The following is a 133,839-nucleotide window of genomic DNA, read 5'->3' as shown; positions in this document are numbered from 1 at the left end:
TTGCAAAATGTTGTATGCTTATTTTGAGAGCGTTTTTGAGAATCGGCAATTGTAAAGTGAACATCATCAGATACTGATAGCAATACTAAACCTAGTCTATCGTAGCGTTTGCGACACTAATTTTTCAATATTGCATCTAAATTCAAGTTTTTTTTGGAAGCACAACCGAAAACTGACTAATAACACGCAAAACTACGAAAAGGCGGCAATGTTTACAACCATGCTTGATTATTTGTCTGAGCGGCTGCACAAATTGCAATTGAAATGTCATATTTTGACTCATTACTGATTTGTTATGACTAGGGAAATAAACAAGTAGATAGATGCTTCGCAAATTATTCTTTAGTGATAGGTACCTAACCCTTGACCTAGTACGGGAAACATGTGACACAACTTAATTAAAGACGCGCGTACACATAAGTTGACCTATAGAGTGAGTAGAGGGAATGGGCCGCGACGTATCTAATTGATGGATCACAATTAGTAATACGTAAATAACATAAAATTTGCTGTCGGTAAACCTAAAAAACCAGCAAACGACGTTTGAGCTACAAAATACTAAATTAATTCTATTCAGCGTAAATATATACGAATGTGTCAACTAAGGCGCGTAAACACAAACATTCGCTTTGTCCTGCGTCTGTAGCCTATTTATTGAAATTATTTACCTGAATATCTCTCAAATTTGTACACGAAATCAGAAAGAAAAAACTTGAAGCTTAAAAAATCACTATTATATGGAATAAGATATTAATGAGTTTTATATGAAAACAATTTATACAGTTGTTTTAATGCTCTTTATTTCTTTCATTTGTCGATCGCGTGCGATTTCTCTATTTAAGTTAAGAACGTTTTAGTGACGAGAGAACAAACAACAAAACAAAAAACTACTTCTACAAAACCGTCCATCAATTTTAGTATATTTGGTTATCTTCATAAATGGCAATAAAATTAAAAAGCCAAAACTAGATTAGAATTTACGCTTAAGCGTCATTAAATTATTAAATATGTAATCAACTTTTACATGAATTATTAATGCGTCTAATATTTTCTAATATCCTAAAAAACACGATTAGAATTAATAAAGTTATCACTCTTACAAGCACCACACATATTTGAAACAAGTCCGGTATTTGCGAAACAACGTTAACACTAAAATGCCTAAACTCAGAGTATTCGCTCCACATCATTTTCGTAAAACGCGAGTGAAAAAGAAGCGTGCTATTCGTCCACGTTATTTATATGTCTCAATTCGATGCTGAGTTCGTCGACGAGAAAAAAAATTCAATATTACATCAATTATCCTGTGCTTTATCCTCGTCTGGATTTTAATGAGGTAGATTATACATCGATGTTTTGTTTGAGACATAATACATTTCCAGCGTTGAATTGATTGTTGGACCAATAGATAGCATGGCGACAGTCAAGTTGTGTTTACATTTTCTGGTATATTGTGACGCTAAAATTTGATTATTCTATAGATAGAAGACGAGTTATGGAATATATAATACTCAAATACTGCATCAATTTGTTCAAAGGAATTTGTCTTAACGAAAATAATCTTTTAAGTCTAGTTTTTGTTTACCAGTTTTGTTTAAAATGGAAGCACGATGCGTCCAAACGCGGTTGGCAAAAGAAGCCGTAACAGACAAGTCATTACGTGAACCACTCTAAGACGGCGGGGAGTCCAGCATTACTCACGCGCGATTCGAATTTACGCAGGTACCTAGCGCGGGTTGCCGCCGAGCCAGGAATATTCTCCGGTATTGTATTACCACAATTGTTTCACCAGATTTAAGCGGTGATCGGGCCTTCGATCCGCATGCTTTTGGATTGTGTTTAACAAACCCGTGAGCTATGTTTCATCTCTGATATCTCGAATGAACAATGCTGTTAAAATTTTATTGGCCTTTGACGAGATGATGATGAAAGTCATCACCTCGTCAATATTTTTTCTCCCATCTCCAAAATTATTATTACGACAGCATGTGCAGATGCCAAAACGCACCATTTTTCAATAGTATCACTGCGATGCAAGGGATATTTCAATGAAAATTCAAAGATACAGGAAAACTTCAAACATGTCCATGTTAATAAATCAAAAATACCTACTTTTCAGTAATCTTTATATCAAATAGGCGCTCTCTCACTTTATCGCAAGATATCAACTGGAGAATAGTTTTGTTTATTGTTATCTATTTATTTGTTAGAGTCACACTGTATTCTCTTCAACACGTCATACGTGAAATCGGGCTTAAAAATAATATTCGGTGTTTCCCAAATAAATAAAGCCATTAAAAGTACCAACTTGGCACTAAAATGATATTCTTTGAATATATATACAGAAAAAAATTAAAGTGAAGCTTCTCTTTAGTTCCCCATGAAATATATTATAAACTACGCCATAATTTCCATCTTTAGCAAGTTAGAATAAATTATCAGTTCCCAACCTTTTGAGAACACAATCGTGCCAAGCGTCCATTTAAAATTGATCAAATGACAATGGCCAAGGTGGTGTGTTACCCCGTACCCTTGGATAATATAGAGTCATTGAAATAAACATGTACAATGAGCACTACAGTAACGATACTGAACCCTACAACGTTTATTGAGGCAATAAACTTAATTCGGTCAATAATTCTTCCAAATTGCACTCATGTCTGACGACTCAGATGCAATGAATCAAAGTAAATACGCCGAGAATATCACCCAAAATAATCAACATGAGAGACAAATTCGCAAATTGCAATTCAATAATCCCGAGTTCAGTGCAGCCCGTATTGAACTATTATCAATCTAAACAAATAAGCAAAAGACAAGAAATAAATCCTAATTAGCAAACTATAATTTCACAATTTCAGTCCTAACGCGGAAAATTACAACAAATATATTTAACCCTAACAGTTGGGGTTACGTGGAACTGCCTTTCCTTGGTCTATATGCCTTTGCCCTGGTGTACCCATATGCGTATAACGGAAGGATGCTGTAGCAAGAGTGAAAATGACTATTCTATTCATTTCAAGAGTCATGATGCACACTTGCACAAATGTATTGTATCTTGAATTGATAAGATATTAAAATGAGCAAATTGCACCAATCAATAACCCACTTCACCAGCTCAGTCTACAGATTAATAAAGAAACGCATCAAATGCGAGTAATGAAATGAGACATTGATACTTCATGAGGCGGAGGGACATACTATCGCGTGGGAAACGCAAATGGAGTCTATAGTGGAAAACTGATCGAAACTGAGAATAACATGAACAGTCAAACGTCAAATGTAACGGATATTTGATAGGTTTGATTTTCCAGTAGACTTAAATATTTTTGGATTTTGCCTACTTTCCTGATTTTCCGAATATTTGTTTGTTTTGCCCTGTATTGCTTCTTTGTTTTCTTGTACCAGAAAATCGAAACAAACCCACTCACATTTATGACGACAACAAAAACGAAATAGCTCATAACTTGTTCACTATAAGGAACTACACACTGATGGCGCTAATGGATCCAACAACAGGCGTGGTTGATTTTAAAATTATAATTTAGATTCTGCATAATTTTCATGATATAACCATTGAAAATTTCAAAACAATTGTAGTAAAAAGAAAAGCTGAAGAAAAATACTAACGAGGAAATTAAGACGATAAAGAACAAGAACAGCATATATACAAAACGATCCATATATATGTACATTTCGTGTCCTATAAAATATTTACCGGCACGTACATAAGCCAGTCATTCTATGCTATATCACTCTGGAAACTTGGCGTGGCTAATGGGTAAATTTAGGCTCTCCAACAAGCAGCAGTCAAAAAACTTGATTCAACTGTTTTTAATGTCAACGTTCTCTAAAAATTAATGCAATAGGTCCATTTCGTGCCCAAAAAACCTCTCAGCAAGAAACAGGTGTTTTTCTGTTTCCAACACGAAAATTCATTTTGTCTGCTGTGACAGATTGAATACCCATACTACTTAGTTTTGGCTTTCTTGTCCTTCCACATATTTGAACATAGCTCTTGTGTCTCATACTTTCATTTCATATAGTATTGTTTAAGTGGATGTTTTCTCGGCAAGATATGTCAAGAAATCGAGATTCGGAATCGAGAAGCGAAATCGAAAATTTAGGAATCGGATGGGAATCAAATGCTTGTACGTAGTCATACCTAGCATCCTTACTGAATACACTTATTTTTTACTTTCAGTTTTGCCCACGCTACCCCATTGTGATATCACAAAGCTGTGAGCATGTAATAGCACAGAGTGAGTTAGTTCCATTGCTGTCATTACAAGTTAACTAACTGCAGAGGTGTAGCTGACGCTTCTTTTTGCATGTTTGATGGGATAGGAGGGAGTTACAGTAGGCAGTGTAGTTATGCCAGTTTGCTTCTAAATGCTGCTTTACAACGGAACAAGTGCACCCATCCCATTAAACTTTGTTATATACTTTTGTTCGTTATAATGTTTCCATTATACGGCGCATTTTTTGTTGTGATCTTAACCATAAATCATTAAAAAAAATTGCAAGGGGTCCGCCATGAAATAATTTTTGAAAAGTTTGAAAACCACTGTCTTGGATCTTAGCTGATCAGTCCTTGGTCCCTGGCTATTAAATGTGCACAGACCTTAGTGATACTTTGTGACATCACCAATGCTATCGATGTATTCAGCGATGCAGGGGCTTTCCCTTTTATCGCCGAGTCTTTACTTTCGGTTCTGCATAGCAGTATTATTTCAGAATTTAACTGAGGACGTCAAGATATTATTGTACTGTACTAAACTACCTCGGTAAAGGATATTTGCAACTCTAAGGGAGATGTCTCAGAATCCCCCACCTTACTCCAGCCTTGTTGAGGGATCAAAATTTAATGATCAATCTAATAATTACCAGTTTCCTCAGAACACTGGGGATACTCGTTTTGTAACGAGACCAGCTGCGCAAGGTGTCGTATACCAACTTCAAGCGTTTTCTCACCTTCCTATACAGTGTACCTGCACTCTTTGTGGTAATGAAGTTTTAACAGCGACGCATCATGAAATCGGAGGATTTACCTGGCTCGTTGCTGGCGTGTTGTGCCTGACGGGATGTGGACTACTAGCATGGCTTCCATGTCTGTTCGACGAAACCAAAGATGTTGTGCACACATGTCCTACTTGCAAGGGAATACTAGGTATATACTCGAGAATATAAGTTTGTTCGGCAGTCATGAATCAATTTGATATATAGGCAAAATTGAGGTGTGTCGCAACACATAAACATCGGAGTTAGCTCAATTTATTCCAAAATATAATACTTTTTGTGTAATCTTGTGATATATACTTCTAATCAGCGGGGAATTTGTTTGCTAGGCGGTGTGACGCATGGTGCTAAGCCAATGTTTCCCAACCCGAGTCCGCGAAGCTGTTGAGTCCGCAACGAGCCAAAATTCGCTGCGGGCCGCAAACATTTTTGCAAAACTTAACTATCAGCAAAGTTACGATTTACGTTCGAATTTACTTAAAACATAAAAAGCAAGTTTATTCACATAACATTAATCAATAGATGATGGTTACTGAGGGGAGCTGGGCATATGTTCGAATATACAACTATTAGAATAGCAATTTACTTCTCGAAAATTTGGTAACAGGTGACGGGACAGGTCACTTGGGTGTCGCTTAATCAAACGATTGGATTTCATAACTCACTTGCGGATTTTTGACGAAAACACGAGTCTGCACGCGCTTCGATAGATACCTAAGTGGTGTTTCTCGCGAGTTCGAACAACGAGGAATAATTTTTTTTCTGGTAGGTGTCAAGGGTGGCAACTCAAATTTTCTGAATTGAAAAGCGGCAATACTAAAAATAGAACGGAGAACACCATAAGTTTTGTTTTATGATGATCCGCAACCGATTAAAAACGCTTTTTTAGACATTGCAAATCGCAAAACTTTGGGTGCTACCGCAGTATAGTACCAGGGCATTTTCACTCAGGATTCTTTGTTTTACTGTCGCCACATTGGTACGTACAGTACTGGAGCGCCGTAAGTGTTGTACTAACAGCTCAGATTTGTCGGATTCACAAAAATACGAATCAAAACAAAATATAATCGGGCACTTCACGACGCATTTTTGTGTCCATGGATTGTCATGATCTTTTTTGAGTAGTATTGCTTTTATTTCGTCAACACAACCGAGAATCAAAATGATCACAATTAAATTAATAATAAAACAAGGCGATGAATAGGTATTTCTGATTTACAAATATACTTTAAATATATTTTTAATAAGTACTAAATCAAGTTGTACTTTCTGGAAATTTATAGCAGATAGGAGGATTTTTCCAACGGCGATCCCAAATTTGCAAAATCGCAAAATATATGTATCAAAACTAAATATAATCGGGCAATGTATTCTCACATTATTATGTTCGCAGATTGCCGTGGCATTTTAAAGAAGTAATGCGTTCATCTTGTCGTAAGTCGGCGCAACCACGAGTTACCATGAATACAATTAAATTAAAATAGAAAGACATTTTAAATTCTCGTCGTTGTCATGGATTGAATATTGTGCGACAGAAAAGGCCATTACAAAAGTCAGCTTTTTTAACGAACGCCTAATTGCGGCGATTTTGAACTTCATTAAAATTCCGTTGTGTTTAGTTTTATTGCCTATTCTCAAAGAGTTCGGTTGCAATTGAGTCCGCAAAGGTTTTCGCCGGTGAGAAAATAGTCCGCGACCAAAAAAAGGTTGGGATACTCTGTGCTAAGCAATAGGTGTACGCTCGCCACCGCACCTCTGATTACCTTGCATGGGTTCGTAGGTGAGAATACAGGGCACGTAAGTTTGTTTGACATTCCTTAATCGCTTTAATATACGGTATTTTATAACGTTTTATTTTTTTTAGAACCTAATTTTTATATTAATATTAGTCATCTGATGCCTACTAAATAACATAGATAAGGAGACACTCGAACACATATTTCCCTTACAAACATGATTGTACCAAGATTTATTTTATCTTGATTCATTGTAATATGTTTAACAGGAAGAAAAAAACTTCATAAAGGCCACTGTATATGCATATTAAAAAAACAGTGGGGTCTTTTCAATTAGCCCAAGTGATTTCAGTATTAAAATAGCAATGTGAAATAAAACAAGACTGACAAATAATTCAAAAAAGACGTCTTATCATTAAAAATGAGACACCAAACCATGGTCAGAGGCTCAGAGCATTAAGAATAATAATTTAGCTTCAACTTTAATGAAACAGTCTTCGGAAATTTACCTCCTTTTCTTTTTCTAAAGCTTGTCTCCTAGACATATCTTTTTTCCTTTTAGTCTTAGAATTGAAAGATGTCCCTTTGTGTTTTTTTTTGTTCATTTCCTCATGGTGTCTCTTAACTGCATTTTTATCATTTGCCCCAAAATGTGTGACTTTTGATTTTGCTTCGCTATTTTCAGCACCAAATCCTAGTCGGTCTCGTTTTAAGACTGTCTTGACTGGATATTTAGTACCAGATCCTCCAGGTCCGAGTCCACTCTCACCATCCCATCCATCTCTCTGCATCAATTGATAGCCTTTATTTGCAACAGAGATATAAAAATGAGAAGAATGAGGTTGAGATGAATCCTTGTCATTAAACAGATGAAGAGTAGATGAATTGTGTGAACTATGCTCAGTTTCGCCATCTGTTGCATAGTAATGGCATTTGCAAACTTCACACCATAGCTTTTCACGTTTGATGGTTTTCAGAACCTTTTCTCTACATCTCTCAACCTTGATTTTTTGAATATACATCCTTGAATTTGTGAAAATATGCGCCGTATCCCCATGTCCACCCAAACATGCTAAATCTCGTGCGTCATATCCACTTGCATCAACCTGCAACAAGAAGATGATGATTTCATAGTTACTGTAATACTTATTAAAGGTTATCATTTCGGAAACTCATGTATTCTTTCCCCTGTACTACTAACTTAAGTATGTAATACTTAACTAGCTAGTTTTATCTTTAGATCTTGATTATTTGGAATTAGAAGGTGAACAAATTTGGAGAAAAATTAGACAGATTAACAACACAACCTATTGTTAATAATTAATAATCAAGTCATTGAAAGTTGTGCATTGAGGACCTACTCATTAAATGGGCTATTCCAAGTAACTCTACAGGACAATTCCAGAAATTTTGCATGTTGTGGTATGCAATATATTTTTACACTGCCAGCTACATGTTTTGTTTCTTTGTTCAATCAGTTGCTGTATGGAATTAAACGAAATTACACAAAAGTTACACACAAGACTTACTTGGTGGATATAAAATATTAGCGTGACACTACGGGACGGCAAATCCACCATATTTCAACAGTTCATTGTGTTTTGTTGTAAATTGTTGCAATGGTACAGCAGGAGCCCTCAATATTTTGGTACAGTAACTGAAGCCACTTAAGTTACTCAATGTAACACTGTAGATCTATGATGATAATGTGCACATTGTACGTGACACTACGGGACAATTTTTCACTTGGGACAGCGGACCTAAATCCTCTCTTAAAATTATGGTAGTAAATAGCTAAATAGGTGAACACATGTCTTACAGCATAGGTTCTCAAAGTGCTCCTTACGGAGCCCCAGGGCTCCGTGAGAGAAACCTAAGGGCTCCGCGGGCTATTCGATTACTTGGCTACTTTTATAAATGTCCAAAGACGCAATAACTGCATTAATAAAATGTGACAACAGTAGCGTCGAATTATCGCAAGGCGGTAATTCAAATATGACATTATCTACAAGCAGGAGCGAGCCAGAATTTTAAAAGAGAGGGAGGTGGATGTTCAAAATTGTAATCAGAAATTCTCGCGCAACACTCTTCGCGATTAGGCAACTTGGTAAAAAATGCCTTTCTGGCAGATAAAGAGTTTTCTGTTGCGTAAAATATTCAATCTATGGCCGACGCGAGCACGATTATTTAATTGTGTTCATCGCTACTCGTCTTTGCGTCTATATTACTATTACGATTACTATTCTAAAATAACATAAAAACGGTTCTAAACTGCCAAGTAACAGCTATAAATAGATGGAAATCGTATTTTTACGATCTTGGGATTCGTCAAATTGGATTTGATCTTTCAGCACTGAAGATTACTTTTTGAGCAAGATAAAATCTCAAGGTCGGCGTTAAAATCTCCATGAGTACAACTTACAAGTGCGCAATCTCTGACCGATGGGGGAATGTTTAAAATGCCATGTTTTTTGGCTTAATTGTGTTCAATGTAACCTGCGGTTGCGTCGACTTACGACAACATAAAATCATTACTGCTCAGAATTACCGCGGCAATCCACGGACATGGAACGAGAATCAAAGTCGGACTGCCGCATATCCTGGACGACGCTGTTGTCGTAAGATATTAGAAATAATGTAAAGCAGAATCATGACTCATTTTATTGCAGACTACAGCAATTTAGCGAATTCGACAAATTTGCGCCATTCCTATAGGAACGCTGACTTCGCCCTATCGCATGATGTCCGCCACTCAGATTCTTTTAAAGATATATATATATATATATATCACCGTTTGAAAAATCACAAGATCTGGACAAAATACGGACGATTAAAATTTATTGTATTGCAATAAAAAATTGATTGATATACTTTACATTAATTATCTTATATATCGTCACATATCGAGAAAGTCGCATGCGGCTCAGTCGGTAGTTTCAGAATGGATATTTCGATTTCTGTTACTACCGTATAATTTCCATAGAAAACCTAAAATAACACCAAATTTTGTTATTGACATTGTCTTAAATAGCTTTTTCAATCTGTCACGAGTCTGCTAAAACAAAACAGATGGTGTGACCGTTTTAATATTTTAAAATGCCGCTTTTCATTCAAGAAATTTGGGTTGCGAATACACCCCTTTATTATTTATTCTTAGCATATCGTCGTCGATGATATATAATATACTAGCTTGTTTTTCACACTGAACTCATAATTCCACACGTAAAAAAAAGCAATTATCCTCTTCCTCATGGAGCAATTTATGCATATTCCGAGGAAAATTTGTGATTAAAAGAGAATAAACACCGACGTGCAAATGTTTACGGACTAAAAAACATATCAAACTGGCAAAAATAATCGGTGATTTTATCAAGATGCAATCGCGCACGTTATTAGCGATTTTTCAGTCTTCAAAAATATCAGAAGAACCTCTCTAATCTTCAACCCCGAATTTATTAATATGTCTAGTGTCAAATTTACAGCCCTAATATTTATAATTTATCTGTGAAATTTAGATTTATTCATGGCTTGTATTATTCCTATTAAAAAGTTTTAGCATTAAAATTGAGTAAAGTAATTTTAACTAACTAAGGAATATTAATAATTGGTAAGTAACAATTTTAAAATTTATTGTGGGGCTCCGTGAATAATAGTCATCCTCTTCAGGGGCTCCGTGACACCAAAAGTTTGAGGATCCCTGTTCTACAGCACTGCAAAAACTTGAACTTTATTAACATAAGTCCAGTGCATTCATATGAAAAGGAATAATTATACCAGACTATCAAACACTTCATGTTAAGATCCATCACAAAACTTGTGAATTAAATTTAAATTTCTACATTTTAGGCCACTTTGTGTGAATCATCAAAAACCTAGGTGAGATTTTAGCTTTTCTGTGAAATGAAAGCAGTCCAATAAAATTCAATTGTCTTTAGATATAAAAAATACGAAACAATTATTTTCACTACACTTTTAAAAAATTGATGAAATTCAACAGTTGCTTGGAATGGCCCAAATGACCTTTTTCCATGGTATATGAAAATTGAGAGACTCAATTTTAGTCGAGTGATACGTCACTGTTATTGTTAATTATTGTGAAATATTGATAGACCCTACCTACCTTATCTTTCCAATTAGCTCCTTCCGTTAAAAGAAACGTCACCACATGCATATGACCTTCATGTGCTGCCATCATCAAAGGAGTCCATGAGTACTGGTCAGTTGCATTTATGTCCAACTTGTGTTTCAAAATACAAGCTTTAACAGATTTTATATCCCCACATTGGGCAGCTTTGAACATGTCATTCACAGTGAGTTGTTCGACTTGATCATTCAAGTGAACCAATTGTTTTTCTTTTCTCTCCTTTTTACACCGGTGTTTAGCAATGGATTTCTTCTTAACTTTGACAAGAGGTTCATTGATGATATCTTCGTATAGTTTTTTAGCTTCGTCACCAGTTAACGAGCATTTAGATGATTCTTTCAACTTTTTTGCACCCTCTGTATCATCTGAACCAGTTTCAGTAACAAACTCCACAGGATTAATTAGCAAGTCCAGTCTGTTTTGCCAGCCATTGACACCCATATTATCTACTTTTATTCTAGTTAGAATTAGTGATATAAGCTATTACAAGTTCGTGTGCATATATAGAGTATATAAAGAGGATTAAAGTTTTTGTAACCGTTTAAATCCAATGATTGCACTAATCACAATATTTCTTAAACCGTTTGAAATAAAAAATAACACCACACCGTTATGTTAAATGACATCAAAATATATAGAAATTTTGAAACAGATATGTTGTCATTAATTGTCCTATAAATTACTTTCGGTAGCTTAGGTATTATGGAAAATGTAGTCATAGATACGATTGATTAATATCCATCATATTGTCTATAAATATAACACCGTAAGCCCATGCTATAAAGAGTCACCGTAACTGTCAGTATGAGTGAATAACACACTTTGTTTCTATTGATTATGACAATATAATATCCATTTATTAATATAATATCCAATAAATAATAAAATTTATAACTGATTACTTCCTACTGATTGTCAGTGGCGAAATCTTATTGATATCTAAAATTGAATAGTGCAGTAAAGGAAATCATAATCTTCATGCAAACGATCACAGATGAAGCATATATAAAAAAAATTCTGATCCCGAACATTTTAGCAGGAATTAAGATGATTTTTTCCAAAAGCCGCCTAAAGTGTGCTGCGTGTAAGTGGGGCATGGGTTAAATTTGAGGGTTTTTTTACTGGTGGCAAACAGCTGAATAACAAACAGGCTGCATATTTCACCAATCTTCAATTAAAATAACCTCCTACCAGTCTTACAGGAGCCGATATAAATTTTTCAAACACATCTTAATATGTGTAAGCCTGACATGGACAAATTACAGCCTGCAGGCCAACTCTGACCTGTTCGGTAATTCAATCAGGACAGCATGATGCTGCCACAGCCAAACTAAAACCAAATTTTGATGTTTTAGCTGAAAAACAGCTCAAGGAATTTGTTGAGATTGCAATTTAATTTAGTCTCGGTGGCATGATTATAAAAATAAGTGCATTCTGCATTTCCTAAATATATATTGAAAAGAAGAGGAGCAAATAATTTAAAACAAATAAACATAATTGGACTAAATTGCACTCTGTGATAATGAGGAAATGTACAAAATGTGCTCAATTGTAAAGATGCAGATAATTGAAGTGTATTATAAATGGACTTGTACTAACTTATTAATTCAACTTAATGATATACAAGCATTAGTTTTTTGCATCTATGTCATTGTCTGAATTGATTTGGTTTTCACTCAGATGGTCGCTGTTATTCAACGCAGTACAATGCATTTGTATTCTTTTCGAAAATGGTTTTTGGCAATTACTAATTCCATAGTCTTTATGGAATTGTACTTTGAAGCATGTACGAGATGTATTACCCCCGACCACACCCAGTTTTCCAGGCGGAAAAGAGCAGCCAAATTTTTCTGAAAACTCAGTCATTAGTGTTGCAAGTAATCTGCCATGTGACACAACAAGTATATTTGGAACAGATTCAGCTTTCAAATTATATACCATATCGCACAACCCATTAAAAAATAACACTGCTCTTGCTGCAACTTCACTTAAAGATTCTGCTCCATCGGGTTTTTCTTTCCCTGACTTGATCATTGCTTCATAAGCTTCTTTTGAAAATCCTTCTGCTTCTCCGTAATTTCGTTCTCGAATTCTTTCATCAAAAATGAGGCGTTCTGAGATTGATTTAAGGTCATTTTGTGAAAGTATTATTTCACATGTTTCTTTTGCACGAAGGAGATCACTCGAATACACATGTGAATAAACTTCATGAGTAAGATATTCTCCTAAAGCTCGTGCCTGTGCCTGTCCTTTTTCATTCAACACAGCATTCACACCCTGTCCTTGAACAATTTTGTTTTTGTTTAAGTCTGTTTCACCATGTCGAACAAATGTAACATGAAATCCACCATATTTTCCAAGACTCATGTTGAAAAGTAACTTTAGACTATACCGGTACCGGTATCAATTGTAACCTAATTCACAGATACCGGGAGAGAAAGTGAATCAGTTAAACTCAGCTGTACAATAATATCTCAATCTGATGTTGCCAGATATGCGGGACCATTCCCTGACTTTTGACCCCCGAAAATTTCTTCCTATACTTTACCATTGCAAAATTTTCGGGACTTATTTTAAGAGTGGTTTCTCGAGTTGGCGTCTGTACCATCATTATGATTCATCGCATACAACAACCTGTTTTTTGGAAGTACCGGTAAAGAATTTTAGCCTAGTCTATCACAACTATTTTTACACTAATTTTTTATTACTGCGATCAAATTAAAACTCCTAGGAAGACAGGAGTGAGTGATCCTAGGAGTGATCATTGAATTATCTGATTTATATTTAAATTTCCGATACACAACTGAAAACTAACGAATAGAGTTCAAGAACACGAAAACGAGGTAATGTTTACGACCACGCCTGAAAACCTGTCTGCGTGAGAAAAGTTTCTAAGTGGATGCGAAAAAGAAGCATTGTTACGTCACTTTTTGCATCTTGATGATTGGCCAATGTCACGAAGTAAACAAGAAAGTCGATGCTCGGGGAACATTCCATACAGGGTCTCGTAACAAGAAAATTGAAACATAAGCCAAATATCACACCTGTTCGTTTTCATGAATAACAAAAATAGGTATAAACAAACCATAAATGATTTACACATATACATATTTTAAAATGAAAAATAAACATGAATTCATAGGCAAATTAATAACATTTAATCACCGAGACACATTTGATGGTTTTTGATGTGTAAATTCAATAGTTAAATCAAAAATGATTTAACGAATCATCCATCATGAAATTGAATAATCATAATATATAGTGAATTATCTAACAAATATCAAAAAAAGAAAAGAAATTCTATTCTAGGGAAGACTTTAAAATAAAACCCCAATCAAGCTTTCTCGGCCGATATGAATATTTCCTGAGAATGATATTTTATGTCGAAATTCAACAGTTGATTAGAAAAATATTTTAATAATTTGTTCAACATGAAAGTAACTTATTATAATATAAGGCAAATCATCTTGCTAGTGACAAAAAAATAAAAAAAATTGTACCGTGGAAGAAGACTTCAAAAACATAAAACCTCGTGCTCTATCGACCGATATGATAATTTCCCGATAATGATATTTTATGTCAAAATTCAACAATTGATTGGAAATATTTTTATAATTTGATCACCATGAAATAAACATAATATAATATATAGTAAATTATCTTGCGAATATTAAAAAAAAAAAAATTTCTACCCCTGGGAAAGATTTTAAAATAAAACCCGAATCTGACTCTATCGATCGATATGAATATTCCCCGATAATGGTATTTTATGTCAAAATTCAACAGGTAATTGAAAATATTCTAATAATTTGTTCACCATTATAATAACTTATTGGACACGTAGTGGACATAACGATCGTTTCAATATTATGTTGTTCTTGTTATTTGACACAGAATAACACACCTAGTGAAAATATTAAAGAACCGCTTTTCTCTTCGAATACTGGACCAACTGCTTTGAAATTTTCAGTGGTTGAAGATAAAATTTTTTGCCAGAAAGCTATTACTTTTATTCATATTAAATATTTCTGTTAGCTCTGTGAGATTTGTTTTCGTTTGCTATGACGTCATTAAACGTTCTGCGGACATCGGACGCAATTTTGTGTCCTACTGTACTGCTTCGCTTGGTGTGAATATATTTGTAGACTGTGATCTGACGGTACGGTAAACCGTACTGTACTGCGAACAGACGTGTCCATATATTTGGGCGTAGCTCTCTTGTTATAATATATAGTAATAATCAGTGGCGGCGCGTCAATAGGGCCAAGCGAGGCAATGCCCCGGTTCTTTTTTCGGTATAATAAAAAATATTCGAAAAATACCTCAATATCGGTTGCACAGACTGTCTACACTAGCCATATTCTCCCGACATGGTTCATTTTTCGCTCGCAAAGCCTTCGCCGAACGTCGACGGGGCGACGCCGATTTTGCCCCGGTTGCTCATGTATATCGTATTCTCTCTTTTATCTTCCACTCGCCGCGTTTGTCTCATTTGTTTTCTGTTTCTTTTACTAAATCATCGGGGCCGATCGGGGCTAGCCCCGAAATTATGACGACACAATGCCGACGTTTCTTACAACAACGTGTTGACATATTCACGCATTCCTTCTCGTTCGTTGGTTGCTTGAAGAGTTGATAGTTTCCTCGCCTTCGTTTTTGTCGCTTGTTTCGCTATTTGAATCAGTTAGAGACCTTTAGTCCATTTGCTTTCTATTTTCCACATTCCTTTTGAGCTCCTCACTTCTTTCCGGCTTCGCATTTCTTAGCCTTAGACCTCATAATGAATAAGGTTGATGCACTACTTCGCACTCTGTTTTCGTAGCTGCCGCTGGAACAAAAATTAGAAGTACAACGTCTTGGGCCTTATCAACCAAAAAATTGTTCACTGGAACAATCCCATGACGGAGGAAAGCGTCGGCGTACATTCTGCGCAGAAACTTGGTATAAAAAACACGAATGGTTGTGTTACAGCGAGGACAAAAATGCACTTTTTTGTTTTTATTGCCTACTTTTTGCTACCGCCCGTGACTCACGTTGGTGTAAATTTGGTTTTAGAGATCTTAAACATCTTTCCGAGCGTGCCAGGGATCATCAATCTTCTATGGAGCATCTGGACAATGCAGTAAAATACCGTACATTCGAAAATGTTAATATTGCAGCACAGTTGGATGAAGGACGCGCGGTTTCTATTCGTCGGCACAACCAAAACGTCGAGAAAAACATATCTGTTCAAGCAGTAGAAGTCTAGCAGCATATATATCTATGAGTGAGCGACGCATGTCCTTATCTTTGCATTAACTTTCCGTTTTTCATAGTAACGTTTTAAACCTTATTTTAGGTTTTGTCTGCTTTCCCGAAGTTTCTGTTAATATGTCATTGTATTTATCTGGGTAAATATTGCCTTTCCTTTTGAAAGAGGTTTCAAAATAAACTATGTCTATATTTATTAATCCCTTGACTTGGACCGGTTTTAAAGACACTTTCTTATCGTTAAAAATTGTCGCTTTTGCCGATTGGTTGTTCCGATGGAATGGTTTTTATACTCATAAAATGATGGGAGAACTTACAGCGTTCATCCTGTCCCCGTAGATGGGGGTGACTTGGTCCCGCAGTAGCTTGCCCCGGTTGTCAAAATGACCACGCGCCGCCACTGGTAATAATAACAAAAAATAAAAAAAATCTACCGTAGGGAAAAAAAAATAAAACCCGAATCTGGCCCTCACACAAATGCGTTGATGGGACGCAGCTATCTGCAGGCGCAGTTCTTTCCACTTTACGGCCCACCCTGCCGTGGTGGCGTGGTTATGGCATCCACTGAAAACTTTTTGTGTAAAAATGCTTATAACAGCATAATAATGAAAAAGTTTGTTTCCTCTAGTATGTACAAATCATTTTGGCAAGAGTCCTTTAATATTAATATAGCTACTTCAAAAATTCGTTTTCATCAACCATTGAAACCAAATTAAGATCTTTCCAAATTAAACTTTTTTATAAATCTATAGTTCTCAACTACACATTACACGGCTTTGGACTAGGGGATACAAATATGTGTGAATTCTGTAAACAACATATTGAAACCTTATTACATTTGTTTTATTATTGTTCCATAACAAGTCAATTTTGGTCTGAGGTAGACCAATGGATAGTTTTCAAAACGGAGAATTTGAATTTTAGTCTTAGTATAAAAGAATGTTTCATGGGGTTTGATGATATTCCTAATTTGCAATTTGTTAACTGTGTATTATTGGCTGCCCGTTTCTATATATATATAGATGCCGAATTCAGAAGCACAAACCGATTTTTGATGTGTTTTTCAAATTTCTATGTGATATCCGTGATAGTGAAAAATATTCAGCATTAAAAAATGGCAAACTTCACATACATAGAAAAAAATGGAATTTATTTAAAGATTGCAGTAATGTTATTATTCTAAACAGATAATTGTTATTATATTATTCTAACTATTGTATTAAGTTATAATTTATGTATATGTATAGGGTCGTCTGGGATGACATTGTTATTGGACACGTAGTGGACATAACGATCGTTTTGCATTTTAAGCAGGAACTCCTCTTTGTTTTGTTCTTCGTTTTTAAAAAGATAAAATTTCTCTCCAGAAGGCTATTACTTTTTTTTCGCTATGACGTCATCAAAATTACGTGGCCCCACGTGTCCATATATTTGAGCATAGCCCTCCTGTTTAATTATAGATAAGATGAAAATTTATTTATTAATATTGTTTACTGCAATAATTTATCAAAATCTAAATGATTTGCCATGATATTGTTATGTAATACTGTGATGTTTTATTTATAGATTGATACTGTTTATTGCAATTATATTGCAATATAGTATTATTTTATAAGAGGCAATAAAAAAAGCAAAATTTACCTGCCATTGGTTTTCAATTTGCTGCCTCGGTAACAACAGCCTGTCATTGGATTGTGGCAGCTAAAAACTCAGTCGCCATCATTGAGGTAATGTAATGGTCGCCATAGGTTTGGCTGTAGCGACCATGGTATGTGGTATTTAGTTGCATTTTCTTGTTGTAAGCCAATCAGTGGTACCGTGTTTAGAGCTGGGAATGGTTACTCGGTTAACCGATTTTAGATGGTTAACAGATACCGGTACGTTTTTTTTACCGTTAACTTACATCTTGTTTTGTTCTTCGTTTTCAAAAAGATAAAATTTCTCTCCAGAAGGCTATTACTTTTTTTTCGCTATGACGTCATCAAAATTACGTGGCCCCACGTGTCCATATATTTGAGCATAGCCCTCCTGTTTAATTATAGATAAGATGAAAATTTATTTATTAATATTGTTTACTGCAATAATTTATCAAAATCTAAATGATTTGCCATGATATTGTTATGTAATACTGTGATGTTTTATTTATAGATTGATACTGTTTATTGCAATTATATTGCAATATAGTATTATTTTATAAGAGGCAATAAAAAAAGCAAAATTTACCTGCCATTGGTTTTCAATTTGCTGCCTCGGTAACAACAGCCTGTCATTGGATTGTGGCAGCTAAAAACTCAGTCGCCATCATTGAGGTAATGTAATGGTCGCCATAGGTTTGGCTGTAGCGACCATGGTATGTGGTATTTAGTTGCATTTTCTTGTTGTAAGCCAATCAGTGGTACCGTGTTTAGAGCTGGGAATGGTTACTCGGTTAACCGATTTTAGATGGTTAACAGATACCGGTACGTTTTTTTTACCGTTAACTTACATCTCAGATAAAATTCACCTTTTGCTTTATGCAGTGCAATTTCTTCAAAAATGGTTAGTTAATCGCAAATTTATCTCCCGCAGCGTTTAATTTTGAAGAATATCATTAACTGTATTGGTGAGCACCAGAAAATGTGAAAATTATTGAAGTAAGCTTACTAGTATATATTGCTGATTATGGAAATTCATGATGATAATGATAAGTTCAGAATTAGAATTAGTTTACGGTCGGAATATATTGCTCACGATTATATTGCAATATCGTTTATCCAATGCCCTTTAAAAATATGCATTCCGTCACAGCAATATATTCAGATATTAGCATATGGACATTTTTGGAAAATAGTGACGAACGCTTGAATAAGCAAGATCCCATGTCGTGTTGAATGTCAGAATATACCGGTACACTCGTATCAAGTCGTGCATATTTGACAGAGGCAGTACGGTACCTACGGTACGGTAGCTCCTAATCCTGTAATCGCAGTTGATGCTGTCTTTCTTTATAATATCTCAAAGTAGAAGTTTGACACTTGACACTGAAAGTTTAGTCACATAAATGGCATTTATATTGGGATTGGTTTTACTAAAAGACTGAAAGAGAAGAAGCGCCAGGATGTAAATAATAGCTTATTAAACGTCATGCTGCAGGTAATTTTGACCGGTTAACAGTGTTTTCTCTAAAATTCAAGCCCTAGTTATGTTATGAATTCAAGATTGAAGTGATAAATTCAAGCGCAAAATAATTCTGTTAGAACTTCTATTGGAAAAAAGCATTGCTATGGATAACAGTCAACGGTAAAAATAATATGTAATCCTTTATTCACATAATGACGATAAACCAGTTAGGTATTCTCAGTCCTGCCAACTAAATTGTAAAACCTAGCAGCCAACATAACTTTTTCAACACCTAGCACGTCCTACAAAAGTTACTACAGCATTTGCAGTAAAAACGTCTGCATAGGGTCTGATCTCAGCATAGCATGACGACGAGCTGATCGCCATGAACCAAACTACAATTAACATGAAAAAATATGTTTGTGATGTGAAATAGTACCGGTATTTAGGTTTTCTACTTTAAGAACTTCCTCAAATTCCAGCTCTGAGTTTTGGATACAAATTCTGCATATGAGATCAATCACAGCTGATATATATTGACATTGTTTTGTTAGCTCGTGTTTTTTTATCACAGAATAATATTTCATAATAGTCTATTGTTATAATATTATTCTGATAATTATATGGCATACCTCCAGTTGATAGGAAATACAGAAATATTTTAGTTCTAACAATCAATTCAATAACTTTTATCCTGCCTATTTGTTTCTAAATTTTTTTATCATTAAAATATGGTTCACAACTGGTTCACGGTGAAGTAATTTTTAGGGTAGATTTTCGTATACACACTATTGCCTTTTCTTCTAATTCAAAAAAAAGATCACAGAATTATTGAAAAGTTGTTACGAAAGCTATAATAATCGAATAACCATTTCATTTAGCTTTTTATAAATAGCTTGTACTGCTTACTTATATATAAAGTGTGCGGTTTGTTTTGGTTGCATTTTGTATTGCTTTTGTCTGGGAAAAGTAGAAATTTGGTCACTGCAGGTTCATTATTTCATTTATTTGTATATGGATATGACTGTATGAGAGCCTAACTTTTAATAGAATGTTATATTTCAGTGGATATAAATAATATTGCTTTATAATTGTTATTCAATTATAAAATCTCGAGATGCCGAAGACAACTTCTTCAAATGTTGCCAGTCAGATTGCTCAAACACAAAAAATCAGGAGAAAACAAATTGAAAAACTGAAACAATTAAAACTAAATGTAACCATGATACAGAGGGATGTTCAATATCAGGTTGATTTTATATTAAAGCATGAGAATGAGCAATATGCTTATACTATTATTATTGATTTGCCACCTGCATTTCCATCAGAGGCACCCATGTTGTTCGTTCATCCTCCATGCTCACACAAATATCTAGATGCAGCGCAAGTTGTAGTTAGTTTTCCACCATTAGACAACTTCAAGAGCAAACCAGATTTGTCTTCCGTTGTGAAACGACTGATAAATGAATTTGAAAAAAATCGTCCAATTCCGTTGCTAGTCCAAGGATATCAAATAGATAATGAAATGTCAGAAGATTACATTGCACAATTATCCGAAGTTACTCAGATGAATAGTAATTCGAATGATAGCACAAAATCAACATCAGTTTACAATGGTCCAAAGTTGCCCGATGTCATACCTGAACTGGATAATCTGTCACTTGAGGAACTAAAAGACCTCGATGAAGATGAAATCCAACTCCTAGGTGTGTTTCACAGCACTGAAATGTCGAAAGCGATTCATGATGAAAGAGAAGAAATCTCAAAACGAATTGAAAAAATTGCAAAGGACAATTTATCTAGGTCTGCAGACCTTGAGAAATGTAGAGAAAATTTAGTTAAAAGTTTTGATAAATGTCAAAAAATGAAAGAAGAATATGATGGCAATGTCAAAAAATTTATGGAAGCTTCAGAATGGATGTCTTTAAATAATATTTCACTCAGAATTCAAGTCTCAACTGCTGAACAAGAAGAAAAAGCAGAAAAGATGGTAGAAAATTTTTTAGATGGAGATATGGATGTAAATGACTTTACAAAAGAATTTGTCAAATCTAAAACTATTGCTGCGACCAGAAAAGCGCAAGAAGATAAGATTCAACACATACTTGCTTCACAGTGAATAATACAGGGGTGCATTAAAATTTTTAACTGTTACCATTCGATGTTGAAATTCTTATCATATTGTTAATAATGACAAGTCTGGTAGCAGTTGGCCAATCAATGGCTAAGGATGGGGATTTGACGAGGTTAGACAGAATGTTCTGATTGTTGTTTGTGCAATTTTTTATGGTGACTGGACTACACAGTACACATGATAGCCATTCAAATACTTAGTTAGAGATTGAGTTGAACGCAAATGATTCAGACAAATTGTGGAAAAACTGAAAATTCAGTTTTTAATGTAGATTTTGTTTATTGGAAGAGTATAATTTTGAACATGATCATTTGGCTCGTTACTCATTTGTGAATTCTGCAGGATATACAAAAACTAAACAATTTAATCTGTTACTTTTGAGTGTGGAAGATATCTACAATTTTTCAATAACTGGCAAAGATCAATTTTTTGTGTTGTGGTAAACAGTAAAAAATGTTTCAGGGAAAATGAACCTCCCGCCACCTTTGTTTATAAGTTATAACAAATTGAGTCAAGTTAATACGTCAAGTTGTTCTCATTATAGATTGATTTGGTAGAAATCATCTAATTGTGAACCATATTCATTGTAATTTTAAATAATCTTCAATTCTAGAATTCTAATATTTATATCCTTTCATGGAGACAGCTGGGATTGGGATTCAGAACATCCATAAATAGTTATATACAGTCAGTAAATTGGCTATTTATATTTTAATTTCATATTATTGGTCAAATATGAACCATATTAAATAACATATCATCAGTATTGCCATCATGTCCCCAAACATGGTTGAATATGATCATTGATTGTTTAATTGGAATCTTCTGATCAATATCTGTCTGTTTAAATAAGCAACTAAATCACGATTCAGACGTTTTGGTGAAAATGTGATTTATCACCATAATATAATTATCATTTCTGACATTCTGATATGAAATTTGAACTTTCTTTGATACCAAATTTTTGTGCAGTAAACACATCTCAGTTGGGTTATTATGGTTGAATTCTTAATGGAAAAAATGGGGCTTATTCCCTTTCGAAACTGGTTGTCTAAAATAGAATTTTATTTTTTACACTTTGCAGAGTTTGAATTCTGCCATAGTTTTGAATGGGCCATAATTCCATAATTAAATCCATTCATTTTTCACATATCTGGTGTCACATGGTAAAAATAATATGATTTTTAATTAAAAAGCATTCGAATGTCATGTATCCAAATTCATATGATAATTTTGCTTCGTGCATTGCTATTCTTGGCAAGCTGTGTTTGACATTGATTATTTCCTGGCTGCTATAGTAAGTTTCGTTTCATGTTTTCGTTTATTTATTATAATAAAGTAATAATATTATTTTCTTGCACTTATTATTTTTTATCACGAATATGTATGTAAAAATATGCATTATTGCATAACTGGCCTGCTCGAAACTGTTTCATATTTAGACAAGAGTCCCAACTACATATCAAAAATATGTTTCGTAATGACTTTGCAATTTTAGTTTACTTTCAAAACTGCATATTTTTATTGTGAGAATTTTATCACATAACTTGTTTTCCTGAATTTGTTATTGCTACAACCACATGGTTTTAATATAAGATGACATAGAGTTAGAATCTTTTTGGCCCCAAATTAGCACCAATAACAATCATTACCAAGGAATGTGTGTACTTATATCCTCGCATATAGGCCGACCCCCTGAAAACGGTGAATTTATAAAAATTGCCTATCGACCCTACGAAACGTAACATCATATGCACCTATCACAGCAAATGGTTGAAGAGAATTAGTGTGATCATCGCATTTATGCGCATTTGAGCCGACTTCTCAGTTTGGCTATTTTTTTGAGTTTTAAACTCAGCTTATGTGCGAGGTGAGGATTTACGTTATGTTCCCTCATACTTACCGAGAATAACATTTATCTTGAGATTTATCAAATTTCACATTGGTGCATTATTCTTCAAAGCAATTTTTCACTTTCGTTGTTAGTAAATGTATTTTTTATTCATAATATATTTCTCTGATAGCATAAAGTGATGTGAACTTTAAAATGGTTTCTTGTCTTACAAATTATTCTAGTCAGTGTTTCAAAAATTTGATAAGAAAGCTGACAGTAATCGGAGCTATAAGATGCAATTACTCGTCAAATGCTGCAGCAAACAAAGCGTACACACAAGGACAATATGCAGAAAAAAATATAAGAGAATACTTTTATTATATTGATCATCAAGGTCAATTATTTCTTGATGATACTAAAGTGAAAAATTTTATCACATGTTTCAAAGACAAACCTTTTTTGGAATTTTTCTTCAGGCGAATAAAAGGGAATGTGACTGGTCGATACCAGGACTCATTTCCTTATTTATCACTGTGTGGGAGAGAGAGAAATTTTATAAGGTACATAAACAGTATTGAATTACCTATTTGTTACCTCTTCTTACTTTTACAAAAATGACTTATCATTTTACGATAAGCTCACCAAGTTGGTCAGTGAGATGCTATTGATGTCTTACTATAATACAGTTGACACCGGTGTGAGAATTTGTTTTCATCAATATCACCAGGTCTTTCCTCTTTTTAGGTGTGTTGTCATACTTTTATTTTCATTTCAGATGTGATGACTACCCAATTGTTTATACCCATATTATAGAGAAGACTGAACTGGATTCTGGGGGAGTACAATACCTACTTTCTTATGGTGGTGCTGGAGATAAACTAACTTTGCCTTTTGAGCCTACAACTTTGTGCATGCTGCCCCACACTGGTCGAGTTTACCATATTTGTCATGATAGGTATGGTGGAATAGGTTTGATCAAGTCTTCACTTGCTATTGATATTAGTTCTGGGTTCGTATTCGACGATTCAGTGAAAATCACATCACTGAGTGATGGACAGACTGTTGAGTTACCTAGTAAATTTGTTTGGAAAGGAGTTACTTATGATTTAACAAATGAACTATGTGATAAAGTTATTTATTGATTTACAATGCTTAATTTTTCATTCATCATTACTTATATATTTACTCGTAATTTCGCCTATGTTCTACTGAATAAATTGATACCTTTTGGCATTATACATGGCACAGTGTGAAAAAAGAACATTGCGACCTTATGGTTGGGATATTGTTTCTATGACCAACATGTGTAGTGGCATTACTACTGCACTGCTAGATTGTCGAGTCCTGGGAGGTCTACATTATTTTCCCAAACTATTTAAAAAAACGACTTCTACGAAACTCCAGGAAGGCCATAAATATTAAACTGGTGATGGACAAGATATGAATCGTTTGGGCTTTCAGTCGTCACATTGGGCTCACTTCGCAGAACTTATATCACGAACACCATTTAAGTTATGTTTAGAAAATCAATAGGGACCACAGTTCAGATCTGTTTGATGGAGAGGTCAATAACATTCTAAAATGGTCTGTCTGAGTGAAGGCCGAATCGATGAAGGCTCAGGTTTTGTTACTCTGCTGAGGGGGACAGCTTGCACTACCTTTGCATCAAGATTCAGGATGGTTATTTTGTAGGATAGTGCGGTGCCCGAAAGGTAGATTCCCCTAGCAAAACATTCCCAGCAATTCTATGGCCTACAATGGCCCAAGAAAAATGTAAAGCAGCCCTTTTGAGCACCCCTTCAATATCTGTGATTCTGCATTAAAATTATCTCCAGGATATGACAGTGGCTGGAACATGTAAAATAATTTTGAAAACTCAAGATTCCTCTCATAAGTCGACACGGTCATTGTATGGATTGTTTAATCCCATTGGCTTTTAACTAATACCGCTAAAAATAATTATCCAGGAGAGACAAAATTTTCTTTACAATAATACATTAAGAATTTATTCAAAAGAAGTGGCAGTTTAATGAGTAGATACAAACGTTAGTGTGATATCTAGCGGTACAAATACCTAACCCCAATAATAGGTTACCAAAGTAAACTGAAGGCGGAATTCACATAATCCTATTTACAACTGTAGCTCTAGCAAACTCCAAACACAAATAAAAACAAGAAAGTGAATGAACCAACGATCAGAAATTAGAGGCCTTCTAATTATTATGTGTAAAAGGCATACAGTACAGCTTCTGTTACATAATGTTGAACAATGTCGAAAAAAGCTTTCGGCAGAGCAACAACTACTTACAAAATAAAAAGCATCAGCTCTTGTACATGATTCTGAAAATATAGGTATCAAAATACCATAAACGTTACAACCATGACAGATCTTCATTTATGATATCTTTGATGTCATCGAGTGTAGGAGTTGAATCACAAATTGAAGTTTGTTGATTTACAATTGACTGCACCTCATCCACATCTTTCTCATTATTTTTTTCTATCATCAACTCCCTTTCATCAGGTCCGGGATTATTTTCATTATCCGAATCCGTGCTGTCATTTTCTGTTTGTAGAATAGGGGAGTCGTCCAGATTCAATATGATGTCTTCACAATCAGCAACTTCATCAGCTCTTTCTGTTTCAGTGGTGTCTTCATCAGAAGTCGATGTAGAAGGCACCTTTAGGCTTGGTGGTACTGGTGAAATTGGCAATGAAAATGTAGGGGACTTTGAACTTATGTTCTCGTCTTTCAGTTCAGAATTTGTCGAACAGTCATCAAGTTCCATCATATCATTAGCATTCAAGCCTCCTGCTTTTTTATCCTGATTATTTACCTTTTCATTGTTTGACGCTTCCAAATTTGTGGAAAGTAATGATGATGTTTTGGGTAAAATATCCTCTTGCGAAATATTCACAGATCCTGTATCACTCCTTTCAGTTGCCACTAATTCATCACCACCATAGTTTGTTGTGTTAGTTTCGACTTTCGACTGATTACTCAAGCTAACAATATTTACAATATTAAATCCCAAGTCGCAATCGTCAGTCTGTGGCTGCATGTTTTCTTTGTCATCTTTGACATTGTTACTGCTAATTTCTTCAGTTTCATCAGAATTAGGGGTCTCACAAGAAACTGGATTTGTAGGAAGATCAGATGTCTCAATTGACTCTGGATCGGCTTCATCGCAAATTTCTATCGCATTTTTCGAGACATTGCTGTTTGGATGCAAAGTTAAGGTAATGGCATTATCAGATATTGCAGTATGTGGTTGTTCATTCATATCTTTATTTTCATTAGGGGTTTCCATTTTATTGCCTGCATTATTTTCCACTGTTGAAATGATTGAGCCATCGTTTTGTGTATCGGATATCACCTGCACCTCTTCAGTTTCGACAGTAAATGCTTGGTTATTCGCTGGAAAAATTTTAACGATATTGATCTGATCATCAGATACTGCAGTATACGGTAGTTCATCAACATCTTTAATTTCATCAAGAGTTCCAGTTTCTTTCTCCGCTGCTGGCATGGTCGATACAACGTTTGGCGAATCAGTTATCACATGCACCTCTTTTCTTCCAACAGTCGGTGCTTGATTACTTGCTGGAATAATTTTAACAATATTGATCTGATCATCAGATAATAAAGTATGTGGTAGTTCACCAACTACCACAACATCTTTAATTTCATCGAGAGATTCCGTTTTATTCTCAGCATTATTTTCCACTGTTGATGTGATCGAACCATTGTTTAGTGGATCAGTTAACACATGCACCTCTTCTCTTTTGTCAGTGCATGCTTGGTTACGTGCTGGAATAATTTTAACAATATTGTTCTCATCTTCAGATACTGCAGTAGAGTCTTTAATTTCATCAGGACTTTTCATTGATTTCTCAGCATTATTTTCCTTAGTTGATATGATCGAACCATTGTTTAGTGAATCAATTAACACATGCATCTCTTCTCTTTTGTCAGTGCTTGCTAGGTTACTTGCTGGAATAACTTTAACAATATTGATCTGGTCCTCCGTTTTGTTCATTAGTTTGCTATTGCCAGTGACACATCCTATTGTCGATGTTGCCACTATGGTTACTTCAGGAGAGGCAGGTGCATTTGAGAGCACCTCGTTATCAACATCTGCTTTCAATTCATCAGTCACTGCTTTGGCATCAGCCTGCTCAAATGGTCGATTGTCTTTCCCGATACATGTTTCCTTCCCAGCAGTCTCAGTGGCAGCGCTCAAGCCTATATTCGATTTTACCGTTTTATTTTTTTGATATTTATTTTTCTTGAAACCGGCGAGCAATTCATTAATAACCTTTTTTTTCTCAGATTCGTCTTGCAGCTGTTTTTTCAAAGCCTGTTGTTGATCAGTGGTTATCGAATTATGGCTGGTAGATGTCAGCGAAGAGACTGATGTTGTCGCTGGTACAAAAGATTTCTCTACAGTTGTTGTGGTCTTAGCAGCACCATTGTTATTTTTAGTTGTTGCCGTTTCTTTTTTAGATGTAGGCATCGTACCATGTAGTGTATTTAATGGTTCATTGTCATCAAGCACAAGAACAACATCATCTACTGGTTTAGTTGTGCTATCACGAAGCTTATCTAAAAATGGAGAAAGCAATGAATAATTTTACACAATGTTTTACACAGCCTGTGTTCTATATTACATTCAAATATTATAGTGATGTTAAGTAATTCTGGTGACAAAATTAGTCATATGGAGGGCTGTCCAAGCCAACCGAATATTGGAAATCGAATCGCAAATTATTAAAAGCGTTTTTCGGCCAATTTATGAATCGCTAAAATTTGGTGCATAATGCGCCTCACGACCACCTTTGCACCACGTTTTACACGGGACAAGCAAAAACATGTTTCTATCGCTTTCTTTGCTGTAAAAAAGTTTCTCCTATTGCCCGGTGACATGTAATTATCCATTTCATGCATGGTCATAAATGAAAAAAGTTTACAATGAATAACAGTAACAATGATTTAAAGATGACGTTTTTTGAGAGAACGCAAGAAGAAAAAGGCAAATTTAGTATCAGCAAAAATGCCAGTTCTATAAATAGAATCGCCACCAAATTCTGATGGCGCCACAGTTACTGACGCCACAGTTACTGACGCAGGAACAGGGAGTTGTAGAAGCTGAGTTAGTAATCATAGGAACATGGTACAAGACTGAAACACGTTTTGGAGGTCCAATACCCTTTTTTCAAAAGAATGTGTAATTTCTTCCAATGGCAACACTTTGTATCATTCATTTACTACTAATAATGGCAAATAATTGCACTCTTGTGAGTTGATGGCTGTTGTACAGCAACAATATGGTCATCAACTAATAATGTCATCAAACTAAGGGCATTCAAAGAGTCTGTGCAATTTCCAACTCTTAACACTTGATAGTTTTCAAAACTAATTTTTTGACCAGTTCAAGGAAGCTTGTGATCTCCTTTTATAACTCTGAAAACATAGTTATGCAAAATATTTGCAATAATTTAGATATAACTGCACATTAGTTATCACAATATTGGAGAGGAAGTTTTTATTGTACATTAGAGACAAAGTTAGGAGGATTGCGCAATAATATTCGATTATTCGGTTCGATGTGAGAAAAATATTCGGTTCGATTCGAATCAAAAAAATATTCGATTTTGGACAGCCCTAGTCATATGGCATGAAGAACTCTGAATGCACTTAACTTGAGTAGTCATGTTGTTCAGATATACCAGCAGGCTGATTAGTCAGATTTGTATCCAGACCCAATAGTTTAGTTCACCTCATTATGATTGTTTTTCTGATCGTATTGATATCAACTGCTCCAAGTATTATGTCAATTTGGATTTGCTAGCGCATAATCCACCACCATAATTGGAACTAGTTTTAAGTAGCCTTTCAGTGGTCGGCTGGTCGTATATAATATGTTCAGAGATAAGCCTTATTTTCTTTGAAGTGAGTGTGTGTGAATTTTCTTTGAGAGAAATCTCCATAAAATTTGTTACCATATATTATTTAACTCAATAAAAATTCATGACAGAATTTTAGTTATTCGCACTTCAAGTCGCAATATATCAATCCAAAATCCAAAACTTACTTGTTTTTTGATACAAGAAAGCATATTGGCTGACAGATTGGTTGTAAAGTGTGTAGACACGAACGACATACATAGTATCTGACTTCAATCCAACAAGTCTGACAAGAGTTTGCTCGGGTGGCAGAAGTTGAACTGTTGGGGCCCCGGCACCTAAAAAGAATGTATTTGGTAATAACCCATAATATAAAAACTTAAAATATAAATATCTATCCTTTCAAAAACAGAAATTGAAATCTTACCTTGGAAAACAACTTTGTAATGAGTTACAACACAGTTTATCGGAGCATCCCACTGTACTAGTAAAGTAGAGTGAGTCACTTCTAGACATCTTAGATCTACTGGTGTTCGTGGTACTAGAAATAAAGATATGAAAGTATTAGAACAGTGCTTTCCAGCCGAATATATGCATAATATAAATAGCAAAATACCAAAGCAATAGCAAAATGTATATTACCGAAAATATAGGCTGCTATAGAGTAAGACAACATTTTGCTGCTATGAATGAATGCATTTTATCCAAATAATTAAGTTGTCATTTGTTTGATGAAACTTTGGCACGCTTTTTTTTTTGATAACCCAATAACCCATTTACCACTACATACAAGTGTATGGTAGAGCACCGCCAATTCTTTATTTATTTATTTTTAGGGGGGGGGGGGGGGGGTAGATAATACTAGTATATTGTGTATTAATTAATAAACTGCTCTCTTCTTGTTTTTACTTTCCATTTCAAATGTGTTTGTAGCAATTGCTACAAAGATACTTGAATGAGATATTATACAAGAATAACATAATCTCTTTCAATAAAATAGCAAGTATATTTGAAAGATTTCATTTGACCTTTCTTTAGTTATCACCTTGAACCTCTAATAATCTTGGGACATAAAACTGTATTCTAAAGAAAGCTCACAAGTATACTTCGGCAAAAAAAAATCATCTTATCATTATAAAGAAACAAAAGGAAATTAGCCAGCTAGGTGCACCGATGACAATCACTTAAGAAAAAGGTAATCTTGTGCTTTATTTCCTTGAACCTCTCAATTCTGTGACACAAACATAGGTAACATGTATATAAGTTACCTTGAGATAACATGCTTTGAACTTTATTTATTAAACCAAACAGTGGCTGGGTGGAAGATGGATTGTGCTTTGGAGCAACTGAAATAGAAATTATAAAAAAAAAATTAGATGTATTAAAAATTGTTACAAAAATACATACAAATAACCCAAAATAAGAACATTAAATAGTTAAATTTAATTTAAATTTTCACAAGTCCATGATGGCCTAACACACAAATATGGGGCATGCGCCCCCTTATTTAAATGTTGGACAAAACTTAAGGATAAAAAGGATAACGGGTAAAGTAAAGGAACAAAAGGATAAAACAAGAGGTACATTCACTTAGATAGATAGGTAGGCAAAGTGCTTTCCAGATGTTGGGTAGAAAAAGAGGGGTAAGGATGAACTATGCAAAACTGTTTGTACGAAGGACAAAACAACATATATATATACTGTATTTTCAGGCTAATAGGTCAATTTTTGAACCCCCGATTTTTGGCCGGATTTAGTGGGTAAGCTTATTTGATTTTTCTGGGGTTACTATTTATTAGCTTTGAACCAGAATATAATAAAAAAGGGGGACAACAATTTGCCTTTTCAGTTTGTTTCATGAATTGGCATTTTCATAGTGTGAATCTGGAATATCTCTGCTGCTACTATATTTGATGTTGCCGTATTTGTGCGTGCATCATGAGCAAAAGCAATTAACAATATCGTCAAGTGTGCAACCCATGAAAAAAATGCGCTTGGCACGTGTACTGTAAACACGTCAAAGACGGAGAAGCTCATTGACGCTTCACCAAGGAAAATAGAACTGATAAAGATAGACCAAGAATTGGTGCTTAACTGACAATCAGAGAAAACCGTATCACAAATTTTCTGCCTCGGCAGTCGGCTCACTGGATGGTAATATAGAAAAACCCTTATTTCGGTGCTAAAAAGTTACCTTGGCTTATTAGCCGTAAAATGTGAATACATAAGGTACTTATTGTATATAAACTTACTCGGTGTTGGCTTATTCTTTTGACTTTTAGGTACAATATGAAATTGATAGACTGGTTTGTTATTAGAATTTGTCGCAAGCTTGGTTTTACTTATAACAACATTGCCAGGAGAAATTGCAGCCGTATCAGAATTAACTTTTCGGACAACTGTAGAAAGACCAGCGATTGGACTAGCACCTTGTTCATCAGATGCCACATTTTTCAGTCCCGGGGTAGCAATTGTAGTTGGAAGCTTTTTCTCTGAATTGACAAAAAGATGATATTGAGATATTTTGAGAGAATGTCCTTGTGGCAAGGTCATGCACACTCGCTCAGAAAAAAATATATATATATGATAGTGAATAATAGAATAATCATTTCAAGTCAATACCATCATGAAAAGAGAAATGAGGTGCCAAATTCTACATAACTCAAATTCATGGAAAAACCTCTCGCTCTGATGACTGAAAAACGTTTCGTATAGGGTAAGTTTTGGTGACACAGCTTATTGGAAGTTTAATTTGGTAGAAGTTCTGTTAAACATGTTTCTTGGACAATGGATCGTGGACATTTTTATCTAATTACTGGTACAAACCCCAAAAATTAATCCTGAAGCACAGACCACAATCTTTGAAATAACAATGAAAAATAAAATACACGAAATGTAAGTGAACGGTAGCGATACTGATGGTTCATTTGTATGCAAGCATTTAAATTAGTAGTTTCCAACTGGAGTTCGAAAGTTTCAATTCAAATTCAAGAGTGCATATCAATGTACGTTATATTGTTTTATTCAAATAAAATAGCCATAGGCTTGCCAGTTTTATTAAAATTGATACACATTACCGAACACTTCATTATGCCAGTAATAGGTTTGGTTTTATATTTATATATTCATATTTAATACAATTCAGGCAATAAAAGACAAATAAACTATTTTGCAGCCACATGGCTTCCTGATAAAACCACTGGTTTCAAATCAGAAGTGTTAACTAAAACACATTTACTTACGAAATGTCAGGATAGAAGAATTGGAAGACTTCAGTTGTGTGTTAACAGTTGTTTGAATAGGCACCATTGTAGGAAGTGCGGACATTGGTACTGTAACTTTTATATTGAAAGAACTATCCGATTGAGTTTTATCCTCGCATTCTTTAAAGTATTTGGCCCAACCTAAACAGAGAGAATATTGTGAATTGCTAATTAAGTGTAACAAGGTAACTTGCAATATTAAAGAAATTTTTTCAAACTAGACCGGGGCCTTGTTTTGAGAAAATTTGTATTGAAAAAATAAGTTTGTAGTATTAGTAGAATAGGATTGACCATTAGCGATATCATAACCAAGATTACAACTACTACATATATATCATAACCCATTTTATCATCGTTTTATTTATGATCTTTTACCTTTAAGATAGTTTTTACAAAGCTAGGTATGTCTGAAACAAAATTCAATACTCAAGTACTTTCGAAATTGATCATATTCGATATCGTATATTCACAATCAATAAAATTTTTCATTTGAAAATTTGCCATGCCGAGCATTTGACATATGAGGGCCAGACAAAAAATAAACTTACTTTTATTGCTTACATTTTAAAAAATGGAATATTGATCAAAACAATGTCTATCTCAAACATTACGCATTAGCAAACATAATTTGTAATATTTTTCTATCAACTTATTTATACTCTGAACAAGACAGAAGCTCCTATTACTAGATAAGGAGACACTCTAGTTTGGAATGACCAAAATCTTTTTGATTCGGCGTTGCCTACCTAGTTTATTACAGCCTGGGTGAGTGAGGTCGTGAGCATGGGATATGAGCCAGAGATTTTAACCTGCTATGCCATCATGGGTCACATTTAGTTTGTGTCCAATGATTACCAATTACCATCTCAGAATACATTCAATATTCTATTTTTGTAAACAATATTTCACAGTATATTCAGAGCAGTGAAATATTGAGTTTTGGTCCTTTTGCATTGTGGGCGATATTTTACAAATTTGCTCTACCTACCAGCATCATCTTCTATGTCCGGGAAAAAACCTTCAGGTGCTAAGATTTTTCTTTTTCTTACAGCAGGAGTGAAAGTACTTGTTCGTTTTCCTATTTTAACCCCATCCTCACTCAGAATACTGCGGGCAGGAGTACTGAAAACAAAAAAAGTATTGTTTCATAAATGCAAAGTTTGAGAGACGTCTGAGCGCTTGCACATCCTTCTTACTTAAAGCAACGTTACACACATTCAGAAGCAAAAGAGACTGAGGCAACCAGTGTAATACCATGGACTACCGAAACTATATAGATATGGAAATACATTATCCTCCAGAAAATGCTGATTGGGGCAAGATTTGGGGCTCAAGTTGGTCAGTTTGGCTTGATGGCCTAGTGGTTAAAGCGTTGAAAGCAGATTAGGCGCTCCCGAAGTATGTGCACCAAGATAACGTACAGTCTGAACCCTAACCTGGTACACATACTATGTTCAGGTTGTGTGCCATCTCAGTGCTTCAAAACAATCAAAATGTAAAAATATTTTGTATCCCTGGAATCAAAACTGAACACCCTTCATATTGAAAATTAAACAACCTGCGTCCTTTTTGCACTGAGGTAGAGTTTGAATTTTCTTCTGCATCAGCACCAGCAAAATCACTTTCGAAGGTCTGACTTCCTCTTTGTTTTTCAAAGGTTTTTGTTTGAACTTTTCTGTCTTTTCTGACTCTTTTCGGCGAAGGAGAATTTGGAAAATCTAAAGGAAAGTATAAAAAAAACACAAACTAAATTGAAATAAAATTTCAAGCTCTACATATCCTAATATAAAATCAAAAATTTGAAAAGATAGACCACACCCGCTATTATATAAACAACTAGTCTGAAGCGATCATTTGGTTACTTGGCTCCATTTTAGGCATATGAGAAAAAAATCTTTTTTACTCTAAGTAAAGACATAGATGGTCTTACCACTATTCTTAATTTTCATTGGGTTTGATTGCTTGCGGCGGGCTTTTGAAGTATCAGCACTGAAAAATGAAGGTTGCGAGGTGAAATATATTCTATAGATCAAGTTTGTCCAATTATTTGTCCAATCTTTCATAGAACCTTAGCTAGTGTTTTGCGCAAATTGCGCACTCCCCCTTTCTCGAGTTCAAGTAGTTCATAATGTTTGCATAATGTGTGCGTAAACAGGAATTTAGTAATGATAAATAATAAGAGAATATTAGTAATACCACAGCAAATACATAGCAAATTCTTCCCTAAGAACAACAACATACCTCCAGGTTAGGAAATTGGGAAATGTTGAATTAGACTATTCCAAATAAAAGATCACTGTGTTCAATAATTGTTTGAGACAAAGAAATGAATTATTTTTATTATCATGGGTTGGAAAGGCTTTAAGAATGTTTATGGTTATCAAACCAGCTACAGAAATACTGTGACTTATTTTTATCAAATGAATATAAACCTGAAATTATGTCAGAGTTCGAAGCTTGCAATAATAACCATTTTGTCCCGGGTAGCTTTATATAACAAACATGATCATTATTGGAATAATTCATTTTATTGATAAGCAAACATGTTGCCCAACAATGGTTCATCTGTGTGATCAGTTTATACAATATCATAAAGTTTAAAGATGTTACAATATATTTGAGCACTCCTAACTAATACAATTATATCAAGCATAAGCTATACCTATACTTAGATAGACACCACTGCCATAACCAATTTATGTTAAACACAACTTTATAACGTAATACATGAAGATTCTGGGAAACAGATCATAACAAATATTTGAACTATTTATCAAATTACCAGACATGATGTTACAGCATATTTACACTAACTGTCAACGTTGGGGTCATTGAAGAACTTTGTTATTAAATAGGAAGCTAGATCAACAGTATGTGTATTATTAATATCAGTAATATTGGAAGATTCATTGACTTGTGACTAAGATTAAATAACTAAAAATGAGACAGTGATTTACAGCATTTTTTATTATGATTTATTCATTTGGAAACTATAAATCAAGTTCTGATGTAATATATAATCTAAACAACTGATAGAAATCGAATGGGAAACACAGGAGAAATACCGTAAGTAACTTGATATTCATAATATTAGCTGATGATTCTTCATAGACTTGTCAACAAAATTTAATTCACCAAAAATGACAGTGATTTTACAGCATTTTTCAAATAGGAATTATTCATTTGAAAAGTATTAAACAAGCTCTGACGTACAATAATCTGAACAGTCACAGGAAATTGAATGGAAAACACAGGAGAAACAACCAAATATAAAAATTCAGGACATCATCGCTAATACAGACAACACCATTTCAACAGTATCAAATTACATTGAACAATGCTAATACGTAATCAAAAATATCATTTTAAGATTGTTAAGAAATTATGAATAAACCTACTTGACTATTTATTGTAATATAGAAGCGGAAAGCAGTATTTAGTTTGTTTTTAAAACAAAGATCTGGTGTCTGAGAAACGTCAAACATAACTTTACACATGAAATTGATACTGTTGAAAATACTAAGCTGTAATGTAGAGAGAGTCTTGCCTCACCAAATTCTGTAAACTTTACAAACTGTTATAATTGTATATCCATGAATATGAACCCTAAAATAAGTGCATCATTCAAATGCAATCTATAGCAATGTTCAAAATTGTCATCTTGGGATAACATTTGAAAATAATGTCATTGTAAAACTACAAATCTATAGCCAATGGAAAGTGAGCACCATTGCTTCTTTTTTTAGTATTGCAAAATGTGATCGAAATGCAGGATTTTAGTATTATTTGCAAGTAACATAATATTATTTTGGTATTTATAAAATCAAAAGGTTGGAAAGCAAAATATCAGGGTTGTTCAAAACTGATTTAAATCAATTTTAAATTATTTATATTCAATGTCCGGAATAATTTAAAAATAAGTATGAGAACTTTACCAATTCTCAATGAACATATCTTGTCCTATGTTGAGTGGGGCCAAATTTAGAACATATTCTCCCCCCCCCCCCTCAAATAATAAAATAACAAATTATTTAAAACTTATTTGCTGTTATAAAACAATGACATGTTCACGAGTCTCAATATCTGTCATTGTAAATTGTGATCAAACACATTCCATAGCATGTAACATGTGTTTCTCAATAAATTGTGATTTATGAGTTGTGGTTACAAAGCTTATTGGCCTGGTAATGTTTACATATTCAGGAGCTTAATTAAGAACTCTGTGGCAAGGGTAATAAAGTCGGTGACATAACTTGTCATTATTACAAAGGGGAGGGCATTGTTTGTTCAATATGAGTTGGAGAAATATAAGAAGGTGGATAGTGTGATGGTGACTCGATAATAAATGCTATTGTGACATGATAAACACCTGGATTATAGTGACAAAAGGACGTCAATATGTGTATGTGTGAGCGAAACATAAATTTTATCTCACGGTAGATAGAAACATGTTTACTGAATTTTGGATAAATGTTGACAACGATGTCATCTTACGCAAATTTCTAATAACTTGATATGACTTTATGAAGATGGACGAGCATATGTATATAAACAGATCTGGGAATAAAATTGCCATTCATTGTGGATACAAAGTGGATGATAAGAGAGAAAATTCATGCAATATTTAGTATTATTTGAGAAATGCCTTGCAGGGTAGCATGTCTTTATGAAGCATTCCAAATTTTAATATTAGACTTCTAAATTTCAATATTGGAAGAGTGTAGTTCATTTTAAAATACAGTTTCAGTTTGATGTTATATCAAGACATTGATATTCATCGAATAAAGCTTTGTTTTTATTTCATGCACTTGTTCACATACTATTTAAGTTTCATGACTTGTACTAGTGCCTGACATTATATATATATTCTATTAAAAAAGGCAACATTGCAAAATTCTTCGATCTTCAAAATTTAAAGTTAACTTTATCTAAAAAGAGTTTATGAGATGAGAAAAATAAATACAAATACAAATAATATTTTGGAGAAACTTTAGAAGTTAAAATTAAAATGAATACATGATCAATATATAAAATATAGATGATAATTTTGAATTCTGTTTCATGTTATGTTTGATTTACAGAATCAGGCAACGAAAATATTTTGAAGAAATTTGAGACATCAAAATTAAGATATATACGTGATACTTGCCTATTTATCATAATCCAGCCGATGTTAAACCAACTTTTTCTAAATTCTATCATTCAAGTAATTATTTAATGTTGCTACATAAAATAAGATTTGTGTATAAAATACTTTTTTACCTTTTAAGCTTTTATCTTGTGATATTTATAGAAGATGTATGTATATTACATAATTTCAATCTTTTAAATCATACTAAATTGAATTTACAGATTAAGTAAATAAAGCTGCCTTGTATATCAACTTGATAACACATTAAATATTTGAACTGAGTTTTTATCTACTATCAAGTAAGATTACCATTTGATTACCAAAAAAGAAAAAGAAATCCTACATTACACAACAAAAAAGAAAAATACAGGTGTGTAAAGTATTTTTCTTCTATTAAACAGTAACTTAGGGTGTTGTAATGTGTTTAGACATGATGTATGTTATTTGGTGTAACAAAATTATAATTTACATGTAACTAATATTCAGGATCAACAATGTTAAAGGCAGCAACAAACCAGACAGATTTGAGAGTACAGAAGTTTGACACAATTGAGACACATCTGTATGGAGAAGAAATGCCACTGAAGCAGCTTGCAGAGGTAAGATAAACAGTATTACTAACTCACACTAGAATTTATATCTGACGAAGCTAGACTATGATCTAGTGAAAGTTCTGTAAAACTTGTAGTATGCAAAATGCGTTTAGGTTTTTTTTTTATTGGTATACACTTTTTACTTACTAAGCATATTCAACAAGGACACACCGTGGAAGGAAGGACATGCAATTAGCATATCTTTACATTTAGTAATATAGGACAACCAATGAACCAGAAGTCGATTGTAAAAATAGGGAACATGACCTAATTTAATTTAAATTGCAATTACAATATTTTCATCATTTATGGCAAAGTGAACAATATCACTCAATCACAAATACCATTGTGCAATCACAAATAGGTACCGGTCAGACCGCAGAGCACAACGATTTTGTATGAAAAATGTGGAATTTGTTTGACATAAGAATGGGCGCTGATGCAATATTTATAGGAACACCGGAAATTTTGAATGGTATATTGAATCTCATGGAGAAAATATAAAAAAAATGAAGAATTGCTTTCTAACGACTAAATCATATTCAGAGTACTGAAAATTACAAAATGATTGTTCTATTAGTTTTTTAAGAAAAGCAATTTTTTTCCAATAAGTTGAAAATTATGTCTTTAATTGAATTTTTTTTTCTTTAAGCCAAAAAAGATTGAGCAACTACCATTCGAAAGTACTCGATATTATGGAGCACCGATTATACTTCCACCACTCTACCTGACAGCTGGATTCAAACATTTTAAAGTTGCAACAAACATCAAATGAAAACCGTCAAACTGCAAGGATAAAGAGCTGGACTAACAGCGACACAACTTCACAACACCAAAGTTGTGAAAAACTTTGTTTGTATATTGTATAATAATATATCTGACAAACAGGATAACTGACTTGAATACTATGAGAAATCATGACAATGAATGTTTTTCCCAACCCTTGACCCCTTAACAATTCCTCTCTCTTTATGCCCTAACAATGCAAAGCCTTTGATGAATACTTTGGAAAGAACACGTAAATGGATGTTCATCTTCAACAGAACAACTTTAAATTATTTTCAAAGTGCAGCTGTCCTAAAAGTACTGGTAGCTAGCTAACTTTAGCCCAGCTTATCCAGTGCTTTCGGAATCGTTTATGCTTTATTTAAGGACTCGATGTGAGAGGGAACATTCATCCTCTTGTCATCATTCAAGCAAGCAAATTGCATGAACAAGATATGTTATCATGTATAGGCTATTATTAATAACGAATTATCAAAAACGATTTTTTTTTTTTGACACTCCATAATTACATGGATAGCGTATGTTTTTATACATATTTTCGCGTAAATATTTCTATCATAGCATGATTGTGCTGCTTCAAGATTTTTGCATAATTTCAAAAATAAAACGGATATTTACAAAAATGGTATCTGATTACAAAACCTGAGAATGTTGAGAAAATGGGAAGAAAATGATGGCCAATTGGTTAGAGAGGTTGGACTTCAGCTGTATTGACATCGTAGGTTCAGATATCTCTGGTCCAAGCTCCATGCTCATCACTTTACCCAGTGAGTAACAACTTTGATAGGCAATGGCAATCAGAAAGATTTCAGTTCAACCAAAAATATGAGCATAATATATAACAGTGCCTCATTAGGAGTAAAAATGTATAAAAAAAATTGTAAACTTAAATAAATGTGGAGAGACGATGGGTACATTATTCCTAGTTGTACAGTGTAAACTGTGAAAGTAATCATTAAAAGTATTTTAAAATAAATATATTGATTCTGGAAAATGATTTTGCACAAAAGAAACAATGCTTTCAAAAGAAAAAATACATTGCGTTGAATAGCATTAGATGCTTGCACTGTTGCACATGACATTCAACAGAGAATTATACTCCAGACTTAGCGCAGAAAATAGGCTACCTTTACATGAGATTGTTGTAATTGAAGGAATGGATTAGGACAACAGTATGAAAAACTGATAATGTAGATTGCACATTTTACAATATGTTTTATACCTTACCTCTAGAGCTCTGAACCAGGCTCAAGATAAGCCAGTAAGAAGATATATGATTTTGTAAGATTCTATAACCATTATAATTCTGTATTACTAATTCATTGCACCCTTAGCCAAGTGGTTGACATAGATAAGGTGGCCCAACTGAGATTGAAGAGAATCTATAACAGGCATGTCCAACTGTTTTAGTGTCGCAGGCCACTTTCACATGGGGAAATTCATTGCAGGCCGCAAACGTTTTTACCAAACTTAAATAGCAACCCAATTCCGATTTACGTTAGAATTTGAGCGTCGCTAAATCAAACGCCAATATTGCACAACAACAACATACTTGCGGATTTCTGAACACAAGATGCACACAAAGACCATGATATTCAACTCAAATTTTATGCAAAATGCACATACATTGGTGTAAAAAAAAATAAAATTAGCAATCTTTCTCTTCAACTAGTTCGAAACTTGCTTTTGATTGTCATTGCTCAACTGTTTAATATCAACGGATAGTTTTGATACCACACAATGTAACTAACCGGCTTGTCAAATTTTCGTTCCTCCGAATACTCCTATGCTTCAACTTCATAATTTTCAAATTATACGACTTCAAGCTCGAAACAGATTTATGGCACATTAGGTATCCATCGTTGCTTACAACTCTTCCCAATCCTTTTGATATTTCCGATTTGCATCCTTAAGCTCCATCTATTTTCCAGACATACTGGTGGATTTGTCTTCGTGATACAACATCGATAGAACACAGTACCGGTATGTGACTTCAACCTTAATGACTTCACAATGGGTAGAAAACTCATTGTGTCGACACAGATGTTGCACGCTTGAGCCCGCTGTAAAATCATGTTCTGTGGCGCTAAACAACGCTTTTCTGATGGCGGAGTCGCGTGAAATTAGAGCCTAAATTCTAGTAAGATTTGTTATCATACCAGGGAATTTTTATGTTAATTATGTTTATATGTCCGTATTTATGAAAAAAACTTCAAGTGGGCCGCCCGAATTCTTCCAGTGGGCCGCCCGAATTTTTCCTGTGGGCCGCGGGTTGGACATCCCTGATCTATAATATGCAATGACTAGTTGAATAGGCAAATTTACTAACAACTATGGCATTGGAAATTAATCGGTATACACAACAACACAATACAAAACCAAACCATCCTTTTTCAAAAGGTTTGTGGTTTTACAAATAGACTCCCAAAAATATAATTTGTGAAAACTGCATTGAAAGATTTGATTATTTCTTGACTAGGAAAGTACATGAAATCTATGAAGTTACAGCTACACCTAGTGGCTACCATTTACTAGACCTTGAACAAATTGGCAAATGAAACTACTAAAATTCCAGCTTTACCTGGGATTGTTTTCTTATAAATATTTGATTAGTGGATATATTGAATACTATATATATGAAATACTTCTTACACAAAAGTAATCTCCAACACTATGTGCTGATGTAATTTTACACTTTGACCTATTACAGAGGTTTTCAACCGCTTTGATTGGAGCGGAACCTTCAGAAGCTTGAAAAACCCCTTCCCTTCACAATATTTATTTGTGAGAATTGTGTGAACTATCAATATATATATATATAAACAAACTCTTATGCTCTTCAAGTGCACGTATGTGAAAATTGACTCTCAGATTTGAATGGAAACTTGCGAAACCTCTGGACTGGACTGGAAGAACTTCTGCGGATCCCAAGGTAAAAAGCACTGACCTATGTTGTTGCTGTTGGCAGCACAATGTTATGAATTCAACCGCTGTACTGACTCAAGAATCAAGATATAATAAACTTGACTTGATGGATTTGATGTTAAAACCACAAAAAACCAGCCTGCTGACAAAATGCCTGCTTTGAGTGGAACGACTATCAGGAATATATGCTAAAGGCTTTCAACTACACTACAAAGAAGATGCATCTTACCTCTTATTAACAAGCGTTGATTTAGTTGTTTCTTCCTCTGTAGCTTCTGCTGTTGGTGGTAGCAATTGCTTATCGGGAACCTTGTTAAAATGAAAATATAGAAATCAGATGATAGTCACCAAAACAATATGAACTCAGAGCTTTGCATGGCGCGATTGTTTGGCAGTAAAATCGCAGATTAGACATCTTTGGTCCAAATCCCATGCCCCCTCAGTCAGCTCACCGAGCGTGTAAGACTAATTCGAACTGAAAAGACTCCCGGACTTTTTGAAGGAAAAGGTTTCGCGCGAAAAGCGTGAAAAAAGTCATAATTGACTACTATATTTGATGGTCACCTCAATGGTGGGCTCCTTCTTAACCTGCGGTGTAGGCTGCTCTTCTTCATCTACCATAGCAGATGAAAGTATTGGAGACTCGGGTTTTTCAACTCTTCCAGTGAGTTCTTCTCGCATTTCAGCATCAGCATGTTCTCTGATAAAAGCATAAAAAATTACTAATCATTCCATGGGATTTATATTACCATTTCCAATAGGTGAAATCAAATGGATATGAAAAAAGACATTCAAACCTGCAAATAGCGATCAACTTTAAAGCCATTTGACACATTGTATAGAATCTACTAAGCCAGCGGTTCCTAAAGGATACGTCATGTCGCGTTAGTGCGCCGTGACGAGTTGATAGGTGCGCCGCAATTATTAACAGAATATTTTAGATATTGTATTTATTATGAATGTTTTTTTGTTTCTTATTTTAAATGCTGTGTATATAAATCAATAAATTTATTTATCTTTTCTATGTCGTTTACTTCCTGTTACGTAGTGTCTACTTGGTGCAATTTTGCGAGCTGCAGTTCATATATCTACTGAACCGAGTTTAGCAAATGTGGGTGATTTTTCTAGCATTTCAAATGAAAATCAAGCAGAGATGAGGAAGAAGAGTTGACAATTTGCCTTTATTCCTTATGCCTCTGTGTTTAAAAACTTTATAATGCGTAAAGTACACATTAGCAATACCAAAATTGAGTTTTATTTGAAAAGCTTCATTTTTTCCGTGCAAGTGCGCCGTGAGTTTTTTCTGTGATAATTTGGCGCCGCTAAGCACTTGGCTGTCATTCAAGGAAACTTTTGTATCAACATATTAGGTTACATTATATATATTTGAGAAGAGTGATTATCAATATCATACCAAAACAGTCAAAATACTACAATAAAAACCGATATAACTATAATTAAGAAATTAAAAATCAGGCAAACCAAACGAAAACTTAACTTACTTGAGAACATGATTATGTGAGGCTTTTTCACATGCAGTTACATAAACACACCATCTGCACTCATGATAATGACTGAAATGTTTTAGAAGATCAGTTTCGATTGTAATAGAATCTTGGCATTCATGACATCTGATAACAGAAAATTCCCTCGGTGTCATTCTGTTGAATAAAAATACAGGCAGAAATGTAAAATGAACGTAAAAATATAAATTTTTATATGTTCAAATATAAATCCAATATTCAACTATGTGAAAAATGTTATGTTCAATAAAGTACCCTATTTCCTGGCTAATGAGTCATCTGACTCAGCGGATAAGTGAAAAGTGAATTTTTAGCACTAAAAATGATGGCTTTTCCATATTTTAACTCCCAATAGGCAAGTTCGAAAATTGTGAAACTTTTTTCCCTGTTAGTCATTTTTGTCAGTTCAAATAGGCACAGCGGAGATATTTCAGATTCACAGTGTGAGAAAGCCAATCCATGAAACTGACAAAAAGGGCACATTATCGTCACCCTTTTCCAGTCCAAAATTGATAAAAGGTTACCCAATAAGCAGAGCTCAGAAAATTTAACCAAACAATTGGGTCCAGAAAATCGACTTATGGCCGGAAATTACAGTAAGTAAATGATTTTAGAAATTATTTAAAATCCATCATTTTTAGAATTTGCCATCCGTCAGTCACACAGAAAACAAGGTTTAGTTGATTTCAAGTAATCAAGGAAAATTGAAAAATGATTGCGTCAATATTCATCTCAACATTTGTCCAACACCAAATCAACTGTTTTTTCACATATTTTCTATTGCACATGAAAAAATTTAAATCATTGGGGATGTACAGAAATCATGTTGGCTGGAGTTTTATCCAATACATTGCCAAAATTGTTTGATATTGGTAAGAAAAGATAGCTTAGCAATTTGATAGTATTAAACAATTTACCTGAGTTTTTTTATTCTTGTCGGCCGTTTCAGAGGGCTGAGATAAGCAGGCAATTGAACATTTGGAATGGAAGACGTCTTCTTTGCAACTGGTGATCCTGTTTCAACTGATGATCCAGTCAAAGCACCTGCTACTTCAATATTTTGCTTTTTGGGTAGCAATGAGATCGAGAATATCGGTTCTGTATAAGATAAATTACAATAAACAAATCAAACTTAACTGCAGAATTTCGTTTTGCAGGGGCGACTATCAGTAGCACACAACTCCCTTGTAAAATACTGTAAACTTTATTACATGTGTAGGAAAAATATGGAGCGGATCGCAACATAACTCAAGGTGCTGGTAGTTGTGAGAGTCGTACAATAGATAGACTCAAAACTCTGCAGATGCGAGCATTGTTTGTACAAAGAAAAACACCACTAAAAATTATCAAGAAATGAGCATTATATAAGATTTGTTTCGCAAACCTAATGAAGTTAATTTCAATCCCACTTTCATTAATAATAATGAAGTATGATGTTGTTATGCTGCTGCAGATAATATATATCATTGTAATATAACATTTCCGGTTATCAAACTTCAGAAAGGATAGGAAAATAGGATTTTACAAATCTTAATTAATACCCACTTTGACTAGAATCCCCACTTGAATTAGATTCAATCTGATCTTTCAACATTTTTGTTTTATTCAATAAATTTTGTCGATGTGCGAGTTGTAATGGAGAAACTCTGACGTAAACCTAAAAAATATTCGAAATGAAATCGTGTAAATAAATTCAAAAATCACTAATAATAAAAAGCACATTAGGATAGGATAAGACTGCTCAATCATATGGCGAACCACGGCGTCCCGTCCGGTTACCAGTCCAGGTCGGGTATGGGATTAGTCCGCCAGTTATTTGTTTTCGGAAGCATCAACTTGATGGTGGAGGAAGCCGTAACTGACCAGTGGTCACATGAACCACTTTTTTGCGGCAAGGAGTACAGCAATCCTCTCGCACATAACCATCCCCGCATGGGATTCGAACCTGCGAACCTACGCAGGGTAAGCAGAGATGCGGTGGCCATCCAAGCTGAGCAATATTTAACGAACCTGGCACTTGTTTAGATTCTTAAATTTCTTTGCCTTTTCTTTTATAGTCTGTGACTGGTGATCAGTCTGTATATGAAAAGATCGATCCTTGATATTGACAAACTTAAGGCGACACCGGTAACAATCAGCTGAGGATTTCTGAAAACGAACCAGTCATCAGTGAACTGACATTCTATGTTATTTTTCTATGTAATTTACAGAAACAATGACTTACGATATGCTGAATAACATGCTTCAGGAAGTAATTGGCATTGTAGGAGACAGTCAAACAGAACGGACACATCAGGGCTGTAGTATCTGTGTGAGCATCCCTGCAAATGAAAATTGTTTTGTTATGTTTAAACTGATATAGTAGATCATAATTAAAGATGAAAGTATTATTGCTATTACGAGTGGTTAGAAAAATGGGCATAAAGATACTGGAATCACAGGTTGCAAACCTTTACTTTAAAAATTATTCTCATCATACTCCTCATCCACTCCCCAATAGGAAATATACAATGAAAGAGCCAGGATGACAAAAAAATAAATAAATATTTTGGTATAAAATTTTCAATAAGCATAAAAAAGCAGAAAATGGGTAATACACACTGAATGAACCAAAAAGATGATAAAATAATAATAAAGTTGTTGATATAAAATTATCAATAAACCTAAAGCAGCAAATTGATCTTGTCTTATCTATGTAAAAGTAATTGTTTAATTGCCATTACTATTTATGTTCCACATGAAAACCAATACATTACCAGCAGTATAGATTCAGTGACAATAGATGTCAACATAATAATTAACTTGTTGAAAAGCTAAATGAGTTTTGATTTTATAATTTTATATCAACACAAATTTATCCAAATATCCATTGTTTTATCAACAACATAGCATACCTGAAATGTTTAATCACATCACTGTAGTGAGAAGATCGATACATACAGACTTTACAAACATATGGCAATTCGTTGTGAACATGTTTATCTTTCATATGAAAAAGGAATGTCCTTTCTGATACAAAGTGAAGTTCACAGATTCTGCATGAACCTATAAAAAGATACATGTTTGATTGAGTATTATGTGTAGACGTTCGTTAAACATTAGAAGAAACTCTGAAGGCCGATCTATGTCACAGTATGGTATAGTGCAGATTCGAAATAAACATCTGATAAAGAGATAAGAAATAAATTATATAGTTTATCAGTGTGACTCAAGTGCTAGTAAACAGCACCATTTGTACCAAATTCACCACCTCCAGCTTAGCATCTGCATCCATTGCACCACTAGGGTCAGTTTTCCCATTTGCAATGCGATTGCACCATTTATACATCTCGAAACACTCACCACTCGCCACGCTTGCACTACTCTGTAATCGTGTCCCTGTACAACTTACAACACACGGTTTATCTGTATGTGGTGCGAGTGCTATATTGAGCAAGTGATGAAACAGTACAGGGTCTATGGTACAGTATGTTTCAAGTAGTGCAAATGATGATAATGGTGTAAGTAGGGCAAATGTTTTAGGTACAAGTGGGAAAAATGGAGCATGTGGTGCAAGTAGTACATTGTATGTACTCAATAAGGTGCACATTTGAGACACAAAATATTGCATTCCTAATTTAAATATATTTTACTCAAATGAGTGAGCATAGATCATCAATTTTACAAGCTGGAATGGCAGCCATATATCCAGATTGCTAAGAGTCTGTAGACAATTTACTGAGACAACATTGGCCAGCTTGAATTACCTTCACATAATATTTACGAGGCCAGTACCAACCATAGCAACCAAGATGGAAAAAAACTAACATGCAGCTGGAAGAGATCCATGAACATTTTCAACATGACATTGCAATTGAAAAGGTGAGTCGTAATGCCTGTAACAATGCTGACAAACAACTATATCAGATGCCGGAGATTTCTTTTCCCATTCATTGATAATTTTATGTCGAAGATGGCTCATAAATCTAAAGTAATTTCAAGTAATTTGAATAATTAGTAAAAAAGCATTAAGTAAATAAGTGAAAATTGGTAATATCTTGTTTAACTGATGACATCTGGTGTCGGCTTTATCCATTTCAATGAATGGAAGTTGACGTGAATTATGGTACAATTACTAATGACTAAATTTTTCATAGCTTTCATAACAATGTGTTCAAGTTATATAAAAAATTTAATCCAATGCTGCGAAAACAGGATGAATAAAAAGAATGTAGGCGGATTTTCAAGCTCCCGTTTTGACATAAATAAAGTTTAAACATGACTGAAAAATACTAAGCAAAGCGACCAGTGAAATTGAATGAATTTTTATTAACGATCATGAAACGCCAATACTTTTGTTTAAATTTTGGAATATAAAACAGAAAAGTATATACCTGATGTTGTTACGCAATGTCTTTCCACAGCTATAGCAATTGCATCGACGATTAACTGTTTTAAGTTTCACCCTGTGGATCAAATAACCTTGATAAGATTTGAATGCAAGTGTAAAAGTAAGTAAAATAGGAAACTAGACAGTGATACCATTTGTGTTGATTCAATGATTTGACATTTCAAAGTTCATTTAACTTACGTTTTTTCATCCACAATGCCATAGAAGTAATCGGAAACTGTCATGTGCACATTTTTCAGTGGCCTTAGCATTTCATTATCTTGCCCCTTAAACATTATACAGAACGGAGGTTCTTTTCCAAGTGTACATACTAAAAAAAAAAACAGAATTCAGATACTAAATATGAAGTGTAATATCACTACCTTAATTTCAGCAATCATAACCTACCTTTCAAATGCTCGCGAAATTGTTCCAGCGATTTGAATGAAGTTTCACACTTACAAATGTATGGTATATCAATGGTGTTCACAGTTTTTGGAGCATGCAACATCACCATCTTACTGCTGTGAGTTTGAGGTACTAAAGATTTCATAAATATGAGAAATGAATAATAAATGAAATATATATGGCAATTGTGTGCAAACTAAATATGTTGAATTTTTAAATTAAATATTGATATGTAGCTGTAACAAGAAACTTACATTTAGTTTTTTTCTGAATAGAATTGGGAGTTCCAGTACTATTTGTCGATGAACTTGAAGGTGATGGTGAGCTGGATTTAGTAGTTGATGTGGCATCCATTTGTGGAGGATGAGGAACTATAATTAAACAGAAATTTTAGCCAAGAGGTAACATTCTGAAAAAGTGCAATCTAGTAAGCCAATAGACGATGAGGAACTATAATTAAACAGAAATTTTGGCCAAGAGATAACATTCTAAAAAAAGTGCAATCTAGTAAGCCAATAGGCATTCCCGACTTTACAATCAAATAATAAACAATTTGTGTGCATACAATGCTCTACGACAAACGCCTTTAGAAGTTCATCTGGGCTATGGAAATGCGAAGAAGGAATTGAAAGCTTTCAAGGTCAGGGAAGGCTTCAAGGATGGTTTAAAATGGACCAGCTGCTTTTTAAATATGCCATTGGCCATAGATACTTTGTAATAAGTCATTAGAAAAAACGTGACCATTGGATTCCTTTGAGAAATATAATTCGATTTATCGAAGGAAAAAATTTTCTCCGTAGCATTTAATGAGTCTTTAGCAAAGAATGGGGATGGGAGAGAAGTTTGGTCATGTGCCGGCCGCCAGATGCACACATTTTTTGTGTCGAATTGTGTTTATTTCATTGAATCAGTAAGGAGATCTTGTTATCGAAGAACTACTACTACTACCTACTGATATTGCAAGACATAAATTGAACTCTGCTTACCTGCAACTGCTTTGGATTCAGTGCTAGTGCTTTCATCAGAATCAAGTGATGACAAAATTTTTGCCCAACTGGCTGGATGACTTTTGTAGAAAAGTAAACATGATTGCTGTATGTGTTCAAACAACTTTATAGCAGTTGGAAGAACTAGCGAGCAAGAATCGCACTTCATGATGCCTGAAAAATATTCACAGTACAGATGTCAGTTATATATATATATATCATTTTCAGTCTCTTACAGCTCTTTACTATAAATTCCATTGTGCCAGTTTATTCATGTAGGATAGGATTTACATATTTATCCCGGGGGAGAGGAAAGGCGATAAGACGGCTTAACCATATGGCGAACCACTGCGTCTCGTCCGGTTACCATTCCATGTCGGGTATGGGATTCGTTAGTTATTCGTTTTCAGAAGCATGGAATTGATGGAGGTAGCCGTAACTGACCAGCGGTTACTTGAACCACCCTACAGCGGCAAGGAGTCAAGCAACCCCCTCGCACATAACCATCCTGCCATCCCTGCATGGGAGTCGAACTTGCGAACCAGTGCTGAGTAATCATAGGTGCGATGGCGAGCGTGTTCCCAGATTCCTAATGCTTAGCACGATGAGCCACACCGCCTCGCCTAAGTAGGCTACAACAATAACTTATAACTCCTATATCCAGTAAAGTTATATCTAACGTTACATATATCAGTATAGGTCTAACTGGCTTAACGTTAACCTTTATTGTACCAACATACAGACATAGAGATTTACAAACACTTGCAGACTTGTCAGCATACCGTACCTTAATTTTTCCAGGCCAAATTCCGTAATTTGTTACCCATAATGTAATTTTCATGCTACCGTAGTCTACCCTACCAACCCATCTCCACACATCACCATACTGCAGTACTGCCATAGGCTCACGTCTGCATGTTCAGATGCCATTGCAGTGTAATAACTTGCAGATAAGGGATACCTACCTCAGTATCGTACGGTACATCTGTACATTGTGACACCACAAATACAGAAGTACCGGTACCGTACTAAAGTAGGACGAAATTTGTTATTTAATGGATTTGATCGCGCATTTCAATTTTTTTTGAACAAACGAGGGCAGTTCAATGGCGAGACACTCAATTCCTGAATTCTGGAATATGCGAAATACAAAATAAAAGCTTGTCATTAGTTTTTTGTTTGCTGTAAAACACGTTACCGGTACATTGCCGGCAATCAGGCCCATTCACAAATTGTTAAGATATGGTCAGAAACAAACAAAACAAGAGGCACCGAGCGATGACCGACAGGTCGACTCGCTCTGCTACTCTGCAAGTCTGTCTCTTACGCATGTGGCGAAGTTTCTACTAACCTGTGAGGGCAGCCAACGGCTCCTGCGTGACACTGCGACCTGGATAATCCGGCCCCTTTTTATCAGTCTTCCTGATTCACCACACTGCAGTTTCTTTTCCGATATCGCTTGTAACTTAAAAGCGATAATTGGATGAGCAAATCTTATCGGACAGGATAGTGGGGTCCGCCAAAAGTGAAAACACAGACGAAACGAGAGAACATTCAAGCGTGTCGGGATTCATTTAGCCAATCAGATTCACAATATATGCTGCGCACGCAAAATGGTCTGCGACGACGAAAGGAAAAAATAGCTTTATCTCGACGACAGCCAGCCATCCCTACTCAGCGATAAGCAAATTTGCCAAGAGAAAAACACCCTGGGACATTGATTGATAAGGGCTGATAATGTACGATATGCAAAAATGGCCCATAAAACACCTTTCACTTTTTGCAGTCATCACCGATATTAGCACATAAATGACAAAGGAATCCCATTAGTCAGGCATATGTTTATATCACTAATCAGAAAACACTTCATATCCACATTTTGTAGCCATCTATGTTTGTGTGACTTATGCAGATTACCTACCGGTCTTGTTCTCGGGGAAACACAGAAGCATCAAGCTGGAACGCAAAATCGAATTTAGTATCGCTAAACAGCACGATGCAGGTGCAAAGTCACAATGTTGCACGATATGTCACGACGTATGTACTGTACTTTGTGTGAACATATTTTATCAGTAGATACCGGTATTACTAAGAATGAAATTGAATACTGTTTTCGAAAACCATATTCAGAAAAATGATTCCCAACACTAGAGATTTGTTTCTAATATTCGGCCCTATTTAAGAATCGTACCACAGCGGCAGCTTTCGGAGTAGTTCAAGATAAAGCGTGTTAAAATACGGGACGGAAACCCAGGAAAGTTTTTAAAATATTAAATGAAGTTTAAAACATTAGACATAAAAGGAAGACAAGGCCAATCTCATCTTGTATTATGGAATAGTGAGAAAACACGACGGGATAGGCTACTACATTCTCTAATCCAGGGTGGTCCAGGCCCGCGGGCCACATCTGGCCCGCCGCTTCATTATCTGTCGCCCGCGTCGCATTTGCGCGAAGGTAAACAAAAAATCGCATTTGGTGTTGTTTCGTCATAAAAATAACCAGAAAAATCTTTTGACATATTGTTACATCACTAATTTCACTGAGTTGACTAGTGTTTTGGCTAGCTGAGGCAACTAGCAAAGTTGAATGATGTGCTTGGCAGTCTAAATTTTTATCTGACTTTTCATCTTTTTGGTCGGGAATATATGCTAACAAAATAAGCTTCATAGAAAACTGAATATCGAATGTGGAATCTATTAGCCTAGGTTGGCTATGCCTGATTACTAAATATTAATGTTATTGCCGAACAATACAATTCCCACCGGGTGGCTTTTTGTAACCAGCCCAAACAGTATTACAAAAAATGCTACCTATATGTCAGAAAATTCAGTAATTACCCTCCTGCATCTTAAATTTGGTAAAATTAGTCAATCAATCAATCTGCAGTTACGTGTAAGTTATTTTGTAAACATGAGTTTAAAAATAAAGCTCACCAATTCAAACATATTTTTAACCGGGTGTGGGAGGGAAAATACCACAATGCTTGCTTGATATGCCCGCAAGTTGTGTCGGTGACAATCTAATACGGCATTTTCTCCGTTATGAAAAATTTGAAATCTTACACTAGATGTAGATATTGTAAGATTTTTGCACGTTTTAGTGAGTTTTTTTTTGTGATTTTTGCATGCTTTAGCCTAAAGAAATTTCAAACAATGATCAATGTATTTGACAATAAAAGTGTTTGTTAGTTTTGTATTGCACTGTTTACATATTTTTGGCGCTATACAAAAACACGAACAATACAAAAATAATAGTGTGGCCCGCGAGGGTCGACAACCTTGGACCACCCTGCTCTAATCGGTTGTGAAAAGTAGTATCAGCACAGCTTATAGTTCGGATCAAGCAGAAAAGATTTGATATCTACTTTATGAGGCATACTTTGTTATCAAAACCTTATACTCTAAATCTAATAACCAGCATTTCTTATACAGGGTAGCCAAAGCAAGTCTCCACATAAAGCATATGCACTTGGCTGGCAGTACACTTGTCTAGTTGCCTCAAAAATGAAACTCCCTGTCCGTGTGGCAGCCTAATACCCTCCTACAGAGCAGAGCATTCAAAAATAGATTGTCCATCTCCGCTGCTAACTAGCAACATGTATGATGTTAAGATGTTCGATTGGTGCAATCTCCATCACCCGATATTACCGTACTACGGCTGAATTTTTGCAAGTGCTCCTAGAATAAAAGCAGGGTCGTATCGCTTCTTCCAGTCTGTACCAAAAAAATAGACATGGCTTTTTATTGTATGTAAATCTATCTGTTTAAAAACTACTTTGACAAGTGGAAATATCTATTATCGTACAAGATATTGATAAGAGCTGGCGCTCAAAGCACTCTTTTGGAAGAACAAAATAGGAAGTTTAGAAGAACAAAAAAATATTTATGAAAAATAAGTTAAATGACGATATCGTCCAATATGTATCGAATTAAATATGTATATCGAAAGGCTTTGCATGCGTTACAAGTGTGCAAAGATAAAACGTAATCTCATTTACATACTTATATTAAAACAAGTATTTGAAGAGGAATGGCAATGACTTTTTAAGGAACTGGACGTATTTAGAGAAGGGACCTACGAGCACTGCTATGGCATCTCATAGCCTTGTTACGGTCAAAATTTGTTTTGGTGAGTTTATTGAATACGTAGTCTAAATCCTGGTATTTTCCCATATATCCCGGGGAAGATGAAAGATGATAAAACAGTTAGACCATATGACGAGCCGCGTCTTCTTTTCTATTCGACCGTTGAAGGTATTTGGAATAGTTAGCCAGGTAATTTTCAGTTGCATGGGCTGCATAAACAAATGGACTTTGCCTCTACCCTCGCCCCTGGAAGATTCTCCCTATACTTTATCATTGCAAAATTTCCAACGCTGATTTTAAGAGTGTTTTGAAAAGAGTTGGCACTTATAAACTAGCTCACATGTTCAAAACTATCATTTTTATTTAAAAACAATAAATCATGTACCGCTTACAGGTACTGACACTATTTTTGGGCTAGTCTATTGCAGCGTTTGCGGTATCAATTTTTGATCATTGCGACTAATCTTGTCCTCGGAAGACACTTTCTGAAAACACAACTAAAAACTGACAAATAACACGCCACGCAAAACTACCAAAAATAGGCAATGTTTACAACCACAAATACATACATTATATATTTCAACATTAATTGTTTATTTTATAATTTGACGGTGCTGAAACGAACTGCAGAGGTAAGGAAATGGTCGAAACCCGCGATATCGACATGCGCGATTTGCCTAGTAATATACTGTATATGAAGCCTAAATCATTCTTAGCGGTACCATACTCGTATCCCTGCTTTTCCGAGTATTTACGATAATGGCGTAGAAGACGACCGATACGGCAGCCAGCGCATTGCGCAGTCCTTGTTGCCATTTTTTATCCTGGTGCAATGTACCGCACCGGTACCGTAACAGTTTGTTAATTGAATACTCATAGCTGCCGTAGCGCTTGACATTGGACTTCAAACTATTTTGGTTAGGTTAGCAGACATTAGCCTCTTGGCATGTACAGTACCGGTACCGTAATGCAATACGGTAATGTTAATATAGGCAAAAAAATATCTAGGCCAAATCCAAAAAAAATTAATCGAATACCGGTAGCCTATCTTTATCAACATTTCTAACAAAAATACATTGTGGCTGGCTGCAACTTTTAAATAGTTTCTGTTTGGGAATGTCTGTTTGTGGCAAATGTCAAAATGTATTACATTTATGGGTTGAATAGTTTTGGAATACATCGCCATAATTAGCTAGGTATGCCATATTTCAGTATTCCTTAAATTTTAATATACATGTCATACGGTAACATTTCATTTCTGTTTTTATCAGGGAATCTCAAATTAGATATAGAAATGTACGGTAGATACTAAAAAAAAGTTAAAATGGTGTTTTGAAATATTTTTCCAAAAATTCAATATAGCAGTATAGAGTATTCCTCTATTTGTTATGTAGTAGCATTGATTATCCAGCAGATACGACAGATAAAAACCTAATATGGAAGCAGTTACACAGAATAATAAAAAAAAACAAGATAGTGAAGCACTAATGGAGTATTTGAGGAGAAATCCTCCTCGTGTAAAAAGCATTGGTGAAGTTGTCAACTTATTGCATGTGGTAAGATCTAAGGTTGTTTTCTTCTGTGTTTTACCATAGTTGATATTTATGATGATTCTGTTACTTTACTGCACTATCAGTCAGGCACACTTATCCGATTCCAAGATGTCCGACATGTAACAAACACTTAATTTGTCTTTGAAACGAGTGCGTCTGGCATGGCGGCAGATCGTACCAAACTTGTCTCGGTATTAATTTGAATCAATCGTAACATGTGTCGGATATCATATGATCAAAATTTCAGTTCTTTGCTAAAAACTCTGTGGAGTGTTTCGGTAAAAGTTTTTAACTTTGATAAATTAGATTTGTTTTTGAGGAATCCATTGTTAATGTTTTTAGATCGCACTTTCTTTTAGTTTACTGTGCAATGCTAGTTTTTCATTCTGATTCAATTTGGAGGCATAGACTGTCTCATAAAGAAGGGGTTTGCACTCGGTTTTATGATTGATGTCTTTTAATCCGGGGACTGTTCTTGAAATCAGAGAATTGTGCCCTACTGATTATGAAATTATGGATAAGTGAAATAACAAGAGGAATTCTAAAATATATATCATATCATTCATTCACAGGGGAAACTGCATGATAAGTCGTTATGTGCCTTGTTATTTGTACAGGGTGAACTCCAGAATACAGAAACCAGGTCATATGGAACATGTTCTAACATAAATATTGTGCAATGTTTTAAGATTCCTGGAACTTTTGGCTACAATCATACACAAACAGAAGTCAAGTCTTATTAAATAAATTTTCTTCATTTACAAATAATAAATTAAATAATTAGGACTTTGGGTTCTGCATCACACTGTATGCAGATTATTTTATATCATCTTTCACCATCAGACTGAGGATATACATTTTGTGGGTCTCTAGGCTTCTCATTCGTCCTCAGAGAATATTATCAATTATCAACATTATTTATCATATAACATTACACTATTTCATTCATTTAGATATCGACTGAGCAGAGATCATGCAATGTATTGCGTTCTTGCGTAGACAAAGTTTTAATGAATATGAGTAATATTCGTACATTACGAGATATTATTGAAAGATTAAGATCTGTATCAAGAACTAACGGGTAAGATTTTATTACAATTTTGTTGCATATAAGTTAAATCCATTTATGGGAAAACAAATTACTGGCAACTAATTCCATACCCGACATGGACGGGTAATAGGTCACGGTTCGCCATATGATTAATTTGTCTGTTCTCGCCACCGGGATAAATATGTGGATCCTGTCCTATAAAATATGAACTATTGCTGTTTGTGTCACAGAATGTTTTAACTGTATAAGCAAAGGTTTTTTGAATATTTTTGATATCAAGTTGGTAAACAAAATACATGGTAGTAAATGAAATCAACCCGTAAGTTTTACACATACTGTTTGCCTCTGTTTCATGCTGTTTGCTTAGTTTTACTAAAAACAATCCAGATGTCTTTATGTCCATATTGCCAATTGTGTTTTCTTATTTTGTAATATTGTCAATTATTTTTGTTCAGTTTTCGCTTTGAACTTCCTGCTTCTTCAAGTCCAGAAACAAGATGTCGTCTTGTGTCAGATATGTTTAGTGTCAAAATAATACTCGGAACGTCAAATACACCTGACCATAGTCCTACAGTTATTGACGTCAGCATACAACACAGTGATGAATATAGAACTTCTCCACATCTTATTAATATAATAAGGTAATAGATTCACTGCCGGCGTGTTAGAAATTTTTGTTTCGTCTGGATATTACTTATTGATAGATGTCATTTTTTTATTTTTATATTATTGCTCATAAAGCGGATTGATTGTTTTGTGCAACCTTTAATACAGGAGGGCCAGATTAAAATAACTGGGTGAAACCGCGGGCCGCACCTTAACATAGGCTATCTAGTAGTTGCAGGCACAAAAAGTTTGGTTGTTGACCTTGTGACATGCGTTGTTTGCACAAGCTAGCCGTTAAAGCATTGTAAAGTCATAGGCAATTAAAAACTCGTATTCCGGGCCGCACATTATTCAAAATTGGCACTTCTCCGCGGGTCACACAATTTTTCCTAGAGGGCCGCATTTGGCCCACGGGCCGCAGTTTGCACACCCCTGTTGTAGGGGAATTTGTTAGAAAAAATTGTTTTCTCCGCAACTAATAGACTAATTGACTTCAATCTTTTGTTACTCAAAGTCACTAAAAGACTATTACATTTTTTTTAAATTTCTCTCCGAGTTGTGCAGGACTCGATAATTTACCCCAAATTTTGTTGTTTTATTGCAGTTCATGGAAATTTTTTATGTAGGCTAACCTTTTTGACATTGTGTGCATATATTTGAGCACTGCTCTTTAGTCACTAAAGGTTGGAGATTTTATTTTCAGAGCTGGAAAATTTTTGGAACTATCCTCCCATCTCCAAGGATTAACGGAAATGTATTTGACTTCTGGGAGTAGACCAAGTAGAACTAAAGTTTATATGTCATTGCAATCTCTTGAAACTGACCTGGTTAAGATGAGTCAAATATACAAGTGAGATATCTATTTTTTGTATTGGTTGACATGGACTGTAATTATAGATCGTTTGCAAAATTATTCTCATTGTTGTGGAAAAAATGCTTTTCCGCACAACCTATCGAACAATTGATTTTAAATTTTTTGTACCTAATGACGGCAGAATTAACCAGTGAATTATTACTTTCATATTTTATACAATTTTTGATATTTCACTCAAATTTTGCTGGTTTTGTGTATATTGTGCCCCCACTTGGCATTCAACCAGGCTATTCTGCTGATCCGCTACGAAAACCCGGGGCTCATCTAAAGTCTTCATGGCACTGATGGATATTGCTATAATATTTAATTGGGGAATGGTTGTTATATTTAGGCATTGCTCTCTTATTTAATACTTGTGTGTATACGTGTGTGTACAAATAGAATGACCTTAATTGAAAATTGAAATTAAGTTTCTTTCAATTCTTCATGGTTTTGATTTGCTCAACATTAACGAGCTATTATTGCTTTGATTAATCCTTATTACTTTCTGGACTATTAAGTTAATAGCAACAAATTTCTATATGAAGGGACACACACAAAGATGCTTCTGCTTTGGATATTGTAATGAACGGTACAGTTGGTGTATTGACTCCTAGACTGGCTGGTGATAGATCACATTTTGCTTTCTTTGTTTCACCATATGATTTGATTGACACATCTGCCAAACAGAAAATATCACTCAATGATGTTGGTAAGTTGGCTATAATATAGTCCTAAAATGCAGTTATGTTTTGCTTTGTGATGTAAAATTCTATGGCATAGTGGTTAGTACTACATTGGCATCGCATGCCAAAAATCTCGATTTCAAATCCTTCACCCATGTTCCATTCTAGGGTGTGATAAATTGGGTAGTCAATTCCGGACTGAAAAGCTTCTTATCTTTCAAAAAAACTATGGCTGCATGTTTAGGGCAAGCATGAAAAAGAGATCAGTTACTACACCTTTATTAGTAACACAAATACATTTTTATATAAGGCAATTTGATGAAAATAACAATATTATTATGTCACTAACTGAAACATTAAGTTTCTTGTATTCCTGGCCTATTTATGATCATGGCTATGGATTTCCAGAATTTTAATTTGAACAAAAATAAGAAATTGACAATAGATATACCTGTAAAGTTATTTTTCCATTTATATTTCATATATTTAGAGATTATTTTTAGTGTTTTTAGTACAATAAGTACAATATGTCACAGTTAATTAAAAATTAATGTCAAATTTTAGAATATGTATGAAAACTGGATTGTATTTAAATATATATTATTAGCCAGGATGGAGCATATTGTACCAGTGTATTCCATGAATTAAATGTCAGGCTAGATTTAGACGCATTCCAAGTTTTTTAAAATATTTCTCAATCTCTATATTTGAATCTATGTATAAATTGCAGTGCCAAAACACATCGGACTTCACGCTGAAGTGAGTATCGAACAGAGATCTACTGCCTGTAATCTTCCTATTACACCGTTGATCACGAACAAACATCCTATTGATGCGTCTGGGTGAGCATTTAAACATATTCAAAAATTAAATATCAGTTATATATGACAAATCAAAATAACTCATTGTCAGTGCTGCACAAAATGCATTGGCTGGCCACAGTTTGCCCAACCGTGGGTAAGAGTGTTGGACCTTACTCCTGACTATTTTGATTATATCATTCTTTCAATAGCGTAGACAATTATGGACTTACTTTCAATAGTTATTTATATTGCAAAACTGTCAATTTCTTCATCTCTGTTATTTATGACATATACTTTTGACAGCATGCCAAGGTTTCTAGATATTAGTCATCACAATTCTATGATGCTACAAGCATGTTTTGTACTTCATCTTAAACCACCAGTTCCAGTGCTTTCTAAAGTTGTTGAAGACATCGCAAAAATTACAAGTAAATACTACTGTATGGTCGTTTGATTATAGGGCAAATTTCATTGTTGTATTTAATAAGTATATTAATATTATTATTAAGTATATATAAGTATATTGATATTAAGTATATTAATATTCGGATTAGCTATTCTATCCAAATGATAAATTTTCAGACATAATATATTCGGAAGTGATTTGAAAAAAATGTGAAAATGTCTAAGATTTTAATTTTTTCAAATCTTTTATTTGTTTTGAATAATCATGTATTGCATATAATTTTTGTGGATTTTTTTCGATGTTCATAGCTCGTTATTTGGCTTCGCTTGTCCACCATTTCAGTTTTAAATTCCGCAAGATCATTTTACTTTAAGATCTTGGAATCAGTTCTGAAGATGATCACACAACCAAGCCATATCTTGAATTACTGAATGCTAATAAGAAAACTTTTAAGGTATAGTCATGTTTATATTGCTGCTGGATATAGATTGTATACTACATGGATTTTGAATATGCATTTTTAATGATTTTGTGCATGTAATAATCTTATGACTTACAGACATTTTTATTGATTTTTGAAGATTAGTTGACTAATCTATGATTGGTTTTATATGTTAAACCTTCTGAATATTTTATGACATTCTCTCCTTGGAATCTATTCAATAATGTTACACAAATTAGTTATTCATTATATATGACATTGGTGGAGTAGAAAATGTAAATATTCAATAACCTTGTAACTGATTTCTATGGTATGTTGATTTTGATATTTTTACTAGGTCCGTGATACCCAAATTAGGATGAAATAATATTTTCGAATATAATAATATATTCTACATATCAGCAGTTCCCAAAATTTTCGTTTGTGCGGCGACAAATTATCTAGGAAAAACTCACTGCGCTCTTAAACAGGAAAAAGAAATTGTTGCCTTGAAATAAAATTCAATTTTTTGATCGTTAATGTGTAATCAGTAATTTATTTTTCGCCATACTAAAAACGCATTAGATATACAAAAAAATTACAATAAATATGAAAAATGTGTTTCAGGGCGAGGAAAACTGCGAAAAACCAATATAGGTTATCGAGTAGCAGCACCCTTGAAATAGTCTAACTAACAGATAATAATAATAACGAAGATTCGAACTATATATGTTATATAGAAAAAAACATCAAATACGTCATTTGCCCTTGAAATGCTGAAGAATTACTCAGATTTGCTAAACTCTGTTCAGCAAAAAAATAAACTGCAGTTTGCAAAATTGTAGAAAATAGTTCCTATCTCTATTGTTATGTAACAATAGAGGCACTAACAACGATACAGAAAGTAAATGGCATATAAAGGTGGAATGAATTTATTAACTTGTATACACAGCATTTAAAATAGGAAACAATAAAACTTTCATAATAAATACAATATGTAAAATATTTAATGATATATTAGTTAAGTTTAACACAAATCATGTTAATGTTCCAGGCGTAATTAACAAATCGCCTCTTTTGGGAACTGTTGCCATATGTTTTCATATTCTACAGAGAAATTGGAAAAAATCATATATGTAAATTTAATTTAGTAATGCAGAATATATACTGTCTATTTAATGTAGTTTGTGTGACTGATTTGATTTTGTTTGTATTCACTGCGGCAGGAACACTTCCCTATGAACTTTGCCACATTTGTTTTACCTCTCACTCACCTTATTACAGTTATGATGTGCTGAGCATGAGTCAATACAGTGAGACAAAAGTCTTCTAAGACAAGTTCACCGAATGGCTATATCAGTCATTTTACTTTTATGTCTATATATATGTATATGCTGTCTTGTTTTCTTATAGATACCTCTTGGTGATGAGATTCATGTTTATCATCTTGATATATCGGAATTGAAGGGAAGTTTAGTAAATAAAGTTTATTTTACACATCCTGGCCATGTTCCTGCTATATTATGTTGTCTGAGAAAGCAGTCTCACTTAAACACACTTATTTCAAGTTGCATAAGAGATACAAAATTAGGTAAGATGTTTTTCATGTTAGTTAATTTATTATTCTGTGTGCTGTAGAATCTTAACAAGTAGATATAAGGTTTATTAACATGCAATTGAAAAATTTTATAATAGGGAAGCTATAAATAATACAAAGTGTTTGAATCCTGTATTGAACTAGGTAAAACACAGATTGAAACAAAACAAACTTGGTTAAGATATATTGAGAACTGATTTCGTAACAAAATTTAGATTGTAACATGAATTTATGAACCAAATTTATTTTCAGTGTTGCAATTTATTTGTTTTCACTCATTTAACTTCGATGTCTGCTACTTTTGTTCACATTTTCTTTATTTTAAATATTTCCTGAGGTACAGTCATAGCGCTATCGATTGGGTTTCTGTGGGACTAACTACTTATCTTTCTTCTATGCTCTTATGTCAGTTTTGTAGGCTAATATTATTTATACTAAATTATATAGTTGAATGAAAAGCCATAGAAGATTTATGAAATTATTCAAAATTGGCAAATCTATTATTTGGAATATATCTTGATTTATAACTTTGGCATCTCATTTGATAAAAATGCTTACTCTTTTTATATTTTAATTTATATCCACTTTTCTTATGTCACGTTTTTCTGAAAGATATATTGATACATTTTTCAATAAGCTTCAATATATTCTGATCAAGTTATGAACTTAAGACTCTCATGATACTATCCTGTTGTCCTTTCCATCTATCGTATAGAATGGTACTCGCAAGGACAACATCTGACCTTTTTTCATACCAGTAGTTTGAACTCTATCTATGATTTATCACAGCAGTGATCTTTATAAATCTATAGCAGTATGTTTTAGATGACAAGTACGTATGGCGTAACGGAGTGGTGTTTAGTGGTGTGTATAGGCAACTGGTATATAAAGTTTTGTGACATATTGGTAAATCCATGTTATATAATTAATTTTAGAGATTAAAAAGTACAAGCAGTGGTATTTTGAAGTATCATGTAGCAGAAATATTGACAAAGTTTGTGTAATAATGGAACATCCTTCAACAAAAAGCACAGCATCTTGTAAGTGTTTTAGTATTATTTATTCTTTTACTACTCTCCTTTTTGTTGAAGGGAAACTTATTATTGGATATTAATTAAATAGTGTTTGTTAGCTCTTCTGTTTTTCAAATTAGAATTTGTTCATTTGTATATTATTAATGGATTATCTCTGAGAAATGACAGTTGAGTATTCCCTTAATTCAAAGTGTGACCTAAAATCAAAACCCATAAATAAACCCATGAATTAAAGCGTTGCTAAAGGTGTATAAGAGGTTGACAACCATTGCTCTAGAATATGTTCCAAATGACCAGATTCTATCTCCAATGATGAGAAAGTCAGTAGGAACAAATTGTGCAGAGAACATCACTTTTGTGCAAAGCGTCCTAGATAAATTTTTGGATGCAATCTTACATAAACAGAAGTTCGAATGTAAACAAAGTCAAATAAATTTTCTTCATTATTTTATAAATGAATATGAAATTTATTGGTTCCGTTTTTTTAGATCACCCTGTATGTTAATCATCAAGCAATGGCTGTTTTTTATGCTAGGGCTGTGCTAAGAAAGCATGTTATATGCCAAATTCTTTTATGTGATATTATTAAAAAATGATTTTTTAATGATTTTTTTGATCAGTTTCCAGCTGAACATTGCGAAATATGCGAATTGCAAACCTTTGCTGAAAATTCTTTATTGTGTTTTGAAATCATTTTTCTAACATTCTTATTGTGTATGCTTCGTTCTTTTTTACAGTGGAAATCAAACTTGACAAGTCAGGTTTTCAGAGTTGTACAATATTTACTGGGCGAGGTGATCCACCTCTATGTACTGATGAATTTGTTGCAAAAGTTTTAAGCAAATGTTCCTCACTTCCAATCACAATGAGGTAAATAATCGATCTGATAATGCTGATCTAATACTTACTAGATTAAAGGGTTTATTTGCGAAAGTAACAGATTTGTGAAGAATTGTTCTTTCAATTTTTGATTGTAATGTATATTTCGGAGTTTTCAAGACAAAAGGATAGATTTTCCAATTGTGAAAAATTTGGAAATGTTACAAAGAAATACAAATAGATGTTGTTTAAGCTGATATCTGATCATTGTTTTAAGCAGTATTTCTTTACATTTAGGCTGTTGGGCGCTAGATGCTTCCAGTCACTTCTTTTTTTTTTTTTTTGTAATGCTTTTTTCTGCTGCCTTGGTTTCTTTCACATTCCCACACCTTTTGGTAGTTTCCTTGATGACATGAATTTGTGATAACAATTTAATAGTAATATAAGATGATAAATAAAATGCAGCGATAGTTTTGTCAAGTTTCTGAGTTAGATGAATGGAAGATGAAGGAAATTGTTAAAATAGCCCAATCAGGGATAAACAAAATCAGATTATTTATTATTCTAATACAATCTGAAAAAATAGTTTGTATGGAAATAAAAAGCACCCAAGTTATGTCCTCAGTGGGCATGGTGACATATTGGTTGAAGCGTGTTGAAATCTTGGTATAATAATAGTGTATATTAAATTTGGTATGCAATGTCCAACTGGAAAAATTACGGTCTTTCCAAACAATAGTAGCCCCTTACTTAGTAGTGGGTGATTGTGTAGAGCCTTGTTCATAGCAAAAGGGCATATAACTTCGTTGTATAAAAAAGTATTGAGACGGATATATCATAATTTCAGAAAACTCATTGAACAAAGCATCAAGAACCCGAAGAAGGAAGCTGAAGTGAATCGGGCTCGTCCGTTATTTGCTCCCTCTACCCACCAACCCCCACCTACATTACTTACAGTGGTGAAGAAACCTCCGATTAATCAACAGTCCCGCTCCAGTAGTTCGTCGACCCCAACACCCACAGTGTTTCCAAGCAGTGGCAGCATGACTACTACCCCTACACAATTCCCATTACCTCATCCAGTTGGTAAGTAGTAGGGCTGGAATTCGAATCTATTACTTTTTTTCGAATTGAATCTCGAATGATAAAATATTTAATTGTATGTGACTTTTCTACTGATCTTCCAGGCATGTGGAATTCTTTTCTTTGTAACAAACAGGCCAAGCAGTTAAAGTGTTAGACTCTACTGTGTTGCCATCGCAGATTACACATTTTAGGTTTAAATCTCATGATAGGCCAACTGAATATTATTCCACGAAATGCAAGTTTGTTCATGCCCGGGAACCATCTACCTGTGACATTTTTTGGAGTTGACGCTGGAGCCAAGATTAGAATAATATATGAGGAAAAGGCTATCAGGAATTTTAGTGGCTCCTAACCGTATTTGGGCTGATATTTCATGGTAGCGTTCACTTATCGTAACTTAGTTCTTGGTACATTGTGTTAGGCAATAGGAATATCAATACTGAAATTCAATCAGACGGTGCTATCAACATAACATTTTGAAAGTGTGAAGATGTATTTTTTGCCTGATTTCGAGCATTAAATTCACCATATGACCAGCCCTCGAATTATTTATTTTTCAGATCACCATAAACCTGCTACACCGAAAAAAGAAAAAGTCCAGAAAAATCCTATGTTGACTCAACTTCTGATACCAAATAATCAAGAAATGATGGAACCAGCAGCTCCTATGAAGGTTTGCTTATCGACAGTGTTTACCACAAAAATTGTGGTCTTCTTTATTGACAAATTTAGAGGTGCCTGCGCAGTTTCAAATGTTTTCTTGAAATTAAAGTCTGAATTCCCTACAGCTAGGCATCTGAGCCCAAATAAATAGTTGCTGGGAGTTTGCATTTCAGACTTTGTAATTCCTTATAGAAAACTGAAAAATCATAATTTGACCAAGCCTTTTTAACAAATTATAGTAGAAAACCCAACTAAAAGAGATTACGAAATTTAAATAGAGAAGGCTGAAAATGGAAAAAGCGCATTTCTGACCGTTTAGGCGGATTGACAGCTTGGTTCAAAAGTGGTGCGTCTGAGCTGCTCTGCCATTGGCTGACGCCCAGCAACTATATGTCATCTCATTGGCCCATTTCTGTTCCGCGGGTACATACAATGCGTCTCACTCAGTTTCTAGCGAAAATAGTATGTCCAGGTTTTGTGGGGGCCAGCACAGGTTAGTGCATTTATAGGGTAAAATGCGTTCCTACTAACAAAATTTTCTGCTTATGAAGTGGCTTCCGGAACGAATTCATTCCGTGAATATGGTTCCATTTATGAAAGTCCACATTCCTAAAGTTATTCAGTTTCGTCATCTCATCATAAGCTTTTATATTCTAGAGTCACCCAATGCTAATGGGTCTTCTAAAAGACGATTTGGAGCAAGATCAAGCCCAAACAAACACCCAGCGAGGTGGGAAAATCCCCACTCCACAAGGAGGATATCAGTCTAATCAATTGACTACCATGTTAAGTGGTGGTAGCGGACAATTCAATCCGGCATCTGGATTCATGTCACCTAGTTCAACATATGGTGGCATGGAACCTCCCATTCCAATGAGTGGGTCACACACTATGCCCCCTCCGAGTTACCCTTCATCCCATTCACAAAATCAAATAGGACAACTACCAAACATGTCTCCTGTACAACATTCTCCTGCAGCAGGAATGCAGCAGTTTCAGGTAAATTTCATACAAATCGAGGGATTTGAGAGAAACGGCTTAAGAAGTTTCTAGTATTAAAATGATTTTTATCTTTTCTAGCTGATTAGGCCTTCTCAAGATATGACACCTTGTTTTCTTCAAATTAAAATATTATCACCTTATACGATATCTGGAAATATAACATAGGTTCAATTCTATGATCTAATTATATAATATGACGAACGTGTCTATTTCAATTTTGCGTCTTTTCTCATATTTACCACTCGCCACTCTTCTTGCTCTTTTCAGCGACTGAGTGAAGTAGATGAGATGACAGGACCAGTTACTCCAACTCTATCATTTGGAATGATGTCACCTGGACTATCTTCACCAGGATTACCTCAACAAGGGAGAGGTATTGTATTTAAATATCAGTCGATAGTTTGAGACAGAAACTTATGCCAATAATTTTGCTTGTTAGTTTTTCCCATATACTGTGATAAGTGTTTTCGCTGTTGAATACAGGTGGCCCTTTGCTCGTCAATTAAAATACCTAGTTTTTCTTTCAACGCATTTCTATCAGTTATTATGCAATTAATATTAAAAAAGGGAAGAACTGAAGCAAAAAAAATGAATGCATCACTGCCAAAGAATTCGACAAATCACAGACATTTCAGAATTTATATAGTCATCGTGATTGGTACGAAGTGAATAACTTTAGCACCTTGTAAAAATTGGGGGCGCTTGACTTAAATTTATTTATAAATAAAATAAATTTTATTCAATTGATTTTTCAGGTAGAAGAGCAAGCCGCCAGAAATCTTATCCGATTGAAAATTCAGATTTTCCTGTGTTTGAGACTTCGCAAGATTCCTTTCAGGCGGTATGCTTGAACTCATAATTTTTTTTATTGTTGAAAAGTCGAAAGATAATTAGACATTTAATTTTAACAGCAAATGAATATCGAAACTGATGCTCTCAATGAGTTACTTGCAATGCAGCACAGACAAGGTAAAATTCTCACAAAACTTCAATTACACAAATCAAATGAATTGAATAATGAATACATTCAGAGTAGCTATAATTCGATACAGCCTATTCTTTATTTCTTTATTCTTTATTTTAAGAATAACTAAAAAAATTTTATCTGTAATTTGTCATTTTAGGCAATTGTGATTTGATGATCTGACAAAAATTATTCTATAATATATTATATACGTAATTATAAAAAATGAGTTTGAATTATTATGGAGGTTTCGTTTTGTTAAATTAAGATAAATCCAAAGCGAAATTCTAAAATGTATTTTTGTCTCTTTTTGAGTAGCAATATTAAAGACATATTTTTTTTGTCCCAAAAGTACCAAAATTTTTTCAAATGGTCTGGTTAGAATCAGGCTATACAATTTATCAATTGATTTATTGGTTCACACAGGAATGACAACTTTAAGAAGAACAGACTCTATGTCCCCTGGTGTAAGCCTAGGATCACACATGCCACTGCAGCATTCTTCATCTCTCAAATCGATTTCAGAGAATATGGGGAACAACAATTTACTTACAAGGTTGGTGTAATGATTAATAAAATTCAATTAGGATTCATATATTTATCCCGGGCGGAAAGAAGCCAATAACACGGCTTAACCATATGGCGAACCACAGCCTCTCGTCTGGTTACCAGACCATGTCGGATATGGGATTAGTTGGCCAGTTATTTGTCTCAGATGCATGGACTTGATGGTGGAGGAACCGACCAGTGACTACATGAACCAACTTATGGTGGCAAAAGATTCGAGCAATCCTTTCGCACATATTTATCCCCCACAGGATTCAAAAACTGAGACCCCATGCAGGGTAATCAGAGGTATCCCTAACGCTTAGCACGATGTGACGCACCGCCGAGCCATAGTTTATTTTTTGTTAGATAAAGTATTTTTTGTTGTGCTTGTCAGCTTAAAATTTAAATTATATTGAATAAAATTTTATCAATGTTTTATGAATATATTTTTCAAAGAGCGTTAGATATAACTATGTTGTAATCACAGATTGAAAATATTTAGTTCAAACTCTTTGCCCACCATTTCACCCAAGGTGTAATATATCAGGTAGAATATTTCAAACTGGAAAGACTTTGAAAAATAGTACTCTCTATTCATTAGTGACTGCTTGTGCAGAGCCGTGTTCTGAGTAAAGGCACAAGAACGTATAAAAATTTATTTGTAGAAGCTCATCAGCCAGCAGTGGAAAAGGTGGAAGGTCAATGATGTCTCCTGGACCTCGAGGTTTAAGAACTCCTGAAGGCATGGTGAGGATTAACAATGTATTGGATTGTATTTTTTGCAGATAATTTATTGATATTTCTTCCCCCTTTTATTTGAGTGTTGACTCAAATCCAGGTCATACAGAGCGAATCAAATTTTCGATTCGATATTGGAAATATATATTTTCAAGAGGAATTTTTTCACAAGAGTATATTTCCTACTGAAAAGTTTTTGTTATTAGCCTTTAGGTCAATCAAAACATTGTTTATCAAACTATTCTGCATTGCCCAATTCAATTTTTGTCAATTCACAATGATTTTTGCAAATTTGTCGGCTTTCCCATAGTATGTGAACCAAAATGGCAGACACCTGAACATAGTATGTGTACCAGGTTAGGGTTAGGCCATAATTTTATTCCAATTTTCCCTATTTTCGTTCTATTACGAGTTCAGGGACTAGCCAAGTGACTCCCGTAGTATTTGTACCTGAAATTATGGCCTAACCCTAATCTGGTACACATACTACGATTCGGTGTCCGCCATCTTTGTTCACATACTACAGGAGTACCAATTTGTCTATTAAACATATTTAGAATATATTCAATATTCCCTATGCATTCAAATATATTATTTTAAAATGCTATTCGACTTACTATTCCTTTTTCAACTTAGAATCTGTAATACTTTTTGGGATTCATTGTAATTTCTATTACAGATGACTCTGGGATCTCCACCAATGTTTGATGCTTCTGGTAATAATCAGAGGGTGAGTGTATACTATTTAGTTTATAACTAACTTTAAAATAGTGAAACCTTATTAATATAATTTCATACACATAGTAGATAGAAGTAGACGATTAGGTACTTTGCTATTTCATGTGATTATATTTAAATAAATTTTATGGAGTGGGATTTCAGCATCGTATTATTAAACTCTCCAGAGCCGAAGTCCACCCGCTCTCCGATATCTACTCCCCCACCCTGTATTATATTGTACTTAGAATTTTTTTGTTTACATTTTTCCTTTAGGGTTCGAGGGTCAAATCATTCGATAGCCATCAGAGTGAGTTATTTCGGTCGCCGTTACCATCTATGTCACCTGGGGGATTATCGATGAATTTTCCACTCAGTGCTGGATCAATGCAAGATCCTGAGGCTGATCCATTTACATTTGATGACAACAAGTAAGTATATGTAGTTTTTGTTAAGTGTACTGATATATTGCTTGAAAGAATCATCTGATAGTTGAGTCGCAAAGAAAATTCTGGTATATTTGGAAATTTATGCCAGCGATCTTTTATATGGTATATACACTTATACACTTTTTTCTTAACATCATTCAGAAACCCTTCAAAAATCAGTATGACAGAAACTACGGTCGGCGCTGGATCTACACAACGTAGTAACAAACCACCTCTATATCACAGTACCTCAACAGGTGAGTAAACAATGATTTCTAATCATTGGTAATAATGTAAACTTTAACGAGCGAGATATTCTAAAATGAACGTTATATTTTATTAAAGTGCTTTTTAAGCGTGATGGATTAGAATGACACCAACAAGTTACTAACTGGTTATTCTTTGTTGCGACGGATAATATAAACAACACAAATAATATATCCGCTTATGTATAATAAATATCTAGAATTATTTCTGATAAAAACAAACTTGAAGTTATCCACATTGCTGTCATTGGAACAGTTCCTGCATTTTTTCAACAAACTCAATAACTAATTAAATACTATTTTTCGTAATCAATTTTTTATTTTAGTGCAATTCTTATTTTCTGGAATTATATAAATGCATCATATTTGATTCATGTTAATAGGAGTTTATCATTGGCATACTAGGACAATGATAGTGTTATTGGTATTCAATTAGTTGAGATTCTATATTTACAAATAGCACAGCTGTACTTGTACCAGAATGCTAAAAAAAGAATCCTTAAATTTATCAATTATAAACAAATCAATAAAATTTATCAATTATAAACAAATCAATAAAATTTATCAATTATTTACAAAGATAAAGAAAATTTATTTGACCCTTCAATATGTTCAAAATGGCATGAGTTCTATTTTTTTTGGTCACTTTGTACTTCTTAATGGATAAATTATCTATCTATTATATATGTATATATAACAAATTTTACTTTGAAAATACCCATTAACAAAAAGTTTATTTGAATTTTTTAACAAAGATGAAGCAATGAAAGAGTTGGCCAAAAGTAAACCAGTATTACTACGGGCACTTACAGAAGATCTATCTTTCAAACCAGAAACTCAACGTCCAACTGGAAGCTCTGCCCAAGGTATGTAGATCATGGTTGTTTGCATCCCAGGTTACACATCTCGGGTTCAAATCCCACGCCCACCACCTCACCCCAGTTGTAATAAATTGGGCAACGAATGCCGAACCAATAAATTTGCAGCCCTTCGAAAAATAGTAGCTTACACATCACTAGATTTCAGTAGTTGCTTCCGTAGCCCCTTGTTTAGAACGTAAGGGGGAATAAGTGACATGTAAACAAAGAGGCCAAATGTTGATTCCAATGACTTTTGCGTATGCTGGTTATGTTTAATTGTATGAGGATGCTTTGTCAACTTCATGATTTTTGAATTTCTGCTGAAAAATAGGCTACTTTTATCACCATTAAAAATCTGAAATTCCATTTCAAGTGATTCAAAATTGTAACTTCCCACAGAAATGAGGATTTTCTAGTTGACTTAAATACGAACATACTTGAATACTTACATACATGATATATTACATAATGATACATGAGCTACTATTATTCGGAAGGCCGTAATCTTTCTAATTAGAGATTCTACCCAATTTGTTACACCCAGTGACTGTATGAGAGTATAGGATTTGTACCAGAGGAACGGAACTGTAAAGCCACCACAGTTGAGTTTAACCGCTATCGTGCCACCCATACTTAGCATACATTTAAATACACAAGTGTGGCTCTGACTCGATTATCAATAAAAACATGCCAAACTTTAACTCTGACTTTAGACTCCATTGCCATTGACAGAATATTGCAAAATTAACATATGTTTGTCTCGATAATTAATCTGTTTATTGTCATATTCACAAAGGTTTGATGCCAAACTTGACGTCTTTAGTGCAATCCTCGACTTCAAATCATTCTTTGTTTGATTTGCCAAACAAACTAATGACTTCTACATCAATAACAACAATGCCAGACAAAGGACTAGTACGACAAAACGCCGTCGATAAACCAGGAAGCACCACACCTGTGAGTTCTAGTTTTATTTGCAAAAACAGTGAAAAACCGTGATGATTCCTCAAGATGGCTAATTTTTTTTTATCTTCTTCATTAACAAGGCTTTGTACAGTAGTCACTGAGACAATTTGAGCTTGTATATTATGATGGATATCTATCTAGTGCGGTTTGATCCATTTTTTAATATCCGTCTTACCTGGAATACTGATATAGCCAAGACATTTGTCAAGTCTTTAGATATGCCAGAACTGAACAATCCATCAATTCAAATATGTTGAAATTCTGTTATGTTGAATTCACTATTTACCTGTTATTCTGGTCGTTTTGACATGAACTGCCTCAAGGTTTCACAGCAATCGAAATTTGCTAATGCACGATTTTGCGCTTAATTTTCGTGACAACCACGTTTCCCCAACCGTGTGGGGAATTCCTCCCCAGGGCGAATATTTTACTTAATAATTGGGGTCGTTTTATTGATACTTTTTAGTTATTTAGTAATATTTTTAATTGTAATATATATTTATGAACACATGGTAAACTGTCCAAACTGTGCAATTGCCAGACTGACCAGTGGTTGCCTGTCACTTCACTCAAACATTAATATCCCTAATTTCTGAGCTGAGTGAGATGTTTTACAGTTGTCAGAAAGCAAATGAAGGCTTTTTTATTCTATGAAACTTCTTTAAATATAGGTATTTTAGAATTTGATTTGGATGTTTAAGTCATTTTGACACTCCTGCTGGCCTATCACGTGTGCGAAATCATTTTGTTTTATATGATTGTATTCCCTGTTATTTCAATCTAGTATTTCAATTTATCTCCCAGGGAAGATCAGGAGATACCAAGAATGAAAAGGCAGTGAGAAGAAGAAATTCGAGTAAAAATGATGAAGGAAAAGCGCCGGCTAAAAAGCGAGGACGTCCACCTTCTGTCAAAGATCATGGAGGTACAGGATAACCTGGTATAGGAAATTTCAAAACAATGAAACCAACTCACCCATGTAGCAAATTATGTAGCCAGAAAGATTCTCGTATCTCCAAATAAAAAAGCTCTTCGCCTATTAGTGTATGCTTGTACAGGACCTTGTTTGTAGCGTCGTATGAGCATGAAATTACAATGTCTTTTGAATTGAACAGCTTTAAGCATTTTGATATTTCAGCATAGGATGAATGTATATTTAATGCTTCATGTATTAACTGTTACAGAACTTGTATGGAGTTGTAGCTTTAGTTTTCATTGTTTAGGCAATTCTTCATTCATGTCTTATTGATTTGTTGAGCCAGAATAATAACCAGGTTACATATATAAAATAGATAGAGGTCATGTTTACAAATTCAAAGTCTTTTTATAGAGATTTGAGTAGAAATTTTACTCAGTTCACATTTCAGAACCGTAATAGGCTTTGAGTACCTTCTTTGATTTAATTTTAAGGGAAGTTTGGTTGTTAGGACTGTCTGTAACTGAATAACTTAGTATTGCAGAATTCTGCTTTTGGTTAGTCTCAATTTCGTATTACCATATCTAACAAATCTATTTCACTCCTTAAACCATTCATATCGAATGATCAATATTCATATCTTAAATTTTTTGGCATCCAATTTGTGATGTAACTAGGAGTTTACTCAAGACCAACTTAACTCCCTATCTTTCCTCTGTCAGACAGAAGGTTACAGAAATACATTTATCTTTATTTGCAACAGGACTTATTTATGAGTTATATGCTATTTGTGACGTATGTTATTTTTTTATGAAGATGGCAAATTTACCAGCGAAGTTGAGGCAGAAAATGAAAGAAAGTAAAAAAAGTTAGTATATGTTGTTCAGACATGCACTCAGATATCATGGAAAGAATGTCATATGGTAGTTGTATGTTATTATATGCAAGAAACTATGTTCGAAAACAAGATTATAATATCTTACATAATCAGTTAAGATTTGGGAAATCATTATTTAGAACTCCCAACCATTATTCACATCTTGTAATGCACTATCATAATACTGTATTGTTTTAGTAGCTCTAGATCAGGTATGGCCAACACGTCGATATGTATGCGTGCATGCAGTTTGCTGCATATTCAGTACTCATCGTTTTTGTGTATGACCTTATAATCGATCAGTCAGATTGCGAGCTATTTTGAATATTTGGTCAATCATGCTCGAAAGCAGGTTGGCCACCCCTGCTCTAGATATTTCAGTGGTTATTCATGAATTTGCAATTATTTTTCTTTACTTTTATTAATTATTGCATGTTTTGTTTTGGGGATTTTATATGTAAAAAATTTTAACTAAAAAACTCGCTATGATCCGCCAGATATAGCATGGTGAAAAAATAATGGGAATTAGGAATAAAAATTTCAGATTCAAGATTATTATTATAGATTCCAACCTTTTTCGATAAATTCCTCTCCTCGCTTTGCCTATTTCGGAACTATTGATTAAAAACTGATGTCAATTTTTATTCAAGAGGAGTGGATCTCTGGAGAATAAGAGCAAAGGCTTCCACTGAGTACGCTGGTATTCATATCAATATTTATTTGAAGGTAAGAAAAAGAAGGGTGAAGGAGGCGGACCACAAAGTGATGACCCAAATGCAAATCCACCAATCATGTTAAACATACAACTGTCATCAACTGGGGCTCCTATATCATCAACAACCAAAACTAAACCATTGCTTGGATCAGCACTACCGCAGAGTGAGTCACAATATAGGACTACATATATTAATTTTAGATCTGTGTATTAATAGGAATCAGTGTGTTTTTCGCAGATCAATATTACTCCATTTTAATAACACATATGGCTACTCATCACTGCCATTTACAGACAAAGAATATAAATCAGCGATATATATTTAAAAATTACTAGGATATTTTGTTTTGAACTTAAGGTTCTGCGCTCCAGAAGTGTGTGTACCAATATGGTGGGAACTAATTTTGTTTGCCTACTTTATGTCAAGTTGTGTAAAGGGACTCAAACCTGTGGGCAGGGGGTATATTCACTTGACTAACACAAACAGTCCCTGAACTCGTATTAGAACTAGAAATAAGGAAAATCGGAATAAAATTATGGCTTAACCTGAACCTGATACACACACTACAGGAGTACCTAAGGTTCTTTCTCGATGTATACTCCCTAAATTGGATTTCGATGCCTTAAGTATGCTTGAACAAGATAGTATTAATGTGATGATTAAGATATAAAACATGTTATTTTTTCAACAGAGAATCAGACTGGCATCAATCCCATACCTGTTCCCGCTACGTCGATTACAAGTATTGGGACAAGCAACAACAACACAACTAATGCACCAACCACAACTAGCAGTACCGGGTTATCTGGAACACCAATGTCAATTCTTAGTGATATTGAAAAATATCTCAAATCACAAGAAGAACTACAGAGTAGAAAGAAAAAGAAAGGTAGTTTTACTTTTTAATTGTGTACTCGAATTTTTTCTCATTTGTTAGATATATGGGGAAAAAATGTGTTATTTTCTGCTTTGTGTTGTATGACTGTCGTACGACTTTTTGATTTTTTATAGGAGTTTTTGACTCCGAACAAGGCTTTTTAGGAGCAGCACCTAAAGTCTTATAGAGTTCCAGTTTTTGGAAAGACTAGATGGAACCTTTCCAGTTCGACATTGCCTTCCAAATTCATTACAACTTGCATTAGTTGTTGAGCTTGGGAGTTGAACCTGTGAACTTTATCCAAAGTAATAAGCCTTCGCACACAATGTTTTTTTGTTATATGACAAATTTTCATGCCTTCCATCTCAAACAAAGCTCTTCAGGAGCAGTTACTGCTAGATATGGGGCTACTCAAGTTCGGAAAGGACTGGAATCTTTTCTGTTTGACATTGCTCACCTCTGGTTAAGGTCATGGGCATGGGATTAAACAAAACATTTTAACCTGCGATGTCATGTCTAAAACTTCAACCTTTAGGACGGTTTTCAGGACGAACAACACTTCCATAAACACACATCCATAAATATTGAGCTTTTGCTTTCTATTCAGTTATAGGAAAAACGCCATTCCAGAGTAAACAATCATTTGGTCCTCAATCATCTTCCAGTAGTATTACATCTGCAGATAAGAATCAACAAGGTTATCAACTTGGTAAAGTAAGTTGAAACTGTAATTTTCAGGGGTTAAGTTATTTTTCATGCAATTTTATAAAATTTCAATTTGCATGCATTATTTTGAATTTTCATTTTCTTATGAAATTCCCCAGAAATATATATTGCTGAGTTTTTGTACAGGAGTTTTTTTCGGAGTAAAAGTCATGAAAAGCATCAAATAAATAAGTTCATTATCATAAAACCTTTTTTCACTGTACTAACTTCAAGCTCAAATATTTCAGCATCCTGGCTCAGTTTCACCTCGGAATGGAGGTGCTGGAGTGATGGCTCAAAAACGTGCTCGAAAAAACTCAATCGAAGATATTGTCACAAAATTGGCATCAGACAAAATGTCAACTAACATTCCAGGTGTGTCATCTCCATCAATTCAAGGTAAATATCATAGCAAGCATATAATCAGTGATATTTGTCTGTCCATTGAATATCAGTTGCCAAAAAATATAATTCTTCTCAAAAAAATTATTTTGCACCATTTCTCAAACTATGAGTTTACTGTATTAAACATGGATAATTCGCAATATATATTAAAATATTTGACTGGTTTTGGGTATCCTAACCAAATACGTAATGAACGATATTTTTTTCTGTGAACTATTCAATATTTTGATGCGCAGTGGCCTAATGGTTAAAGCATTAGACCAGGGGTTCCCAAACTTTATTGGCCGCGGGCCAAATTCAGAATCGGAAAGATGTTCGCGGGCCGGAAGAATGTAGCGCCCAAAAGTGGATTCACTTTCATTTTGCCATTTTTTTGAAACATGTTTGTTTGACTCATAATGGCGCTTAATGTTGTATTCCTTCAAAATTGGAATACTTCGTTGGCAAAGAAGACAAATCTCTGAAGTTTGATACTTTTCAATGGAGAAATACGAACACTGCCATTTATCCAAGAAACGTTAGTTTTCTGAATCTAGTTTTCGTTTGATCTCTGTCATCTTTAAGCTTTCCTATATGGCTGATAACTTAAATTACTGCCCAATGTAATCCTAACACCGGTACCTATAATTGATATATATACTGGTAGAATTGAATTGTTACGATAAACACGTGCTTGAACTCTGATAATGACCTAAATTAGCGCTATCTAGATCGCAAAAAGGTAGAAATAAAATCTGTTGAACAATATTTCACGTAAGCTCGGCGGGCGTATAAAAATGGCATTTTTTCTGATGGTATTCGTACAGTTCATTACGAATATATCTCAATGTTCAGATTTGACTTTTTTAATAAATGTTGCATGCTCTTTAGCATATCTGATGTGCATTGCGAGGGCAAGGTAGTCTGCAACCATTTTCCCAACACTTTAAAAGAAATGTTACTTTATTTATTTTTTACTTTTCACAGATTCAGGCAAACAATCATTCGAAAAAGACGCAAACAGTAATTTACTGACAAAATCAAAGTCATTGCTTTCAAATTCTCCATATCAGAAACCACCAGGAAGCATCATGAGTAAACTTCCACAGGGAAGCACAGAAGAAAAAAACATAAAAAGTGGAACAATTCCCAAGCCATTAGGTCATGCAAAGAGCCTAATTAGCAAAATAAATCCTAATCTCAACACTATGCTTAAAGGAGGCTTTACTGCCAAAACAGGACGTCCCCAAGTTACGGAACTTCCATCAGGGATGAAGACACAAGGAGAATCTGATATGGAAAAAGTTTTGAAATTTGTTAATCAAGCTGCTGCTGCAACGGCGGCGAAAGGTCCAACAATGCATGCACCTGCACCATTGAACAAAGTTGGGGCTCGTGAGTGTCTTCAATGTTTTTTTATGTGAAAATTGAAAGCCTAGGATCTGGGTTCAAACCCCATTTCAAACATTTTACCCAGAGAGTAATAGTAATATGGGTTGGCAATGCTGAAACAAAAATATTTGGCGCTTTGGAAAATAGCAGCTCTCGTGTATGGAGTGGGAAATATCTCATTAAAAACAACCCTCGAGAGCTGATATTTGTTACTTTTAGACTTACATAAATCATCATACTTACAATATATTCAACGATCAAGTGAAGGCAATATTACAAGTAGTAAGAAAAGTGAAAACACTTTACATAAAGAAATCTGATACCTGGGGCTTGACTAAATAATGGTTAATAAAATTCAGGGTGACGTTGTTTGTTAATGCCGGGAAGGTTTCTTCTTTTTCCAACATTTCTGTGTTCAATTTCCTAGAGACAAACATGGTTTTACCAGATAGGAATTCAAAATATCTTCAAATATTACTATCATATAGCATACTGGATGTTTTTCATTCCTGAATATTGAATTATGTTTACTAACTATTCTTACTCACACTAGCTAAAGTTCCACGGAATCCGCCACCAGCCAAAGTCAGAAGCATCACACCAACGTCTGTTCCTGTGGGCAGTAGCCCAATTCAAAGAAAATCACCTTCGCAAATGCTGACCAAAACTCTCTCATCTGATTTAGCTGCACGACAGTTATCTGCCAAACTTTCTGGATCCAACTCTGCAGGAACTCCGCCACCTGTTAAAAAGTCACCTCTGAGAAATCCTTCTATAGGGGGTGAGAAGTTTGCACTTTTTCTACTGATATTGACCAGAAAATGAGTTGGATGCAAGAATTGTTTTAAAGCTCTGCTGTCTGAATTAGTCTGTGTTAGATATCAATGGTGTTCATCAAGTCCTGTTACAATCGAAGATTTTGTTAGAAAGTCATTTTTCAGGTTTTTTGAATTTCATTTCATGAGGGACATCTATATTTTACTTGCTACAGCCTGAATTTATGTAGTATTATCTACCGTAAGTTTTTGTTTCCTGCAATGTAGGCACAATGGTTTTTAGCGGGTTAACTGCATTGAAAGTTGTGAGTCTTTAAAAAACACAGTTACTTATGTATCAATGTGCGCAAGTTATTTCTCCTTGTCTATTTTCTACTTCAAATTAGTATGTAGCCATTGCCACAAAGATGCGTGAACGAGATAGTATTTGAGTAATAATACAAAATCCATTTAAATTTTCTAAACTAAGAATTGTTATAATATCAATCACTAATGTTTTTTTCATCTCTGGTTCAAACAATGTCAGCCACCATGAAATATGACACTATAACAAATAAGCATAGTAACTGTACATCGCAGTCAATTTCTCAATGCAGCCCTTAACAAAAAGATTTTCTGAATGCCGCCCTTAGAAACAACTTCGCCCACCCTTGTGTTAGACTATGATCTGCGAAAGCTCACAGTATACTCGCTATTCCATGAAAAGAGAATATGACAATCTTATTTGTCAATCGTTGCTTTTCGTAACCCTTGTTCAGAATGAAAATAAAAACACTGCAACGAAAAATGGAAGTCATGGATTTTAATGTGAAAATTTCAATATTCATTTCCTTTTTACAAATTTTTCAGGTCTTCCCGCAAGACCGAGTTCTGCATCATCAATAGATCCTCCGTCTTCAAGTTTCTCAAAATCTCTTTCAACTTCACCGACTCCTGTTGCTATCGGTTTTGCCAGAAAATCCGCACCTGGATCAGATCAACATTTTGTAGCACCTTCTATTTCACCTAATTCGAAACGAACATCATCACCTCAGATTCAACGAACAACGTCGCCACTTACTCGCATCGATGATAAAGTTGGAAAAGGTAAATTAATGATTGTTGACCATTACATACATAGTTCTCTGCAATTTAATAGGTGATTTCTCCATTAAATAATGAAACTTAATCTCACAAAACCCAATTTTTTCACGGAAGCTGTAACCTTTGCTCATTTTACCAGCTATTATATCGGGCCGTAGTCCGCACCGGCCAAGCCCTACCCACTCTCGCATTTCTACTCCCATTCCCTCTGGAAGTCCTCAGTCACCTGATGATAGGTTGATGATAATCGATGATGCTGCATCTTCTACTCAAGGTAGCTCAACGTTGACTCAAATCAGAGATGAACAGACACCTGTCTTCATATCGGTATTGGTTTATATTTTTTTCATCTGTTTTTTATTTAGAAAAACTACTGAAATCTTTTTCAGCTTTTCTCTGAACAAGGCCTCAATCACTGGCCCAAACCTCAATCTCTGACATGACTCAATCTAAGACATTAATCCCAACTAGAGTGCCGGATGCCGAGTACATGCAGTATTTGGTTAAAAAATCCTAAGATTAATCTTTGAAGCGAAAGCACAACTTACATATGCTCAAAACGGTTAAAACTATTTGTGACATAAAAAAAGTTTGAGAAGGAAAAAGAAACAATTTTTCATCACTACACACTTCCCACGGCCAAATTTTCAAATAACAATAAACTAAAATTTAACAGTACAGAAATATTTAAAAAAAATAATAAAGTTGACAATACCTTTAATGAGTCCACTAGCATCTTGGCTCTATTTCTGTGATCTGGATTACATTATTGGTTGAAAAGTGTTCACATTTGATTACTATTTTGTTTTAACATAAGTTGGTGTCGAGAAAGATTTTACCGCGACCCCAATTGAGCCCTTTCGTGACTCACCGGTATGTCGGGATGCCCAGTTTGAAGAGCCCTGATTTAGAGCATCAAAAATGTGATTGCCAAATGCTAACTATGATTTTGCAAAAGGGATTTGAGTTTCTTCTGCTTTTTAAGGATGATATTTTCGAAACCCAACCAGCATATTTTGGACGTGTGCATAAAGTTTGTAAAATGTAACTTAAAAACCTATGTTGATTATTCAAATTCCCTTAGCCTCATTAATTTATTGTTTCAAATTACTCAGGGAAGAAGTTTGAATGAGAGACAATCTCCCGAACGTGCTGCAATGCCAACCCCTCTTTCACCAACCCCTGCAATGCAGAAAAGTTCTAGTATTCTGCAAGGATCAAAGAGAGCTCCAACTCCTCGAAATATTACTTTGTCTCCATCGCTGAGTCCAGCTTTATCCAGTCCATATATACCAGATGATGAGTTGATGAATCAAGCTGTGACATAAATCTTGAGGCATTAGAGAGATGAAATGTGTCCGCATATGTTCATTACAATAAACGTAAACAATTTGAATGAAGTATTTGGAAGATAAATGTTGGTTATTCCAAGTTTCTTTTTTACTGACATATACTGATAAAAAAATTAAGATGTGCAATTTGAACTCCACCCTGGTATTAAAACTGGATCTACGTCTATATAAGGAGCTCCAGAAGTATGTGCACCAAGATGGCACACAACCTGAACACAGTATGTGTATCAGCTTAGGGTTCAGGTTGTGCGCCATTTGATGCACATACTTCTGGAGTGCCCTAAAAAGTATTCATGGATCTCTAGATATTCAATATAATTATCATAATATCTCTCCCTAACAAACCAATATTTTCAGTTATTGGTTCTATTAGCAACTTGTACTGTCTTTGCCATATATGCTGCTGATATTTTTATATCTTCCTGGAAGAAATATTATATTTTTAAGTTTTTTCCAATGATAAAATATCTTCTTTGCTTTCAATGAACTATTTCGAATGCCAATCTGTGTACATTTTTGCTCAATTTTAGTGTATATGATTCCAAATATTCTCTATAAAACCATTGTTTATTTGAATGGCCTGTCCTTCAGGGAGTTTTAACTTGGCATTTGTTTGTGAGAGCGATGTTAGCGATTCAGGCCTCGTCAAAAAAATCAGGAGTTCAGGAGATGATTCAGATAAAAGCTGATATTCAGATGTGTGATACATGACACATGTGGGATCGACATGACTTCGAAAAACCGACATGTGCTGACACACGATTTCAAATTTTCTCTAGGGTCCCCGATACATTTTTGCGGCAAATTGCCTGGAGGCCGAGGCATGTTGGTACACAATCAACAGATGAATACGCACGAATATTGCTATAACAGTCGTATTATCACTAGAAAAGTAAACTAATATATAGCTAGTCATCATGATGAACCGTGCGTTTTTTGTTTCAAAAGTTTACGAGTGAACGCTGTAGGTTGCGTGTATGTTTTTTTGGTTAAATCAAAACCTGGGTGTAAATCTTATCCTCTGCGCGACGCTCACGGTCGGGTCCAATAAAAGGACCAAATTAGTATGACTTATGGCCTTCAAACTATAATTGATGGATACGTAAATGTTACAAACTTCGATAAAAGGTTGTGTATTGTCTTGTAGATGGGTTAGTTTTGCCAGTCGACAATTGCCACGCATCATTGACAATGAATGTATCCAGGCAACCATAAATCAACTGGTTTCTGTTAATTTTGATCTCTGTGTTGTGCTTGTTTGTTTTATTCAGCAACGTACTTTTGCGTTGCTGGCGGAGTTGTCCAAACTTTTGGGAGCAATATGAGTAAGATCTGAGGCAAAGTATTAGGCTACTTATATTATAAAAAAATAAATAATATGCTGACATCGCTTGGCTCCGACCGTTGCTTGCTCACGAATAGCGTACGACGGTACCGGTACTAGAATACACTGCTATTCCTATTGTATGAGAACGCCGGAAATTGCACTTCACCCAGGCGGTAGTAGGTTAATAGTCGTTCCGATTGATGCGGACATGGCCATTTCAGTAGGAGATAGGCTAGAAATTTCCAGATTTTAGTAGAGACATACTGGTAACATCTTACTGTCTTAGGCTAGTCTGCCAGTGATACCATACCAATTGGCTCTTTTGTACAAAGCCCTCGTCATTAAATTAATGCAAAAATGTGAGAAATTTGGTACCGTACCCGCCACGTTTGAAATAAAAAATTAGTTAGATTTCAGGATTTAGGAATAGCCTACTTTGAATTTTCTCATTTTGAGCTTTGGCGGGGACTTTGTACAAAAAATTCAACCCTTTTAAAAATCAGAGTGCGGATATGTTTCGATTCTGCTGTTGGATCATATTGGCAGTATTGGAGTGGTTACATAGCCCCATACACTGATACATGGCTGCATGGCGAGGACTGGTAATACAGTAATAAAATAACATAACAATATTATTCCAAATGTGACAAAATTTTATAAGGAGCAAAAACACTGTCTGTATGTATATTACTCAGATGAAAAAGTATGGGTTTGGATCATAATTCGCACAACTGCTGACCTGTTACAGCCTTCTCCCAGCCATGGTACAAATATTTGAAATGAAAAGAATAATATTTTGCCTATATATCAGTATGTAGCCTACTTCCCCTGTCATTAGACATTCAAAATACGAGCCTTGATGCGTTTTTTTTGTTTGTTACTCTGAAGCTACACATAATTTGTATTTCAGTATTTTGTGTTGAAATTTTTTTTTTACTTGTGTTAGAGTTATGTTGTTTAGATTGTACGTTCAAATTATGTCACATAAAAAATGTTTATTTTTGTTTTATAGTTTTACAAATGGCTTCATTGTATTACAGTCCTCAAACCTATGCAATGAATTCCCAAAGTAGAATACCAACGAGAATAAATAACACAAATGCAGGAAATAGTCCAGCTAATCGGCATCATAATGGTGGATTTACTCAGATACAAAAAGAAAAAACTGATTCAATAAATAATTTGTCACCCTTGCAGAAGCTTCAAAAAGATTATCAAGAAAAACTTCAGCTGGAAAAAGAAAGGAAAATGACTTCTATTTATGACAAATGGCGAGAAGATGCTTTGAAAAGAGTAGAAATGCATTCTGGTAATAGAAATAAAAGACCTTCAAAAGAGAGTACTTCTCGAATTTTGAGTACAAATGAAAGACAACACGAGAAATCTTCAGGATATTCTGCAGCGTATCAAAGAAGAATTACAAATTCTGCTCAAAACAAACAATATCCTCAAAAACCTCACAAATTACCTCCCATCAACAATACACGAAAAGCTCGCAGCTTTCACACAGAAAGAGAAGGTCAAACTTCAGGAACTCCACCTGTTAAAATCCGCAGTGTGGGACCAGCAACAGAGCAAGTTCATCATATGCAAAATGGAAACAATATGCAAGCCACCATTGATGAGGGCCATGCATCTCCGCCACCAAATGTACAACATCTTCGTTTACTTCGTGAGCGCAAGTTGAAACAAAGGAAATTGATAAAGTTGGAAGAAAAACGGCCAAATTTACAAGACAGTCCTGGATTTCCTACCGAAAAGACTACGAAACGAAAACTAACAGATTTTGAAAAGTGGCAGCAGCAACAAGATGCCGAAAGAATGGCGAGACTTGAAAAACACCAAAGGCATCAACAACCTGTTATTGGTTCTGCAGGAGAATTCGACTCATCGGAGTCTCATTTCAATAAATCAAACAAATTGAATGCAAAACCACCACTTCAATTTGCAGCCAGAAAACATAAAACCACGAACAGAGGTTTTGATACCAACGGTGTTCATACGAAGAGATCAATTTCTCCTGTTATACAAAAACAAAAGAATAAACAATCAGGAAGACAAGAACCATTACGACAAGGTTTTCAGAATGATAATGAAAGAAAAATTGCTGAACTTGAAAGACAGATGAGACAGAAACAACTTGATCTTGCCAGAATGCGGGAGGTAGACAAAAGAACACGGTTGGACAGTGGAGGATACGGAACATCAGGAAGTGAAAATGATTCTGAAAATGAACTCCTTTTTCTTACTTCTAATGCACCAAGTTCCAAACCTATGAAAGTCCCATTAAGAAGATTCAGGCCTTCAAATCACAATGTATTATCTGGCGATGAAGAAGATGACAAATCAGATGTTGGATTCCAGATGAAACCTGTTTTAGTACGAAGAGATGCGAGTAGTGGAAGTAGTAGAGGAACACCAAAAAAAGATAAAACACACGCCACACCAATGCACCAAGTTAAACACAGTCAACGAAATAAACTGTCACCTGACTTAAAAATGAAACAAGAGAGAGAACCAGTGTCACGTCCTCCTATATCCCCTCCCCTAATAACAACGAAAAAATCACCAAGAAATACAGTGGCTACATATTCCCAAAGACAACCAGATGAAGAGAATGTTGCTATACATACTGTGCCTTGTAAAATATGTGGTCGAAAATTTGCTGATGATCGTCTTGCTAAACATTTGAATGTTTGTAAAAAATCCAAAAACAAAAAGAGAAAAGTTTTCGATATGACAAAAGCTAGAACACAAGGAACAGAAATAGAAAAATATGCAATACAGAATGTTGTAACGAAAGCTAGAACCCCGGTGAGTTATAGGCTATGTTTTCTATTAATTACATTATCAGTGCAATTTCCGGACCTCCAGAAGCATGTGCACCAAGATGGCGCACAACCTGAACATAGTATATGTACCAGGTTAGGGTTCAGGTTGTGCGCCATCTTGGTGCACGGACTTCGGGAGCACCCAATTTTCTATACATTCTGCTATTCAGCCAAAAACGAATGATACAATTGGGGTGTGGATGCGAATCATTATTTTTAAATTTTTACAATGGCAAGGGTTGATAGATCTGGAAAAGCATTCTGTGATGCTTTTGGTATTGACTTTCTTTGAGATTCACCTAGCCAAATCTGGAAAATTCTCTGTTAAATGAACTTTAAATCAAATCAATCTTTGTGCCCGTACGATCACTGTAATATGAAAAAGAGTAATTTCGTCATTTTATCTTACTTTATATTTTTGAGTCCATACAATTTGTGTGTTTGGGATATATCAAACCTTTGTAAGGTACCATAGATTTAAACTATTTTTGATTAAACTTGCAAAACATATAAATTTTTATATTTTATACCTAGCCTGTGAAAAAATCAAACTGGCGAAGCAAACATGAAGACTTTGTTAGGACAGTCAGAGAAGCAAAAAAGGCACAAATCCATCTAGCAAATGGAGGAAGCTTGTCTGATTTGACTCCTCCGCCACCAATGGAAAATCCAGACTATGTACACTGTCAATATTGTGACAGAAAGTTCGATCCTTATGTTGCTCAACGACACATTCCAAGATGCAAGGACATAAAATCAAGACCAAAACCTCCAAAGCGACGTGGGGTGTAATAAATAATTACTAAATTTGACATTTAAATCCACTTTATGAGCTTACATGATCTGAAGCAGTAACCTTTATTCTTAGTTAATGCTGCTGAAGATTTGTCGATAAATTATGGAAGTTTATGACCATCATTTCCATATCTGTATTTTTTGAGACTGGATTTCAGCAATGGAAATTTCCAGAACACTTAATTTTAAACATTTCTCTGTATGTTGCTCATAAATACAAAAATAAAGAACTTTCACATAATTTTATTGATAAAGCCATCTTGCCTTTTTGTAATTTAGTTTAAACTGTGAGCCAATTAACATCAAGATCTTCCACGATTTTTTATGATTCGATCTTCCTTCCTAAATTTAAAAATTCATTCTTTAACAAGCTGAACAAACTTTCTCATCATTGTTTTTACGATATTTACGCAAACGTTGTTGTGTGCCCTCTATTCAGGTTGTTTGTTTTAGTTCACCATATCTATATACCTCGTGTCTGAACAAGCGTTCTATCATTTATATTTTAAGGCATCACATGTATATTTCCCATGCCTGACGAAATGTACTGAAGACCTATTATCAGTAAAGGAACAAATATTTGTTTCTGGCTTTTTATGGACACTTGTATATCAAATCATTTTGTTTGATTCCGAAATAGTCTTTGAGAAAACAGAAGAACCTTACCCACAGGCACAGCTGTGTCATTACAACTTCCGTAATCGTACATCATTCCATAAATATTCATTTATTTTTTTTACTACGATTTAATTTATATATATAAATACTATATATAGTTTTACAGTTGCTATTTTGAAGGTATTTTGCTGCAATGTATTCCCTCGTTTAAACGTTTTATTAAAAGCAACCATATTTCTGTAAGAGATGTATCCTCTGTTTAAGTGGTGAATACAGTGCACCGTGCAGTTGGTCAGATCATCCATTTCAAGACAATTCCTGCCTTGCCAATATTAATCACTTGAATCCCCAAAATATGAGATTTTATTGCTGGCAATTTTCCTCTGTGTAACAAAATTATATGATTGCATAGCTGTGATTTCTCACTTCATTTAATATTCTCGTATACTCGACAGCCTCTTGCATCTTTGGCAGAATGAAATCTTCGATAAATTTCCGCCTTGTCTCACTTCTATCCTCCATCCGCACCAGACCAAGTGGTAAACTAGATTCATACCTTACTTTATATTCCTGTTCAACTTTGTCCAAGAAAGCTAACACATAATCAAAGCAGTTGTGTTGGTCTTCATCATATTCATAGGCTGACCAATTTCCATCATTTTCAAGTTTATCTATAACATTTTTCCATATGTATTCTAATTGGAATACGTCAGAAGTCTGAACTTGGTATATCACAAGGCTTCCCTCCCAGCCCTTGCTTTCTCTTGCAATCCCATGCCAGTCATAACTTGCAACTTTCCCACTGCCATCAGTGATGCCAATATGGAGATCACAGTCAGATTTACAAGCAGAATCCCATGTATCATCAGTAGGTTTTACAATAATAGAAAAAATATTTCTGTGACCATTAGTTATTGGACAGTCATAAAATGTTGGTGGAGGAGTAGCTCCATAATCGATTGGCTCCAAACACGCAAAGCAAACGTCTGGTGAAGATTTACAAACTATAGTGGCACAGTGTTTAATAACGATAAGTTCTTCTTCCATTTAAAAATTAGATTCTAAAATATGCACGAAAATATAATTTTTATTCAGTGTATCAAACGAGTATAACAATAGAATTCAGTATAAAATATATCTAAACTTAATGACTATAAAAAAGTATTTATGTCCTTTTACATTACAAGAACGCCAACATAAGATTTACACATATGAAATAAAGGTTATATTTGGTAATGTATGTCCCTCAGATACATACCGTACATTAACATGACACGCATTACACAGATCTAATACATAACTTTCGAAATGCCTTATATAACGCTAATCGCCCATTGCTGTTACTCATTTGCCATGCTGCGGTTGTCTAACATCTTTAACATGAACTTGTTCGCACAACCTCCAAATAAAAATTCTCGAGTCCCATCACTTCTCATAAAATTTAACATTCCATAGGCAGAAATTTGGCATCAGAATGCAGCCAAGCACTCACTGAATAGCAAAGAACTAATTTGATGAAACTTGAAATATCACGACAACATCGTCGTAATAATTGAAGTACTCTCAAGATGCCATCAACAAATGTTACGCACTCATCAGTTAATTCAAGTTCATTATAAATTATGTAGAAAGTGTCTCAATTAGAACCCTTCTCTTTTACAGTAACTAAATGAAATCATGAATTTCATTAAATTCATTCATGTGGAGTTAGTCATTCCATTTCTGTACAGCTGTTGTAAATACTTTCGTAAGCTGTTACAGCAATGTCCTCGAGCATTTATCAATCATAAAAGTCAAAATCATCCTGGGCATCATATTTCTGTAACTTCTGATCCCATTTAGAACTTCCTCCTGTGTTGGAAAGATAAGTTTCCTCATTTTCAAATTCATCCTCAGTATCTGTATCCCATGGAGCTGTTAAACACAATAAGACTAAACATTTTCCTGATTTATCATTTCAAAATTTAAATATGTGATGGCCTGGTGGTTAAAGCGTTGGACCTAACTATGATAACGTCCAGGTTCAAATCCCATGTCGGGTGTAATAAATATGGTAGGTAATACCAACCAGAAAGATTCCAAGCTATAATAGATCCTTACCTAGCAGTGGCTGATCTGTTTCAAAGACCCTTTTTAAAAAGACTTATATAGAGCCACCAGCAAAATTTCACGAAGTAACATTAGGAAAATAAATATAGCATAAGTGTCGTCCAAGTATGTTAGCAGAAAGGGCCGACTGGCTATTTAGCTAAAGCTCAGATAAGAATCGACAGATTGATAAAATATTTTTAAATCATGGTTGAAATGCTGTTTGCAGTGGTAATGGGACCCAAAAAAAAAACTGGAAAATTTGGTGAAAACGAGTTAAAATATAATATATTTGTACTAATATAAGTGCATTCACCATAGCTCGTACCAAAAGCCTATCGATTTTGAATGAATTATGTTGTATAATTAGCAAGTTATTAACTAATTAGTGATGGAGAGATCTGGATTTTTGCAAACCGAGAGATTTTTGAAACGCACTGAATGTGTGTGTGTGTGCAATGCGCAAGTTTTCACGCTAGTGAGTCAGAACGACGGGTATACACCGCTAGATCGTATCTCGAGATTAATCTTAAAGCATTGTCCATATCCCTTTTGTAACTTTGACGTCTTCGCGATGCGCAAGTTTCCTTCGAGAAATTTTCCATTTTCCACACTATTGAGTCAGAGAGAAGGATACACGCCGCAAGATCATATCTCGTTACTTATAAATACTCTTTAAGCAATGTCCATATCCCTCTATCAGGTTCGGGATTGCAGAATTCCTCACCAAAATATCGCTAGGCTGTGTTTGGATAGCCGTCGCAACCCGGGTTAGCGCCGTTGTATTTGACACAAAATAACGGATTGGTAAATAGGCTATTGGCTGGAAACTAATCGAAACAATCCCGTTCGATGTGGGGAGTTGGCTATTGTTTCCTACATTTTTTATATTGGCTGAAAATCGAAACCTAAAATCCCTAATCGAAACAATCCAGTTCGGGCTTGCAAAATTTTTCAAATCGAAACCGCAGTTTCTGTTTTGGAGATCCCGTAACTTTCGATCGATAAGTCTTCGGTCTCTGACCAATATTCTCGTTATCATATTATAGACAAAAAATTAGTAATTTCGACAAAATAAAATAGAGATTACAAATCAAAACAATGTTTATCTCAATTATTTTGCATCACCAAATTTGATTTCTGTGAATTTACCATTGTCTTGAGGCCTTCTCTTGTGTTACATTGTGTTGTGTTAAATTCGAAATAGTAAACTATTCGGTTTTCGCCATTTCTGTATATAATACCCTTGAACTGATAAAAAGCAACTCATACCTTTAGGAACTGCTCTTGGCCTAGACAGTTGATTTTGTCCTTTTGCTTTTGATCTAAAAAAAATAGATCATACAATGCAACGAATGTAAACAGGTCTTTTTAAAGATGAAACTTAACTTACTCAGATGACATTGCAGTTGGAATATAAACTGGGGCATTGTCCTTCCGAGAACTGAATGAATCATCTTCATCTAAAAATTTCCAGAAAATATCATCTTGTCGGCAACATTAATGATTAAATTTGAATTCAAGATAACTGTTTTGAGGAAATTTTTATACGATGCTTATTCATGATTTTTGGTCCAAACATGGCCTCACACAAGCAGGCCCTAGTACAGTGCTTCCCAACCAGAGTCCGCGGTCTCAAATGAGTCCGCAAGAGCCAGAAATTCAGCCACGTTGCGATTTACGTTAGAATTCACATAAAACATAAAAAGCAAGTTTAGTAACATAACATTAATCGAGTCAATAATTACTGGTTAATGAGTAGCCTATATCTGGGCATATATATTCGAATATTCAACTATTAGAATAGCAATTTACTATTCGATTTTCGACGAAAACACGAATCTGCACATGCTTCGATAAATACCTAAGTGGTGTTTCTCGCAAGTTCTCACAACGAGGAATAATTTTTTTTTTTTTGGTTGGTGTCAATGATGGCAACCCAAATTTTCTAAATTGAAAAGCGGGAATACAAAATACTAAAAATAAAACGAAGAACACCATAGGTTTTGTTTTATGATGGTCCGCGACCGATTAAAAATGCATGTTCGACATTGCAAATCGCAAAATTTTGGATGCTACCGTACCAGGGCATTTTCCCTTAGGATTCTTTGCTTAACTGCCTCCACATTGGTACGTACATCAACGCAACAGCAAATTATCATGAACACAATTAAGTTAAAATAGGAATACATCTTAAATTCTCGTCGTTGTCTTGGATTGAATATTGTGCGACAGAAAAGGCCATTGTTGAAATTCGTTAAAATTCTGTTGTGTTCGGTTTTATTGCCTGTTCACACACACGTATACGGTTGCAATAAACGCACCTTGAGTCCGCAAAGGGTTTCGCCGGTGAGAAAATAGTCCGCGACCAAAAAAGGTTGGAAAACGCTGCCCTAGTATCTAAAGATCTGCGAAGTGTCACCATTATTTGGAAGGGCGATAATCTTTCCGATCAGGCATTGCCCACACATAAGATTTGATTTTGCGATGCCAACACTGTTAAGTCTAACGCTTTAATCATTAGGCCATACCATAAATATTAGTTGACAAATGCCTTTCACGTCAAATGTGTCATCCACTTTGCAAATAAAATAAAAGTCTGTGCATATAAACAGACATAGTAGTAAACTCATCCACTGTACCTGAATCAGAATTTTCCGAAGGTGCAAATTGTGATCTGCAAAGAGAAATTGAGCAATTTGATATTATATAGAAAAATGTTTTAGAAGTAAGATAAGGTCGAATATATTTTAATTTGCAAAAAAAATTATAATCCAATCCATCCCAAAAATCCAAATCTCAAATTGTACTGAATCACAAAATATAATTAAAAGTCACAAAAATGTACATCAAACCAAAATTCACTAATTGCCAGAAAATATTACCCCGATAGTTATATTTAGTTTACATCATCTATTCATTATCAGACTAATTATGACCGTTTCCCAGTTCCATGCGGTGACAAAATATTCTCCAAGTCATCTTCATCACTCTCTTCATTAATGCTTGGGATGTTGATAGAATCAGGATTCTTCGGACCACTATGCTGTTTGAGAAGTGCTTGATAAGCCGCATTTGCTGTGGAAGAAAATGAATGTGAAATAATTCAAATAGGTCAATAAGAAAAACACAATTTTTTCTAAGAATATAATTATGATATACATAAGAAAAAAGTTGCTGAAGTATGCTGTATAATCACAAAGGTCCATTATGGTAACTTGTTTTATTTTATGACCAATTGGTGCTTAATTGATACAATTATACGTTGGTTGGCCAAACACAGAACGTGTGGCAAAGTACAAACAAAAAGTAGAGAAAGAAGCAAGAATTAACAATAGGTAATATTTCTTGATCTCCATTGTAAATCTGGATTTGACTGCTTAGTGTAACTATATTTCATATATTCGAAACTGCGGCAAGCACAAAAAACATAATGTATTTTTACCCATGGTGATCACCTTTTCAAACCTAAACTGTCCGATTAATATTTTATACTTGATGGTGAAAACCGCTGAGTGTTGACAAGGGCTACACTAGATGGCATGCAGGTCGGGTTGAGGTCCGCGGACCACTTGTTTCACACCCCCGCTCTTATCATTTAGTTATAACACCCTACACACTTATAGGGTAAGTTTTTCAAGTGAAAGAAGTTTTTTTTTCATTCATACATACTTGATAACAGTATTATTCGGGGTCCAAAAACAAAAGATGTACCTGTCAGTGGTGGTTTTGATCTTGGCGATGTTGTATCAGACCTTGGAGATAAATTTGACCTCGGTGATAAATCATCTGATTCAAACGAACTCATGCTCATTCTGCTTCCAGGTTTGACATCTAAATACATATGAAGAAATTGGGAATCTGGAAACAAATATACAACAGTGCTATATCATGGGCGATAGACTGGTAATTAAAGCGTTGGATATGTTTACCTGTGATAAGGTCTCGAGTTCAAACCAATTCAAGTCTACTACAATAAAATGAGTATATTATATGTTAGAAAGATTCATGATCTTTGAAAAATGTTGTATCACTGAAAGATGCAAAGTGAAATCTCTTTTTTGTGTCATGAATATTTATCTCTGAGCAGTTAGATGTCATATCACACACATGATCAAACAGGTATCCAGGGAGATCCGATCAAACACGATTTGCAACTGCTATATGACAACTCAGGGGATTATTCGCTATTTGACAGGGGGGGATTATTCCAAATTTGATTAAGCCATATCTTGTTTTATCTGAAGAAGTTGGACTATGATCTAACGAAAGCTCATAAATATACTTGATATTTCGTGGAAAGAGATTATGTTATTTTTATTTATCTTCATAATACTATCTCAGTCACGCATCCTTGTGGCAACAGCCACATACGGATCCGGAATAGAAAGTAAACAAGAAGAAACGACCTGCAGTTTAATACACAATGCCCTAGTACACCCCATATCAGGGGATTAGTCGGTCCTTTCTTATTTGCCTATATCTTTTAGTAATTGACGGCTCTTGGCAGCCTTCCTACCCCAGTAACCCATCTAACCAAATACAAATACAAGATCTCATCAAATACAATGAAACAAAACATTTTATTCAATATTCATAAAATCAAAAAATATCAGAATGCAACAAAAATATCCTTACCAGGTGATTTGTGGTTATTACTTGCATGTACTGCAACAGCAGAAACAGGTGAAGGTTGATATTTGATTGGGGAATTGATTGAAGAATTATGTCGAGATCTTGATTCAATTTCAAACGAATTCTGATCAGATTGATTGTCCTATCAAAAACAACTCAATTTAAAGTCGAAAATTATATACTTTCGGTGTCAAATGGCACACTTTACATTTATATCAATCAGTTGGCCATATGGTAAGCAATTTATATGTAAATGATTGTAAGGTATGTTAATTCTCAAGTTTTAAACAATAATATCTCCATTTTATTTATGTCGCTTTGTCACGCTTATTTTTCTCGCTCGAACCAGGCACTATACAAGAAGGCACTGATATCTAACGATTAGCGGTTCAACAATAATCGAATTAGGTAAATTGATAAATAATAGTATTCTTAAGAAGCACTCAAAAACATTTTCTATCTCTCACTATTTTCTTATTTATTTGTAAAAAAGAGAAACAATGATAGCTTACTTTTTCTTTTATCACAGTAGCTGCGAAAAGATGTGTTGGGGATGGTGATGTAGGCTTTGATATTGATGTAGGTCTCATATTGCCTAGAGATTCCAGAGAACTTTCCAGTTTTGAATTGGAGGCATTTTTTACATTTGGAGTCTGATCAGATAGCATTGATGGTTCAGAGATGTCACTGTTTCCTGTGGTAAAAGAGAAGCTTGAGTATAATCATCGGAAGACATCAGATTTAGAAAATGATGACATCAGGTCAAAGTGGATAAGATCTAATTTTCATACCTATCTTGGGAGGAGAAAAACAGCGGTCTCTCGTCTGGTTACCAGTCCATGCAGTCCACGTCGAGTACGAGACAGTTGATAGTAGCTTATTTGTTTCAGATGCACTTGATAGGGGGGGGGGTCAATTAATAAGGACGCTGTCACAAATTTTCATCTCCCACAAATGCATGTCTATGTAATTGCTTGTTAATAGCAGATGCATCTTTGCAAAAAATCGTTTTTTACCTTCATCAGAAGAAGCTGCAGTTGGAATGGTGTGAACGACATCACTCGTTTTGCTTTGCATCCTCATTGGTGATGTGACATTCACATAATCAACTTGTTTGGTTTTCGTATCAGCAAATGATTCAGGAGGAGCATGGAGTGAGGCTACAAATATGGTGGTCAATCAATACTTAAAATATCCACTTTGTATTCTAATAATGATCACACTTATAAATAGTTCAATAGTATCATGAAATAATATATACCAAAAATTATGAGTCCATTTATTTGAATTATTTCTAAATTATTTTCAGCCCTAATTTTCTATTATTTACCTTTTACACTACATATCTATATTAAAAGATTGTTGTTCTATTCAAACAATATTTGCTTGGTCGAGTCTGACAGATATTCAATTTACGCAGCACTGTAACTATATATCTCAGTGAAAAAACGGTATTTCATTCAGAATCATATTAGATTAGAAATATTAATTTAATACATGGTTTCTCAAACACTACCCTCAGCCACAGGGCAGTAGGCTATTCAACAGTTTTTTTTTATATCACTTCATAGTTCTCCCTTGTGACGTAGAGAATAAAGTGATTGATGGAAATCCATTGAAAGAACTAGGTAAAGCACAATGTAAGGAGAGCATTGAAAATTAAAAATATAAATTACCTTGTTCACTGAAGATTATAGCAGATTGAGATGACTTAGGTGTGGATGTGACTGGTACTTGTGTAGGATGTGATGCAGCAATCTTGATGGTACTATTGCTTTGTTCCGGTGATTTGACATTATCCTCAGGTGATACAGATTCGAAAGATGCTTTCTTCATACTTGAACTAGCAGCGTTTCCTGGTGTATTTTGTGATAATGAGGAATGAATTTCTCGAGTTGGCGATGGACTTTCTGTGTGAGAATATGCATGGTCAACATCATACGAAGGCAAAGTATGTTCTCTTGTCTGTGATATTTTGATACCACGCTCCTGGAGTTGTTTTTTGGCTCGAGCAACTTCAACTTCTTTTCTCCATTGTGGATACATTTGTTTCACTTTCTCGTCATATTCCACCTGTAATAATAGATAGTAAGCAGATATTACTTTGAAAAAAAAAGCTTTTTAGCTGATTTGCATGGAAAGCCAACTTTAACAGTTACTATTTCTCAAAATCACATAGATAGAACAGAAAGAAACCAATATAACTAATATAACCTAGTGTAATGAACTGATTCTTGACTCAAAGTAGAAAGTTATGTTTCGCCTCTGCAACAAACATTCGCCCTTTGTAAAAAATATTGATTTTCATCAAATCACCCGATGGAAAGATCCGGGTTCTCATATTTTAATTTTTTACTTATTTCCCTTCATAGCTGAACTTGAATAATTATATTGTAAGGCTTTCATTTTATCAGCATAGCTAATGAAAATACCTTATATTCTCGGCTAATTTTTCCATTCGTTATGGTACCGTATATACCTACTAAGTGTTATAGAAATGAATGAATTATGATAAACCTATTCATTTCATTTCAAAAATACAACTTCTTGATTTACCTTCATTTTCTGAAGCTTGCTCGTCTTTGTTTCCATAACAGAAAGTTTCAGTTCCATTTCTTCAAAGTCATGCAGAAGTTCTTTATTCCTCTCCCTTGCTTTTTCTTCTCTCTCACATATCTGTTTCCAGTAGCTTCTTAGCTTTACTGCTCTTATATTCTGTAACTTTTTATCTGATCTCATCATGGAAAACATCTCCCTTTCAAGCTGTAGTCGCTCCTTTTCTCTGAATATAAAAACATGGTTTGAAAAATCGAAAAAAACGGCAGTTTTTCAAATTAATTATTAATTAATCAAAGTAATCGGGTAGTTACATGACTGCTGGTCGACAATGGCTACCCCCATTACACAATCAATGGATTTGGCACTTTCCATATTCAACTATATCCAATGAACAAATTATTTACCAACTAATTTATATTTTTGTACCATAATTAGTGCATTAGAGATGCAAAACGAGAGATCTGAGTCGCGAGGGAAAATGTCGGCATTCAATTGATGACTGGCGCCGTGGCGCGTGTTGACAGACTAATGCTAAGATCATATAAACCGTGTCTTGAAATCTTTTTTGCAAAGTTTTAAAACATGTCTGTAGACTTACTTTTTTTAATAGGAATTTCATTTCAAAAAAATTTTAATCACTAATCTCTCGATATGCCAGTACGGATTTTATGGCCTTTTTCCAAAGGAAAATTGGGAATGCAAATCGATGTTTCCCTGAGAAATCGGACGTGAAATCATAGATCCAGGTGAGCAAATCCAGTATTCCCAGTGTGCAACCAGTGACCCAGTTTGAATTCCATGCCTTTTTTTAACGAGAAATCGGGCGTGCAATCAGAAATTCCGACGTGGAAATAAGAATTCCTGGCGTGCAATCATAGCTCACGGGCCACGGCGTGCAAAACAACTGCGCCCGAGTGCAACTGACTTTGACATTAGATATCTCTCAATACATCCGCGTAAAATTAGCGGTATTGGATAAAAATACAGTGAATCCTAGCAATAATGGACGTTTGACCTTTGACCCACAAACATTATTTCTACAGTTTGTCGCTAATTTTGAGAGTGTTTGTGCGACTTTTGATACCGGTACTGTTCAGTACATCCGCGTAAAATTATTGGATAAAAAATACGTTGAATCAGAGCAAAATGGACATACTTTGTCATTAGTTTTGGGAGTGTTTTTACATAGAATTAATATGGATAAAAAAATTTGTCAAATCAGAGCAAAAATGGACGGTTGACCTTTGATCTCAAACATTATTTCTATTCTTTGTCACTATTTTTGAGAGTGTTTGTGCGACTTTGAACACCGGTACTGTTCAGTACATCCGTGTAAAATTGTTGTATGAAAAATACGATGAATCAGTGCTGTAACTGGCCAGCGTCGGTGAGGATGCGATCTTTTCGCCTATAACTATTCTCACAGGATTCCTATCATTCAACACGATATGGTCTTTTTTGCTTCGCATTTTTCGATCAGGCCAAATCTTGCAAGGTAGTATTAGTCAACAATTGTGGAGTTATATATAATTCTTTGGCATCTTTATATTACTTGATTATTGATTTAAAAACGATTTAAACTGATTTACATTGGTGAGCAATTGCAAATTTTAGGCGTGCAAAATTGAATTCGCTCGCGTGCATTTTTGCGGAGCGCTAGCGCCCTCGGGCGTGCACCTGCCATGGAATCCAGTCTGGCCAGTGACCGTGGTACGCCAAACATCTCAGCAGGTTTGCAAACCGCATAAAAAAACTAGAATATTTAGCAGGTAACTGACATAACAGCCTTATTCTTAAAGAAATTTAGTAGATAAGTGTACAACTACTCTAAACGGAACATCCAAGCTTTTTACAAGCTATACTCCAACACGGCATACCAGAGGTGATGTGTACATATTTTGGGTCTAGTATAGTTTAGTACCACATGCACTTTTAGTTGGCCTGGCTCAACAATTTTTGCATATGTCAATCCTAACCACCCATCTTACTCCGTCACCGAAAAATTATGTCATTTCGACGTCACAGTGGCGTATTAAGGCCCACCAAAGTATGCGAATGATTGTCCAAAACGCGCAGACAATCACTCGAAATCGAGCAAGCGATTTCTCTCGTTTTCCCGTCACAATGATCACGATAGGAGAGAGATAGCCAGCTTTAGCGAGTTCGTTATCAACGCGCAGATGCCATTTCGGGTGATGTCATTTGACGTGATGGTGATGTAATTTTTGGATGGCATAGTCAGGTGGGGTTTAGGAATAACATATGCGATATTCGTTACGCTACGCCCGCTGGAAGTGCTTGTGGTACTAAACTATACTAGACTCCATATTTTGGCATGTATAAAAAATTCGTATATACTTAAAAGTTTTATCCATTACTTAATCAAGATATGCAATCTACATTCAAATATCATTCTAGTCTAGTGGTACTAAACTTACATTTCTCCGACTCTTTTCTGATATTGCACTTGGGAATCATAGTATGCAATATCATCCATTTCGTGTATTCTTTTTGCAAACTTCAATACACTTTGAAAAGGAAGACTGTAAAATAATAATCTAGTCTTTTGTTGCTGTCTCTGGCTCCAGGAATTTATAAATAAAATGGTCAGGATTCCAACAGAACACTCAAACTGACCATCGATGATCAGACGCAGCATTCGTAGGGGAATTCCCGAGCTGTCAAACCGCCAAACGGCCGCGCAGGTTAAAGTTCGAATTGAACCAATACGAGATTCAAAATTGTAAGTACCAAAAACAACGAAGTAAAAAACGAATCTTATTTAACCCACGAATATTATATATTAATAAATTAAAGTCAACATAATAACAACGATTCATAGATCCATTTCGTTTCCAATAAAGTATTTAGGTGTTCCGTTTTAATCAACGACCAACATACCGGTTTCAATTATCCTCTATGGACAAAAATTCTTCCTATACTTTACCATTGCAAAATTTTCGGGGCTATTTTAGGAGTGCTCTTGCAAGTTGGCACCTGTAAAATGGGGTATGTGTTTCAAACCATCATTATGATTCATCGCACACAACAATCTGTTTTTTGAAAGTACCGGTAAAGAATTTTAGCCTAGTCTATCCGTAAATATGTACTACTACGGTCTATCACAGCTATTTCTACACTAATTTTTTATTACTGCAATTAAATTAACTCATAGGAAGACAGAGTGATCATTGAATTAGCTGATTTATATTTAAGTTTCCGAAACACAACAGAAAACCAACGAATAGAGTTTAAAAACGCGAAAACGAGGTAATATTTTTTTACGACCACGCTTGAAAATCTGTCTGAGTGAGAAAAGTGTCTGAGCGGATGCGAAAAGAGAACATTGTTACGTCACTTTTTGCATCTTGCTGATTGGCCAATGTCACAAATGAAAAAGGAAGTCGATGCTCGGAGAAAGATCCATCGAGTTGCAAGGCCAAGGAGCATTGATGAGTTTGAAAGGTAGCCCAAGAGCTTGGTGGGTATCACGCGACGGAGGACAACGGGATACTGGGATGAGCGATGTCTAAAAAAGGGATACTGTGCTTGTGGAGAAACAAGTAGGCTATTGATTTTATCACTAAGAATTTGCATTACCAAAAGAAAAATTATGAAAATTTAATATTACAATAGCCAAAAAACCTTTGGTTGGTGAAGTACAAAACTGCATATTCATTTGTAGGTGAGTTTTATGAAAAAGATCATTATCAATTATACCTGCAATACTATTTATGCTAAAAAGTTTTCAGTTTCGGAAAAATACTTAATATAAACAATTTATGTTCAGGTGTCCGCCATTGTGGTTCACATACTACGGGAGCGCGCCATAATCAGCATAACGGACAATAGTGGCGGAGCGTTAGGAATATGCTCGCCAGCGCACCTATGATTACTCTGCGAGGTTCGCAGGTTCGAATCCCATACGGGTTGGTTATGTGCGAAAAGATTGCTGGACTCCTCGCTGCCGTACGGATATTCACGTAACCTCTGTTCGGTTACGGTACGGCTTACTTCACCATCAAGTCCATGCTCTCGGAAAAAAATACCTGGCTAACTAATCCCATACCCGACATGCCGAACGAGAGGACGTGGTTCGCCATAAGATTAAGCCGTTTTATCGGCTCTAACACATTCCACTCGTAATCGTCAGCTGCGGTGCACGCAACGATTGTAACCAAGGTTAAACTCTAAGGTGCGCTATTGTGCAGTAACACAAGGCGATTTGCGCATGAAAATCTCATTTTCGCGCACTTGCAACAGTACTTTTTCAAAGCGTGGCTCGTCATATTTTATAACGCCCAGCTCAGCCTTCTTTATTTCGTGGCCCATTTTCGTTGCACAGAAATTCTGTGGCCCATTAACTTTTCCATACAATCGAAAAACAAAAAAAAAAGTAATCAATTTTTTCTGCAAAAATAGACACTTTCACTTTGATAATATTTAGGAGAAAATTGACACCTGTAACAAAAAACAGCATCATCATTCATTGCTAACACCATCAAATTTGACTAAATTTATCAACAACTCTAGCAATTTTTAATAGGTCTATGACCCCCTTGTAAATGTGTGTGTGGTCCAGCAGTCCACTGATTTGAGAAACGGTGGTCTGGCTAGAATGCCCGTTCAATGTTTTACGTGTTATTGCGACTGTTAATTGTGATGTCACACACGTGTCTGTTACGTCACGTACCTTGATTTTTTTTTAATCATCTGGAAAGAGCTATTTCAGTCGAGTCTACAGCGCTGGTCGGTGTCGCATTACAATCATTTTTTTTTTAGTTAAATGTGTATATAGTTCGCATTCTGCTAATATTTCACAAATTTTGTAAATCATTTAAGACTCTTCTCAGCCTCAAAATATTCTTGCTCAGTAAAACAAACATTTGCTCAGTGTAACACTGCACGTAACACTGCACACTGCACATAACACATTTGCTGCCTGCAGTTGTTTAACGTCGAAAACAAACTAAAAACAAGAACGGGTTCGCTGATTATCACGCCAGTCCAAAAAACGCGTTAACGCGAACCCACACATCATTGCAAGTATAGTATAGGGCACGTTTATTATTTCGAGTTCTCTAGCAAAACATAACTACGAACACAAAAAAGATTGCGACATCGGGAAAACCAGCAAAACCTCTAATCAGGTTTGAAAATATGAGTAAAAAATCGAATAAAAACACAAACGTGTATCGACCTGGCTCCTAACTTATGCAACAAAAACACACCGTAAACATGGTGGGTTTAAGTTTAGAACAGTTTATGTCAAACGGGGTTCCATTACATTTGAACCCACGTACATTTGAACCCATGACAATTGCACCTATGGATTTTTTTTTGTTTTACGGATATTTGAACCCATACTCACCCTAACCCATGGGTTTAGCATCCGCATAAAGATTGAAACCGCGGATATACGCATGGGTTCAAATGTACGTGGGTTCTAATGTACGGTCATCGTCAAACGGGCATGATTGGACTGTTTTCATCATTTGTATCAGCCACATATTAATCAATCAATAATTTAATTGATGTAAACAATACGGTGTGTAAGGCGAAAACAATCAAAGTATAAGTATTTATCACATCACTATCTTATATGTTACTATTAAATCTTATCCTCATTTCGCTTAAATGTGTACATGGATACGTATATATTTTTTTTAAACTACTCGGCTTGTAAACCTTTGATGCCATTAAAAGTTAACTGACAGCAGAGGTGTAGCTGACGCTGTCTTTTTGCACGCTTGTTTGTATAAGAGGGAGTTACAGTAGGCAGTTTATCAGGATGACCATATTTTCAAACCTAAAAGGAGGACACATCGTTTGGTAGGACCATATTTTACATGTGCCTGAGGTATACGTTATATACATACTAATTTCTCTAGGAATAGTGACGATAGAGAAGCGGCGACAATAAAATAATTCATTTTTGTCTTTATTAGAAAAAACATCTACAGAACAATCATTTTATTTGTCTGTAGGTCAAGTCACGACCACACGGTAGTTTCTTTAATCTTCGTCAACATTGCCGGGTTATTTTTTGCAATATCGTAAAACTGGCTGCAAGAAATTTCGATAAAATTGTACGCTAACGTGAGAATACTATCAATAGGCTCAAATAGAAAGTTTTCGCGTTTTTTTAAATAACCACTGTGGTTACATTGAAGAGAAAATGCGCTCAACGTTGGCGTTATGCGCAAGAATGCTGAAGTAATATTATGCGGCGTATCTTTATCAGTTTGCTGTAAAAGTTTCTGGCGCGGCAGGTTTTACAATATATATTATGTCTATATTTCATGTGCCATGAGTTTACAGAATTGGATTGAAGTTCTGAAATTAAATTAACCTAAAGTAACCCATTATGCTATCACAGCGCAATGCAATAGTTGTCATATGTATACTGCTGATTACAAGTCTCGATTTACTTTAAAAAATGTTTAACACTTCAAAAACTTTTGATTATATCATAAGAGAATTTAAAATATTCGATCCCGTGAAAAAGGAGGACATTTTAACTATTTTGGAGCGTCCTCGGAGGACGTAAAATTTTTAACAAAAAGCAGCCTGGCGATTTCTCCAAAAGAGGACGTATGGTCACCATACAGTCTACTTCTAAATGTTGTTTTACGATTTATATTGAAAGATAGATAGCGTTAGGTAAGTAGAGCGTAGCCAGAGAAGCATCAAGTTTTAGTTTTTATCTGTCAAATTTAGCCTTTGACATACAGTAACAGTCGGCCTATATTTTTACGTTTTCAACTCTGTAATATTAATTTCAAGATGCTTTTCGAAATTGAGATACGACGAATCATATATATGTAAAGCTAGGGTTTATTGTGAGAAACGCAGATGAAGAGATGTTCTTCAATATACCGTAAGGCGCATTTATTTTTTTGCTGTGATCTTTCAATGTTTTATTTTAGTGCACAAGGCCGCGAATCATGTAAAAAAATTGCAACTGGTCCGTCATGGAAGTTTTTTTTTAAAGTTCGGGAATCACTGGAATAGCCAATCAACAATGCGTCAATTGTGAACAAAAATAAAATTTAAGGAATCGTTTGCATTTTGTCATTCCCACAAATTTTCAAGCATTGACTTGTTTTCTTAGTTTAATACGTTATTGGTTATTTATTATTTATATTGCATACTAATACTCACATTAGATATTTTGTTCTCAATTGTGCATCAAATCTACATTGTAACTGATTTGTCACAACATTCTGGTATATGATGCATTCACATCGTGAAGTATAAACGTCATTATATACTATTTAGACTAGAGTAAATGTCAACGGGGCCAAGGGCTCGCAGGCTATGTGAAAATGGCCCGGAATTATTCACGACAGGATATCAGTATTGTATCAGTAGATTTCTCCCAAAATCGACGTGTTGATTGTTTTTTTAACGACTAATCATGACGACAGACTAAAACCAGCGAGTTGGCTTAATGTGCTTGTTGTCACGAGCTTGGGCCATGGTATACCCTGACACATTTGTCACTTTGACTTTCGTGCCTATACTGCGTATTCTGGCGTCTAATCTTTGTATTATGTCAAAGAGTTTATTGTAAACCAAAGTAGACATATGACGATTTTGTCAAATTGTTGTTGTTAGTATTCATTTTATTTTTCCTCTTGTGAAAAAAATGGTTTTTTTTTAATTACTGGTTCAATTGCTTCGAATTGGTGGTTAAAGATTGTTGTCGCAAGAAGGCTAATTCTTTAATTTATTTCAAAAAATTTCTGTGGGCTCTATGAATGTTTCCCCGGGCATCGATTTTCGTAACAGTGACTAATCAGCAATGAGTTAACAATGACGTAACAATCGCAAATTGTGAAGTCGCTCAGACATATATTCATGTGATGGTGTAAGGCTGTAAGCATTGCCTTTCAAAGATGTAAACCAGATTGTGAGCCCCAACTTCTTAAAACATTCTCAAAAACGCATAGATAATTTGCAATAGTAAAATATAAGGAGAATTTTTCTGGGTTAGGGTTCGGGTAAACATCCATAGGATTCGTTTTTCACATTTCTTTTGCGTATTACGATACTTTACGCTCCCCTTATTTGTGACAAGTGATTATTATAAATTCGTATATATATATATATATTTGCTAAAGTCCAACAACGTATTTGTGAAGAAAAAATTAAATCGTATTTTGTTGGTTTTTTCAACCAATATAGTTATAACTTTATCCGTCGGCATTGGTCTGCTGAACTGATTGTGTGTGGGACACCAAAATATCATCGAAAGTTTTCTTTTGCTCTTCTAAACGTGTAGACATTTAAACTAAAAATAGTTGTAAAAATGGATTGACAAATAAAAGTTACACCGTATTCAAGTGGGTTGTAATTCATACTCCAAATTTTCTTTCATTCCTGATTTTATAAGATATCTCATATATTTTCTCGATGCTTACCTTGGCCAGTGCACACCAAAGGTCCAAGGGTATGCCAAGCGAGTTCTTCGACATCCCCCATATCACCCACTCTAATTTCTTTCACGGGAAGTGATGCTTTATCCGTAATATAACCTTCATCCTGCGTCACAAGATTGTTAGAGTTGTTATCACAGTTGCATTTCTTCGACTTATCGATGCATGTATCTGTAGAATGAACATATTTTTAGTTTGTCGCCAATTTACTGTGACTGGAGACATACTTCTCTACTCGTTTCTTGAAATGTATGAGTTGCCTATATCTTGTATGTTCACTATTTTTATTTCGCCACCAATTAGAAATATAAGATATAATGAGCATTTTCACGGAACTAAAAACTTTTCAGAATCAATAATATTGCAGGTATATTTGATAAATATTTGTACGGACCTTTTTCGTAAAACTCACCTACAAATGAATTGGCAGTTTTGTACTTCCCCAACCAAAATGTTCACGAAAAAAGTTATTAGGCTATTCATACCTCCTGAAGTATGCGCACCAAGATGACGGGTTAGGGTTCAGGTTATGCGACATCTTGGCACGCGCACTTCAGAAGTACCATACTTGTTGTTTTTACCATGCTAAATTCTAAGTGATAAAATCCATAGCCTACTTGTTTCTCCACAAGCACAGTATCCCTTCCTTCTAGACGTCGCTCCTCCCCAGTATCCCATTTGTACTCCGTCGCGTGATACCCACCAAGCTCTTGGGTCACCTTGCCAACTCATCAATACTCCTTGGCATTGCAACTTAATAGAGGAAAACCGTATTAAAACGCTTAAATACTTGAATACTTTATTGGAAACGAAGTGGATCTATGGACCGTTGTTATTATGTTGTTTTAATGTTTTGTGAAAAAATCACTTCATTTTCACTATGGGATCAATTAATTTAAAATTTTTAGTGTTCTAGCTTGTTATTGTCGCTAGAAGACTATTACTTTAATTTATTTTAACATATAATATCTGTGAGTTGAATGAGATTCGCTTTTCATTTCGAAGTTTTGTTTGATGGCATCATCAAATTAAAAATTGCGTACTGTGCCGTGTTCCCGTTTTCACATCTCAATGGTCAGACAGTGCTGTACAAAATTAGGAATTACTTCGTTTTGGCTTTCGTGTCCATATATTTAATCATGGTCTCTTGTTTTAAATGTTTTGCTTTTTTATTTCGCGAAATACTTGTTAAGAATGTTATTGCAGAAAGATATTTAAACCCACAGGACCTTGATATATTGCTCGCAATTGACTGAATTCATCATGACCTCGTGTATTTGCTCTCTAGTAATACTATAAATCGGCTTTCGTGCATAGCAACCCGGTTCTTCACAATCTGGAATAGACACCTCAGCCATGGAATCATGATTGATTTCCGTCATAGCTGTAATAAAGGAATTTCCCAATAAAATGTTAAACATTGTGGTTTCTAATTGCTAGAATATCTTGAGGCCACTAAATATACAGTAGACCAGTGGCTCTCATCATTTCACTTTGTAGTAATTTTTATAAACTGCGAAGAAAAATGTCTGTAACAGATTAGTCTGTGTCATAGAACTTGAAGCATAGGTCTAGGTATGAAAAACACGTTAGTTTGTGAGAGTAATAGTTTCTCGCTTTGCGAGGAAAAGGTGATATCACTCACATGAAAATTGTTGATGATTTCCTTGAATAATAATCAAACGAACCAATCAAATTAGTTTTGCAAAATGTACAAAACTGCAATTTGAAATGTTAAAAATTGCAAACGTGCTTCAAGTAGATTGAAATATGCAGAAAAATTGCACATCGAAGTCATCACAAACAGCGCAAGGAAGTAATCAATCGACTCGCAGCACTGGAAAGTGTAATTTTGCAACATAGGGAATTCGTACCTGAATTATTGACAAGAACAAGCGAATGGCCGAGTAACGCTGAATGGCATATACAGCTCGATATAAAACTGATGTGGTGTTGATATTTCGAGAAAAAATTAAATAACGAAACACAAATGTATATTAAAGAATGGTAGCGACTTTTAAACTATACACGATATTAAATATACCTCCATCAGAAGTAAAGTTGCAAAATACACGAAATCCTTCGCCATTTCCAACAGCAAACAAATAGTATCCCGAATCCTGGACTCCATGAGTAGAACGAAGTTTCTGGCAGGTCAATATATCTGTAAATAAAATTCAAGTCAATCATTATTGCAATTTTTTGCTCACCCTGCCACCCCAATTTATTGAAGAAAAAACAGTTATTAATTAACGATTTTAAAGTTGAACCGCTTAGCTAAGCATTGGCTCAATTATCTATAGCAGTTCTGTGGCATGGCATCTCGCCCACGAGTTCCCAGCGGAGTTACAGCCTTGACAGCGCTACTACAGAATAAAGCAAATTTATACATTTAGTAAACATATATATAGGCTCGTAAACACTTTCCAAGAACCGCCCATTCACTTAAATTATGCATAAACGCAAATCTTCACGTTCCATTTTGTATCAACTTCTTGTAGAATTACTAAAGATATTTTCCATGAAATCTCAATTATGTGGTCGGGGCCGGATTTACTACCATTAGGCAAGGTAGACTAAAGGATGAGGACCTCAGCATTCAATTTTGAACTATTATTCATTTTTAAGGCTTTATTAAAAACTTGCTGCAAAATAAATTCGGTGAAATATTTTACATAAAATTAGTACTTGTTTGGTAATTCTTTTCCCAAATATTTGTCGTTTAAAAGGTAAAAAATTAAATACGATTGAATAAATGAATTCGTGTAAATTTGAGGAAGGCTAGAGTTTCTCAATTTTACACAAATTCATTTATTCGATTAACCCTAAACTTTATTAACCCCAAAAACCAAATGTGCTAATTTAAATTGATTGAACTATTTTCAGCCTAATAATGCTCTTATTTTTTTGTAAAAGATAAGAAAACATAGACTTGCAGCCATATTTGCTTGCTTTCCCTAAAAATGAAACTAATATCAAAATATACATTAGAATATATATTTCAGTCACAACAATTACATCATTGATTCCATTTCCTACCTCTGAAGACCGGCTCACAATATCTGAAATTGCTTTGATCTGCTGAAGCTCTTCCGAACTTATAAAATCCCGAGTTCAAGATGGTATGCCGCGAGGAAAGATCGTTACAATTTGTTACATCTGAAAAGCATGTCACACACCTTCAGAAATAAATCCTAATTAAGTTAGTTGTTTTCTTATTTAATCGATGGACAAATTCACTTATAATATATATATGAATGCCAGAACAAAGTTAGGCTTAAACTCAACGTTGTAATGAAAATATTCACTTCAAATTTACAGGATATACTTTTTTCAACAATTATTTTTATTGTGGATATTAACCTTAATATTATTTTAAGGATCAAATTTCAGGAAAAATAAAAGCTTGCTTTTTAGTTCGAGACGTAGTCGATACTAAAGCACTGCGATTCTTTTTGATTTATACAATTACATTAGAATAGTTCATTCCTCCTATCATGCGTATACCTTACCCGAATATATTCGAAAATCGCAGTAGTTGAACACAGGTGTGTTTGAAGGACCCCGCATAAGATAATATCCAGTCTTCAGAATGCCATTTCTTTCCAGTTCTTTGCATGACTTCAGACCTTTGGAGCATTTGAAAAAATTTCAAGTGGCATCTTCGTTTTTACAACAAATTTTAAATAAAATTTCCTGGTAATGTACGAGTGCTACGGATTGTTAACCGCAAATATAGTTTATTTACATCTGTTGTGTGGAAGATTTCCTAAAGTAATAACACGAGCCAACACCTGGATAGAGGTGCAGGTTTGGCTATTATAACAGCTGTAAGTAGCCAACCGAAAGCTTGCAAACAATGTTTTTTGGTAAAAATTAAATAACTGTTGATGCTGTAGAATATATTAACAAAAAATCATGTAATATAACATACCATTAATATTTAAAATATTTTGATTCCGATTCAGCAAGTTTTTAATATGATCATATAAAAATTAAAATACTTACCCAAGGTATTTAAAACATCAGTTCTCACTCTATTTTCGTTGGCATCTGTGCCGTCATTGCCTGGTATTCCAATTGGTCCCTTTAATTTTTTATATGGTTTTGAGCATAAACTTTTGATTGTTTGTATGTTATATAATTATATATATCGTGAATATCAAGCTCATAGGCCCAACTAAAAGACTCGTGTTAAGATTTGATACTATAGTATCAAGGGCTTCAATGCCGAACTACATAAATTGAAGACAAGAGTCTTGATAGAAACGCCATCATTTCAAATGAACATTGAATGCACCAATATTGTATTGGTATACAAACAGTTATCAACTTTCCTACCTGATCGCCCTTTTCTCCTCGTGGGCCAATATTTCCAGGTGGTCCTTTTTTTCCTGGTGGCCCAGGTTCTCCCCGATCGGTTTCGCCGTTTTCGGGAGACTTATCTCCTACTCCACAATTGCAAACGACATTACAAGATTCCAGCTTTCCAGACGACCTTGGCGATTCTTGTTGTTGCGAAGGTGGAACTCCAAAAATACATATAAGTATGTATATATAGAAATCTGGCCTCATCGTGAACTATTCGTTTAACTTTGCAAAAGCAAAAATAATTTTAAACGCTTTTCTTTCCATTAGCATCGCGAATACGCTACCCAGATACGCTAAATTCTATAATGCCTATTCAATGTTTGTACGTCGGATTCCCCGATAAACGACCTAAATAATGCCTGATAAAATATTGAAAATCGCTTTGAATGCATTTCGTTGATGAAGTATTAGTATAGTCAACCGATGAGCGCAACTGCTGTCGATGACCTTCTGTCAATGATATTGAATATCAACAAATACTTGATTCCCCAAGTAGCATATTTTGTCGCAACAAGCCTAGTGATCTTGGTTATATCACAAAGTTCTCGCTTAAAAATTAGCAACATTTTTAATCGATGTCAACTTGCCTGTATGACCATATTCTATATGTGTGTGCACACCAATCACTTTGGGATATAGAACATTTATGGGTACGGTTTTGGTTTGCATTTGACTTTTTCCTCACTTTTCCCTCTCGATTTGTAATTTATTGACAGGAAACGATTAGGAAACGATTGGGGTCGCACGCCGCCGTCATGGACGTGAGTCTTGTTCTGAATTGGTCATATTATATATATATATATATATATGGATATTTTTTGCCTGTATTATCAAAATCGTTCGAACTTGTTATTTCGCAATGTCTGTTGTCGTGTATGCTTTATTTCCCTTTCCTAGAATTTTTTAATCTAATTCAAATATAAAATTCAGCAGAACTCTTGGCATATTGTGTGTAAAGCTCAAAACTACAAATAATAACCCAGGATATAATAAGATTTACAATAAAGATACAACAAAAGTTACTCATGTATGCCAACACTTATTAAATAAACCTATGTGACCCACATCCTTTTTGTCGTGATAAAAATATAGTTCGCAAATGTAACCTATTTATTAAAAAAGTTCGCAATCTCTGTTTTATAAATTAATACAAATGGGAATTCACAATTGATACACTATTTCCGAATAGCTTTTGGAGTAATCACGATCAAAATGAATAATATCCTACTAAAAATAGAATAGACTATGCACGGTCTTTCCATATTTCAAGAAACTTAATCCATAGCCACCTTATGTTCTAATAAAAAGCAACTGCGATTTTTTCTGCCTATTTAATTTTAAAACCACACGATAAACTATAGAGAAAAGTTGAATAAGAATATATAAATGTAAGTTTCATGAACACAATGACAATCCACCAACGGCATGAATATAGTGATGCTACGACTTTGCCTTTCACAGTAAATCATTTAAAACGGCCTGCGGCCAGAATTTCGAGTATTATAAGTTGCAAAATTGTTTGCGAGTCCCATTGTTTTATAATTCTACGTGTGAATATATGGCTGTCTGTGCAAAATATCATTTTCTTGTAATATTTGCACACAATATGCAAGAAAATGGAAAAAGAGGTATTCAAATCTCAAAACATTTTTTTACTATATGTCATGCTCTGTTCATTCCTTCGCTTGTAACCTAGCTCTTTGACAATATCACAACATAGGATAATGTTTTAAACATCCCCAAAATATTGCTTCTGCTTGATCGCGTAGGTAATCCAACTGTAATTCAACATTTTTATGTTGAAAAAGTGATGCAGACAGTACCCTCTCCTTTAATATGCATATTATCGATTAGTTCGTGTTGGATCTTTTGAAAAGGTGTAGTTGCTCCCGTGTCAATGATTTTGGATTTTTCCATACTTGAACTAGAAAAATTGTAAAACAAAATTTGGCCGCCAGCATATATTCCCACAGTCAAATGAAAGCAATTTAACACAAATATAAAACAAAAGCTAAGCAAACTGAAACACTTTTCTAGTATTGTCGTTTTAAAGTCAAGTATATATTTCTTAAAAGAAACAGCATATTAATCAGAGCACTACAGCTCGACTTGGTGAATTGCTAAACGAATTTCCGACATATTACATACCTCGTACTTCCTCCAACGACATACAGTACAGAATTAATGACACATGCTCTAAAACATGCCCTCGGTACTTGTAGCAATGTTGATAGTTTCGTCCATTGACATCTGTTTGTGTTAAACTCATAAACAATTTTAACCCTGTTTCTCCCATTAGATCCACCTGCAACCAAGTTGGAGAGACATATTGGTAATTCAATACACCGACCGTAAATTCCGGGATAATCAGCATCGGAATTGGTCGAGTTGGTTGTGAAGGACTACATATCCATTTAAAATAATGCAAAGCTGTGATAGCAAACACACGTTCATGCGTGTATATAAAATTAATTGTCTGTGTATGAACATCTCTGGTATATGCATATCAAGTTGGTTGTATATGTGCACGCAATTGTCCGTAAGTGTATATTTGGTTGGCTGTATATGATATTTTTGGTTACATATGTATATGACGTTGCAAACCCTATCCAAATGATCAAGCACTGGTACAATTATAACCCTGCATACCTAAAACGTATATTTTTTCGTTGTGCGCTGCCGCAGCAGGTGCGTAATGCAAATCCATGGGACATTTGTTTAACTCCCAGCTACCTTTGGTGCCATCATTTGGATCAAATCTCTCATAGTTCTTAAGCACTTTTGTTCCGTCTTTTCCACCGATGCACCATAGGTACCCTAGAGAAATTAAAATTGTTAATAAGTGAGTTCATTATAAATTAAAGTTTAAAACTTATGCGCCCTTTCTTTGTAAAAATATTTAACTTGGCACTTTGCATTTATTACTGCTCCTGGTGAATATAAAAACGATGAGAATCCCATCAGGTTATCTTCCATATGAACAGCGGTGTGCAAACATTTAAATTCAATAACAATCAACAAATTTGTTTTTGAATATCTTCACATTTTTATTAGGTATCTTGCCATGCAACAAGAGATAACATTATACCTTGACAAGCTATAAATGCGTGGTGAGCTCTCTTGGAATTCATCTTAGGGAGTTTTTCCCACAAATCTGTGCTGTGGTTGTATTTGCTGCATGTTTGTTTCGATGCTGTGCGAAGTGGGGAGACGCTTTCACCGCCAGCAACGTGGATAAATCCTATAACGAGAATGCGATACTATAAATGGATAACAACATCCTTATATTATCTAGTGCAAAAATAAAACAAATAACAATCATCTGATAATCAAGAATCAAGAAGCAAAGTGATTTTGGGCCCGCTAACGACAGTCAGGAAATCATCCTAAGGCACCGGGCATACATGAACTGGTTGTCAATCAATCATCATCATTACATATTGTACTCCAAAAATCGATGGGCTTGTCACCTCTACCGGCATCTCTCGTGGAATGATCGATAACCATCCAGGCTCTTCATCTGTTCAACACTTGACGACATATAATAATGTGTAACGCGTAATTCATTATGAGTGAATGTAATACTTGTTAGTGAGATACACTCCTCATATGCTTTCAGATGGATGTGGTTCGAATAAAAGGTAGTTAACTTCTTACCATTGAATGCTGCTACAGGGGGAAATTCTCCATGATTTTCATCCAGATTTTGAATTTTAGTCCATTTTGAATGGCGAATACCAACATTTAATTTCCACGCCATTTTATTCTGAAGAACATAAACAAATTGTCCAATAGCAACTGCTGATAAGTGGCGTCTGTTCATCTCTGGTGTACAAGGCTGTAATAAAACAATATGGTTATTTAATTGAGTAGTTATTTTCTGAATTTCTACTCAAAAATATAGTGATACTAAAATTTAATAATCCGGCAATTTTAGACGAATAATCATTCACATATATGGATTGTACTTCAAAACGCGGTAATAAAAATTGAAAGTCAATCCTTGTCAACTCTTTTTTGCATCAGTTTGGCTTTCACAGTTTCACATCAATTTGGAATCATAAATATTTGAATTCTGAAGGCATGAATAATTTTACACTATTAGACAGAAATTTGATGTCTATATTTTCATATTAAATAAAAAGGTTCAGGTTTATGGTAGCAATATAAAATGTTTACAATTCAGAGAGGTTCGCCATGATATCAAATGACTAGCCGCCAGAAATGTTTGACTCAAGTCGATTTCGAAGAGCCTTGGGACTCTTGATGTTATTTGTTAGGTTGTCGCACGTACATACTGTCTTATCAAAATGTACATTTATATTATATTATCACTATCAGATAGGAGTTCATATGTATATTTTCATATTAAATAAAAAAGGTTATCAGAGCCGGGCTATTAACTTTTCTTTGTTAGTGAAATGGCGTGCAAACTTGTGATGGACTTATTTGCTATTGTTTTAGTATCAAAATGTCTTACAGTAATTGCTCTCAAACTATTCGTTTCTGGATCGTAACTTTTCAATTCCCGCGATTGAGAGTCGAACAGAATCATGACTGAAAAAGACATATTACATACATCATCACGATAAAATATTCCATTAATATGAAAATCCAGATAACTGAGGAATGGAATTGTGGGGGAAGAATCGGCTAATAGACTGGACGACAAATGTCGATAGTTGAAGGTGGAAGACATTCCCTAGTATGCTATGCTGAATTGAATTTATTAAAAATTTATATCGACAATTTTATTCAGTGTTGGGACTTTTATTTCAGGAAAGTAGACAAAGTAAGAGCTGCACTGTTTAGGTAAAACATCTTCATGCAGAGCACGCAAGTCCACATCGCAACGTAGTTGAAAGAATACAATTATTTTTCAGCAAAACATGAAAAATATTCACAACAGAATGTTAATAAAAGCTATACTTCCTTTCCAACAATTAAGGATAGTCTTACCAGTCTTTGTAGTCGAAACTGGTTGTTCCTGAACAACCAAGTTCCTTGGACTAGCCGGAGTGTAATCTTCAAAATCATCTACGAATAAGCGCAAAATGAATAGTTAATTATTGGGAATGAAGCCCCAGTGAAAAATGTGCGTATATATTTTTTTTTCGATATCGGCTTTGTCAAGAGAAAAAATACTTGTAAACATATTTACACCATGTTACACAACATGTTTAGACAGGCCGTTAGATATTAACTAATTGGTTATAATTTCCTCATGTCTCCACTTCAGATTGGCAATAAAGGATGACTCGTGGTTTTGGGTGCCAGTGGGATATGTGATGGCCAGTAATAATTCTTTATCAACCATATCAAAAATGAACCTCCCCGCAATTTATGGGGGAATTACATCTGTATACTGTATTGACTTTACTTTAAACTTATATATATGTTATATATTACTTTATATTTACTTTATTATTATATATATACTTATATATATAGTTTCACGTTCTGCCATCTTTCAATGTACTGGTAGCTCTACTAATCGGCTGTAAATCACGTAAAAGATTATGAATAACAAAACGTGTTCTCAGGTCCAATGTCCAATTCAAAAACTATATTATTACTATATATAGATTGAATGTTGTATTTAACTTGTATACCATGACTCGTCGTACACTGCCTGCAATGTTCATAATTTCAAGCATTTTGTTGTATTAGCTTTCGGAAATAAAAACAATATGTAAACATCATTACCTACCTTTGAAGAAATCATGGCGAAGAATTTCCTTTGCTGATGGCCGGTCTTTTGGATCAGCACTCAGCATTTTTTCTAGAATAATTTTACCTTCATCAAATTCTGGAGAGCGAAGGTGGGTCATATCCATATATTTAGTTCCTCCAGTGCTTATGTAATGTGCCCAAGATTCTGGATTTGAACCAAATACGTGTTTTCCTGTAGACCACATGAAATAAAACGTCAATGCTAAAGAATATATATCTGAGTATTTGCTAAATTTGCCATCGTGAGGTTTCCACCCGTTCAAAACATATTGAGGTATAGAGCTGGTGTAAGAATTGTCAATTTTGCTTAATCCGAAATCTGCAATTTTTATCTGTGAACTGTCCCGAGAAAACAGAATATTGTACGGATTTAGATCTCCATGAACAATTTTTTTCTCATGAAGGTAAAGCAGGCCTTCACAAATCTGTCGACTATGAGACATACAATCCTGTATTTTCAATTCTTTTCGTCTTTCTTCAAACTCTTTGATAAAATCATGAAGGTTCTGTTCATGGCAAAGTTCCATTGCAATGTAAATAAACTTCCCACGATCACCTTCATGTATACCCGATCTAATCATTTTGATTATATTTGGATGAGTTAGTTTATTTAATATCTGAGCCTCTTCCAGCAGTCTCCTGTTTCTTCTTTCATCATTAGTCAAGTCAATTATTTTGATGGCGATGTCTTGTTCTCCTATCACTGGAGATCTGCACAAAAATACAAATTGGATATAATGAAATAAAAAAGGTTGAGAGCTCAGAGTTGAAACCTTTAAATTCAAAATCAAAATAAAGTGAAACATTGTAAATGCATTAGGTGTCTAACCTTACCATGTCGTGGTACATTCTCTTGGAAATTGAAAAGCAAATGGAAGACAGAGCAAGGCAATGAATATTGCTAACGAAAAGATACACGGTATCGATAAATCCTTTGCATTTTTGAAAAAATTTCAAGACTCAATGGACACCATATATATATATATAACTACCTATGTAGGCCCTTGAATACTTGTGAATTTCGATTTCGACCCAATGTCTGATTCTTCAGTAAATATATTTCCTCGGATAACTTTGATTCATTGTCATTATTCGACTTGGATTGCTGTCGTTGAGTAGATGGTGGATTCGGCGAAGCTCTTGTACCAACGTAATAATCTGAAAGCCAGAAATATGATGATAATATTTTATTAAACTGTCGAGTTATTCTAGGCACAATTATGAATAACTTAAATTCAGATAAGTTTAAAGAGGATTAATTTGTTTCAACAAACAAAACTCACAATGATTTTGTTGCAGTTTCCTATTCTTGCTGCTTTGTAGTTGCCATCCTGGAACTGGTCTAAAAAAATGTTCCTCGTTATTTTGCGTGTGTATTCAAGTCATTTATGTATATGATTTAAGGTTCACGTTGTTTTCCTCAAGTTCATTCACTCGTTCAAGTCTTTTTCAACGAAAAACGAGTTTCAGGAGCAAGATATCAAGGAGTTTACCTTGCACGACTTTTTGTTTTAATCAGGCTTCAGTGTCGGTATTCTAATATATAAACGGGTTTTGATTGCAATATTTCATCAATCTGATATTGACTACAGTATTTTCACACTCACATTCTTGGTTATGTGAAATTCCTCGTTGCTGGATACTATGTTCTCCACTATCTTTGTTATGTGAAATTCCTAGTTGCTGAATACTATGTTCTTCACTACCTGCTGTATAAACATAGAGTGTGGTTGGAAACGTGATATGAATACACAACCGAATATATGCATATACGACCAACTCATGTACAAACAGAGCCAACGAAATATGCATATACTATACCAGGGGTGGGCAACATACGGCCCGCGGGCCGTGTCCAGCCCGCTACGAGATTTTGACCGGCCCGCTAACTGTATATACATCAGTACAATATGATATTACATTATTACACTTTTAGTATATTATGATAAATTCATTATGGGTTTTTTGGTCTCTATTTTTTGTAGTTTAAACTTTACTTTAAACTGGATTTATAATTTTCTTTTTTGCATTAGCGAATAAATATGTGATTAAGATATTAAATACTATCCATGTTATAATCCGGCCCCCCGAGAACTTCATTTTCCCACATCTGGCCCGCCGACTAGAGAAGTTGTCCACCCCTGCACTATACAGTAGTCACTGACTACTGAGTAGGGTCAATGTCATACGCATATACTTGATATTGCGTATATATATACTTGATATCATTTGAGTGATGTACATACACGGGTAATGTCGTATGCATAAAAGCCGACTTGTTATACCAAAATACCAAAATATTTAATTTATTGCCGATTCGAGCATTTTAGAATGTCTTTCCATACTAGCTGTGTTGAACGTATCTCGCAATTGCGTCGACTTACGATAAAATAAAAGCACCTCTACTCTAAAATGCCACCGCATTCTGAAGATATGAAAATACTTAATAGGCTGCTCGAATAATTTTAGTTTTAATTCGTATTTTGGGGGTCTTGCGAATTTGTCAATTTTGAGTTATTCGCAAGAGAACTGTTTGCTGGTTTTTGGTCAATTCACCGCCAAAAATCTTGTGAAATCGGTAACTATCCTGGTTAAAATACGGAATACCCGGATATATTCAATCTCCACAAACTAAATAACGTTTGGTGCAAGCTATTTTCTAATCACCCTACACTTTGTTCAATTTAGAAAAGCATTCTTACGCTCATGGAAACTTCCAAACTTGTACTAACGTAATGTAGATGTACTGAAGTGATACAAATAAACGGATCATCCAAAAGCAAGTTTCTACAAGTTAAGTATAATGATACATACAGATTTAGCCGCTAGTGGTACAGTAGGTTGTTTTCTATTATGTCCCGGATAAGTGGGACACGACATTTTGGAGACTATTTTACATCAAGTTGAAAGAGACTGAAACCTATGGGCAAGGGGGTATTCACTTGGCAAACACAGACAGTCCTCGAACTCGTTATAGAACTATAATAGGAAATTCGGAATAAAATTATAACCGAACCCTAACCTGGTATACATACTACGGGAGTACCGAATGTGCTGGTGACAACTATGAAATTCTCTTTTGAGTAGGCTACTGTGTGTCCATTGGCAATGTTATTGCGCTTAGCAAAACTGCTATTGATGGAAATATGAGAAATGACTTGTATCAAGAGTAATAAAAGGCTAAAATACGATGTGTCATTCAGTGGTAAGCCTCTACCTACATTTTGTTAGCCCGTCATAATAGATAAAAATTTTCAGCTCGAGGTGCATGGCTTTATACTTGCAATTTGTCATGTCGTAATGTCCACAATAGTTGGTCGTTCATAGCATGAATGTACTATTGACAACAACGACTTTGATGCTTTTTTTCTCTCTAACGTCAAAACTATTGTTTGTCCATTGGCTGTAAATTGACGACAGACTAATCAAATTAAAATTTATGTCGTCTAATTTTCATATCATGCCATATATCATTTTATTACATCTACTGTTTACACCTGTTACAAGTCATCTCTCATATTTTAATCAACAGTTTTGGAATTCCTTTAAGTGTCGGAAGACTTCCACACTTCGTCAACGAACTTAGCCATACTCTAAAAAAAATTATGACGAGGCTTTTCTAAAATTAGGTAGACTCTTAAAAACCAGCTAAGCATGACTTTGCTTACATCATGCATTTTGCTTTGATTTGCGCACTTGCGTTTGAATTTTGTTTATATATAGCTTTCTTGAATAGTTGCTAATAGGGAATCTTCAAAATATGACAAACAAATATACGTATTTTGCAGTAACTGAAAGTATATCGATCTTACCCCCAACCGGTACAACATCCATATGTGCAATCGACTATCATAGATTAATTGAAAATTTGAAGTATGACTAAATAAAAAAATTATAGAACATATTATCAAGCATATCCTCCTTTTCTAGCAATTTATAATGTGGATTATGTATATTTAAGTTGAATCATACTGAAAATCTTGACTGCAAAACAAACTCTTCATCAACCAAATGGGATAAAGTTACCCTTCACTTTTGTAAATGACAATTCAAACGTTATACTAATTGAAACTGCCTCTTTCGCTTCATTATATTTTTTGTTGTTTACCACTGGAGGCGCTGGTGGTACATACGTTCACAGATTTTAGTGATTGTGACATCATAATACCCCGTGCGCGTTTGCTGCGCGCGCTGCTTCAGTACCTTGATTCGACCTTCTCACGACTGTGGGATTTGTGGTGCAAGGTTTTCGTTGTCTGGAGATTTGTAGTTCCAAGGTTTTAATTGTATTTTCATATATTTAGATTTAATAACATTAACTTAATTTCAATAACTGTCCCAATCAACTGTCGATTGTTTCGTAAGCTGAAAGCTACACTGTCAAGTACGTATTTCAGTTTATTGTTTTTATATTTAAGGAATATTTCGGTTGTACCGTGTTCTATAATGACCACTTTTGTAATCAGCCGCAACTGTTATTATACTGGCGTAAACCTGCGTATGTTAAGTTCAGTTCTAATGTGTACAATTTTGTTTAGTTAATGATTTCAATTGTCAATTGAGTTATTTCTTGCCGGCACATTATTTGTTGTAATTATTGTTTGTTTTATTTAGAAAACCGTACTTCCCGTACACGTATTGATGTACTCTCGTACTGACGTACTCTCGTATCCACGTATTGTCGTAATCACGTACTGTTGTATTATCATACCTATAACATCGTACCGACGTATCTTCATACACCTGTACTTTCCTGACAATAAACGACATCAACTTGTACTGTTGTACGCGTCTTTTTGCATTGGAGTGACAAAATCAGTTTACTAAAACAGATCGACCATCTAAGAAATACACCTGGTGTGGGCGCTAAAGGCACTCCAAATTTGGCGTCTACATTAGTTTTTTGACATTTGCAATACTGCAACAAAGTTTTTGAAAATATGGCCGAATCAAATGACAACATCAATGAACCAGCTGCCGCTGATGAACTAGTGAACAGAGACAATGATATGTTAGAAAATATGTCGGTTACTGGATTTTCTGAAGCAACTGAAAATAATGTAATTGCTTTGCTGACTATTCCAACACAAGGTATAATTCCTGTTTTGCCTAATGAAAGTCAATCAACTTCTAAAGATTGTCATAGTGCGTCAATCAAAGATCTGTTCCTAAGAGGTCCTGATGTAGAGTCAGATTTCCAACCAAGTTCAGAAAAGAACAACCAAGGAGCATCTGTAGCATCTGGCCTTGCTGAAGAAGGATCAACAAATGCGCATGCTATGACAACAAGGTCGAAGATAAAGACAAATAAAAGCAAGGCTTCAAAAATAAATAGTCAGCAACATAGATCAGTAATGCGAAGTTTGATAACATCACGCAGTGGTACAATTCGGTCGCGATCTTCATGCTCAACAAGAATGTCCAATTTGAGTGATTCACAAATTGAGAATATATTCGAAACAAGAAAGCTGAATCAACAAAGGCGCACAGAATTGGAGAAACAACAATTGCAAAATCGCCTAGAAAGTGAGAAACAAATTTGGGAAAATAACAATCAAGTTGAAAACCTAAATTTAGACAATGAGTGGCAACAGATTCTACAAAAACAGCAAGCTGAAGAGCGTAAGGGAAAGGCCGAACTGGAAGCTTTTCAACATCGTCGCCAACAAATGCTACAACGAAGAAACATCGAGATGGAGCAGTTCAACAAGAGGAAGCAGATGAACCTACAAGAAATTGAAGACAAAAATCAACGTGAACAATTGGAACTGGACACTAATTTAAATGAAACTTTAGCAGAAAGAGGCGTTCTTATAAATACGCCCCCTGTTGCTGCTAGTGTCGAAATCAGTCAGCAGCCATCAAATTCCTCTATGAAACAAACAAAAATATTAAATGTGACCAGTCCAATAATACCAGCTTTAAGTACACCATTTTCAACACCTAATCAATTACCTGTCTCTAGAAGTTGTGATGTGCATTGTGAGGGTCGACCAAGTGAACGTGTGAACACCGCAGAGCATGGTGAGTCAGTTTCTTATTCCTCCTCTGATTTTGGGGTTTGCCGTCCACAAATGGTCCCGAGTGCATGTGTGACTGTTGTTGAATCTGTGTGTGACATGGCCCAAATACCGTTAACATCTGAAAATTTGTTTGTGAGCTCTTGTAGTGTGGTGAATTCTGGTTTGACTTCCTGTGTACCTGCATCATGTGTATCTAAGCCAAGTTTAAGGTGTTGTGAAATTCCAATGTCATGTGTGGGTGATAACAGACAATTGCAGAGCAATGCAATTTACACTGGGGCTGGAACGAACCACAGTGAAATATTAACGAAATTTCCAACTTCATTCAATACTATTCCATTGCATACGACTAGTTCGGCTGTTAATATGAACCCTACATTACCAACACTAATAGATAATCCTGGCAGAATTGAAAATGCAGAGGCAATGCACTCAGTGAATATTGGCTCAATTCGAAAGCCTATTGTGGGCAGTCAACCAAGTAATGCAAATGCACAGAATGACAATATTTCGAATCAACAAGCAGCTAACCCTCAAGTTATATATGTGCCTCAAACTTTAGGTTTGCCACCATCTGAACCCCCTGTATTTTGTGGTAATGCAGGTGAATATAGGGATTTCATTGATATTTTTGAAACCGTAATTGGTAGCAGATTACAAAATCCAAAGCACAAACTAGTTTATCTTCTTCAATATACAAAAGGCCCTGCTCGTGCTTTGGTTAAGGGATGCCAGCACAGAACAGATAGCTATGATGAAGCTATCCGATTACTTGAAGAAACTTATGGTCAGAAATTTCAAATTGGCGAATCCTGCATTAATTCCATAGCAAATGGTCCTCGACTGAATTTGAGTAACAAAGAATCATTAACTGTGTATTCAGCAGAAATCATGTCATGCAAAAATACGTTGATAGGGGTTGAATACAAAAATGTTGCCCTTATGACCATAGAAAAAATAGCTTTAAGAATGCCGCCTGAATGGAGATCTGGGTGGTTATCAAAGATGGACAATGTACTACAAATAAAGAAAAAGGACCTAACAATAGAGGATCTTGCTGATTACGTCCGTAAGAAAACTAGAGAAGTATGCAATGTTCCCTCTATCGAATTTAATACATCAAAACAAATTATTTCCACAAGAGGCTCGAGGCCATACAAATCCTCATTTGCAACTACAGTTCATAATAATAGACCTGTACGCAGATGTGTAAAATGTGATGGAGATCATTACTTAAATCAATGCGATGAATTTCGAGGCATGACGTATGATAAGAGATTGGAGTTTGTAAAAAAGCAAAAGTTGTGTTTTTCATGTTTATTATCTGGGCATTGGGTCAGGGAATGTAAACGAAACAACCCTTGCAAAAATGCAAACTGCAGAAGAAAACACACAACACTTCTTCATCCTCCGGATAAGGAACCAATAAAAGTCCCTACATCAAGTAGTCATGAAAGTACTACACAAACACATAATGATTATAGGACACAGATGTCTGAAACCAAATTTAATGCATTCCTAAATGCCTCTGACGAACAAAAGGTTTTGCTCAATGTTGTATCTGTTAAGGTACGCATAGCTGGTAGAAGAAATGCTGTTATAACCAATGCATTCTTTGACAATGGATCGACTTGCTCTTTTATAAGCAATTCGCTGATGAATAAATTAAACGTCAATGGACCAGTTACAAATCTGAACATTCGTACGATAAATAATACTGTGGAACACAAGCAATGCACTGTTATAAAGAACCTCGAATTAGCAGATTTCGAGGAGTCAACATATGTAAGGTTAAATCCCTTGTTTTCAAACGATCAAATTGGTGTTGATCAAACAGATATCCCTACACAAAGTGATCTTGATCAATTTAAAGAATTTAATGGTATTGTGATACCCAAAGTAGAATGTGATGTGGAGCTCTTGATTGGCAAAGATAATCTTGGTTTGCATAAACCATTGGAAGTGATTTATGGCCCAAACAATTATTTTGCATCGAAGACAATTGCTGGATGGATGGTTAACTGCCCTGCGAAAAATGGAAAAACCAAAAATTCTACATATTTCACCAAATCTCAACTAAATCCTTTGTGCCAAATGTGTGCAGATGTTGTTGATTCTGCAATTAATGAAAAAGATGAAGTTTCACCAATTCAACAAGTTTTTCTTGACAAAGTTAGTAAGTCAATTAAGCTCAGAACTGATGGACATTACGAAATAGGTTTACCATTGAAGAATCCTGATGTTAAGTTGCACTCAAATAAATATCAAGTTTTGCAGCGAGCAGAATCATTAAAGCGTCGTCTTCACAAGGAACCGGAATTTTATGCAGAATACAAGGATTTTGTTGCAAATATGATCACAATGGGTTATGCTGAAGAAGTTCTGGATGCCAATGAAGAAGAAGGAAGGACTTGGTACCTCAGCCATCACGGAGTTCGTCATCCAGAGAAGAAAACGTTAAGGGTTGTATTTGATTGCTCAGCAAAATCAGAAGGAATTTCATTTAATGACATCCTGTTACAGGGGCCGGATTTAACAAATAATTTAGTTGGAGTCTTGTCACGCTTTCGCAAAAATATTGTAGCTGTTCAAGGGGATATACGGTCCATGTTTCATCAGGTAAAGGTGAAAGAATGTGATAGAAATTTCCTCCGTTTCTTCTGGTGGGAAAATGGTGACATCACTTTACCCATGAAAATTTATAGAATGTCGGTTTTTCTCTTTGGAACTGTGTGCTCTCCAAGTTGTTGCAACTTCGCTTTGAGACAAACTGCAATAGATAACAAAAATGATTTTGAACAAAGTGTGATTGATGCAATTAATGATTCATTTTATGTTGATGACTTTTGTGATTCTAAGCCGGATGCTGCTAGTGCCCTCCAACATATAAAGAGTGTTACTGAAATTGCTGCTAAAGGTGGTTTTGAAGTGACGAAATGGGTGAGCAATGACCGTGAAGTATTGGCCTCAATTCCAGAAGCTCACCGATCGAAGGAAGCAAAGCGTTTGGATATCTCTATAGATGAATTGCCTGTTGAGCGAGCTCTTGGCATGATATGGAACGCAAATGAAGATACAATAAGTTTCAGTACTAAATACACTGAACGACCAGCTACCAGACGGGGTATGCTGGGTGTTGTGAACTCAATATTTGACCCTCTTGGCATTGGCCAGCCGGTCATTCAACCTATGAAGGTCCTTATGCAAGGATTGTGCAGGAAGAAGCTGGGATGGGACGATTCAATTCCTCCAGAGTGTGAACAGGAATGGCTAAAGTGGATATCAGAATTATCCAAGTTAGAAGATTTTAATATTCCAAGATGTTTTTTACCGCCTGATTTTGGAAAAACCACAGAAATACAAATTCATCACTTTTCTGATGCATCCGAAAAGTCTTATGGTGCTGTTTCATATATACGTTTAAAAAATTCGTCTGGACAAATTCATTGCTCAATACTGTGTGGTAAAAGTCGATTAGTACCTCTCAAAGGCTCAACGATTCCCAGGTTAGAGTTATGTGCAGCAACAATATCTGCTCGAAATGAAAAATTCTTCCGTAAAGAACTCAAGCTCCCAATTGATGCATCTATATTTTGGACGGATAGCACCACCGTATTACGATATTTGGCAAATACTGATAAAGTTCTAAAAACTTTTGTTGCAAACAGGGTGAATGTTATCAAAGAAGTTTCTGATGTGAATCAATGGTACTATGTGCCTTCCAAATTAAACCCTGCAGATGTTGCTTCTAGGGGCATGTCTGCTGATGAATTTTTGAACTACCCACAATGGAAATTTGGACCAGATTTTTTATGGAAGAACCAGGAAGAATGGCCTAAACAACCAGATTTTCTGCATTCAATAGATAATAAAGATTTGGAATTTAAAAAGCAGAGTACACATTCACAGATGTGTTTTGCTCTAAATACAGATATACCTACTGTATTAGACCAAGTTACTACTAAATATTCAAATTGGTTCAAAATGAAGAAGATTGTAGCATGGGTTTTACGTTACAAGCGTGCACTGCTTTCCAAAGTCAGAGAGGATGTTTCTTGCAATTTGGGGAGTGGAAATATTAGATTTTTATCTGTTGAGGAGGTGCACTTGGCAGAATTCAAAATAATCAAAAATGAACAATTCAAATATTATTCAAAGGAAATTAATGTATTGGCCAAAGGTGAACAATTGCCTAAATCAAGTCCATTGTGTAAATTACAGCCTATTATGAAAGAAGGTCTTCTCCGTGTTGGTGGAAGAATTGGAGCATCGAGTCTTCAATATGACGCAAAACATCCTATAATAATTCCAAACAAGAGTTCTATTGCTAATTTGATTATTGAACATATTCATCAAGTTACATGCCATAGTGGAAGAGAATATGTAATTGCTGAATTACATCAAAAGTTCTGGATTATAAAAGCAAATGCAATGACACGAAAGATTCTCAACAACTGTATATCTTGTCGCAAGAGACAGCGGGCACCTGAATCTCAATTGATGGCCGACCTCCCAGAAGACCGATTAATACCAGACAAGCCACCTTTCTCTTTTGTCGCTCTTGACTGTTTCGGTCCATTTCTTGTTCGTCAAGGACGAAGCGAAGTAAAAAGATATGGTGTTATTTTCACTTGCCTAGTGACTCGTGCAGTGCATGTTGAAATTGCACATAGCCTAGATACAAGTGCCTTTATAATGTCTCTTAGAAGATTCATTTCAAGAAGAGGACAAGTAGTTGAAATAAGATCAGATAATGGAACAAATTTTGTCTCTGGAGAACAAGAATTGAGAAATTCTATCAAGACTTGGAATCAGAATCAAATACATAGGTTTTTGCTGCAAAAGAACATCAAGTGGCTGTTTCAAACTCCAGCGGCTTCTCACCATGGTGGAGTTTTTGAGAGACAAATCAGAACAATTAGAAAAATTTTCAACGCTATTTGCAGAGAACAAAAATTAACTGATGAAAGCTTAATTACACTTATGTGTGAATGTGAATCCATAGTGAATGGAAGGCCAATAACAACTGTATCCAATGATCCAAAAGATTTGACACCTTTGAGCCCGAACAATTTGTTGTTGTTGAAAGAAGAACCGATACTTCCTCCAGGAGTATTTGATGCTAAAGACTTGTATGTTCGTAAGAGATGGAAACAAGTACAATACTTAGCTGATGTGTTTTGGAAAAGATGGAGACGAGAATACCTTCCTCTGCTTCAAACAAGACAAAAATGGAACAAAGTTCAAAGGAATTTAGCTAAGAATGATGTTGTACTTGTGATGGATGAAAATTTGCCAAGAAATGCATGGCTGTTGGGTAGAATCATTGGAACGTTTCCCGACAACAAAGGCCGTGTACGTTCTGCTACGGTGCAAACCAACCATTCAATCTTAGATAGACCCATTACGAAATTAATTCTTCTGTGTGCAAGTGACTCTGATTGAGTTGTGTGCAAAACCTATTTCGTTTGACTCTAGTTGAATTGTGTGTATGTGAGATCAATTTCGTTTTTAAATTTTGTGATTTTGTTTTTGAGTGTGTAGAAATTTCAAATTTGTGGATGGCAAATTCTCAATTTCTAAGGGCCGGGATGAAACTGCCTCTTTCGCTTCATTATATTTTTTGTTGTTTACCACTGGAGGCGCTGGTGGTACATACGTTCACAGATTTTAGTGATTGTGACATCATAATACCCCGTGCGCGTTTGCTGCGCGCGCTGCTTCAGTACCTTGATTCGACCTTCTCACGACTGTGGGATTTGTGGTGCAAGGTTTTCGTTGTCTGGAGATTTGTAGTTCCAAGGTTTTAATTGTATTTTCATATATTTAGATTTAATAACATTAACTTAATTTCAATAACTGTCCCAATCAACTGTCGATTGTTTCGTAAGCTGAAAGCTACACTGTCAAGTACGTATTTCAGTTTATTGTTTTTATATTTAAGGAATATTTCGGTTGTACCGTGTTCTATAATGACCACTTTTGTAATCAGCCGCAACTGTTATTATACTGGCGTAAACCTGCGTATGTTAAGTTCAGTTCTAATGTGTACAATTTTGTTTAGTTAATGATTTCAATTGTCGAGTTATTTCTTGCCGGCACATTATTTGTTGTAATTATTGTTTGTTTTATTTAGAAAACCGTACTGCCGTACTTCCCGTACACGTATTGATGTACTCTCGTACTGACGTACTCTCGTATCCACGTATTGTCGTAATCACGTACTGTTGTATTATCATACCTATAACATCGTACCGACGTATCTTCATACACCTGTACTTTCCTGACAATAAACGACATCAACTTGTACTGTTGTACGCGTCTTTTTGCATTGGAGTGACAAAATCAGTTTACTAAAACAGATCGACCATCTAAGAAATACACCTGGTGTGGGCGCTAAAGGCACTCCAAATTTGGCGTCTACACTAATAATACGTAGCAACGGATTCAATATCCATTGTCACCTTTTGTGAAAGAAAATTGTTGAAATCGTTATATCATATTGTATTATATTTTCATTATTGTAGTTTTGTTTTCGAAGTACACATACTTTATTTATACTTTGTGATGTGATATCTTTTAATCAAACGGTAGGCAATAGTAGATTCTCTTCTCTGCGTGAGAAGATCAGAGCTTTCAAAAAGTACACAATGACAAAAATATATGATAACCAAAGCGTGACGACGTGATATCGTTCTTTAAAAAATAAAAGTGACATAAACAAAACAATTTTAACATTAGCTCTTATGGAAAATGTGATCACCAGGGCAGAAATTTGCATTTTTTGTGATTTTCTGGTTATCTTTCGTTGTAAATGTGTGCAGTTTTATATATAGAGTGATTTTTAGATATTCTTCGATATTTTTATGACAATAAACATGGTCAAGTTATAGTCGTATGTTAAAATTTTAATGAGCGTGGTAAACTGCTTGTCTGATGAAAACATTACAGAAATACATTTGTGTTATAGCAAGGCTCTTGAATTGCATACTTTTCATGATGTGTTGTTGTAAGCCTATGGTTATTGATTTTCTGGGAACTATTAGTTACCCCTATTAGTCCGGCAGATAAGGGGACCTTTTTGGCCCAAGTTTTATTTCAGACATAAAGTTTTTTTTTATTTGTGATTATTCATCCTGGGGTCATTGCCCATCATTTCTACATGGGTGTGGAGTTTGCAGCCTTGAGCAATTTTTTTTACGGCTCGATATTTGTATTAGTGTTTTCCGTCAAACCTGTGCATCATAATGACGTACAACCTGAACCTTAACCTGTTACAATACTATGTTCAGGTTGTGCGCAATCTTGGTGCACAAACTACGCAAGCACCAAATTTACTAGGAAATAAAATCAATACCTTTTAGGTATTTATTGAGATATTTGTATTGGTGTTTTCCGTCAAACATGTGCATCATAATGACGCACAACCTGAACCATAACCTGATACAATACTATGTTCAGGTTGTGCGCAATCTTGGTGCACAAACTACGCAAGCACCAAATTTAATAGGAAATAAAATCTATAACTTTTAGGTATTCGTTGAGCCCAGCTTTGGGTCGCGACCCATATACAGTATATGGAAATACTGTCAAAACATACGCGTAAAATAAAGAGTACTATTTCAAAATACCCGTTTTTGTTGCAATTAACAATACAAGCCGGCTAATGCAGTCGCCAGTGGTTCAAGTGGATATACGCCCGGTGGAGAACAGTCAATTATTTGTTAGCGAGAATTGTTTTGCAGCGGGATGATCACGACGACGCAGTGAAAGATAATGATATCACGAGAACAAGAATGAGAAAATTGCTACATTTCATAGTATATCCCTGAGGAAGAACGTAGTTCATTCTTATGTTCCATGCCAATGCTTTTCAAACTACCAAAGACTTTCAAAACTTTTGCTTCTCCTCTTCTATAAAAATACATTGTTATTATATATTCGCATTTCCATCTGTTTGTTCGTGCTCCCAGATAACCGATCGGCGGCCTCCAAGGATGACGGGGTCCCCTTTTGAGAAACCCTGTCATAAACTAAAAGAGGCGACCGTGCTTCTCTTGCCTGCTGTCATGCTGTCCCTGGAATTCAGCTACAACAAAAAATTTCAAATTTTATGATTTTATTAATATTCTCAACAATGAATGATATACGGGTGGTAAAATGCCAAGTTATTCCAACAACATGATCATGTTTTGCAATTTACAACCAATGTTTTGTATGTACCTTTGTTTGACAGAGCCCCAAGAGCTCTAACTACAAAAATAAGAATGTGAGGCCAAAATAGTCACACTACAGCAGTGGTTCTTAAACTTTTTGAGCCGCGCCCCCCTTTGAAAAATTTTACATACTTCGCGCCCCCCCTCTTTTTGCTTTGAAAAAATGCTTTTGTGATGGACAAGTTGTTATATATTAGGATGGCGCTATAACTGAGTGTTGGTCTCATAGCGTCATTGCTCAGATTATTTAGGCATAAAACGCTTCGGAGTACATCTTCGCCATTCACTGTCGTATGTATAAAGCCAAATAGTGGTTGGTCATCATACTTTCTCGTTTTTCCGCTCAGTTTTCAATACTTGGCAAAGTCAATCTAATTATTAAGTAAAACTAAACAAGCAATAAACCTATGCTTTAATGTTTTTTCTGCTTAAACGTTTACATAAGACACGTAAAATTTCAATCAATTGTTGTCGCTAAGGCGTTTGCGATTGCATTTTGTCCAAATCTCCATTGTTTACGTCAGCGTGGCGTGTTATTTAAGCCCTAAAAATCTTGATTTCGGTGTTTATTCTTCCTAAATCCGAAATTTCCCTCGACATATTCTTGAGCCGCGAAGACGATTATAATTACTTTTTTTGTTCTCGAATGGAACCATAACACCTCTGAGGAAAACGAGTTAGTTTTTATTATAATCATCAGCGACGAGATGCTAACGATAGAATAAAAAAGTGAACCCGTAACTTAAAATTTACTAAAAATAAAACGGAAAACGCCATGAGTTTTGTTTTGGGGTGGACCGCGACAGATTAAAAACACTTTCTTGGACATTGAAAATCTCATAAATTCCTTGTGCGTGCGGCACACCAGTAGTTTTCTAAAACCACAGACTTGATATAAATTTTTACTCCTTGGGATCGCAGACTCTGGAATATCTGTAACTGTGATATCTTGAAATTAATCGAGTGTCGGCATTGCGATAGAGCGGAGTAAGAGTTGCAGGGACAGCTCATATTGGTGAAATTGGCAAGAATAAAAATCAAAACAAATAAAGCAACCATTTTAAATAAGTATATCAATCATGGATTGAATATTTTATTCAACAGAAAAACCATTACATATCCGTTGAAAAAGTCAGCTCTTTTAACGACTGGCGTAATCTCGAGGACTGACTCAAAAGCCGTACAGCGTGGGTTTCGTTTCGATGAATATGTATTTTTCATCTACTAATATATATACTTTACATGTATTTTAATTGTACTAAATTAAATATACTTTCTGGAATATTATACCAGATCTTTCTAATGACGACAACGAGTGCAATAAATATAAAAACTAAATATAATCGGGCAGTTGATCACACTTTATTATGTCCGCGGATTGGCGTGGTATTTTAGATAGGTAATGAGTTTATTTTGTCGTAAGTCGCCGCAACCGCGAGTTACCTTGAACACAAATGACTTAAAATAGAGAGACATCTTGAATTATTGTAGTTATTACGAGACAGAAAAATTTATTATAACACGAAAAAGTCGGTATTTTTGACGAACGCGGGGATCGTTTCAGGAGCCGTTACATGTAAATTTCCGATTCCATCTTGTGACCTCTCGCGCCCCCCCTGAGAGCATCTCGCGCCCCACTAGGGGGGCGCGCCCCCCAGTTTAAGAACCACTGCACTACAGCATTGTCAAATGTGCTGTATTTACGATAGATAACAGGATACCAAAAAGAATTACATGAAAAATGTTAAAATAAAGATCAATTCAGCAATATCTACTTGGTGATATGCATCTGTTGATGATTTTAGGTGTTTGTTTCGGAAGTTTAATAACAAAATTAATTGTGGTTGTTGGGTATGTTTTGAAAAAGGTTGCATGGGAAAAAAGTTTTCACAAAATGTCAAGGTTTGATAATAGTAGAGAAGTAGGAGAAATACTTCCATGTTGTTGTTTTTTCATTTGATAACCACGCCACAGAACTTCTCCGATAAGTATACGCAGCAATTGCGAGAGGCAGAAATGTCAAGATGGGATTTCATCGCATTGCAAACCAATACTAGCAATTCTTATATATATTCGCGCATTCCCATCTGAACATCGTGGGAAAGATTATACCCATCTACACACTTTAAGAACTATGTCAGATGAGCGTCATATTATCGAATATCAGTAAAGGAATAGTGCAATGGGAAAAGACATATAGGGCGGAACTTTCAGTAGTATGCAATCGAATAATCTTATTGTTGAGTATATATTTAAAAACATTTCGTCACGCCAACTGCAGTCCGAAACTTTTTGTCTCTGGGTGAGCTTAGATACCGGTTGACACTCATGTAAACTGGTAATACTGCAAGAGGCACGCGATGGAGCAGATACTAAGAATATCCATCCCCCAGCTGTCATTTGAGTGGGTACTGCTGTTTTTATTGCAGATGTTACTGATCTTTTCGTATCAAAGATTTACTGGCATCACCGATTTGAGGATGTTGGAAACCAACACGCAATATTACAAAACTCACTTTCAACACGCGGTTTAAGAGAATGAAAAAGCTGAAACTAGTATTCTTTAGAACAGCATACAAATTCTATAAAATGAAATCATACACAAAAGCTCGTCAAAAACCTATAGCTCAATAATCAAGTGGAATTTGATGCATGTGCAAAAATGTGTGATGTATTAGTATTCAAAACGTTTGACTCAACTATGTTGGCATAACACAAGGCTGCCCAACCCGCGGCCCGCGGGCCGCATGCGGCCCGCCCTATAAAGTTTGTAAGTTTATGTTTTTACTATGTTATTAATCAATTTATAGGATTAAGTAGTTTTTGAGATTTTGATGTGATTATTCCTGCCATCTATCTACATTCAAATGCCGGTTCTTATTATTACGTATGTGTCAAGTCTTGCACCCTGGTAGACAACGACGTCATTTTTTTTTCTCGCAGAACTTAGCGTTCTGTTCGACGAACTCGAAAGATATTGTGCAATCATTGAAAACGAACGCTGAGCGCAATTATGGAAATGAATTTTGAGCCTAAATTTGCAAATTAATTTCATTCTGATTGATTTCTTTTTACGTGTCTGCTTTGATCGTCTTTATCTCCAACGTAACATAAAAAGTCAACGATATCTTTGGTACTGGTTCTGGGACTTGTTGTCCTTTTATGTTTGTATTTTTCATTATCAAATGTTTGGGTTAAACAAGATTTCGGAAATGTCGTCACTGCGTATTCGTCAATAATTCTAATGAAATTGACTTAATGGCATTGCTGTATATTGGCCACGAATCAGTATATATATAGGCAATTCGTCCGTAATCTTTGTAATGTTACTTCATTAAATATTTGTATTGGCGTTTCAAATTTTACAAAACGACCCACTAAAACTTGATATTCCTGCGACATTGGCACACATTATGCTCATTTAAACATTGAGGCAGTATCATAGCTACTGAAAATGAATGAATAAAAACACTATAACGCGAATATAACACTTAATTTCGACGTGATGTGTGTGTTTTCGTGTGGTCATCAAAAAAGTTTCATGCCAACGCCCCGTGTTACCAGATATTCGAATAGTAAACTGCTATTCTAATATTCAACTTGATATTCGAATAATTTGCCAGCCCTGCTCAGTAACCAGAAAGCAATTATTAACTTGATTGATTTGATGTTAATAAGCTTGCCTTTTTTGTATTATGTAAATTACCTACACCGAAATCAGGACCTAGCTGGTATTAATGTTTGGTACAAACGTTTGCGGCCCGCAACGAATTTCGAAACTTGAAAGTGGCCCGCGAGACGAAAAAGGTTGGGCAGGCCTTGCATAACAGGTGCACATCTCGGTTTTGCACACGCATACCTTCTATCTCCACAAGAATACTGTATATTAATTTTGCCAAAGTCAATGCAGCACTGAACGGTTGCGGTTCTTCCAAAAGAAAACACGTTACACATCTTTAGATACCAGTGGACGGTTTTACATGGCCTTGTTCGGAGTGAAAGACGAGGTCAAATATTCCAATCCAATTCAACTAATAAAATATTTCCCAAGTCCCCAACCTTAAACTAGGAAAACGAAATGCGCGCGGCAACGCAAATGTAGTTTGAAGAGCGCAATAGAAAGTGGCTAGATGCTGTCGATGGATCTTGGCTTGTATTAGTGAAATAAACTACCATTTATTGTACTAAAATTGAATTTCTGACATTGTAAGGAGATTCAATGTTACTATGTATGCAAAACTAAACCATGTAGTTATGAAATAATTGTTTTTAACAAAAAGGCGCTTCTGAAGTATTCGTACCAAGATGGCGCACAACCTGAACATTGTATGTTTACCAGATTGGGGTTCAGGATGTGCGTCATCTTGGACCGAATACTTTAAATCCACTTAAAAAAAATTGCTCAACATTATATACTCCACACCCACATGGGTATTAATATATATGTCATATACATTATATCTAAACAATAAAAAAAACCTTTATGTCCCAAAACAATGTTAAGGCCCGATTCTGTCGGACTATATATATTATTTTTGCATAAGAATTGTTGAAGCATATTTTACAGAAAATGTGCAACTTTCGTTAGTGGGAACAAGCTGTAATGGGTTCAGTATGTCCATTTTGATACAAAACTAAAGAATTTATGTAGTCCCCATCAGATGTGCGTTACGAAACTCACTTTCTAAGCGTTTTTCTGGGCCTATGATCCATTCCTCTGCTGCAAGAGATATGCAGTGTGGTTCGGACATACGAGGTATTTTAGTAAAACCCGATCCTGTTATTAAATGTCATTATGTGAGACATTTTTATTGTTCGATGTGCAAATTCTAACTTGAGATATCATAAAAAAAACAGCATCAACTGCGCACTTGTTGGGTGACATTGAATATATTATGAACTATACTATGAACAACGTATTTCGATCGAAAACTTATTCTGGATTTATCATTCTTAAGCTGGAACGTGAATTCCAATCCACTCAACGTCGTTGTAGTGGAATCCTATTTGCACCCGTCTTGAAGAATTATGCGCAATCTCCCTGCTTCCAGTAACTGTACAACCAAAGTAGTAAAGAGGCAACGAGATCCCTGGAAAGCGAACTATATTCCTCAACCACCACATATGAGTAAAATGTTGCTACAGCACCGAAACTTGAACACCAACGATAAAACTAATTTATATCGATACGGACGCACTATAAATAAGCAATGAAAGATTGATAAAATACTTTTCACAATAACAATCAATAATAGGCTAATAGCCAATACTAAATAGAACCTGACTGAGCTAAATTAATATGACAGATTTCACGAAAGCCGCCCCCTAAGGTAAACTAAATCCAAGGCGAACTCAATATTGAACGACACTTTCGCAATCCCTCAGTGCCGTATAGCAGGGGTGTTCTAGGGCCGCATTGCATTTTCGGAATTGGGAAAAGGGCCGCAAACAGTGTTTGATATGTTCTGATAATGTATACTTGGAGCATATTTTTAGATAGATGTAGTTTGTGACATATATTGTGATGTAATCAAACATCCAAATGAAGTTGGTATTTTCTTAAATTTTAAATGCCATTTACATATTAGTTTTTGCATTTCACTAATATTGCAATTTACTGTATTTATTGCAAAAAATCACAATTTTTTTGTACAACTATACCCAAAACATTTTTGAACAAAGTTTTAATAAGGAAACAATAATACTTGAACTAAAAATGAATTAATTTAAATATATAGACCTAAAATTTACAAAAATACTACAGACAATGTTTTTTTTAATTACATATATATGTCCTGACGTTTGACATCTCTTTTGTGCCACCAGCTTAATAATATCAGGCTGAAATGATTTTACAGTA

At 35.0% G+C, this 133,839-nt stretch overlaps 12 protein-coding genes and 1 long non-coding RNA gene across 17 annotated transcripts; 6 read left to right on the top strand and 7 right to left on the bottom strand.

The window, feature by feature from the left end:
* Positions 1–6,958: 6,958 nt before the first annotated feature.
* LOC120335687 (G patch domain and ankyrin repeat-containing protein 1 homolog) lies at positions 6,959–11,340 on the bottom strand. Its single transcript, XM_039403263.2, has 2 exons — positions 10,876–11,340; positions 6,959–7,861 (listed from the first exon to the last, which is right to left on the bottom strand). Exons 1-2 carry the CDS (start codon positions 11,338–11,340, stop codon positions 7,238–7,240), a joined length of 1,089 nt encoding a protein of 362 aa, XP_039259197.2. The 3' UTR covers positions 6,959–7,237.
* Positions 11,341–11,379: 39 nt separating this feature from the next.
* Positions 11,380–13,388, bottom strand: LOC120335688 (fructose-2,6-bisphosphatase TIGAR-like). Its single transcript, XM_039403265.2, has one exon. It carries the CDS (start codon positions 13,264–13,266, stop codon positions 12,529–12,531), a length of 738 nt encoding a protein of 245 aa, XP_039259199.2. The 5' UTR covers positions 13,267–13,388; the 3' UTR covers positions 11,380–12,528.
* A 5,856-nt stretch (positions 13,389–19,244) lies between these two features.
* LOC120336123 (vacuolar protein sorting-associated protein 37A-like) lies at positions 19,245–23,415 on the top strand. The gene has a single exon (XM_039403724.2). It carries the CDS (start codon positions 20,369–20,371, stop codon positions 21,368–21,370), a length of 1,002 nt encoding a protein of 333 aa, XP_039259658.2. The 5' UTR covers positions 19,245–20,368; the 3' UTR covers positions 21,371–23,415.
* Positions 23,416–23,425: 10 nt separating this feature from the next.
* Positions 23,426–24,472, top strand: LOC120336124 (UPF0598 protein CG30010-like). The gene is made up of 2 exons (XM_039403725.2): positions 23,426–23,779; positions 23,995–24,472. The coding sequence occupies exons 1-2, from the start codon at positions 23,433–23,435 to the stop codon at positions 24,359–24,361; spliced, it is 714 nt and encodes a 237-aa protein (XP_039259659.1). The 5' UTR covers positions 23,426–23,432; the 3' UTR covers positions 24,362–24,472.
* A 725-nt stretch (positions 24,473–25,197) lies between these two features.
* On the bottom strand, positions 25,198–50,743 carry LOC120335338 (uncharacterized). Of its 2 annotated transcripts, none has more exons than XM_039402832.2 (24): positions 50,462–50,743; positions 49,111–49,284; positions 48,379–48,495; positions 48,125–48,256; positions 47,918–48,047; positions 47,721–47,792; positions 47,155–47,312; positions 46,242–46,392; positions 45,572–45,668; positions 45,358–45,495; positions 44,893–45,004; positions 44,265–44,445; positions 43,327–43,485; positions 42,389–42,524; positions 42,054–42,133; positions 34,320–34,378; positions 33,948–34,107; positions 33,378–33,511; positions 32,369–32,530; positions 31,379–31,618; positions 30,395–30,472; positions 29,554–29,667; positions 29,315–29,464; positions 25,198–27,825 (listed from the first exon to the last, which is right to left on the bottom strand). In XM_039402832.2, exons 2-24 carry the CDS (start codon positions 49,277–49,279, stop codon positions 25,592–25,594), a joined length of 5,163 nt encoding a protein of 1,720 aa, XP_039258766.2. In that variant the 5' UTR covers positions 49,280–49,284; positions 50,462–50,743; the 3' UTR covers positions 25,198–25,591. The 2 variants fall into 2 exon arrangements, with proteins under 2 accessions (XP_039258766.2, XP_077965802.1); XM_078109676.1 differs by lacking the exon at positions 50,462–50,743 and adding an exon at positions 49,898–50,403.
* Positions 37,726–39,527, top strand: LOC120335339 (uncharacterized). Its single transcript, XR_005568662.2, has 3 exons — positions 37,726–37,890; positions 38,007–38,119; positions 38,766–39,527. It is a non-coding gene; the product is annotated as an uncharacterized LOC120335339 (long non-coding RNA).
* A 3,719-nt stretch (positions 50,744–54,462) lies between the features above and the next one.
* LOC120336393 (uncharacterized) lies at positions 54,463–80,930 on the top strand. 3 transcript variants are annotated; one of them, XM_039404060.2, is made up of 34 exons: positions 54,463–54,752; positions 55,703–55,830; positions 56,256–56,441; positions 57,110–57,256; positions 57,808–57,971; positions 58,676–58,787; positions 59,052–59,176; positions 59,529–59,608; positions 60,989–61,166; positions 62,108–62,212; positions 62,944–63,076; positions 63,873–64,111; positions 64,672–64,784; positions 65,432–65,773; positions 66,044–66,149; positions 66,532–66,617; positions 66,688–66,745; positions 67,167–67,296; positions 67,955–68,036; positions 68,707–68,757; positions 69,021–69,175; positions 69,335–69,429; positions 70,194–70,304; positions 71,095–71,255; positions 72,069–72,189; positions 73,784–73,936; positions 74,465–74,662; positions 75,258–75,364; positions 75,604–75,754; positions 76,727–77,134; positions 77,685–77,912; positions 78,757–78,993; positions 79,265–79,317; positions 80,106–80,930. In XM_039404060.2, exons 1-34 carry the CDS (start codon positions 54,633–54,635, stop codon positions 80,316–80,318), a joined length of 5,076 nt encoding a protein of 1,691 aa, XP_039259994.2. In that variant the 5' UTR covers positions 54,463–54,632; the 3' UTR covers positions 80,319–80,930. The 3 variants fall into 3 exon arrangements, with proteins under 3 accessions (XP_039259994.2, XP_039259993.2, XP_039259995.2); XM_039404059.2 differs by having other exon boundaries at positions 79,130–79,317; XM_039404061.2 differs by lacking the exon at positions 80,106–80,930 and having other exon boundaries at positions 79,105–79,288.
* Positions 80,931–82,656: 1,726 nt separating this feature from the next.
* LOC120336395 (uncharacterized) lies at positions 82,657–86,156 on the top strand. Its single transcript, XM_039404062.2, has 2 exons — positions 82,657–84,483; positions 85,035–86,156. Exons 1-2 carry the CDS (start codon positions 82,690–82,692, stop codon positions 85,290–85,292), a joined length of 2,052 nt encoding a protein of 683 aa, XP_039259996.2. The 5' UTR covers positions 82,657–82,689; the 3' UTR covers positions 85,293–86,156.
* A 119-nt stretch (positions 86,157–86,275) lies between these two features.
* Positions 86,276–86,968, bottom strand: LOC120336397 (MKRN2 opposite strand protein-like). The gene has a single exon (XM_039404066.2). The coding sequence runs from the start codon at positions 86,958–86,960 to the stop codon at positions 86,310–86,312; it is 651 nt and encodes a 216-aa protein (XP_039260000.2). The 5' UTR covers positions 86,961–86,968; the 3' UTR covers positions 86,276–86,309.
* A 14-nt stretch (positions 86,969–86,982) lies between these two features.
* LOC120336396 (uncharacterized) lies at positions 86,983–97,886 on the bottom strand. Its single transcript, XM_039404063.2, has 12 exons — positions 97,634–97,886; positions 95,193–95,418; positions 94,313–94,709; positions 93,653–93,796; positions 93,149–93,330; positions 92,640–92,778; positions 91,716–91,835; positions 90,941–91,079; positions 90,644–90,678; positions 89,395–89,464; positions 89,274–89,326; positions 86,983–87,827 (listed from the first exon to the last, which is right to left on the bottom strand). Exons 1-12 carry the CDS (start codon positions 97,852–97,854, stop codon positions 87,694–87,696), a joined length of 1,860 nt encoding a protein of 619 aa, XP_039259997.2. The 5' UTR covers positions 97,855–97,886; the 3' UTR covers positions 86,983–87,693.
* Positions 97,887–103,295: 5,409 nt separating this feature from the next.
* On the bottom strand, positions 103,296–108,260 carry LOC120336503 (uncharacterized). The gene is made up of 9 exons (XM_078109783.1): positions 107,978–108,260; positions 107,645–107,723; positions 107,149–107,265; positions 106,676–106,795; positions 105,681–105,800; positions 104,866–105,020; positions 104,254–104,389; positions 103,622–103,807; positions 103,296–103,491 (listed from the first exon to the last, which is right to left on the bottom strand). The coding sequence occupies exons 1-9, from the start codon at positions 108,209–108,211 to the stop codon at positions 103,487–103,489; spliced, it is 1,152 nt and encodes a 383-aa protein (XP_077965909.1). The 5' UTR covers positions 108,212–108,260; the 3' UTR covers positions 103,296–103,486.
* A 617-nt stretch (positions 108,261–108,877) lies between these two features.
* On the bottom strand, positions 108,878–117,800 carry LOC144419825 (uncharacterized). 2 transcript variants are annotated; one of them, XM_078109893.1, is made up of 13 exons: positions 117,553–117,800; positions 115,348–115,449; positions 115,024–115,082; positions 114,871–114,898; positions 114,570–114,672; positions 113,718–114,451; positions 112,967–113,044; positions 112,488–112,564; positions 111,665–111,845; positions 111,096–111,248; positions 110,657–110,824; positions 110,156–110,312; positions 108,878–109,931 (listed from the first exon to the last, which is right to left on the bottom strand). In XM_078109893.1, the coding sequence occupies exons 1-13, from the start codon at positions 117,572–117,574 to the stop codon at positions 109,802–109,804; spliced, it is 1,992 nt and encodes a 663-aa protein (XP_077966019.1). In that variant the 5' UTR covers positions 117,575–117,800; the 3' UTR covers positions 108,878–109,801. The 2 variants fall into 2 exon arrangements, with proteins under 2 accessions (XP_077966019.1, XP_077966020.1); XM_078109894.1 differs by having other exon boundaries at positions 115,348–115,446.
* LOC120331157 (uncharacterized) lies at positions 117,799–125,355 on the top strand. Its single transcript, XM_078109892.1, has 2 exons — positions 117,799–118,124; positions 118,355–125,355. The coding sequence occupies exon 2, from the start codon at positions 118,681–118,683 to the stop codon at positions 125,206–125,208; it is 6,528 nt and encodes a 2,175-aa protein (XP_077966018.1). The 5' UTR covers positions 117,799–118,124; positions 118,355–118,680; the 3' UTR covers positions 125,209–125,355.
* The last annotated feature ends 8,484 nt before the right edge of the window (positions 125,356–133,839 follow it).

This window comes from Styela clava, chromosome 2 (genome assembly GCF_964204865.1).
Source record: "Styela clava chromosome 2, kaStyClav1.hap1.2, whole genome shotgun sequence".
Lineage (NCBI taxonomy): Eukaryota > Metazoa > Chordata > Ascidiacea > Stolidobranchia > Styelidae > Styela > Styela clava.
This window is presented reverse-complemented; position numbering and strand designations above follow the sequence as displayed.

Excerpts from the sequence above, each read along its gene's own strand:
- LOC120335687 (XM_039403263.2), bottom strand. The coding sequence starts at position 11,340 with ATGGGTGTCAATGGCTGGCAAAACAGACTGGACTTGCTAATTAATCCT. Across the intron at positions 7,862-10,875 it reads GAGCTAATTGGAAAGATAAG|GTTGATGCAAGTGGATATGA; the intron begins GTAGGTAGGGTC and ends TTCTTGTTGCAG.
- LOC120335688 (XM_039403265.2), bottom strand. The coding sequence starts at position 13,266 with ATGAGTCTTGGAAAATATGGTGGATTTCATGTTACATTTGTTCGACAT.
- LOC120336123 (XM_039403724.2), top strand. The coding sequence starts at position 20,369 with ATGCCGAAGACAACTTCTTCAAATGTTGCCAGTCAGATTGCTCAAACA.
- LOC120336124 (XM_039403725.2), top strand. The coding sequence starts at position 23,433 with ATGGTTTCTTGTCTTACAAATTATTCTAGTCAGTGTTTCAAAAATTTG. Across the intron at positions 23,780-23,994 it reads AGAGAGAGAAATTTTATAAG|ATGTGATGACTACCCAATTG; the intron begins GTACATAAACAG and ends TTTTCATTTCAG.
- LOC120335338 (XM_039402832.2), bottom strand. The coding sequence starts at position 49,279 with ATGAAGTGCGATTCTTGCTCGCTAGTTCTTCCAACTGCTATAAAGTTG. Across the intron at positions 31,619-32,368 it reads TTCTTCTATCCTGACATTTC|AGAAAAAGCTTCCAACTACA; the intron begins GTAAGTAAATGT and ends TTGTCAATTCAG. Across the intron at positions 29,465-29,553 it reads TTACAAAGTTGTTTTCCAAG|GTGCCGGGGCCCCAACAGTT; the intron begins GTAAGATTTCAA and ends CATTCTTTTTAG.
- LOC120336393 (XM_039404059.2), top strand. The coding sequence starts at position 54,633 with ATGGAAGCAGTTACACAGAATAATAAAAAAAAACAAGATAGTGAAGCA. Across the intron at positions 66,150-66,531 it reads ATTACCTCAACAAGGGAGAG|GTAGAAGAGCAAGCCGCCAG; the intron begins GTATTGTATTTA and ends TTGATTTTTCAG. Across the intron at positions 68,758-69,020 it reads CTTCTGGTAATAATCAGAGG|GGTTCGAGGGTCAAATCATT; the intron begins GTGAGTGTATAC and ends TTTTTCCTTTAG.
- LOC120336395 (XM_039404062.2), top strand. The coding sequence starts at position 82,690 with ATGGCTTCATTGTATTACAGTCCTCAAACCTATGCAATGAATTCCCAA. Across the intron at positions 84,484-85,034 it reads TAACGAAAGCTAGAACCCCG|CCTGTGAAAAAATCAAACTG; the intron begins GTGAGTTATAGG and ends TTTTATACCTAG.
- LOC120336397 (XM_039404066.2), bottom strand. The coding sequence starts at position 86,960 with ATGGAAGAAGAACTTATCGTTATTAAACACTGTGCCACTATAGTTTGT.
- LOC120336396 (XM_039404063.2), bottom strand. The coding sequence starts at position 97,854 with ATGCTGCGTCTGATCATCGATGGTCAGTTTGAGTGTTCTGTTGGAATC. Across the intron at positions 90,679-90,940 it reads CCGCATGGAACTGGGAAACG|ATCACAATTTGCACCTTCGG; the intron begins GTCATAATTAGT and ends TTCTCTTTGCAG. Across the intron at positions 87,828-89,273 it reads GCCAAGAGCAGTTCCTAAAG|CTCCATGGGATACAGATACT; the intron begins GTATGAGTTGCT and ends TGTGTTTAACAG.
- LOC120336503 (XM_078109783.1), bottom strand. The coding sequence starts at position 108,211 with ATGAGGCCAGATTTCTATATATACATACTTATATGTATTTTTGGAGTT. Across the intron at positions 106,796-107,148 it reads CGATTTTCGAATATATTCGG|ATGTAACAAATTGTAACGAT; the intron begins GTAAGGTATACG and ends CATGCTTTTCAG. Across the intron at positions 104,390-104,865 it reads ATTGCGAGCAATATATCAAG|TTGCAATGCCAAGGAGTATT; the intron begins GTCCTGTGGGTT and ends TCCTCTATTAAG.
- LOC144419825 (XM_078109893.1), bottom strand. The coding sequence starts at position 117,574 with ATGGATGTTGTACCGGTTGGGG. Across the intron at positions 114,899-115,023 it reads GAAACTGCAACAAAATCATT|ATTATTACGTTGGTACAAGA; the intron begins GTGAGTTTTGTT and ends TCTGGCTTTCAG. Across the intron at positions 109,932-110,155 it reads GTCGTTGGAGGAAGTACGAG|TTCAAGTATGGAAAAATCCA; the intron begins GTATGTAATATG and ends CAATTTTTCTAG.
- LOC120331157 (XM_078109892.1), top strand. The coding sequence starts at position 118,681 with ATGGCCGAATCAAATGACAACATCAATGAACCAGCTGCCGCTGATGAA.